At 52.0% G+C, this 138916-nt stretch overlaps 5 protein-coding genes and 1 long non-coding RNA gene across 35 annotated transcripts in view; 4 read left to right on the top strand and 2 right to left on the bottom strand.

Annotated features, from left to right (window-relative positions):
• The window catches only part of Pacsin1 (protein kinase C and casein kinase substrate in neurons 1), a 49564-nt gene extending 27659 nt beyond the window's left edge, over positions 1-21905 (bottom strand). The window contains exon 1 of one of the 2 annotated variants that reach the window (XM_039098629.2): positions 21658-21905. The gene's annotated coding sequence lies outside the window, so the exon portion shown is untranslated. 2 annotated transcript variants of the gene reach the window in all.
• Positions 21906-40970: 19065 nt separating this feature from the next.
• On the top strand, positions 40971-45699 carry Rps10 (ribosomal protein S10). Of its 3 annotated transcripts, NM_031109.2 has the most exons (6): positions 41090-41128; positions 41883-42032; positions 42111-42282; positions 43890-43967; positions 44902-44957; positions 45593-45699. In NM_031109.2, the coding sequence occupies exons 2-6, from the start codon at positions 41883-41885 to the stop codon at positions 45632-45634; spliced, it is 498 nt and encodes a 165-aa protein (NP_112371.1). In that variant the 5' UTR covers positions 41090-41128; the 3' UTR covers positions 45635-45699. The 3 variants fall into 3 exon arrangements, with proteins under 3 accessions (XP_063135646.1, XP_063135647.1, NP_112371.1); XM_063279576.1 differs by having other exon boundaries at positions 40971-41128; positions 44902-45675; XM_063279577.1 differs by having other exon boundaries at positions 40972-41128; positions 44834-45675.
• Positions 45700-53063: 7364 nt separating this feature from the next.
• Nudt3 (nudix hydrolase 3) lies at positions 53064-105650 on the top strand. 3 transcript variants are annotated; one of them, NM_001024243.2, is made up of 5 exons: positions 53080-53442; positions 79650-79760; positions 99747-99791; positions 100867-100951; positions 104135-105650. In NM_001024243.2, the coding sequence occupies exons 1-5, from the start codon at positions 53344-53346 to the stop codon at positions 104299-104301; spliced, it is 507 nt and encodes a 168-aa protein (NP_001019414.1). In that variant the 5' UTR covers positions 53080-53343; the 3' UTR covers positions 104302-105650. The 3 variants fall into 3 exon arrangements, with proteins under 3 accessions (XP_038954445.1, NP_001019414.1, XP_038954444.2); XM_039098516.2 differs by lacking the exon at positions 53080-53442 and adding an exon at positions 74797-74883; XM_039098517.2 differs by lacking the exon at positions 79650-79760 and having other exon boundaries at positions 53064-53442.
• A 13453-nt stretch (positions 105651-119103) lies between these two features.
• Smim29 (small integral membrane protein 29) lies at positions 119104-121148 on the top strand. Of its 6 annotated transcripts, none has more exons than XM_017601591.2 (5): positions 119137-119255; positions 120142-120326; positions 120482-120507; positions 120660-120765; positions 120871-121148. In XM_017601591.2, the coding sequence occupies exons 1-5, from the start codon at positions 119201-119203 to the stop codon at positions 120934-120936; spliced, it is 438 nt and encodes a 145-aa protein (XP_017457080.1). In that variant the 5' UTR covers positions 119137-119200; the 3' UTR covers positions 120937-121148.
• Positions 121149-121237: 89 nt separating this feature from the next.
• Hmga1 (high mobility group AT-hook 1) lies at positions 121238-128932 on the bottom strand. Of its 12 annotated transcripts, none has more exons than XM_006256157.5 (6): positions 128236-128388; positions 127880-127991; positions 125252-125428; positions 123928-124011; positions 123355-123405; positions 121238-122466 (listed from the first exon to the last, which is right to left on the bottom strand). In XM_006256157.5, the coding sequence occupies exons 3-6, from the start codon at positions 125384-125386 to the stop codon at positions 122413-122415; spliced, it is 324 nt and encodes a 107-aa protein (XP_006256219.1). In that variant the 5' UTR covers positions 125387-125428; positions 127880-127991; positions 128236-128388; the 3' UTR covers positions 121238-122412. The 12 variants fall into 12 exon arrangements, with proteins under 12 accessions (XP_006256219.1, XP_063135006.1, XP_006256220.1 ...); XM_063278936.1 differs by having other exon boundaries at positions 125285-125428; positions 128236-128386; XM_006256158.5 differs by lacking the exons at positions 127880-127991; positions 128236-128388 and adding an exon at positions 128752-128932.
• Positions 128933-129068: 136 nt separating this feature from the next.
• Positions 129069-138916, top strand: part of LOC120098859 (uncharacterized) — a 23920-nt gene continuing 14072 nt past the window's right edge. For 8 of the 9 annotated variants that reach the window (XR_005497514.2, XR_005497517.2, XR_005497516.2 and 5 more), the window contains exon 1: positions 129069-138916. This exon is cut by the window's right edge and continues 395 nt beyond it. This is a non-coding gene — a long non-coding RNA (uncharacterized LOC120098859). The other variant, XR_010060988.1, reaches the window with a different exon arrangement.

The following is a 138916-nucleotide window of genomic DNA, read 5'->3' as shown; positions in this document are numbered from 1 at the left end:
ACACCAACCAGCAACACCAAGCCAAACACAGCACTCACTGGGTTCTCAGGAACCAGAAAACACGGGGTGAGAAGCAGCACCTTGTCCAAGGGAAAACAGACGACAGTGACTAGCTCAGAAGACAGAGGCGGCCAAGAGAAAAGACCTGTCCCCCAGTTCTGAGAGAACACTCCTGCGAGTGACTTGGGGTCGGGTCTCAGTGAAAGACACAGAGTGGCTAGCAGCACACCCGGGATGATCAAGCCGGAGAGGAAGGTGGAAAAGTAAGGCTGTGTGGAAGAAAACAGGCTCCACTTCTCTGGAATTCTCTGTAGTGTGAGTGGAAGTAACAAAGTAACAATTATCGGGTTGTTATCGCATTGTCTCTGTGCTCTCACAGTATGGGAGACATATTTAAATCAGCTTAAAGAACTGTGGGTAGGCTTTTCTAATCCTCCTCAAAGAACAAAACCACACCAAGGTGACAAGCGGATAAATATTAGAATATACACTTAAGTCGGGTGTGGTGGAGCACACCTTTAATCCCCTCCCTGGGGAGGCAGAGGTGGGAGAGCCGGTGTGAGTTCAGCCCATCTGTGTCTACGTGGTGGGTTCTAGGACAGCCAGGACTACACAGTGAAACTCTGTCTCGAGTCAATTCCCCAGTTTCATTAATTAATAACACAGCCCCCGGCCACCAACTGGACATTCCTGAGTCAAGAAGACACAGGGACAGCAGATAGTAAGAGGGGCCACCAAAGCACAGGAATGCAAGGCTGGAGATGTGGATCACTTGTTGGAGTGCTTGCTAGCACACATGAAGCGCTGGCTTCTATCTCCTGCACCACATATAACAGATAGTGCTTGGTAGGCAGATCTCCACAAGTTCGAAACCAACCTGGTCTACAGAGTGAGTTCTAGAACAGCCAGATCATACAGAGAAACCTTGTCTTTAAAAAAAGCCTTAAAGGCTAAGGCTCACAACTAAGGACACAAGAAAAGGAGGGCTGGAGAGATGGCTCAGCAGTTAAGAGCACTGACTGCTCTTCCTAGAGGTCCTGAGTTCAAATCCCAGCAACCACATGGTGGCTCACAACCACCTGTAATGGGATCCGACGCCCTCTTCTGGTGGTGTCTGAAGACAGCAACAGCGATGGTGTACTCATATCATTAAATTAAATAAATGTTTTTAAAAGGACATATTTCAAAAAAATAAGAAAAGGAAGGGAGGGAAGAGGAGGAAGGCAGAGGAAGAGGGGAGGAAGGGGAGGAGGAGAGGGAGGAGGGAAGCACAAGTGTGTCCAGTGCCAGGCCTCCTGGAACCCAAGGCATGCTTCTGCACATCCTCCAGCCTCCTCTGCGGTGACCCCCAACAATGTACCGCTCACACTTCGGGATGCAGCAGCCTCTACAGTCATGCACTATATTTAGAGATGACGCCCCGGTGCTCCATAAAACAGCATTAGCAATAACATGAGGCAAACTGAGCCCAGACGGCCCCCAGGAGGAGACGACCAGGTGGCTGTGCCTTCCCTCACGACAACACCCAGGCACTCTGGACCAGCGAGCCTCATGTCTATTTCTGATATTTCAACCTGCAAGGGGAGTGGGGACGTCCAACTCGAGTGCGGAAGTCAAGGGTGGAAGTAAATGCCTGTGCTCCACAGCCCTTCCTTCTCTGCCATCCAGACCCGGTCCCCATGCATGATGCATGTGGGGGAGGGGCACAGGGTGTGGCTCAGTTGTAGGCATGTGCTTAGATGTGTGAGGGGGGTTTACACACACACACACACACACACACACACACACACAGTGGAGTATAGAAAGCAGTCACACGGGGCTGGGGATTTAGCTCAGTGGTAGAGTGCTTACCTAGGAAGCGCAAGGCCCTGGGTTCGGTCCCCAGCTCCGGAAAAAAAGAACCAAAAAAAAAAAAAAAAAAAAAAAAGAAAGCACTCACACAGATAGATCGGTGTCCACCCAACAGCACCAATTGACATGCAGGGCTTTCCCAGGCTCTGTGGGACCCAAGCAGCATTTCTGGTCACATTCTACCAGGTCCAAGGGGTCCACCTCTGTCCCCAGACATGTTAAAAAACACACAGACATTGCCAAGTGTCTCCTGAGAACGACTGACCCCAGACCGAGGAGCTTTTCAGCAGAGTGGGTACTTGTTAAAGCACAAAATGCAGGCTGCTGTGGTAGTCCAGGCCTGTTATTCCAATCTGGGGGGCTGAGGCAGGAGGATATCTAGTTCAAGGTCTGCCCGGGCTACAAAGTGATCAAGGAGAAACTAGATTAACTCAATGCGACCCTGTCTCAAAACAAAAAGGGAAAACACAAACTTAGCCCATCCCAGCACTCAGGAGGTAGGAGTAGATGGATCTCTTGGGTCTGGTCTACAGAGTGAGTTCCGGGACAGCCAGGGCTACACAGAGAAACCCTGCCTCAAATAAAATCCAAAAAAAAAAAAAAGTGTCCTTAAGTGCTGAGCCCCCACCCCCAAAATGTTTTTGAAACAACGTCTCACTATGTAGTCATAACCATACCCGGCCCTTGAAGGCATGGTGCTAGGGACTTGAACTCAGAATCTCATGTTTCTTTTACTCATCTTCAATGACACCTGTGCAGCGGCACGTATGAGGGCACGTATGAGAACTGCCCTCATTGTCAGGGCTGGGTAATATTCCATCTCATATGCATACCACGTTTTTGTTCTCCATTCATCAGCCAATGGATGTCCTGCAGCCTTGGCGAACAATGGCGCTTGCTGGAGGCCCAGTATCTACTTAGTATCTCCTTTGAAAGCCTTCTCTGAGGATCTTAACTCTGAGGTACTTAAACTCCTCAGTACCCAGAAGAATTGGAAACAAAGATTTCAATTCCTGGATCACACGGGCGTACCAGCTGTCCTCCTGGTTGGCTGTGCGGGTTTTGCAGCCCCGCCCACGGTACCGGGTCCCAGTGTTCTCACATCCTCCTCAACAATGACTGTTTTCTATTTTGGGGCTAATGGCCGTCACCAGCGAGTGTGAAGTGGTATCTTTTGTGGACTTGATTTGCATTTTGTTAGTGATTACTGACCTTGGACACTGTTTCATCGACCATCTGTGAGCTTTCTCAGGCGAAGTGTCTATTCAAAGCCTTTTCCTGCTTTTTTTTTTTTTTTTTTTTTGGTTTTTAGTTGTGCAGAACTGGGGGGCGGAAGCCAGGGCCTTGCAGGTCCTCAGCCTCCCAGCTACAATGATTACTTGGTCTTTTATTTTTTGTTTTCGGAGATAAGGTGTCTCAGTTAGACTTTTACTGCTGTGAACAGACACTGTGACCAAGGCAAGTCTTATAAGGGCAGCATTTTTTTTTTTCGGGGCTGGGGATTGAACCCAGGACCTTGTGCTTCCTAGGCAAGCTGAGCCAAATCCCCAACCCCAAGGGCAGCATTTAATTGGGGCTGGCTTACAGGTTCAGAGGTTCAGTCCATTATGATCAAGGTGGGAGCATGGCAGCATCCAGACAGGCCTGGTGCAGGAGGAGCTGAGAGTTCTACATCTTCATCTGAAGGCTGTTAGCAGAAGACTGGCTTGCAGGCAGCCAGGGTGAAGGTCTTAAAGCCCACGCCCACAGCGACACACCTCCTCCAACGAGGCCACACCTTCTTTTTTAAAAAAAGATTTATTCATTTATTATATATAAGTACACTGTAGCTGTCTTCAGACACACCAGAAGAGGGCATCGGATCTCTTTACAGATGGTTGTGAGCCACAATGTGGTTGCTGGGAATTGAACTCATGACCTCTGGAAGAGCAGTCAGATGCTCTTAACCGCTGAGCCATCTCTCCAGCCCCAAGGCCACACCTTCTAACTCTCACTCTGTAGATCAGGTCTTGAACTCAGATATCCAATGCATCTGGCTCCCAAGGGCTGGGGTTAAAGGAGTGAGCCACCATACCCTGCTAAAAATTATTATGAATTCAATTTTTTTAAAGATTTATTTATTTATTTATTATATATAAGTACACTGTAGCTGTTTTCAGACACACCAGAAGAGGGCATCAGATCCCATTACAGATGGTTGTGAGCCACCACGTGGTTGCTGGGAATTGAACTCAGGACCTCTGGAAGAGCAGTCGGGTGCTCTTAACCGCTGAGCCGTTTCTCCAGCCCATGAATTCTATTTTTAATTTATGTTTCTGTGTGCCTATGTCCAGTGTGTACAGGTGTCAAGGGAGGGCAGAGAAGAGTGTTAGACGCCCCCTGGAGATGAAGGGGCGGGCTGTTGGAGCCCTCTCATGTGGGTCCTGGGAATGGAACATGGGCAAGGGTAGCCAGTGCTTTTAACTAGAATTATCTCTGGATCTACTTTCATGGTTTGGTTTGGTTTTTTAAGACATGATCTCACTATATTGCCCCAAATGGCTTAGAATTCACAGAGTTCCTCCTACCTCTGCCTCCTGAATTAGAATTGGAAGTCACTGTGCCACACACACCCACCATGTGGTTGCTGGGATTTGAACTCAGGGCCTCTGGAAGAGCAGTCAGTGCTCTAACCACTGGGCAATCTCTCCAGCCCCTACATGGCTACTTTTAAACTGTTATAGAGTCATGTAAGTTCTTTATCCTTGAATATGGTGGATGTGTTGGCTTATATCTGTACCAGCAGCACACAGCTAAGGCGAGAGAACAAAAAAATCCAAGGTCAGTGTAAACAACCGAGTCTGTCACGGCACAACCATGGAGGACAGGAGGTAACATACAACAACAGGTCAGTGTCCCTCTTCCTAAGTGCAGGTCCCCAGAGCAAAGTCTTCAGACTTGTCAGCAAGCATCTCACAGGCTCCCAGCTCCATTCCTGCTTTGATTTTATTTTCCAGATTTATTTATTTTTTTAATATTTAAAGATTTGGGATTTTTTTTAATTGCGATGTTTTGCCCAGATGCATGTGCGCATGTGCATGCAGTACCTGAGGAGGCCAGAAGGGGGCGCCGGAGCCCCTGGAACTGGAGTTGTGAACTGCTCTGTAGGTTCTGGGAACGAGACCCCGCTCCTCTGGAAGAGCAGACAGTGCTCTTAACCACGGAGCCATCTCTCCAGCCCCTGGATTTATTTTTTATTTTATATGGTGTGAGGATCTTGACTCTATATATGCCTGTGTACTACATTCGATCCCGGTGCCTTCAGAGGCCAGAAGAAGGCATTGACTTCCCGGGAACTGGAGCTATGGACAGCTGTGAAGACATGAATTGACGGAGACCTAACCAGGTCCTCTGTTAGATCAAGCAGTGCCCACAACAGCTGAGCTGTCCCCCAGCCACCATTCTTACTTTAAAAGTTCATCTCTGTGAGTTTGATCAACGACACAGTGTTGAGGGAACTCAATATTTCTAATTCTTTCTGACTAACATTTCCAAAACCGTTTATTTATTTATCATCAGTCTGGTGATAATTGTGCTGGGGAGACCAATTAAGCTTAGAGCCTGGAACACACTAAATAAACACTCGTCACCCTCTGTTACGTACCCAGTACCAAGCCTCCTCTTATGCACCTAACAGCCACTGCAAGAGTTAAGGGAAGAGGTTGGGGATTTAGCTCAGTGGTAGAGCGCTTGCCTAGCAAGCGCAAGGCCCTGGGTTCGGTCCCCAGCTCAAAAAAAAAAAAAAAAAAAAAGAGGAGAAGGAAGAAGAGGAAGAGGAGAGGATGAAGAAGAGGAGGAAGAGAAGAAGAGGAGAAAGAGAAAGAGGAGGGTAAGGAGGAGGAAGAAGAGGAAGAGAGGAAGAAGGGAAGGAGGAGGGGGAGAAGAAAGAGGAGGAGAACAAGAAAAAGAAAGATGGCTCATCCGGTGAAGCATAGAGAACCTGTATCCCACGCCCCAGAGTCCATGTAAAGGGCAACAGTCCATACCACACACTTGTCATCATGGCCTTGCGGGGGAGGGGACCCCCAGTCAAACTCAGCCTGGGAGCTTGAGATCTCCGAGAGACCCTGTTTCAAAAGGCAGAAGGCCAGGCATGGCGGTGCAGCCTTTCATGCTTCACTCGGGAAAGGGACACAGGCGGGACCGTGGTTCAAGACCAGCCTGAGCAAGAAGCGCTGCAGTTAACCTCTGAAGATCAGCAGGGCTACTGAGGCTAGGGCGCCTCCCGGATGCGTTCCGGGTGGAGAATCGCCAGCTTTTCTAATCACAGGTACTCAGCCATCCAGCGCGGCCCGAAAATCGACCCCGGTGTGACCTGGAAGTGGGCGGAGCCAGTCCTGAACTATTTCCGGAAGATTGAAGCTGAGGGAGACCGGTCAAACCTGGATAGCAATATATGGCTCGGTCAAAGAGTTTCAGTCCCTAACTCACCCTGTGATTTTGCACAGGAGACTGGCCTCAGTTTCCCTCTCCACGAATCTGCTTGCTAGGTTCTCTTGTAGCTTGGGGGAGCTGCTGGGAGGGTAGTGGGAGCTGTCCCTCAGAGGCGAGGAAGCTAGCAGGGGGAGTCACTGCTGTAGTCGGTGTCCCAGTGTCCGTATGAGCCCTAGGAGAGCCAGGCCTCACAGGCAGCAGGATCTACCCCGTTTCCTGCACCCCCTCAGAACAGCTGAAGGCACGTGGATGGGCCAGGCCACCCTACGGCTGTGGATTGTGTGATGGTGTGTCACCTGGGGTAGGGTGATGGGATCAGACCTTGGCCCCCAGATCCTCCACCTTCTACAAGGGAGTGGATCCCAACATGTGGCTTGGCAGAGTCAGTGACATCCAGCCCACAGTTCGCTCCAGGAAATGCCTAAGCAGTCCCCACAAAAGTCCTGGTCTGTGGTGCTCCACTTGGACTGGATGGGACCTGTTGGTCCCCACTGCCTGGGGCCACTGTCCTGGCACAGGGATGGGAGGAAGAGGGACTTGTCTTATGTTCAAAGACTGTTGTCTGCAACCTCTCCTGATCCAGATGAAAAGATCTGGGTCCCTGGCCTAGAGAGTCACCCAGAAGGTCCGATGCCTGGGTTTGCATGCATACATACATACAGGCCAAACATTCATACACATAAAATGAAATAAATAAACCTTTCTTTTCTTTTTTTTTTTCTTTTCTTTTTTTTTCGGAGCTGGGGACCGAACCCAGGGCCTTGCGCTTGCTAGGCAAGTGTTCTACCGCTGAGCTAAATCCCCAACCCCAAATAAACCTTTTTTTTTTTTTTTTTCCGGAGCTGGGGACCGAACCCAGGGCCTTGCGCTTCCTAGGTAAGTGCTCTACCACTGAGCTAAATCCCCAGCCCCAACCTTTTTTTAAAAAACAATTTAAGTAGAGGTCTTTAGAGATGGCTCAGTAGTTAAGAACACTGGCTACTCTTCCAGAAGTTAAGGGTTCAATTCCCAGCACCCACATGACAGCTCACAACTCTCTGTAACTCCAAGATCTGAGACCCCCCCACGGGCACGCATACGGGCAACACCACCAATGCACATAAACAAAACAAACAAACAAACAAAAAGAATAAGTAAATAAGAAAGCCAGCTAAAATGATATACACCTTTAATTCTAGTCTTTGGGAAGCAAAGACACACAGATCCCTGGGAGTTCAAGGACAGCCAGAGCAACATTATTATGAGACCCTGTCTTAAAAATAAACTACTTAACACCAAAATAAAATAATAAAGGTGATAAGAAAAATATGCAGCTGAGGTATCGTATCGGAACCCTCGAGGCTGCAGAGCCGTCTTGGAATGACAGTGAACGAATCTAAGAACGGCCACTGTGTGATGCTGGCCCCACCCCACCCCACCCCATCTCCTCCAAAACCACAGAGTGAAGCGGGGTCTCCACTCACTGCCACACCCAGCGACAAGAAGTGTTGTGGTTTACACATCAGGTTTCCACTGATTCCGTTGGAGCCGGCAAGTCCCATGACACGTCGGCTATGGCTGCCATACTTAAGGCAACTGAATAGGGCTAACCCTGCTGGCACGGATAACTGACCCCGTTCTCCAAAGGTCTTAAGCAAAAGGCTCACTGTCCACCAAGAGATCTGAGGAAGGAAGGGCCATTGTCATTGGGCAGAAGTCTGTGCTCGGGTGTCTCTGGTACCCATAGCCCGGGCTGACAAGAAGCCAAGGAGTCTGGCAGCCAGGGACTAAGAATCCCCAGGAGCTAAAGTGTCTGGGCCACTTGGCAAGTCACACAGGCACGCAAAGCTGCTGGTCAAACGCCTGCACACACGGGCACACGCACGCACGCTCGCGGATGCACGCACGCACGCACGCACGCACACAGGGCAGGAAAATGGGCTGCAGCTCAAGTCTCTAGCCTGGCCCAGCTCCCTTCGACTAAATCAGAAGCCAGAAGCAGCTGCCCCAAGCAAAGTTCCCAGAACAGGGACTCCAAGGGCCGCAGGGGATGATGGGAGTGCTGGGATAGCTCTGCAAGAGATTGGGCACTTAGTATACCTGGCAGCCGATGGCTCACGCCTGACTCTTTCCTCTGGGCATCCCTCAGCTGCAGAGCAGAGCCTGTGTGCCCTGTGGCTGGTCAGTGAGAAGTGTGAGGACCCGGCCGCCATCTTGATCCGGGACAACTCTGTGAGCAGCTTCCCGCATGGAGACCCGCTGTTTCCACATCTTCACCCCGAGTTCAGCTCAGACCTTCCTAACCCTCGCACCTCCTGATACTGTACAGCGGTGTACCTGTGAGGTGGCAGGGACAAACCGCCACAATGGTGACGCCCCATCACGAGAGCCTCTTCCTGCCTGTTACCAGCTCCCTGTTCTTGCTTTCTCATCTGCAGGGCAGGGAGGGGTGGCACCCATGTCACGAGGTGACTGTGGGAAGTTGTGGAGGATACCATCTCACGGGTCCTCCCTCACCCACATCTGACAGCTGTGCTGTTTGAAAAGAGGGGAGCAGACAAAGACAGTGCCTCAAACGTGTCCCCTACCCTCCGTCCCCTGCCCCACCATGCTCTGCCTTCCCCCACAATGTAAAAGATGTTCCTCCTGTCCCCTTTCTAGAGACACTGTGTGTTCTCCCACATAAAAGGAAAAAGGGACCAGACATGGTGTGGCAGGACTTAAAAGCATGCATCACCACACCCAGACGCCATTCGAGGCTGTATACACATGCACATGTGCGCCCTTGCACACTCAGGAGTGTGCACACAAACATGCACACACATTTGCACACATAGGTGTGTATGCAAAGGCACATAGATGGGCATGAGCACACACAGACAAGCACATTTGCACATACATGTGCACTTGCACAGGCACCACACATGTACACACACGAGCGTGTGCACAAACACACACACATGTACATGTTTTACCCAAGAAGGACTGAAGCCTAGAAACCAAAGTTAGGGTCGGTTCTACCCGCTTTGTGGGTGCTGTGACTCAAAAATCACAAGTGCTCTAAACCGCGGAGACATCTCCAGCCACCCTTTATTTTTATATTTTTATTCAGGTTTATAGCTAAGTGACTGGAAGGCACAGAACGCTTCCCCCAGCCCCACACGGGGTCTCCACACCTAGAGCACCCTGTACCCAGGGGCGCATCTGTCAACTGACGGTTCTCCATGGATACACCAACACCCCCCAACACCGGCAGACTGTGCCAGGGGTTCACACTTGGCGTTGTAGAGTCTACAGGCCCTGTCAGAGTCTACAGGACCACATACATCAGCTGACTAGCTCTGAGGGTCTGTCTATCCAGCCCCAGTCAGCCGTTAAACTCCTGACACCATTGATCCCCTCACTGTCTTCATACTTCATTTTCCTTGACCCTCCAACAGCCAGGCAGGCGTCCAAGACTGGCTCTTTAACTCTGTAAAATGTGTTTTAGCTTCTTTTCCGAACGTTAATGGCTCAGATCTTAGAGTGCTATCTAATTGTCCGGACAAACTGCCCACTACTTACTCCTTAAAGGGCATCCTGATGGCTTGGCACTTCCTTGACAATCAGCACCACAGCACATTAAGGCCCCCATGAGTTTTGATGTAAAGAGAACACTTAACTGGGTGTGGCCACCCATGCCTGTAATCCCAGCCCAGGAGAGACTGAGGCAGGAGGGTGGGGAGTTTGAAGCCAACCTGGGCTACAAGAGACTTTGTTTCTAAAGAGAAGGAGGGGCCAGTGAATGGCTCAGCAGGGAAAGGCGCTCCTTGAAGCACCAGCTAACCTGAGTCCAGTGCTCTGGAGCCACGTGGTAAAGGGGCAAACTCACTCTGGCAAGGTGTGCCCTGACCTCCACGTGGATGCCATGACAGGTATGTGCATATGCATACAAATAGATTAAGCGTAGTTTTTTAAAGTGACAAAGCCTACACACACACACATATGCATACACATATACATGTCTGTATCCCTCCCTATACATACCCATATACACATAAACATATACATATTCCTAGGCATACGCGGCATATATGCATGCATATACTGGTGTAGGCTGGAGAGGGTACTCCAACCGGCAGAGGGCTTATCTAGCATGAGGTCCTCAATTCTATCCCAGGCACCAGAGAAACTGGGCATGGCGGTGCCCACCGTGATAACTGGGGAGCTAGAGGCAGGAAGATCGGGTGTTCGAGGTCACCTTTGAGTTTGAAACCAGTCTGAGATACAAGAGACCCTGTCTCAATTTTTTTTTTTTTTTTTTTTTTTGGTTCTTTTTTTCGGAGCTGGGGACCGAACCCAGGGCCTTGCGCTTCCTAGGTAAGCACTCTACCACTGAGCTAAATCCCCAGCCCGACCCTGTCTCAATTAACACTCCCTCACATAAATGTCCCCTGAGTGTCGCCGGGGGACCCAGCCCCTCAAGGAAGTCCACAGATCTCAGGAGGCTTCAGCCTCTGCAGCCACAGCCCTGGGGAACAGGTTGGCCTCTTGGGAAGCCCTCATCCTGTGTCTCCTGCTCACCCAGGCTAGCCCTGCCCTGCTTTCCCTCCTCAGTGCCTCAAGACTCGATTCCTGTGAGCCTGGCAGGTACCACCCATTTTCAGCCCTGTCCCTGGGCCCTACAATTGGACCAGCCCAGTTCACTGTGTTTACTAGTCTGCCCTGAGCCAGGAAGACGGGGAGGGGAGGGGAAGGGAGGCATCCTCCCCTCCCCCACCAGCACCACCACCATGCACTGTAGAACGGGTCTGCCCCTTCATCAGGGCCAATGACAAATGGCTGGGAATGGGGCAGAGGTGAGGACGGACCCCCATGAGACAGGGGTGATCCATCAGAAGAACCTGCCAAATAGGACAGGTGAGATGGGAGCCAGTCACCCAATATCCAGACAGGGCAAGGGGTGGGGCTGCAGCCTGATGGGGTAGTTGATAAGGGGACACCAGATACCCTGATGGAGGAGGGGCAGCAGACAGGAGGGAAAAAAGCCTCCATAGCATCTGGCATTGGACTCACACACTCGCTGAGGGACCTTGGCTGGGAGCCTGAGGCCCCTCTGTGTCTCAGTATACCCATCTGCACCTGGAAATAGAGGCCGGGGGCCTCCCACTGTAGCTCAGTGGGAGAGCGCCTGCCCAGCCTATTGGGACTCTAGGTTGTGTCCCAGCACTGTAAGAACAAGATCAAACAATACCAACCAAGCATTAAGGGGCTGTGCATGGGAAGGAGCCCAGCACACATGGGAAGGAGCCCAGCCCACAGCTGTCATTGGGAAGTGAAACTGCAGAGCTCTACTGCAGGGGAGCTGCAATTTGGGCAGAAGCATCCAGGTAACAAGGTCAGAGTGTGTGTCCTTCACTACTGAGTGGCCAGCACTCAGGTCATACTCAAAACTGACTCGCTCAGCACCTGGCCCAGTGAGCGCACAGCTGGGAGCAAGAAGCCACCAGCCTGGGAGGGTTGGATGTACACCAGGAAGGGCACTTCATCAACTGAGCCACATCCTCACCTTGGCTGGTCTGGAACTCTCTTTGTGGTAGAGAGTGGTCTTGAACTCCCGACTCTCCTATATCCATTTCCCAAGTGTGGATGTGGCTTATTTTAGCTTTAATATTTTTAATATTTACACATGCATGTGTGTGATGTATGCATGCATGCATGTATGTATATGTATGTATGTATCCATGCATGCACATAAATTATAGCATCCATACAGAAGTCAGAGGAAAATTGGTGGCAGGGATCAAACTCAGGTTATTGGACTTGTTGGCAATTGCCTGAGACGTCGTGAAGGCTTTTGTTGTTGTTGTTGTTGTGAGAGTCTCACTATGTACCCCTGACTTCCCTGGAACGCGACGTACAGACCTTGACTATGGACTGTGTCCGTCCTTTGATCCACAGAGAGCTGCCTGCCTCTGCCTCCTGCACACTGAGACTAAAGGTGTGCACCACTGAGCCTGGCTGGGACATTCTGAATGACAGGGAAGTCATTAAAGAGTTGAAGAAGGAGGGATTCGACCTCAGCGCTACGGGAGCAGGCAGGCAGTCTTGTGGTGGCTGCTCTCATACTCCAGAAGCATCCAGTGGAGACTGGGAAGAGAGACAGGGAAGTCAGGAAAGGTGTGGATTCCGAGGGTCCTGATGCAGCGCTGGGCCAGATTTCCTGCAGCATCAGGAGACAGACGGGACCCAGCTACCAGCTCACAGAGTACAGAGGACCCTGCCGAGTGTCGCTGTGGAGTTTCAGTCAACAGAGCCCAGGCTGTGGACTGTGCAGACAAAGCCGATGACTCACAGAGACATGAGAGCCCGCTGGAGCAGAAGGCATGCGCAGAACTGACCCAGGGGCTCAGCCAATCACAGCGCACAGGCCGGATCTCGGTCTTCAGGGTTTTTTCTTTTGACTGTTGTTTTATGACCTGGTCTCTTGTAGCCCAGGGTACCCTCAAATCTGACATGTAGCTCAGGCTAACTTTAATTACCCGGCATGTATAAAGCCCTGTGTTCCATCTCCAATGCTACAGCAAAAAAGGAGGGAGGTAGGGAAGCAAGAAAGAAGGAAGGAAACCAAAGAGAAAATTGCCCAGAGAAAGTCCTTATCTTGGGTAGACAAGATGGCTCAGTGTGTAAAGCTGCTTGCCGCCAAGCCTTACAACCCGAGTTTGATCCCTTAGACCCACACTGCAGGTAAGAGAGAACCGACTTCTGCAAGTTGTCCTCTGGCTTTCACACGAGTGTGTGTGTGTGTGTGTGTGTGTGTGTACACGCACAAAAATCTGATTAAAACATTTTCGTCGTAAAATATTGCTTATTTATTTTCATGTGTGCGCGCGTGCGTGCGTGCGTGCGTGCGTGTGTGTGTGTGTGTATACATGCGCACCACGTGCTTTCAGTGCCCTCAGATGTTGTAAGAAGCCGTGAGATCCAGAGGAACTGGGGATACAGATCGCTGTGAGCCGCCATGTTGGTGTAGTCAGTGCTCTTAACTACTGAGCCATCTCCCCCGACCTCCCCGCCAAAAACTTTTAAAAGAAAAGTCTTTACGCTCAGGCATGGTGGGCCACGCCTTTAACCCCAGCTCTCAGGAGGCAGAGGCAGATGGATCGCTATCGGTTTGAGGCCAGCCTGATCCACAGAGCCAGTTCCAGGCCAGTCAAGGTTACATAGTGAGACCCTGTCTCACGCAAACAAACCAGAACGTCCTTATTTTAGAAGCATGTCTTCAGATAGGCATGGCGAATCGATAATCGAGATTTGGTGAGAACGATTGCGGTATGGGAGACAACAGGCAAGGGTGAAGCAGACATCAAATACCACTTTCTCTATGTGCATCAATTATATTTTTGGACAATAAAGAATTTTTCAGTCCCAGGGGACCTCACACCCGGCAAATAGATGCCAGGCATGCGTGTGGTGCATGGATGTACGCAGATGAAACACCCATACACACTTTAAAAACCTTAAAAAAAAAAAAATAAAAAGTAAGGATGAGCCGGGCGCAGTGGTGGCGCACGTCTTTAATCCCGGCACTTGGAAGGCAGAGGCGGGTGGATCTATGAGTTCGAGGCCACCCTGGTCTATAGAGAGAGATACGGGGGTTGGGGATTTAGCTCAGTGGTAGAGCGCTTACCTAGGAAGCTCAAGGCCCTGGGTTCGGTCCCCAGCTCCGGAAAAAAAAAAAAAAAAAAAAAAAAAAAAGAGCTCTCGTTCTTGCAGAGAGAGATCCAGGACAGCCAGTTCTACACAGAGAAATCCTGTTTCCAAACCCAGTAATAATAATAATAATAATAATAATAATAATAACAACAACAACAACAACAATAATATCCTAATTGCATATAAAGTCGCCTGCTTTGACCTACCATGAGTTACAACTATCTTTTTGCGTTGTCCTTTTCTCCCCAGTATCTCCAGGCGCCTACAACAGGGCCTGGTGCACAGCAGATTCTGCACAGGGCAGCTAACAGCAGAATGAAGAACCACCTTGGTTGGCACAGGCGGGAGGATGGAGGGGAACGGGGTAGAGGCCCTGACCCGATGTGTCCTCCTGGTGACTCGTCACTGACCATCGCCATTTGCTAAGACTGCACCTACTGGGCTCATCCCCAAAATGGTATTTCCAAAATTTCCAAAAATGGGGGTGCCAGCGCACTCTTCCCCCAGAGACGTGAGGGTTTGTCTACCACACCCTCGGCCGGGAAAAGGCTTACTGCAAGGATTTGTCGAGCGCTGGATTAACCTTATTTAGAAGCTCCACCTTGATGGTAAATCTCTCTGCCCCATCCGAATGGGCAAGCGCTCGTTGGGCGGCATGTAGAATCAGTTTACAGACGCAGAATTCAAAACTGCTCTGTGGGCTGGGGCGGTGGCTCCGTGGGTAAGAGGCTCGCCCAGTGAGCATCAGGACCTGAGTTTCAGTCCCCAGAGCACACATCAAGCTGGGTACAGACGTGTCTGTAATCTCAGCGCTCCTACAGCCAGAGAGGAGGAGACATGAGAATCCAAGGAAGTCTGGACTGAGCAGTGCAGAGTAAGAGACCCTGTCCGATGAAGAGACATGGCGGTGGACCCTGAGGCCTGAGGTCTCCCCTAACCTCCATGCTTACACAGTTGCGCGTGCACACACACACACACACACACACACACACACACACACACACACACGAGCTGTTAATTTCAAATAAGTACCCACCACCCCTCCCAGGACAGGAGCAAATAGGAGACATAGAAGACTCCTCTCTTTCCTTCGCCATCCCCAAACAGCGCCGCCTAGAGGCCAGAGGGCGACAATGCAATTCAGATTTCAGATAAAAGACAAATCAAGTTTGTCTCTCTCTCTCTCTCTCTCTCTCTCTCTCTCGTTTGTTTGTTTGTTTGTTTGTTTGTGTGAGTGCACTGTCGATATCTTCACACCAGAAGGCGCCAGATCTCAGTACAGATGGTTGTGAGCCACCATGTGGATGTGGGGAATTGAACTCAGGACCTCTGGAACAGCAGTCAGTGCTCTTAACCCCTGAGCTATCTCTCCAGCCCTTTGAACTTTTTTTCTTTTCTTTTCTTTTCTTTTTTTTTTTTTGAAGCGATGGAATTTAACCAGGGTCTCAGGCACACTACACAAGCACTTTACTATTGAGACACGTCCCTCGCTCAAATTCAGATTTCACGATTTAGCCAGGCATCCAGAATATTATCAGACAGCCCCTATCCCAGCCTAAACCAGCTTTAAAATATTTTCCCAGGGTTGGGGATTTAGCTCAGTGGTAGAGTGCTTGCCTAGGAAGCGCAAGGCCCTGGGTTCGGTCCCCAGCTCCAAAAAACAGAACCAAAAAAAAAAAATATTTTCCCATATGTTTGCTTTATTTTATATGTATGCGTGTTTTGCCTGCATGGATACCTGTGTGCCCTGTGCAGAAGAGGGTACCAGATGCTCTGGGATCTGAGCTACACACAGTTTTGATCTACCATGTGAGTGCTGGGATCAAACCCAAGTAGGTCCTCTGCAAGAGCAGCCAAAACTCCTAACCACTGAGAGCTATCCTCCCACCAGCATTCTCCCACCACGTGATGCTTACAACCTCTGGTCCTCCCAGTCTTCTTCAGGAACCCCAGTCTGAAGGCTCAAGGCACCTCTCCAATACCCACTTTCTTTCTTTCTTTCTTTCTTTCTTTCTTTCTTTCTTTCTTTCTTTCTTTTTTCTTTCTTTCTTTCTTTCTTTTTTTTTTTTCGGAGCTGGGGACCGAACCCAGGGCCTTGCGCTTGCTAGGCAAGTGCTCTACCGCTGAGCTAAATCCCCAACCCCCAATATCCACTTTCTTATCACCTTGTCACAAAGTCCTCTCCAGGTTCCTCCTGCCCGCCCATCCTCTATCGCCCTGGCTACTGGGGGTACCATCCATAACTGCCCCACACTGGTCCCCAGCAGCTGTGCCTGAGGATGCTGAGATGTAACCGGACACACCTCTGAAGGTCCTGCCAGCTGCGCAAAGCCTGTGGGGTCATCTGCGAGTGCCACTGTCACTAACTGAAGCTCTGCTTCTAGGGGTGGATGGCTCCTGTCGGGTATCTCCTAGGGCCCTGGCTGCCCCATCCCAGTCCCTGAGGCCCAGTCCTTCATGGTCCTAGAAACCAACTGTAAGGTACACAGGGTGTTCGAAAGGCTGCAACGGTAGCTAACGGCTTTCTAGTCCGATGTATGATTTGCAGCAAACCCCAATTACTTTTTGTGATAAGAAAAAAAAAAAACTGAAAGCTTTTTGTTTGAAACAGTCACATATAGTCTAGGTCAGACTCAAAATGAGCTGCGAAGCTGGACTTGGTTCTTAATTCTCCTCCCATAGGCTGATATCATAGTCAGTCAGTCAATCAGTCAGTCAGTCAGTCTGTTAGTCAGTCTGTCTGTCTGCCTGTCTCTCTCTCTCTCTCATATACGTGTGTGAGTGTGTGTCGCACAGACATACACAAACACCTCTGGCTTGAAAGTTTGGGTTTGTTTCTCCTATTTTACAGTTATTTATTTACCACAGTATGAGTGGAGGCCAAAGGTCAACCGGTCGGAACCAGTTCTCTCCTCCACCCACGTGGGTCCCAGAAGTTCAAATCATCCACCTCCATGGCAAGTACCTTCCCCCACTGGGTCATCTCACCAGCCTGGAAGGTTTTGCTGTGGCTGCTGCTGCTGCTGTTGTTCTTGTTCTGGTTTGGTTGTGTTTCCTTTTGAGAAAAAAATCCGGGGCTGGAGAGATGGCTCAGTGGTTAGAGCACTGACTGTTCTTCCAGAGGTCCTGAGTTCAGTTCCCAGCAACCACATGGTGGCTCACAGCCATCTGTAATGGGATCTGATGCCCTCTTCTGGTGTGTCTGGAGACAGCGACAGTGTACTCATACATAAAATAAATAAATCTTTAATATATACACATATATACACAGATATGTATATATCTATATCTGTACACAGGCTGGGGGGACGCTCAGCAGTTGAGAGTTCACAGTGCTCTTAGAGAGGATGAGATGGTTCCCAGCGAGCGCCCCCACTGGGCAGCTCCCTATCATCTTGTCACCCAGGCTCCAAGGGATCCAACACCTTTGACCTCCGCAGGCACCCACACTCACGTGCACACCTGCACACAATAAAAAATAACAAAAAGACTCAGGAGGCAGAGGCAGGTGGGTCTCTGTGAGTTCAAGACCGAGCTGGTCTACAGAGTGAGTTCCAGGACAGCCAGGTAGAGAAACCCTGCCTCAAACAAGAGTATAGTGATGGGGTTGGGGATTTAGCTCAGCGGTAGAGCGCTTGCCTAGGAAGCGCAAGGCCCTGGGTTCGGTCCCCAGCTCCGAAAAAAAGAAAAAAAAAAAAAAAAAAAAAAAAAAGAACCAAAAAAAAAAAAAAAGAGTATAATGATGATGATGATGATGATGGTGGTGGTGGTGGTGGTGATGATGATGATGATAGAAATGTAAGATAATTTTTTAATGTAAAACTAAGGGCTGGCTCTATATATCGCAGAAGAATCGGCCTTGCCTAGAAGCCCCCAGTGAGGGGCTGGGGCGGGGCTCAGCGGAAAGTGCTTGCTTGTCATAGTCTGTTCCAGGCCCTCAGAGGACCCTGTTCCTCCTCAGCACAGCCATTCCCTCAGCTCCTCTTCTTGCTTCCATGAGGAGGACCCCGGATCAGTGAGCTCCTCCCCTGTTGGCCTTCCTTGTGCTTCCTGGCCTGCCAGACTCACAGAAATTTCTATTCAATGAGTCTCCTCCCACTGCCACTCAATCCTGCCAGGGATGCAGGCCTCTCCTGGGGAAGAGCCTTTCAAGTGACCTGAAGTCACGGAGGACCCACTACGTCACACTTTCCACAAGTGAAGGTCTCTCTGTGTCAGGCCTTGGGGGACACCAGACCAAGACACGCCTCCCTTATCCACGGACTGTCTGCAGACCCCGGGGAAGATGTCACTCAAAGACTGAGACAGAGGGTCTGAGGAGAGGAGCAAGATAGGGCAAGGATGCTTCGGAAGGCTTGCAGGCAGGCGAGAGCAGCGTGGCTTTCCTGAGAAAGCGAAGGAGCGTCAGAATTCAGAGGAAAGGAAAGCAGAGGGGGAGGAAGAGGAGTCAGCTGACTGGCAGGGTGGTACAGCCTACTGAGGGATGTCTGTGCACCTGTCAAAGGAACGAGGCTGGCCAAGAAGGGCTCTGCAAAGGCCCATGTCACCTTTTACACACACCGCTTACTGCCAAGACTCCAGAGACCTAGGACAGCCTGGCTGGGGCCCACCCAGTTCTGGAAGTTGACCCGGATTGTCTAGCTATAGTTGAGACATAGCATCTTAGGAGAAATCACCAACCCAGTAGCTTGAAGAAAGGGAAGCCCTCAACAAAGGGTCAGGCTCCCTGGGGACACAGGGAACCAACCAGTCAGACAGGAGCCAGCAGGACAGAAGCCCCTCCAATAGTCACAGCTGACACTCAACCCCAGGCCTAAAGGAGTTTCTTGATGACTCTTTGGTCCCGGAGAATAGAAAGACCAAAGGGGTTCCCCTCCATCTTTCAGCTTGCTAGCTGTTGCCCAGAATTTATAAATTCATTCGTTCGTTCGTTCGTTCGTTTGTTCATTCATACTGCAAACATTTCTTCAGTGAGGAGTCCTCAGACACTGGAGTAATGACAGAGACCAATCAGAATCCTAACCTGAAGGTCCTTTGGTCTAGAGGGGGACAGGCCAGACATAAATAACCTCTAGGCCCACAGGGTCCAAGAACATGGAGTCGGAGGTGACCTCTCACCTGGGGCACCAGAAAGCTCCTTAGAGAGAGTGATCTGAGTAGCCAGGCAAAGATCTGACAAGAAAACCAGGCTGTGGGCAGAGCTTCCCAGACCACTGGCAACCTGCACCCCAGCTGTGCCAGGGCCCCTGACAATGGGCTATTTCTGGTTGTGCCTAGAAGAAGAAGATGTCGCATGTGTGTGTTCCCCCCCAGGCTGCAGAGCTGGGTTTGGGGGAGGTGGGGGAGGTGGAGGGTAAGGCTGGAACTTAAAAGCCAAGCCGAGGGTTTGAAGCTGAGTCTAGCCAAGCCCTGGGGTTTGCCACTGTGTCGCAGGCACATTAATGACCCTTTAACCTTTGCACAGCCTCCTGAAAGGTGAACACAGCCCGGAGAGCGCCCCAACCGTGACCAAATGGTCTGAGGTTGGTGGAGATTCGAGAAGGCGGGGTGGCGCAGAGAGGATTCTGCAGCATCTGCGGGGGCCCTCAGCACCCACACCTCCTCTCTCCTTCCACCGCCCACCCCCAGCTGGTGGGGGGGAGGGGTCGGAAGCAAAGAAGGAAGTACCTGTAATCTAAACCAGACATCGCCGGCTGTGCTTCTCCCCAGCCCACTCTGATCCAGAAATAACCTACGCACCAAGCTGGCATCAGCCCACCCATCCCAGCTGGTCGCAGAAAAACACTCAACATCGGGGGGCCAGGCCCCCGCTTTCCAACGATCCAATTTCCTCTCCCTTTCCCCAGGGTAGAGGCCTCCCCTTTAACATCCCCAGAGGCCATCCTGGCACTGCCTGGGTCAAGTCCAAGAGCATCCCAGGGCGCGCGCCCTCCTCTCCCCAGGTACCTGCCCTCGGCTGTGTCCAACGCCATCACACGCTGGCTACCTGCACCCCGCACTAGGGCCCTGGACTCCCCCACACACCCCAACCCTACCCCCGCCCCCACCCCGCACTCTCTCAACGTCTTAGACCCCCTACCTGGGTGCCGGAGCACCGGACACCATCGGCGGGGCGGGTAGCAAAGTGGGCGGCGGCGGCGGCGGCGGCCCAGCCTCAAGCCCGGATGGCTTCCCGGGGGAGGAAGAGAAGGAGGAGGAGAAGGCAGGCGCGACCGCCGCGCGTCTCTCTGGGGCTGCGGGAAGGAGGAAGGTCAGAGACTCCGCGGAGCGCAGCGCCGCGCGGGGGCGGAGGCGGCGCGGATTAGAGCGGCTTCTCCGCGAGCCAATGGCGGCGCGGTGGCTGCGCAGGTGGCAGCGCCGCGGTACCCGGAGGCCGCGCCCGCCCGGCCGCCTGTTCCCGAGCTCGGCGAGTGTGGTTCCTGCGCGCTCCTAATCCCTGCTTCTCATGTAGGGGTACGCGCAGGATGGGGGTTTGCGGTTTGGTGCGATGACCCTCTCCTCTACCTGTGTGTGCACGGATACGCGCAGGACAGGCCCTGGTATGATGACCCCCCTCCTCTACCCATGTGTGTTGGGTATGTGGAGGACAGGAGCCTTCAGGCTAACCAAATAGTGAGGATGCTCTCCTCCGGCCTAGCCCACGGTCCACCCCCACACTCAGCTCTGCCAAGAAGACCTGTGTGGATCCTCAGGCCACAGTTCACCTCAAGGAGGCTTTCTGGGACTTGGGGATCTAAAAGGTGACAGACAGACAAACACACACACACACACACACACACACACACACACACACACACTAGCTGCTTTCATGCCTTGTATTCGAACTGCTTCCAGGAGCCAGGCTGTGGGGCCTGACTTAGCAGAGCACAAGGTTCGTTCAATATGTCCAGAACATTCCATAAACCAGAGAAATGAGACCAGGAGGAGAAAACTGCCCACTTCTGCCCCTCCCTAGCGCAGGCTCGAGAGATGTTCAACAGGGTGCATAGAAGGAAGTTTTCCCGAACCCCTCCCTGGGGGGCGAGCCTCACTGTGAGCTCTGAAGTCCACCAGTCTAGGGACCCAGAGGAATGCCTGCGACAGTGTAGTGTTCGTTCGTTCATTTACCAGGAATTCCGTGAACACTGGTTCCAAACTTTAACTTCTAGGTTAGAACCTAGAAGACATCGCCAAATGAACAGGCCACAGGCGGCATCTCTCAGGGTTTGGACGCGTCAAGTGAGTGGATGTATTAGTCAGGGAACAGAGGGATAGAAGGAATGTCTATTACAAAGGAGCTTGTTAGATCTGCTCGAACGACGACAAGAGTCCGCGCGCTGGAGAGGCTGAGGATACCATAGCTTCTCCAGGACACTGGGTTCCTCAGTAGTCCCAATGTGGCACTGAATGCGTGGAAGGTTCCGGAAGAGCCCCAGGAGTCATCATAGGCCTTCCGGAGACATTGGAAGGTTGAAACGGTGGGATTCTGTTGCAGCAGCGGCTGCAGCAGCAACAGAACGGATACATTCACAAGCATGACGCAAAGGTGGGCAAGCCAACGGCACTATGCCCCACCCCCAGACTTCTTACATCACGCCACCCCAGAAGGTACCGCCCACCTTGGGAGAGTCTCTTTTACCTCTCAGTCAGTCCTTCCGAGAAATGCCTTCCCATGCTTACCCAGAGTCTCTTAGTTCTTCCCAGGTCCAATCAAGTCTCTATTAACCATCAGCGGTTGGTGTTCCACGGAAGGCTGAGGGCTCTGGGCAGAGCTATCCAGTAAGGTTTTCTAGTGGTGCTGAAGGAGAACTGAAGTTCAGGTTAGCCAGATGGCCCAGGAGTAAGGCAAAGCCATCAAGGCCCGCAGCTCTGGGCTGCCTCTCTACACGGGGATACGATAGCCTGGAGCTAATGAGGCCCACCCTCTACTCCTGCCTCAGCACCCTGATTCCGGTTCCCCACACCCCAAACTGGAGTTTACCCTCAGCCTCAGGCAAAGCTGTGAAGCTCACACGGGTGCGACAGCTGTCCAGGAAACACTGACTCAGACTCCTCATCTTGTTAGCCATATGACAAGCTGTCGGTGGAGTCTCTGGGGCCTAGGGGAGCCTCGGACACACCCAGGGCTCTGTTCTGGGGTTCATAGCAATGGTGGTGGTTTTTCTCTCCAGATGGGATGCTGGAAGGCACGAAGAGTACCTAGCCCGCTGCTCAGAACCTAACAGGCCAGGGAAAAGGACACCCATTTTTTTTTTTTTTTCGGAGCTGAGGACCGAACCCAGGGCCTTGTGCTTGCTAGGCAAGCGCTCTACCACTGAGCTAAATCCCCAACCCCATGGGCACCCATTTTTATAACCACAATTATCCGCATCTCCAGTGCTCTCGCCCAGTGTTGTGGAAACGCACCCCTTTAAGACAGAAGCGTCGGGGCTGGGGATTTAGCTCAGTGGTAGAGCGCTTACCTAGGAAGCGCAAGGCCCTGGGTTCAGTCCCCAGCTCCGAAAAAAAGAAAAAAAAAAAAAAAAGACAGAAGCTTCACCTCAAGAGGCTGGTTCCCGGGGTTGGGGATTTAGCTCAGTGGTAGAGCGCTTGCCTAGGAAGCGCAAGGCCCTGGGTTCGGTCCCCAGCTCTGGAAAAAAAAAAAAAAAAAAAGAACCAAAGAACCAAGAGGCTGGTTCCCCACAAAGGTTCTCACTCGGGAGGCAGAGGCAGGCAAATCTCTGAGTTCAAGGCCAGCCTGGTCTACAGATCAAGTTCCAGGACAGCCAGGGCTGACAGAGAAACCCTGTCTTGGGGGGAAAATCCTTTAAAAAAAATTAAACAAATAGGCTCAGTAGTTAAGAGAACTTGCTGCTCTCCCAGACACCCTAATTTTGGTGGCCAACACCCACATGGGACAGCTTACACCTGCCTGTAACCCCAACTCCAGGGCATCCTCACACCCTCTGGAGGTCTCATTAGACACAAACACACAGGCGCAAAAAAACGCACACATGTGAACAGACACACATGCGCTAAAAATAGTCTCTTTTAAAGACCAAACAAACAAAAGCAGAGAGGAGTGAGGGAAAAGACAGCCAGGGGCTCTCTGGGCAGAGCTGAGGTGTGACTGGGGTTGAACTCAGAACGCATGCGCGCGCGCGCGCGCGCGCGCACACACACACACACACACACACACACACACACACACACACACACACACACACACACACACACACACACACACATTCACTCCTGTCCCATGTAACCTAAAATAAAATGTTTCGGGTTTCGGGAACTGACGCGGGATGTCCATACTTCCTAAATTAGACCAGCTTCCTTGCAGACATTCTAATTGCAGACCTCCTGCTCAGAGATGAACCTGATCCACCTTCCTGTTTTGCTCCCCGCCCCCACCCCGCTTCCTGTTTCGTGTACCTCCCCCCCCAACCCCTCCCGGTTTGTGGCTCTGCTTCAACACAGATGCCCTCCATCTCGGCACAACTCTTCCTTTTCTGAGCATTTCCCACGTCTCTCGTGTCCTGGCCTCACATTCTGTCAGCCCCATTGAGATTTGACCCCTCTCTGTATCCGTGGGACTGTCCTTCCTCCCCAGAGCCCTGAGCTTCCCTCAGTCCAGCCTCCCTCAGACTATGGGCCATGTAGAGCAAAGAGCGGTTGTTCCTGAGGAGTTTGCAGATGCCAGCGAAACACAAAAGGCCTGCGGACAGAAAGGCGGGCCAGCACCGAAAGGCGCGGGAATAAATAAATCAATGAGTGAATAATGGATTGGTAATTGATACTGCGTCTTGGGCCTGGAGAGGGCCCCCCCCCCCCCCCCGGCAGAAGGGAGACTTCAGTTGCCCTGTCTTCCATATAGAAAAAAAAAAAAAAAGGCATGGGAGGCGGGGAAGGAGGATCGGTTTTGAATTCTCTTTCTTTCTCTCCCCCCCTCTCCCTTAGACAGTCACATATATCTTCCCACGGTGATGTCCAACTTTTTATCTAATTTACTAATTATATATAAGTACACTGTAGCTGTCTTCAGACACACCAGAAGAGGGCATCAGATCCCATTACAGATAGTTGTGAGCCATCATGTGGGTGCTGGGATTTGAACTCAGGACCTCTGGAAGAGCAGTCAGTGCTCTTAACCGCTGAGCCATCATTCCAGCCTGATATTCAACTTCTGATCCTCACCCTCTCTCTACAGTGCTGGGAGTGCAAACAGGCACCACCATGCCCAGTGTGGGGTTTTTGTTTTTGTTTTTTGTTTGTTTTTTTTTAATTTTGAAAATTTTATTATTTTCATTTTTTGAGACAGGGTCTCACGGTGTATCCCTGGCTGGCATGGAACTCTCTCTGGAGACCAGGCTGGTTTTGAAACTCACAGAGATTCTCCTGCCTCTGCCTCCCAAGTGCTGGCATTAAAGGCGTGTGCCACCACGTTGGCTGACAATGATCTATTATTAATATTGTGTGTGTGGCTGACATGTCTGATATGTGTGTTTGAACGAAAGTACCACGGTGCGTATTTGGAGGTCAGACGACTTTTGGGAGTCGGCGGCGTTCTTCCTCCAGGTGGGACTCGGGATTGAACTCAGCCACCAGGCTTCTTCCGCAGCAAGCGTCTTTACTTGCTGAGCCTTTTGCGCATGCTCGACAGGCACTGTCCCGCCTCACCACAGCCGGAGCCCAACTACCCCTGTTCTTACCACAGCTTTAGTTGGGGAGGAAGGCCAGGGATCTATCCCTACCTTGGGTAGATGGGGATTCTGAAACCCAGAGAATAAAGAGACTCCTTCCAGGTCACACAGCACATCAGTGACAGAGCTGGGGTTGTAAAGAGATCGCTGACAGGGACTATTGCCAATCGGACCTAGACCAGGTCTCAGGAGCCTTGCAATGGTGAGTTTCTCTGTGCCTCCTGCATGAAACCCTTAACATTTAGAGGGTGCCCAGATTTAGGACCCTGGAGACAGTGTACCCAGGACACACAGGCAAACAGAGCCTTTCTCATTTCCAGGTTCTTTCTGAATTTGAGGCCTAGGAACCATGAGAACGCCGTGATTACTGACCATCAGGTTACAGGCTGGGACACGGAGGCCAGAGAGGTTGGGTGGCTTGTGTGATGTCACACAGCGGGAAAGCGTTGGAACTGCGATTCCAATCCAGGCAGGACGGAGGTCAGCCCTGCGGTTAGAAAGAAAGGCAGACTGGACTATGTAGGTGCTTACTCCAAGCCAGAGGGCTCGACGTCACTGTGGTCCCGTGGCTATGGCCTGGACACTCTCGCCACCTAGTGGTGTTTTACCTTAACTACAAGTGAAATTCCTGAGCAGATGCCGGTTGTCAATCGACCTACCTGTATGTTTGGTGGGAGTTAGCGGTGCTGGTTGGTTGGTTTGGTTTCAGATTTATGCTTTTTAGTCAAGGTCTTAGGTAGTAGCCCCGACTGTCTGGACTCACTATGCAGCTGAGGATAGCGGTAAACTTCTCATCCTCCTGCTTCCACTGCCCCAGTGACAGCGCTCTACTCCCCTGAAGCTGTTACAGTTGTAAGCAGCCACGTGGTGCCAGGAACTGAGCCCCGGGTCCTCTGCAAGAGCAGTGTGTGCTCTTAACCTCTGAGCCATCTCTCCAGCCTCTATTTTTTTTAATTATTTTTATTATTATCAGTGTGTGTCCGGGGCAGGGTTAAGGGACAATATCATAGAGTTGGTTCTCTATCTAACTTTATGGGGTCTCCTGGATTCAAACTCAGGCCCCTCACGCTTGCATCTCTGGGCAGTAAGCGCCCTTAGCCTTACTTACTACCCTATTCTTTCTTTAAAATTATCATTTATTTGTGCCAGGGAGGGGGTAGTAGGGTATGTAGAGGTCAGAGGCCAGCTTTTGGGAATTAGGGTCTCTCCATCAACTGTATGGGTCCTGGGGGATCAAACCCGGGTTGTTAAGCTTGGCTGCAAGCTCTCTTAGCTGCATAGTCCCCCTACCCTCATCTGATCTTACCCCTAACAGGTGGAGTTGACGTGGTGATGCCCACCTGTAATCTCAGAGCTCAAGAGCCTGAGACGGGAGGATCGAGGGTTTTAACTAAGTTTGGGCTATAGAGCGAAAAAATAGTCATAGTTGGGGGAAGGATGTTCCGGTACAGGGTGTTGTGTTCTCAGCGCTGTGCTGACCTCTTACCATAGTGTGTTAACCCTTCCTCACTGTGACAGACACCCGGGAGAACCCATTTCAACGGAGAGAGAGAGAGTTCATTTTGGCTCATGGTTTCAATCCAGGGTTCTATCCTGGATCTATGGCCTTGGGCCTGAAGCCAGGTGGAGTATATTGACAGTGGAAACACATTAGTCTCACCAGCCCTGGGTGAATGCAAATCCCTGTAGTGTTGAGCATAAAAACAAAACAAAACAAAACAAAACAAAACAAAAAAACCAACAACAACCAAAAATAAAAAAAGAGCACTGACTGCTCTTCAACCTCTGAGGTCCTGAGTTCAAATCCCAGCCACCACAGGGTGACTTACAACCATCTGTAGTGGGATCTGATGCCCTCTTCTGGGGTCTGAAGACAGTGACTTATAGATAATAAATAAATAAATCTTTAAAAAAAAAAAAAAAAGAGGGGCTGGGGATTTAGCTCAGTGGCAGAGCGCTTACCTAGGAAGCGTAAGGCCCTGGGTTCGGTCCCCAGCTCCGAAAAAAAGAACCAAAAAAAAAAAAAAAAAAAAAAAAAAGAGTTGCCTTGGTCACGATGTCTCTTCACAGCAATAAAACCCTAACTAAGACATCACCCCACCCTGTAGCCATGAGCAAGGGTGTTTGACCAGATGTGTCCTCTATGGCCACAAGAGGCAGGGGCTTGGGTTCAACATCAACCCAGACCATTTCCTTATCAGAATAATGTGGGTTTCAAAGTACTATTGGATGTTGTCTTCGTTCAGGTTTTACTGCTGTGAGCAGACACCATGACCAAAGCAAGTCTTGGTTCTTTTTTTTTTTTTTTTTTGGAGCTGGGGGCTGAACCCAGGGCCTTGCGCTTCATAGGCAAGCGCTCTACCACTGAGCTAAATCCCCAACCCCGACCAAAGCAAGTCTTATAAGGACAACATTTAGTTGGGGCTGGCTCACAGGTTCAGAGGTTCAGTCCATTATCACCAAGGCAGGAGCATGGCAGCATCCAGGCAGGCATGGTGCAGGAGGAGCTGAGAGGTCTACATCTTCATCTGAAGGCTGCTATTGGAAGACCGGCTTCCCAGCAGCTAGGATGAGGGTCTTAAAGCCCACGCCCACAGTGACACACCTACTCCCACAAGGCCACACCTTCTAATAGTGCCGCTCCCTGAGCCAAGCATTTTCAAACCACCACAGGTGACTTGCCCAGAGATCTGGGGACATCAGTAGGTCCGGTTCTCCTGTTTAATTGTAGAGTTCGGACTCTCTCTCTCTGATCCAAGGTTGTTACCAGCTTCTTCCCAAAAATCAAACCCCACTGGAAGAAGATGGGGTTTATGCAAAAGACACTGTCTCAGGACTCAGTGTGGAACCTTCTAGTCTGTTGCTTTCTGCTTTTTTTTTTTTTTTCTTTTTTCTTTTTTTCGGAGCTGGGGACCGCACCCAGGGCCTTGCGCTTGCTAGGCAAGTGCTCTACCGCTGAGCTAAATACCCAACCCCGCTTTCTGCTTTTTGCTTCTCTGCTTTTTACTGCTTTTTGGTCTTTAGTTTTGGTTCTCGAGCATGTGTGTGTATGTGTATATGTGCATGTGTGTGTATCTGTGTGTCTGAGTGTACGTATGTGTATATTTGTGTAAGTGTGTATGAGTTATGTGTGTATGTGTGTGTATACATGAGTACAGTCTATTTTTACTCATGTATGTGTGTGTATGTGTGGGAGAGTGTGTATGCATATATGTGTGAGTGTGTAAGTATATGTGTATGTGTATGAATACAGTCTACGTGTACTAATGTATGGGTGTGTGTGTGAGAGTGTATATGTGCGAGGGTGTGCATGAGTATGTGTGTATGTGAGTATGTGTAGACACATGAGTACAGCCTATGTGTACTGATATATGGGGGTGTGTATGAGCTCCAGTCCTGGGGTGAGGTTTTATTTTCTGTGTGTGGGTGCTTTGCCTGCACGTATGTCTGCGTACCATATGCACTGAGGATGTGCTCTTATCTCAAACACGACAGGGCTGGTGGTGTGCTGGTACCGGACTTTGATCCAGCGGCAGGGAGGCAGGGAGGCGGAGCAGGAAGATTTCTCTGAGTCCGAGGCCAGTCTAGTTCCGTCCAGACAGAGCTACATAGTGAGACTCCATCTCAGAAACAAAACAAAACGAAACCCAACAACGACAAAGCATGGTGAATAACGCACTGTGTTCTTAATAAGGGAGGTCACTGGATGTCCCAAGGACGCCATCAATACAATACAAAAATGACCTCCGTAAACAATCAAAATTTCTTGCCAGGGGCAGCTTGGCTGGTTCGGCTAGCTGGAGAGCGGCTCACAGACAGGGGTGGAGCCAGTTTGGCTCTCCCAGCAGGATCCTCTGTTCCTATTGGCCAGGCTCACTCCGGTTGGGGCGGGGTGGAGGCGTGGCTGGAAAGGAGTGATTGGTGTTTTCTGTCAAGGGTGAGCCCTTCCACCGTCTCTGGCATCTGTCTTGGTCTCGGACCAAAATACGTGCGGTGCTCCTAAGTGGCTGCAGGCCCTCTGTCCCTCAGTCCGCCCACTGTCCCTCAGTCTACCCTGTCTCCCTCAGTCCGCCCTCTGTCCCTTAGTCCACCCTGTCCATTGGACCCTACCTGCAGCAGAGTGACCAGAGGCAGGAGCAGAGAGAGCCAGAGTCCCATTTTGGAGCACCGCCTGCCCACCCCACTCCCACCCCCAACCCCGCCGATCTTGAACTCAAACCATAGAAAACCCACGGAGGCCGCAGCAGAAGACTCAGGGACAACAGAGTCGGTCAGACTGTAACACATCCCAGCCCCTGAGCCCTCAGCCTTACTGCCTGGCATGGTTGGCGCTGACCTCAGAGAAGCTGCTGCAGACCAGGGAGCCACATCAAGTGAGCTCCTGAAATGACCTTGGTCCCTGGCACCATAAATCAGTATCCCTTAATGAGAACCACTTTCAGAAACAGACAGCATCACACCTGAGGACACTTGAAGAAGTGTCAGACATCGCTGTGGTACACGGTTTCAGCTCATGTGTCTAAGTGTCAAGGATGACTCTGCACTCCCGACTCTCCTTGCCTCATCTCCCAAGGGCTGGAAGACAGGTGTGCACTACTGGGTCCAGCATGGTCCCAGAGCTACAGCAAGTGTTTGGAGTCTCAGGGCACAAGGTGTGTGGGAAGATGTCCCTGGGCTGGCAGACGCAATCCAGCCAAAGCAGAGATGTTCGGAAGCGAGTCCCAGCCCCATCTGGACTCAAGAGGCCAAGAACAGACTGTTTACAGCTAATCGCGGAAGCCAGCTTGACCTCCAGCATGCAGAACCCAACCGCCCAATAGAAGCGGAGCCCCCTGCCCCTTCCTGGCTCCTCCTCCGTTCCTCCGCGATGGGGCCTTTGTTTCCCAGCCTAAGCCTTTCCAGTCGCTCCCCTCAAGGCACACCGTAAGGAAATGGAACCCCACTGCCTGTGTGACACACTCCAAACTCGAGCAACAACTTGTTCTTAAAAAGTATCCATTTTTATTTTGTGCATATGGGTGTTTTGTCTGAATGTACGCAGGAGCACCATGAGCATGCAGTGCCCATGGTGGCCAGAAGAGGGCGTCAGATACCCTGGAACTATCATTACGAATGGCTGTGAGCTGCCCTGTGGGTCCTGGCCATTGACTTTAAGTTCTTTGAAGAGCAGCCAATGCTCTTAACTGTTTGGGCAATCCCTCTGGCCCTAATTTTCTGTTGTAGTTTTTTCTTTTTTTCGGAGCTGGGGACCGAACCCAGTGCCTTGTGCTTGCTAGGCAAGCGCTCTACCACTGAGCTAAATCCCCAACCCCTGTTGTAGTTTTAAGACAAGTTCTTGCATCTGTGGCCACACCACACTGAACACACGTGATCTCATATGATCTCAGAGGCTAAGCAACTTCGAGCCTGGTTCATACTTGGAGGGTTGGAGGACAGAGTCTCACGGTCCAGGCTGACCTCAAGCTCAATATACACCAAAAGCTGGCCTTGAGCCTTTGACCCTCTTGCTTCCACCTCCCAAGTTTGGTGGTTACAGATATGTGCCACCAAGCCTAGCTAAGTCTGCCACTTTAAAAAGTCACCTAGTGTGTAGTGGGGATGAAGTGGGAGGAGATGGGAGTGGTAAGTGTGCCTGTGTGTGATGTGTGTGTGCATGTATGTGCGGGTGCATGTGTGTTTGTATGCATGCATGTGTGTGCGCATGTCTGTGTACATGTATGTATGTGTGTGCACGTGCACGAGTGTGTGCATATATGTCTGCATTTGTGCACGTGTGTATGCATGCGCGCGCGCGCGCGCGTGTGTGTGTGTGTATGGGTGCGCGCGCGCCCGCATTTTATTTTGTTTTGAGACAGAGCCTTATGATGTAGCCCACCCTGGCCTGGAACTCAAAATCCTCCTGCCTCAGCCTCCCAAATTCTAAGATGGGGAGGCTGTGCCATCACACCAGACCTAGCTAAACGTTGAGGACCAGTTTGAATACGTTTCCTAGTTCAAGCCAGCTTAATGACATGACGTAATTAGAGACACACAGGGTAGTGAGGGTGGGTCCGTGCTCAGAAGCTCCACGACTCCTACAGACTTCTTCATACCTCCTGCGCGTCTTCACGCGAGGCTCCGCCCCTCCGTGAGTGTGGGACCTGGTCAGGCGTAGTGCTGTGGGGCCGTCATCCTAGCACTTGGGAGGCCGAAGCAGAAGTGCAGTGAGTTCAATACCAGCCTGGGTGACAGTGTGAGTTTCAGGCTAGCATGAACTACAGAGTGAGACCCTAGCTAAAAAAAAAAAAAAAAAAAAAAAAATCAAGCCGGGCGGTGGTGTCCCACGACCTTAATCCCAGCACTCCGGAGGCAGGCAGGTACCTCTCTGTGAGTTTGGGGCCAGCCTGGTCTACAGAGTGAGCTCCAGGATAGCCAGATCTACCCAGAGAAACCCTGTCTCCGAAAAACAAACAAAAAAAAACCATGTGCACTTGAGAAGCAGAGGAAGGAATGTCTTTTGGAGTCAGAGGCTACGTAGTAAGTTCCAGACCAGCCACTGCAGCCTACACAAGAGTTCAGAGTGAGACACTGTCTCAATAATTAATTAATTGATTGATTGATTGATTAATAATAAAAATAAAAACTAAATAGTTTAACCTTCACCTTGATGTGATGAGGGGAGGCACAGAAGACATCTGCGAGGGGCTCAGAGCCTATTCAGTCCCCGGTTTCCAGAAGCCTTATCTGTGACTGCAGAAGTGGAGCCACCATATGGCAGCAACCGGCATTGCAGCAGCTCAGGAAAAAAAAAAAAAAAAAAAACAAAACAAAAAAACCTGAGGCAGAAGAGCGGGACACACTGCCCTTTATCTATCCAATGACAAGGCTCCGGAGTCCCCACAGCTGCCTAAAATCCCCGTGCCCTGGGCACAGCGAAGTGGAGTAGAAGAACCACTTTAGGGGTTGGGGATTTAGCTCAGTGGTAGAGCGCTTGCCTAGCAAGCGCAAGGCCCTGGGTTCGGTCCCCAGCTCCGAAAAAAAGAACCAAAAAAAAAAAAAAAAAAAAAAAAAAAAAAAAAAAAAAAAAGAAGAACCACTTTAGGGGTTGTCTACATTATTGTTTTTTGCTTTTGTTTATTTGTTTGTTTGTTTTTAACTTGGTATCTAGGCAAAAAGACTTAGAATTTCTGGTCCTCCGATCTCTACCTCCCAGATGCTGGGGCTCCGCGTGTGAGCCACCACGATAAGTGTATAGGGCGCTGTGGTTCCAACACAAGCCTCAAAACACCACACCCGACGAGCCCCGTCCCCAGGTCTCGAATGACTTTTAAAGTGACCCGACATGTCGGCTCATCTGTCTTCCACTTCTGTCCTCAGCCTGTGCTCCGTGAGTCACAGGGAGTTGTTCTGTTAGAGAGATGACAGGTTCCAGGTCAAAGGCAGAGGGAGCCAGCCCGAGGACTGCAGGGCTGTGAAAGGCGTCCTCAGAGCTGTGCCCACCCACGAGTATTATTTATGGTGCTGTCCGTGAGCTGATTTCTGATTTCTTGCTGCTCCATCTGGCCCTCATTGGCAAAGCTCCCGGCTTGACTTCCTCTGGTAGGGGCCATATGTCCTGACAGCCCAGGGAGGCCTGGCAGTGAAGGGGGCGGGAGGCAGAGGAGAGCTAATTCCTGGACCACCCTGGCAGCCAGTGCTGGAGCTCCTAAAATCCATGGAGCAACTGCCTGCCTGGGTAGGATTGGGAAAACTCCTCCTCCCCACCCACCCCTCGGTGACATCACTGCCAAGCGTCCTGAGCCGTGGAGATGGCACTTGCATGGGCTCTGGGTTGGACACGGCTAAACTGGAATCTTTTTTTTTTTCGGAGCTGGGGACCGAACCCAGGGCCTTGCGCTTCCTAGGCAAGCGCTCTACCACTGAGCTAAATCCCCAACCCCTGGAATCTTTTTTTTTTAAGTGATATATGTGTGATGTGTGTGCCTGTGTCCCTCCACTTGAGTCCCTTGAGTCTCCAGACTCACTCTGATATAAGGTAGCTCCTGTTTGCTTCCCTCTGGAAGCTTCTACTGGACTAGAGGGAAGCTCCCATCATCGAATAGTGTGTTGCAGTAGGGGAGAGAGGCTTTGTTGGGGGCTCCAAGCTGAAGCTTTGTGGACCTTCCAGCCTTCTGATCACCAGCTCAGAGAGTAGCTGTAGGCTCACCAAGACATGACAGGCAAGGTTTACCCTGGGAGACCACAACACAAGGGGGTGAGGACAAACCACTAACAGCCACAGGGAACCCAAGAAGCCAGCACAACAAGAGATGTTAGGGCTGGAGAGATGGCTCAGCGGTTAGAGCACTGACTGCTCTTCCAGAGGTCCTGAGTTCAATTCCCAGCAACCACATGGTGGCTCACAACAATCTGTAATGGGATCTGATGCCCTCTTCTGGTGTGCCTGAAGACAGCTACAGTGTACTTATATACATAAAATAAATAATTTTTTTTTTTGGTTCTTTTTTCCGGAGCTGGGGACCGAACCCAGGGCCTTGCGCTTCCTAGGTAAGCGCTCTACCACTGAGCTAAATCCCCAGCCCCAATAAATAATTTTTTTAAAAAAGAGATAGTGAGGTGGCCCAGGTCCGTCATATCAGTGTTTGGAAGGTAGAGGTGAGAGCATCAGGACTTCAGCCACAAGGCCCTAGGTTTAGAAGCACCGGGAAGCCCGGCACCACATCGACTGCGTATGGTGGTACATATCTGTATCCCCGGAATCTGGGAGGTGAGACAGAGAATCAGAAACTCAAAGATGTCTTGGCAGCATACTAAATGTGAGGCCAGCCTGGGCTACATCATCATCATCATCATCATCATCATCATCATCATCATCATCATCAAATTAGATGAGACCCTGTCTCAAACTTCATAATCGAATGCCAGGCACGGTACCCTTAATTGGAGCACCTGGGGAGCAGAAGCAGGAGGATTGCTGGGAGTCTCAGGAAGACCAGGACTACGCAGTGAGGCTCTGTCTCAAACAAAGGAAGATAGAGAAGAAGAAAAAGATAAACTCTTTTCATCTGGAAAATCCGAATCAGAAAAATACAAGGTGTAGGTGACTCTGATGGTCAGGATCCTGTCGGAGAGACTGGCTAGCCATCCGCAAAGTCCCCGCTGGACCCTGAGGCCTAATAAGGACTATGGCAGATCGAAATCAAGTGGGGTTCAGAACGCCTTTTAAAAGACGATTGATACTGGGGGTGGTGGCTCCTGCCTGTCATCCCAACACTTGAGAAGCAGAGGCGGGAGGATCATGAGCGAGGTCATCCTTTGAGCTCAAAGCCAGCTCTGGTTCCAATAGACCGTTTCAAAAGTGTGCACTGGGGGGAAGGGAAGAGAGAGGGGAGGGAGGTCCTCTGCCTGTAGATAGACAGGTCCCACCACACTCTCATGTGAAAGACAACTGGAGGTTATCTCTAGGTATTTTGGTATAGAATGTAGCTGCTTTCTGCCTTTGACTCCCCCCCCCCCAAAAAAAAGAATCTACCTGAGGCTAAAGTGAAGACTTAGGAATTAACAGCTTTGGCAGAGGAGAGGGGATTTCTAGTATTGACTGTGTTGACGAGAAAGGGGCACACCAGGAAGTGGAAGGGAGCTGAATCATGTGTTAGGAAAAAAAGATCAAGACATTAAATTCTGATCTCAATGGAACAGGGGAGTGGTGACTTCAGGTGAAGACCCCACCCAGCTAAGCTTCGGGTTTATTGAAACAAATTAAAGAAGAACCTAGGGCCAGGTGTGGCGGTACACGCCTTTAATCCCAGTTCTGGGAAGGCAGAGGCAGGTGAATTTCAGAGTTCAAGGCTGGTCTACAGAGTAAGTTCCAGGAGAGCCAAGCTTAAGCATTGAAGGGAACCATCAAAAGCAGAAAGCTGGCAGAGGCGTAGTTGAACTAGGGGGCCATGTTGTGAATTCAAACCAGGCCTGGTCTCCATGAGCCCTCCCTCAAAAAACACAAAATGGTGCCTGGGTGTGGTGGCTGATTCCTTTAATCCCAGCTGAGGCAGGTGGATCTCCTTGAGTTTAAGGCCAAACCTGTTAGTCTACGTAGTGAGTTTCTGTCTCACAAACACAAAAGCAGGAGCCCTCTAGCTCTTCCTAAGAGACCCTAAGGAGTTAGGCATTTGGAAAATTCGTCTCGAGGGTGGGTGATTTGCTTCTGGCTAATGAAACAGGGGGACGATGCCTCAGTTGGGTTTTTGCTTTCTGATGAGGGGAGCATGTCTCCTAGCCCAGGCTGGCCTAGGATTCTCTGTCTCCTGCCCCAGCTCCTAGTCAGCACACCCAGATCCTTCCAAGTTCTGTTTTGGACTTAGGGATTTGTTTGTTTTGTTTTATAGAGTTGAGACGAGGTCTCATGGAACCCAGGCTGGTCCGGAACTTTGTACGGAACCGAGGTAGGCCTGGATCCACCTCTCTGGTGCTGCAGTCACAGGGAACTGGCGAGGCCCAGGGCATCTGCCGAGACTGTCTGCTTTACTGTTACAGCCAGAAAACCACTGCGCTGCTGTCCTCCAAACTCCCAGGCCCTGGCATCCTGTCTTGTGTCACAGAGCTCCAGTTCTCAAAAGGAAAGTTCTGGAAATAGGGTGTGATGTCATTGGTTCCTCTGAACTGTAGATCTAAAACAGTGGTTAAAAATTTGTGGGGCTGGGGATTTAGCTCAGTGGTAGAGCGCTTACCTAGGAAGCACAAGGCCCTGGGTTCGTTCCCCAGCTCCGAAAAAAAGAACCAAAAAAAAAAAAATTTTGTGTGTGTGTGTGTGTGTGTGTGTGTGTGTGTGTGTTTGGGGATTTAGCTCAGTGGTAGAGCGCTTGCCTAGGAAGCGCAAGGCCCTGGGTTCGGTCCCCAGCTCCGAAAAAAAAAAAAACCAAAAAAAAAAATTTGTGTGTGTGCACGCACACGTGTGTGCCTGTGTGCCTGTGTGTGCGTATGTATGTGTGTGTGTGAACCCTACAAGTGTGCAGGTGCCCACGGATGTCAGAAAAGGGTACCAGGTCTCTGGAGCTGTAGTTTCAGGCAGTTGTGAGCAGCCCTCCCTGGGTGCTGGGTCCTGTGGAAGGGCCGCAGGTGCCTTTAACTGATGAGGCATTTGTTCAGCCCCTCAAAAAGGTCATTAAAAAAAAATTAACAGGAATAGAGATAGCTTCTGTGGACCAGCCCATACTAGGCACACACACACACACACACAATGCTTATGGACAACTTGTTGGTTCTCCTGTTGTCAGGCCGAGCAGCCAGAACCTTTACCCACTGAGACCATCTCGCTGGTCCTATGACAGTCAATTTTTTTTTTTTCCGGAGCTGGGGACCGAACCCAGGGCCTTGCGCTTGCTAGGCAAACGCTCTACCACTGAGCTAAATCCCCAACCCCCATGACGGTCAATTTTAAAGCCAAGTGTGAACTCACATGCCTGCAATACTCACACTCAGGAGGCAGAGTCTGCAGGACCATGAGTTTGAGGCCGGCCTGGTCTATGTAATAGTTGTTTCAAAAGAAAAAAAAAAAATCAACCAGACTCAGCAGGTGGCCCGAGCCTTTAATGCTAGCACTATGGAGACAGAAGCATATGGGTCTCTGTGAGTTCAAGGCCAGCCTGGGTTATGAAGTGAGAGAACCTTTCTGGAGAGGTTTGGGGGAAGAGGGAGAGGAGACAGGGCCTTATCAGGGTGTGGTGGAACTCACCTTGTGCCCCAGAAGTTGGGAAGCAGAGACAGGAGGGAGGATTGCCACAGTTTTGAAGCTAGCTGTGGTCTCCATAGAGAGTTCCAGACCAGTCCCAAGCCATAGAGAGGGTGTACAAAATCATCACTCACAAAACGATTCCAGGACACAAGAGAAGACAGGGTATGAATTGGTACCCATTTCTGGGACTCTGCTTCTCTCACCTTGGCGCTGGTTTAATCTAGTGGAGGAGAGTCACAGAGGCAGGCTAGGGCAGAGGCACCATCCCAAACAGATAAAGGCGTGGTCCCTACGGGGTCAACCCTGGATGGTTTGCCTGTAGGGAGGGGACCACCAGACTCCATGCAGAGGAGTCGAAGCCTCACCCGACGCACCAGATGCAGGCGACGTAAGCATGCGTGGGTGCACGCTTGAGTCGGGAGCATACCAGGCTCTGTCTACCCACTTACCGCAATCTCCGGCGCTGCGAGCTTTAATGGGGCCTTGCAGCACAGATGGCTCGTCCTAGGAGCCTCTGTGTGGGTGGGAAGAGGCGACGCGCTCCAGGCTCGAAGAGCTATTCTAGGTGTGTGAAGGGCGATTGCGAAGAGGTGAAACCCGGGGTGTTTGCAGAGCTTTATCTGGGTTATTGTTTGAAGGGAAGAGGATGTCGGCATCCGCTGCCTGCAAAGCCCCAGGGGTCAGTGGCGCTACCAAGGCTTTGCCCATAGGGGGCGCTGCCCCCACAAACCTTCTTCAGTTCCCGACTTGACAGATTGAATTTAAAGACCTAAGAACTAAGGGATGGAACATGAAAGCCAATACCAGCCGTCTTTGCCCATACCCAGTCTGAGGAGACCCCTAGGAGGCCCAAGGACCTAGACCCTGACTTCTGCCCTGGGTTCCCGACTCCAGCTGCTCAGCTACATCCGGGCCACTAGGTTGGCTTAAATAGATTCGACAGCAATATATACAGAAGCCAGACACTGGGGACAGCAAATTGTGATCAGCTGAAACGGGACAGGTGTGACGGAGGTGGAGCGGGTAACACCATTCAAAATGCTGGAGCAGAGACTAGGCATGGGATTCCTGAGCTGTGGGCCATATTCTGCTCCTTGGCTTAGAGCAGAGGTCCTCAACCTTCCTAATGCTGTGACCCTTTAATACGGTTCCTCATGTTGGGGTGGCCCCAACCATAAACGTATTTTTGTTGCTACTTCATAACTAATTTTGCTACTGTTATGAGTTGTACTATAAATATCCAAAATACAGGATATCTAATATGTAACCTTCCCCCTGCAAAGGGTTCCAACTCCCAGGTTGAGAATGGCTGGCCTAGACAGATCCAGCCAAGAATTCTCTGGGGTGTATTGGTATATTGCAATACCAATTTAAAAACATACTGGGCTGGAGAGATGGCTCAGCGGTTAAGAGTACTGAGTGCTCTTCCAGAGGTCCTGATTTCAAATCCCAGCACCCACATGACAGCTCGCATCTGTCTGTAACTCCATGACGGTCTGCCACCCTCACATAGACATACATGCAGGTAAAATACCAATGTGCATAAAGTAAAAAGGAAGGAAGGAAGGAAGGAAGGAAAGAAGGAAGGGAGGGAGAGAAGTACCAGGCCAACTGTAGATATGTCTGCCCTGGCAAGCATGAAGGCCTAGGTTCAGTCTCTAGCACTGGATAAAACTGGAACGGTTGGGGTTGGGGATTTAACTCAGTGGTGAGCACTTGCCTAGCAAGTGCAAGGCCCTGGGTTCAGTCCCCAGCTCCGGGGGAAAAAAAAACAAAACTGGAACGGTTGTGCCTCTGAGAGAGCTGTGTGGGCAAAGGCACTTACCCCTGACCATTCAAAAAGAACCAGCTCTTATAGGTTGTCCTATAAGACAGACAGACACACAGAGAAGTTCAAGGTCATCCCTGGCAGCCAGGCCAGTTTGGAAGTGGTCCAGACTCCTAAAAGCCTTCCGGAAGATTCTAACGGATAGAAGGAATGAGTCTTCCTCACCCTGTCCTGTATCTTGGGCGCTGTCTTCCTGGTCTCCCTGTCCCTGCCTCAGTCCCAGCCTTAGCAGGGAGACCTCAATAGGAGCCCCCCATAGTCTGTCTGTCTTTCTTTCTTTCTTTCTTTCTTTCTTTCTTTCTTTTTCTTTTATTCAGAGCTGGGGACCGAACCCAGGGCCTTGCGCTTGCTAGGCAAGCATTCTACCACTGAGCTAAATCCCCAACCCCTCTTTTTTTTTTTAATTTATTTATTTATTTATTTATTTCATGTATGTGAGCACACTGTCACTGTCTTTGGACAGACCAGAAGAGGGCATTGGATCCCATTACAGATGGTTGTGAGCCACCATGTGGTTGCTGGGAATTGAACTCAGGACCTCTGGAAGAGCAGTCAGTGCTCTTAACTGTTGAGCCATCTCTCCAGCCCCTTTATTTATTGATACACATCTCAAATTCTCTTTGTAGCCAAGGTAAAGCTTGTACTTGGGGGCCTCCTGCTTTCACCTCTCAAGAGCTGGGGTGACAGGTTTTGGCCACACCACACCAGCTTTATAACTTTATACAGCACCAGGAACTGAACCCACAGACTCCCGCCCCTCCCTGCACTTCCACAAACTCCAAGGAGGCAGAGGTCACATTGTCCAAGCTCTTGTCTCTCTGTCACACAGAGCCTTCTCTCTCCCTTCCCTGTTCTGACTTCTTTTTTTTTTTTTTTTTTTTTTGGGTTCTTTTTTTCCGGAGCTGGGGAAAGAACCCAGGGCCTTGCGCTTCCTAGGCAAGCGCTCTACCACTGAGCTAAATCCCCAACCCCCCTGTTCTGACTTCTATGTAGGTTTTGGCTTCCCCATGCCCACTCCGTCATGTTTTTCCCTACTACCAAGTTCCGGTCATTTCTTCACAGGTTCTCCTCATATTCTGGGTTCATGCAGTGCTTGATGTCCTATCCCTTCTAGCCCAAACCCCTTTTAGGCCCAGTGTTGGGAGTCTGGGTGCCTGGCAGCTGCAAGGAAGGCAGCGAACCCCATGATACTTTGGGGACAAAAGCAATGCAACTGAGATGGAGCCAAACATGGGGGTTGGGGAGCACAGTTTTCCCGGGAAAGATTCGGACAGAGCCTGCAAAGGTCATAAAGGAGAGAGGAATACGCTACAGACAAAAGGCTAGAAACGCGGGAGGCAGAAGCAGAGGGTAGCTGTGAATTCCAGTGCAGCCTGGTCTGCCTGGGGAGTTCCAGGGCAGTCAGAGACTCTGTCTAAAAATAAATTAGGGGGGCTGGGGATTTAGCTCAGTGGTAGAGCGCTTACCTAGGAAGCGCAAGGCCCTAGGTTCGGTCCCCAGCTCCGAAAAAAAGAACCCCCCCAAAAAAATAAATAAATAAATAAATAAATTAGGAAAAAGCACAGGTTCTGCAGAAGCTACCTTATTTTAGGTGCTTACGTGGCTACAGCCGCACCTGGCTTCTCAGCACTTGAGGCGTTGGCTGGGAGATCTCAAGATGGAGAGCAACCCAGGCTAGAGAAGGCCCAGACTGTGGCATCCCATCTCAGTCCCCCACCAGACTTCTGTAGACTTGGGGTGGGTGGAGAGAGGGTCCTGTTCCCCCACTTCCTCCAATGCTGCCACCATGCTCAGTTAATTTGGTGCCGGGGATCAAACCCAAGGCTTCATGCATCCGGCTTTTACAGACATGAGACCTCGTCTCCAAGTAAACAAAGACACCCAGTAAATACAACATTTAGTCAGGTAGGTAAAGGAGAAGTATACATTTAAATCAACAATGTGAGTTGCACTTCTTTGGGCGTAACTCGCTGTTTGCAACAGGCTGGGTTTGAACTCACAGAGATCTGCTTGCCTCTGCCCTGCACACATGCCCTGTCTTTTAAATAACTTCTTCTTCTATTTATATATTATATTTAAGTACACTGTAGCTGTCTTCAGACACACCGGAAGAGGGTATCAGATCCCATTACAGATGGTTGTGAGCCACCATGTGGTTGCTGCTGCTTCTGCTTCTGCTGCTGCTTCTGCTGCTGCTTCGGCTGCTTCTTCTTCTTCTTCTTCTTCTTCTTCTTCTTCTTCTTCTTCTTCTTCTTCTTCTTCTTCTTCTTCTTCCTCTTCCTCTTCCTCCTCCTCCTCCTCTTCCTCCTCCTTCCCCTCTTTCTCCTCCTCCCTCTCCTCCTCCTCCCCCGCTTCTTCCTGCTATTATTATTTTTTTAGGGAGGGTCTTACTTGGATGTGTCTTGCCTGGACGGTGCCCTGCCTGATGAGTAGCATTTCTTATTCGAGAGATTTTAAGAAGCGTTAAGTAAAATGTACTCCAGTATAAGCAGGGTTAAGTGGGGAGTGAGCCCTAATTAAGTTGACAGTTTGTTCCTGCAAATTATCTGGAATGTGTAAAAAAGTAACCCAGTCACGTATGCTTTCTTTTTGTCCTTCTGGGACAAAGTCTCGGGTAGCTCAGGCTGACCTAGTCTATCCCTGAACTCCTACCCCTTCCGCCTCCAACCTGCACCGACTCCGTGCACACCACCAGTTCCGGGTAACAACGCACAGGCTCTGCTCCTCCAGTGGGGGAGGGACTGAGGAGGGAGGGTGACGACCCGCACATGCGCTCTAGCTCCGACCGCGCTCTTCAGGCACTGCCGAGGCCACCCCAGGCGGCGTGCGGGTCCTGCGGGGAGGCGGGGCCACGCAGCCCGGAAGAGACGCTGCGCCGCGCACGCCCCTTCCTTTCCAGCCTCCGCCTCGGACCCTGCAGCCGCCGCGGTGAGTGCCTCTGGGGTCCGGGTTCCATCGGCCGCCATCCCGGCCGTGGCACTGCCATGGCGGGCCCGCGTACGCGGGGGGAGGCGGAGGCCGTTCTCGTCCTCCACTCCAGCTGGTCGCACCATTGCCAGGGGGCTTGGGGGGGCGCAGCTCTGGGACCCAGGTACTCTGCTGACGGGCACCGGCGTCCCGATGGCGGCGGATGGAGGAGCGGAGTTTGAAGGCCACGTGTGGCGAGAAGCGCCCGGGTTCGGGATTCAGCGCCCGCCTGCGTGTGTTCCTTTCGCCGCAGGCCCCTTCGCCCTTTCCTGCCCCCCCTCCAGTCTCTAAGTGTTATCTTTGGTGAGGAGTTTCAGGGGAGCACTAAGCCCTTTGCCCTAGTGCTCCCTCCGCAGGAAGTGGGACCCCTTTTCGGCCTCACTCCTGTATTTCTTAAGAAGGAACCCCCCCGTTTTGCTCTAGGTACGACCTCTGGTTCCGCTTGGTCCCCAAGTATAGCTGACACTGAAGGGTCTGTGTCAGCCACCCCTAAACACTTGGCTGTGAGGACTGTGACAGCAGATGTGTGGCTTTTGCGACCCTCTTCCTTTAGCGTCCTGGAAGCTTTCTTCCCTCCAAACTGTTGGACGTGGAGGAGGGACCTGGCCCCTGTGGTGTCATATTTTACGCCGCAATGGTGGTGACCAGAAACTTGGATCCTGGCTCCTGGATTCCGTGCTGAAGTTTGTTTCTCGGCCACAACTTTTCCTTGCAGATGTTGATGCCCAAGAAGAACCGGATTGCCATCTACGAACTCCTTTTTAAGGAAGGGGTGATGGTTGCCAAAAAAGACGTCCACATGCCCAAACACCCCGAGCTGGCAGACAAGAACGTTCCCAACCTTCACGTCATGAAGGCCATGCAGGTATGGCGCGGGACTCACGGGGAGGGGTTTGCCTCTGGCAAGGAGCCGGCTGCCGACTGAACTGTCTCTGTCCTGCAGTCTCTCAAGTCTCGAGGCTACGTGAAGGAGCAGTTTGCTTGGAGACATTTCTACTGGTACCTCACGAATGAGGGCATCCAGTACCTCCGAGATTACCTGCACCTACCTCCGGAGATCGTGCCCGCCACCCTGCGCCGCAGCCGTCCCGAGACTGGCAGGCCTCGGCCCAAAGGTGTGTAACCTGGATGCCCCGAGAGCCTCTTCAGAGACTGCTTTTGGGCGAGCATTGGTTGTGTGTTTGTTTTGGAGATGGGGTCTCGTGAAGCCCAGATGGGCCTTGAATTCCTTGCGTGGCCGGCGGCGTGACCTAGAATCTTTGAGGTGGCATTTAGCTTGTTTTCATGGCTACAGCCTCCCCCAATGCCTGCATGGGACCTGTCCAGCAGGAAGAAGTGGTGCTGAGCTCAGAGCAGAGCTGTTTTATCTGTGTGGGAAAGAAGCGTTTTGTGTATTGATTTGGCGTGGGGAACAGACATGGGTAGGAGAAGCCAGTTGTGTTCATGCATGGCCTGAGGACAGGCTTCTGTGTCAGTCTGCAACCTCCCAGGTCCCTGAGATCATTGCTAGATGGCAGTCACTTGAACATGGTAGCTGCAGGCTGCAGTGACAGGGTAGAGAGATTCCTGAACACAGTTGGGTTTGCCTGGAGAGGGCTTAGCCTAGGAACTCGGGCAGAACCGCCTATGGTATTCTAGCAGCTAGGGTGTCTATCTCTGCTGCACATTCGGAGTCCCCCCAGGGGAAACCAAGTTTGTGAGGGGGCCAACCATGGTGCGCACCTTTGACCCCAGCCCTCGGAAGGCAGGGATGCCGTTGAGTTTCAGGACAGCCAGGGCTATACAGTGAGATTTTGTGTCACATAAAGTCAGTCAGTAAAAGTCAAAAGTTAGTGGCAGTAACTTGAGCGTTTTGAGACAGGGTTTCTCTGGCTGTCCCAGAACTTACTATGTAGATCAGGCTGGCCTCAGTCTCAGAAAGATCCGCCTGCCTCTGCTTCCTGAGTGCTGAGATTAAAGGCTGTGCCACCACACCCCACCTTCCAGGTGACAACACTAATCCCAGAGCTCAGGAAGCAGGCCAGCGAGGGCTACAGAGCAAGACCCCGTCTCAGAAACATGTTAGGTGGCTATGTGCTGAATAGATGCCTTTGAGGCGTACGTGGGAGGCCAGGGGAAACTGGAAGGCCTGTGGAAGTGTGGAGACAACTTTGAAAGCTGGGTCTTGGGGCTGGGGATTTAGCTCAGTGGTAGAGTGCTTACCTAGGAAGCGCAAGGCCCTGGGTTCAGTCCCCAGCTCCGAAAAAAAAGAACAAAAAAAAAAAAAAAGAAAGAAAGCTGGGTCTTTTCCCCACAAAATCTGAGGTCAAGTTCAGGTCTCCAGGGTTTCATAGCACCTTGCATGGAGTGAACTGTTACTGGCTACTTGGTTCTGGTTTCTTTTTTGGTTTTTGGATGCGGGGTTTCTCTGGGTAGCCCTGGCTGTCCTAGAACTCACTCTGTAGACCAGGCTAACCTCAGACTGGAGATCTGCCTTGTCTTTGCCTCCTGAGTGGATTAAAGGCATGTACCACCACCACTCAGATTGTTTTAATCAAGATGTGAGGAAGCAAAATACTGGTGGTGACAAGTTCTGGTGGGTTTGTGGCACTGATTTGCGTCTGAAGAGTTGGTACTGTCACAGTCTGACTGCCAGAGAAGGCTGGGAGCCCACTGTGCTGCCAGTCTCCTGCTCCTTAGTCATTTGCTGCCCTGCACTCACAATATAATTTGGTTTCTGTAGGTCCAGAGGGTGAGCGGCCTGCAAGATTCACAAGAGGGGAGGCAGACAGAGACACCTACAGAAGGAGCGCTGTGCCCCGTGAGTATCTCCTCCTCTCTGCGTGGGGCTGAACTCAGCTTCTAAGCTAGCCCTGGGTGGAGTGCGGTCCTTGTGCCAAGGTGGCCAGGAGGTCCTTGGTGTGGGACTGAAGGCCTGTAAGCCGGAACACGGCCTATTGATAGAGCTGAGCTAACATCCCTTGGGAGAGCGGGAGCCCATGCTCTCTGCCGTCCCTGTGGACTCTAGCTTTTGACAATGCTTGCCTTGAGCCTGCTGTGCGCCAGGCACCTGTGGGGAGCCGAGAACAAGAACAGCCCTGTGATGCTCTTGTCACTGAGCTTGTATTTTGTACCCACTGGGGAGGACACTGCAGTTTTCAGGTGCCTTAGAGAAGCAGGCTCACAGAAGTGAGGGTTAGGTGAACACCTAGAAGACCCAGCGGGGCTCTCCAGAGAGACACGGGGAAACCTGGGCTGTGGGGTGGGTGTGCACCAAGCCGTCCTTTTCTGCACTCTGCTTGGAGGTGAACACAGGGCCTATGGTGTGAAGGAGACAGAGTGGTCTCCAGTTCTGTTGGCCCTGGCTCACCCACTGATACAAACTGAATCTGAGTGTAAGCCTACATCGAGGGAGGTGTTGTTTGGCTGCTGATGCATTGCATTTAGCCCTGAAGTGTTTGAACATCTCACCTCATTTCCTTCACTCTTTGACCTCTCACGATGCTTTCTTATTCCCGCCTGCGCCAAGCCTTGTGGTTTGGGTCTCGGTGGTCAGAGCAGCTTTTCTGGAGGAGGGATGGTTAGCAAGTTGGTCTCTGCCTAGCACACACAGTTAATGAGTTTGGAAGGTGACTAAGGGGCATCTGAGTAGTGGGGGGAGAGGCAAGCCGTGTTTCCCACTGCCAGGGTGCGTGGTGAGGTGACTTCCTCGCTACCCAGAGGTCAGATCGTACATGACTCAATGCTCTTTCCAGCTGGAGCTGACAAGAAAGCTGAGGCTGGGGCTGGCTCGGCAACGGAGTTCCAGTTTGTGAGTATCTCCTTCCTGTCTGCTCTTGGTAGTCACTGGGTTCGTGGGGTCTGGGGTGTGATGGCTCCTTTTCCTACCATGTTGGGATCTGTCCTGCACTTTAACAGTGTGTGAACATGTGCAGACGTCATGTCTGTGGCACACTTCATTAACCGATGGCGAGGGCCCAGCCTCTGAATTTATTTGATGCTGTTTGAACACTTGATGATCCTGCGGGCCCCGGGACGGGCTTGCTCTACCATCAGACTGCCTTCAGTCTGCCTTGGTTTCTCTGTGAAGGGGAACAGTTGCCACTATAAAGGCAGCTAATCCACGTCGCCTGCCTGCCCTAGGGACCGTGGTCTCATGGCGCCCAGTGGCAGGGCTCACAGAGCAGTCTGATGCTCTCAGATCTAACCTGAGGAAAGTGGAGTGTGGGTCCCCTGGGCTGGGGCTTCCTTAGCTCCGCATTGACTGCAGCCGTAGCTCTATTTTACATAGGGAAACTGGCAGATCCGCTCCACAGCCAGAAGGGGTGGGGCGGGTGGTCTTCTGGATGTTCACTTTTGGGGGTGTCTCTAGTGGGGAGGCCAGAGTGGAAGAAACCCTCCAAGTGGGTGGGGCTGCTGCTAATGCTCCTTTGCTTTGTCTTGCAGAGAGGGGGTTTCGGTCGTGGACGTGGTCAGCCACCTCAGTGAAGTTGGAGATTATGTTGTGTTGAATAAACTTTAAAGAAAAACGTGTTCACTCGTGTTGTAGCCTACAGGGGACTGGTTCAAGGGTCAGTGTGTGAATGGAGTGAAACTTGCTTGGATTTGGGGGTGTCCTGGGCGGTCCTGTTCTTAGCCTGGCCCGGTTAGCATCTCTGTCCCTGCAGAGTGGCTTCTCTGCGGGAATGTGCCTCCGAGGTCAGGATTTGGGGCTTCTACCTCAGACCAGCCATGCTGGATGCTGCCTTCTGGAGAGGAGGGAGGTCCCAAGCACAGGAAGGAGCTTCAGGGCAGCTTTGAACTTGGACCCTCCCTTTCACTTGTGGCCTGTACTAGAGTAGTGGGTACTGGGCTTTTTTAATGCTAAGGGTATGAGCTCAGCAGAGGAACATATGCCTAGGAGAGGCCTTGGATTCAAACCCTGGCTTGAACTTGGTAGGTTCTGCTTGGGTTTGTAAGACTGGATTCTTCTATTTCCGGGCTTGGAAATTAAGTTGCTGGAGTCCTTACTGGGGGACCTGGGGGTGTGTGTGTGTGTGTGAAGGGGTCTTCAGTGATGTCAACTAAGGTACAAGAAACTGAGAGATGGAAATCTTGAGGTGCAGGCAAGTGATGTCCCAGTTGACTACAGCATACATCCATCATGGCTCCAGAAGGTAGCCTGGTTGTGGTTGAGTGGGCATAGGGACCTGATCAGTCACTGACCACCAGGGTTGGGGCAGGGTGGGAATGGTTGTTGGGAAAGTGCACGGGATAGGTTCAGTCAGAAGGGCAACTCAAGCAAGTGCATCTAAGGATTGGGATCTGTAGGGCCAGGGCCAGCATTCTAAACCTGTAACTCGACTCAAGTCACCCTCGGTCCTGGTAGCCCTTAGCTGTTTGGACCACTAGGTGGCAGTGGGTGAGTCTTAAAGTGCAGTTGGATTTTAAGCCCTAGGATTTGGAACCTGAACATTGCAGTTTATTTGGAGATGGTAAACAGTTCCTGCCTTAACTCTAGTACAAAAGTTTGTGTCTCCAAACTTTTGCCTACTCCAAACCCTAATTTACAAGACAAAACAGAATCTTGGCAAAGCATGAAGATAAGAGACTGAATCCCAGAACTAGGGAGCAGAGGCGGGCGGGTCTGTGAGTTTTAGTCTACACAGTGAGACTTTCAAAAAACTCCAAAACGGTGGTCTGTGTTTTAAGATCACCCCCAAACTGTCTTAGCATCTTAGCCTTTCCTGGGCTGATGATAGATGTGTGCCGTCAGATGTAAGAAAATCTAGGATCACCCTCAGACTGGGAGAAGCTTCAAGGCTGTAAGCAATTCTCGGTCATGGTTGCTGTCCCTTGCTAGTCTTTTTTTTTTTTTTTTTTTTCTTTTTTTCAGAGCTGGGGACTGAACCCAGGGCCTTGCACTTCCTAGGCAAGCGCTCTACCACTGAGCTAAATCCCCAACCCTTTGCTAGTCATTTCTTAGTGGCTCAGGGATATGTGTTCTGAATACGTTGGCTCATGCCTGTGATCACTGGGGTAGAGGCAGATTCAGAAGTTCAAAGCCAACCTTTGCTACATAGGTTTGTGGCCTGGCTAGACAATTTGCCCTGAAGCACCTTGGGTAAAAACCCAAACCCAGGTGGGCAGTGGCAAATGCCTCTTTCCTTTTTTCTTTTTTTTTTCTTCTTTTTTTTTTTTTTTTTCCGGAGCTGGGGACCGAACCCAGGGACTTGTGCTTGCTAGGCAAGTGCTCTACCGCTGAGCTAAATCCCCAACCCCGGCAAATGCCTCTTAATCACAGCACTGAGAGGCCTGCCTGCTTAGGGCAGATCTGGAACAGGTAGTTCCAGGATAGCCAGGTCTGCACAGAGAAACCCTATCTACAAAACTCAACCTAAGAACCTGCTTTGTAACACTAAATACCAGGTATTCTCCAAACTTAAAAAAGAAACAAACCGGGGCTGGGGATTTAGCTCAGTGGTAGAGCGCTTACCTAGGAAGCGCAAGGCCCTGGGTTCGGTCCCCAGCTCCGGAAAAAAAAAAAAAAAAAAAAAAAAAACAAACCTTGAGGGTAGGGGGACAGGTAGTGGTTGGGCAGGGCACACTTGTGTGAGGTCACTTAAGGAGGGTGGGCTAAAGTCAGCAAAATCCCAAAACCAAAAGGTCAATGAGATGATTGGGTAGTTCATCAAGCCAGTGGGTCTCCGTTCACCTCAGGTTCACTGAGTGCTAGGAGAAAACCAGCTTGTCAGCTTCTGAAAGTTGTCCTTTGACCTCCACACATGTGCACTGTACATGCTCGACTGTCCCATTCGTATGTAGTAAACAGTTGAAAAAAAATACTATGTGTTCAGGAGCTGGAGAGATGGCGCATCGGTTTGGAGCACTGGCTGCTCTTCCAGAGGTCCTGAGTTCAATTCCCAGCAGCTCACAACTGTCCATAACGTCAGTTCCAGGGGATCCCTTACATGCACAGTCATACATGCAAGCTAACTTAAATATTCAAATATTGTTACCACCATAAAGGGTTAATAATGGCAGCGAATGTATTGATTAGCTTAGCTTGCTCATTTATATACATATCCCATATACCACCCATATTATCCCCGTGCTCACAAATGGACATAATTATTTACCAGCTAAAAAGATAACTGGGCTGATGAGATGGTTAGGTGGCAGGACCAGAGTACCCATGTTGGGTGACATTCAAGTGGATGTAACTTCAGCTTCAAGGGGTCTGCGCCCTATTCTGGCGTCTGCATTCACTGAGCTAGAGTTTATTGTGCAGACCAAGGTGGCCTCCTTCTAGAGGTGAGACAAAAGTCACTCACAGGCTGACCTGGAACTTCCTATCCCTCTCCTGGTACCTCTCTAGGGCTGGAATTATAGGTCTGGGCCACCAGGTCAGCGAGAGAGCAGGAACTAGCAGAAACTGTCTCAAAACACTGAAGCCCTCACTCCAGTATCAAGGGAAGACAAGACTCTCAGGCCGGCCATTGGCTGCTCTGGCCGCCAAGTGGTCATGGTGAGGTACTGCGTCGGGGAACTCAGCGAGAAGGGGAGGGGAATCCGTCATTCTCTCGAGTTTAGGAGAGGAAACTAGGACAGAATGGGGACATGGCTGGGGAGAAGAGGAGAGGTCTTGTTAGGCAGTTCCAGCCGGTGGAAGCCCAGAGGCCATGACTGTTTGAAACGGCTTTATTGGAAGCCTGTGGTAAATGTATGGCCCGTGTCCAGAGGAGCAGCCACTCGAGAAATACGCCTTGTCTGCTTGATGGGCACATCAAAGGGGCCATTGTGAGACAAAGGGCATCGTTAGAGAGGACGAAATATGCAGTGGGAGAGGAGACCAAGCTGAGGGACTGCCAAGGGCTTCCACATGGAGAAGAGTTCCCAAGAGAACGGGTGTTTGGGAGCTGTGAAAAGAAAGGGCTCGAAGTTGTTAGGTCCAAGCTGGCGGCCTGGGTACGCTGTGATGTCTTTCCGGTCTGCGCGCTCGTTCTCTCTCTCTCTCTCTCTCTCTCTCTCTCTCTCTCTCTCTCTCTCTCTCTCTCTCTCTCTCTCTCTCTCTCTCCATTAGACAGTTTTTCCTTGCTATTCTAAAAACTCTCTGGTTGAGATAGCTCTCTCTGCTAGTAAAAATTCTAAAAGCTATCTAGACAGCAGCTCATGGGTTTTCTGACCAAAGTCAGAAAGGCTGTTATAAAGAATGATTGGATCTTCCAACCAAGTGAGAAATCCTGTTAGAAAAAATTCTCTAAGGGCTGTTTTCGCTCTCCAGAGATCTCTGGACAGCTCAGCTCTCCCTAGAGAAGATTCTAAAGGACCTACTAATTCATCTCATGCGGACCAAAAGCCCAGTTGTTTTTTTTTTTTTTTTTCCGGAGCTGGGGACCGAACCCAGGGCCTTGTACTTGCTAGACAAACGCTCTACCACTGAGCTAAATCCCCAAACCCCAGTATTTTATTTACATATCAGTTTGGTCATTTATTTCAGGTTTCCTTTTGATGAACCTATGAACCAACATCCCGGAACCCCAGCCCTTGATTTTTAGGAGAGAGCAAGTGCACATTTTCTCTTGACATTGTAAGAGAACTCAGATCCGTCTGCCTCTGTCAAGCACAGACAATAAGCTAGCTGGGTGGGACCCTGCCCTGAAGTTACCATTTCCACCCTGCGTGGGCCCAACCTTGCTCTGTCCTAGGCTGACCCTGAACTCAGGAATCCATCTGCCTTTGTAAGAGTAAACAAAAACCTTAGCTACGTGGGATTAACTTTGATCACCACACCTTAAATCTCTTTATCCCCTTCATTAGTAATTTTCTACCAAGGAGGCTCACAGTGCAGCTGCGTTTGTCCTTTGCATTCGTGAAGTTCCTCATGTAATTCATATAACATCTTCGTTTTTCAGAGTTGAGAAATTACGTATTTTTGAACTCATGTATTTAGAGTTCTTTCCCACAGTCTTACAGTCTGTCCAGAAGGTCCCACTGTTTTGCTGATATATAGCCACACCCTCGACTACTGGATTTGCGCTGTTTCTGATTATTATGGAGTCATTAACGTTAAGAGGGAGGACGCTCCTCGGAAGGAAAGAGTCTTGCACTGCTAGTACTGGGTCCAGAAAATATGCACATTATCACGCAGACAAGCCTTACATGCTCAGCCCCTATTGACACTCCTGGAGGCTCACACCGGGGGCCCTGTCCCAGGGGCAGAAACCATGTCGTTCTATCCCCACCAAGGCCGCACCGGGCTTGGCAAGGGACTGAGAAGGCCCCAAAGCAAAATCTATAAATCAAACGGGACTCTAAAATTCTGAGTTCTCACAGGAAGCATCAATGTACATAATTCTATTTTTTAATTGGATTTTTAAATTTACATTTCTATTGGATATTTTTAAATTTATGTTCCAAATGTTATCCCCTTTCCCGGTTTTCTGTCCATAAAACCCCTATCCCATCCCACTTCCCCCTGCTTCCATGAGGGTGCTCCCTCACCAACCCACCACCCCTTCTTACCTCCCTGCCCTGCCATTCCTTTACACTGTAGGGTCGAGCCTTGGCAGGACCAAGGGCTTCACCTCCCATTGGTGCCCAACAAGGCAATTCTCTATTACATATGCTGCTGGATCCATGGGCTGGTCCATGTGTACTCTTTGCATGGTGGTTTAGTCCCTGGGAGCTCTGGTTGGTTGGTATTGTTGTTCTTATGGGGTTGCAAGCCCCTTCAGATCCTTCAGTCCTTTCTCCAACCCCTCCAATGGGGACCCCGTTCTCAGTTCAGTGGTAGTTGCAAGCATTTGCCTCTGTATTTGTCGTGTTCTGGGTGAGCCTCTCAGGAGACCGCTGTATCAGGCTCCTGTCAGCAATAGTTTGTTTTTGAAGACATATTGTCTGTGTATGTGTGAATGCCGGTGTGTGATGCCTACAGGATCCAGTAGGTGTTAGACCCCCTGGGACTGGAGTTACGGTGGTGGTGACCCACCTCATGGGTGCTAGGGACCAGGCCAGGGTCCTCTACAAGACTACTAAGTGTTTTTAACTGCTGAGCCATCTCTCCACTGCCTGTTTCAATCCCTTTCCTCTTTGGGACAGGGTCCCATGTAGCCTAGGCTAGCCTCAAACTTGCTGTGTAGCCAAGGATGATGGCCTTGAGTTCCTGATCTCCCTGCTTCTCTCTCCTCGGTGCTTGGATTACTGCCATTACGTAGTTTATTTGGAATCTAGAGTTTCATTCATACAAGGCAAATAAGCTACACCTACACCCCCCCCCCCCAGCACTCACTACAGTTTTAAATTGTATTTTGCTGTTGCTGATAATGTCTGGTGCTTCCTGCTTACTGGTCACGCGTTCATTTTCAGGAGCTACTATCACCTCTACAGCGAGACTTTTTTTGTCTTTTCTTTTTTTCGGAGCTGGGGACCGAACCCAGGGCAAGCGCTCTACCACTACAGCGAGACTTTTTAAAATTTTACTTTATTGGTGTTTTGGCTGTGTGTGTATAAATGGCCGTGTGAAGGAACTGGAGCCACAGACAGTTGTGAGCTGCCACGTGGGTGCTGGGGATTGAACCAGGGTCCTCTGGAAGAACAGCCAGTGCTCTTAACCGCTGAGCCATCTCTCCAGCCCCTTCATTTAGGTATTTTTAAAAAGTTACGATGTGTGTGGATACACACACACACATAGAACACATGTGGTAATTGTGGAAGTTGGTTCTTTCCCTTCACTATGTGGGTGCCAGGGATCTAGCTCAGGTTGTCAGGCTCATGCGTGGCCTTTTGAAACTGACACCTCTTGGGCCCCTCTAGACTATTAATGAGTATACTACATACAAAATAAGTAAAAGAGGTAATGGGGGCCAGTCAGATGACCCAGTAATGTCATTTGCAGCCAGGCCTCACCACTTACGTCGTCCAGTTTTCTGGTTGTGTGGTGGGAGGAAAAAGATTCCTATAACTTGCCCTCTGACCTCACAGAAGCAATCACCGTGCACACACCTGCCCCCACACATGAATAAATAGTTTGGGATCTATTTATAAATCTTGAATTTCGGGGTTGGGGATTTAGCTCAGTAGTAGAGCGCTTGCCTAGGAAGCGCAAGACCCCGGGTTCGGTCCCCAGCTCCGAAAAAAAAGAACCAAAAAAAAAAAAAATCTTGAATTTCCCGACAGAATTTCCTAAACGTTTGCACATGTTTTTTTAACGGTGCCAATTTTGATGCGGGAGTGCTGTACCCCACTTTTGCGTCCTCCAAGAGGGTCAATCCCAATGTATAGTCACTGCCAGAAACGGTATTTCACGATTTATGTACGCGTTCTGTGCACACTGTCTCCCCTTTTCTGCTCCTCCTGTTTAAGAGGATGCGTTTCTTTTCTTTTCGTCCCTTTTTAAATTTTCTTTTGCAGTGTTGGGGTTCGAACCCAGTCCTCAAGCATGCCAGGCAAGTGGTCTGGCCCTGAGCTTCACTCCTAGGCAGCTTTTGCCTTTTTTGCACAAAAGGCCGCAGGATGCACAAGCGTCCTGACAGCTACCAACTGACCGCAAAGAGCAAACAAGACACACGCCCCGCCCCACTCCTGATCCCCGGCAGCTAAGGCTGACGGTCTGCGGCGAGGCACAGCAGACCGGTGCTGCCACTCTCCTGGTCATCTGAGCCACGCAACCTTGGATCAGGCTGGGCCGCTCACCCGGTGACCTTAGGCGGGCCTCTGCTCTCTGCCCAGCAGCGCCCAGGACCGTGGGGTCTCGAGTGGCGCCCACACACCGCGCTTCACCGGGCTTCCGGCGGCCCTAGCCCTACGCTATGTGCGTAGTGGCCGCGCTGGCCCCCCGCGGCCTTCAGTGCACACACTCTTTTGCGCCGGGCGCGATTCCCGACGCCAGCTGCGCTGCGCACGCGCGGCCGTCCCGCGGTCCCGCGTGCCCTTACGCAGCTGACGCAGCGCGTCCAAAATGGCGGCGCGGTCGTCGTCGGGGGCGGCGGCGGTAGAGGGGGCGGCGGCGGTGGCGACGGCGGCCGTGACGGCGGCGCGGAGCTTGGGCCGGGGGCAATGAGGCTATCCCGCCGCGGAGCCGTGTAGCGGACATACAGACTCTCCTCCCCGCCCTCTCGACCGAGCCTGGGGCGCGCGCGCGCGCGGCCGTCCGCAGCAGGCTCCCCTCCCTCGACTCCGAGGCCCCGCACGGCACCCCCCCAACCCGGGTCCGGAGGATGATGAAGCTCAAGTCGAACCAGACCCGCACCTACGACGGCGACGGCTACAAGAAGCGGGCCGCGTGCCTGTGCTTCCGCAGCGAGAGCGAGGAGGAGGTGAGGCGCCGGGGCGGGGGGTCGGGGACGCCCGATGGGGTTTCCGGAGGAGAAGGGGGATGGGGAGGGGAGCGGAGAGGGCCCGAGGCAGGGGCATGCCGCCCGGCGGCGGGTCATCGGAGGCCAGCCGCCGTTCACCCGGGCAGCGGCTCGGCGCTGGGCAGCTCGGCACACGTGCATGGGGCGCAGGCCGCCCTTTGTGGCGGAGCGGAGGGCCGCTCCCTCCCACAGGGTTGCGGCTGGCCGAGGGGAGGTGGCTGCGGGCGAGCCCTGGTAGTGACAAGCCAGGGCCAGCCGTTTGATTCTAACGTTGAGCTGATGAGCCCGTGTGGTGGAGCCTGAAAAGAAAGGGCATTGGACACCGTTGTTGTTGTTGTTGTTGTTGTTGTTGTTGTTTTGTTGTTATTGACGGAAAAACTTCACGAACATCAAAAGCTGTATTTATGAAGATCTTTATCCCGACGTTCCTCTGCAGTTCCCAATAGGGATGACTCGTAGGGGATGCTAGGGAAATAGACAAATTTAGAGTTTTGTTTCTTTTTCCTTAAGGAACTTAAAAAAATAATTTTCGGCTTCACAAAGCCATTTCTGTGGTGATGAAGGGAGAATCAGGAAAGGCGCATGGTTTTTAAATCCACAAAGAATAGCTGCTTTGGAAATTCATAAAATGCCTGTGGGGACACACTGCTGTCGTGTGCACGGTGGGAAGATGCTTGAAACAATGAAGGGCAGTGAAACAGTGTGTTTCATCTCAGCCCTCGGCGGTGGGTTGTGGTGGCAAGCCTGCAGTACAGTGCGTCGTGTTGAAATGGGCGACAGGAACTTGACCCGTTAGTTATGAAAAGCTCTGATGAAAGGGGACGGATGAACTGCCAGGAATCACTGTCTGGAGATATTTAGGAGAAGGAGGAGAAGGAGGAGGGAATTTAAACGAAATGACCGCCTGAAGAAAATCAGTGAAAGCATTCTTTGTGCTGTTGAGGGATTGCAAAACAGGAGTTTTGGAAACGTATACTTTGTTACTTTTCCTTCATTACACAGATCTCCCCAAGGGGCGCAGTTCGTAAGCAAGGTCGTATGATGAGCGATGAGCGGGCTTTAGAATACATACAGTAAAACTGTCAGTGGTGAAGGCTGTTCTAGAAGCTTTGTTCTCTTCACTGTCATATGGGAAGTCAGATGGGATCCGGGATGGTAACGGGAGGAAAACTAATTAGCATAATACCGTGCCTCTCTACAGTACTGTGGTTAGGTCCTTCCATGTTCTAAGTAGAAGGTTGTGTAATTTAGTCACGTGAATACAGCAAGATCTTTGGTTTTAAAAAGATCATCCTAGAGGTGAAAATGTATTTTGGATGAATACTGGACACTTAAGGTCCTTAAGAAAGGAACAACTGATTTTCCAATTTTGGTTAAACGTTTTATAATGGACTGAAGGCAGCTTTGATGTCCACCCTTGCTTGTGTGTTTTGACCACCTATTTATTGCCTTGTGCAGGTCAGACCAGGCATAGGACTTGATTTTTAGGAGCTTAAGATTTTAAACTGTTACTAGAAGGATTCAAGCATTTGCTTTGTGGTGGAGTTGCCTTTACTGAATTTCTTTTTGCATACTGGCTAAGGAGCAGAACAATCATGCTGGTCTTGAATGACAGATTCCAGTGGCTGTTGGAGTCAGAGTTTGGTAAGAACAAGAATGTTAACAGACCCGGCGGGTGTTGGACTTGTTCTGTTCAGTGAAACAAACAGGCTTTAAATGAAGAACCCACGAAGGTACAGCGTCTGTTAGGTGGGATTTACAGGTCAACACCTGTCTACCCAGAGCGGATCTTACAGTCTCGGTCCAGAGGGATTTTGGACCACAAAGTGATCTCTAAGGTACTGTTTAACGCTCAGATTATGTAATTGTGTTGGAAGGGAAGGGATGTGTTAGTTCCAGGGAAACTTCTGCGTTCTCAGTAGTGTGCCAGAGATTGAAGTTGGCTGCAACCATTGTGGGCAAAGAAAATTCCCACTGAAGAGGCATTCAGTCCTTTTTTTTTTTTTTTAAATGGGCACTATGGCTTTAATCAAGACAGACTTGTTTACAGACTGTTACTAGCACAGAGCAGCAGTAATGTAAGTGTAAATGGGACCTTGATTGTTAAATTTAAGTAGCCATTGTCAAGAAACATACATCAGTTATGAAGAAAGAGATGAAAACATTGGGGATGGAGAGATGGCTCAGCGGTTAAGGGCACTGGCTGCTCTTCCAGAGGTCCTGGGTTCAAATCCCAGCAACCACATGGTGGCTCACAACCATCTGTAATGGCATCTGATGCCCTCTTCTGGTGTGTCTGAAGACAGAGATAATGTACTCATATAAATAAATAAATGGTTAAAAAAAGAGATTAAAACATTAAAAGAAAAGTAGACTGAAAATCACTCAGCACCAGGAAACTGACTTAGTTCCAGGTCAAGCAGTGAGAGCATCCGAGCCCATCCAGGCTGGGACACTAGTCCTTAGCACAGCTACTGAGCTCTCCCTGAAGGTGACCATGGGAAAAACAGATAAGAGAAAGCTCAGAGCTCAGAGCTCAGAGAGGGAGACACAGGAAAACCTCTGCAGCTACACGGTGCCGTGAAGTCTTTCTTCCAAACTTGTGGCTGTTTTTTCTGTTGGTAAATTGAAATTAACAGGGAAAAAAAGTCCCCTGCTTATGGGTACTACTAGCTGTCCCTAACATTTCTGTAAATGGGCATTCGTGATAGCTGACATAGTTGCCGAGGTGCTATGACATGGTGCCCTGAATTATTGCTGTACCCAGCAGCTGTTCCCCCCTCCCCCCCACACGTGGAATTTCATGCTCGTGAAGACTCTGTTGTACTTAGTCCCCTGTCTGTCTCTCAGTCCTGTCACGGTGGACCTTAATTCAACACGAGACTCTGGTTCAGATAGGATCACTCTGTGCGTGTACATGCACGAGTGTGAGAGGGAGGGAGGGAAAGAGGAGGGGGAGGGAGGGAGGGGGAGGCGGATTCAGAACCATGAGAATACATTGTGTAGTCGCTAATCTTTGTGTAATATAAAAGCAGTATTTTGTTTTCTTTTCCTTTTTCCGGAGCTGGGGACCGAACCCGGGGCCTTGTGCGTGCTAGGCAAGCGCTCTACCACTGAGCCAAATCCCCAGCCCCATAAAAGCAGTATTATACAAACACTGCAGATGTGTGTTATGAAGAAATGGCTGCTTAGGCACATGCAGACCGGAGAGCTGAGCAGCTTCTGGAGGAGGGGTTGGTACACACAGACCCACCCTCTAGTGTTTTCCGGTTTTTATCCCGTTTAGAGGCAAGGCCTGCGGACAGTTCGTTCATTATGTGGGTGGCACAGTAAGGAAAGTCAGCTTATAATTCAGTTCTTCCTTTGGTTTGTTTTCACTTGGGTTGATAGCTGTTTTAGAGACATTTAGAAGCCCCGGGCTGGCCTTGAACTCCTGATCTTCCTGCCTCCAAGTCTTAAGTGGGGGAACACTGCTCAGTGGGAATACTTAGAGACTTCTTTTTTCCTCCCCTTCAGAGCTGAGTGAACCCAGAGCCCCTTGCATTTTATGCAACTGCTCTGCCGCTAAGCCACACCCACAGCCCACAGTTCTTTTTGTTTTTTAAGATTTCTTTATTTCATGTATGTGAGTACACTGTCACTCTTCTGACACACCAGAAGAGGGCATCAGATCCCATTACAGATGGTTGCAAGAATTGAACTCAGGACCTCTGGAAGAGCAGTCAGTGCTCTAACCGCTGAACTACCTCTCCAGTCCTGTAGCTATTTTTGTATTGTTTTTATATTATACAAAGATTAGCAACTGTACAAATGTACTCTTATGGTTTTGAATCCGCCATATCCTTCAGAAATTGGGCAATGCAGATAGATCATCTTGTCTCATTCAACTTTGTCTCCTAAGCCTTCCCAGGGAGGTGGCTCTTGTCCAAACCTCTGATGACGGGGAGGACTTGTGTGTCTCTAACTCCCCAGTGGGAGGGCTGAGGAGTGTCTTTAGGAGTGGACAGTGATGGACGCTGACCTCTGAGAAAGGTCATTAGTGCTGAGTGCGTACCAGGGGACGTCCAGTGCCTGGCAGAGTCAGGGCAGCCAGCACCTGAGGGTCAGTGTTAGCGCAGTGAGTCTTAGCACATTGTTTGCTGTATTTGTGTGTGCGTATTGGGGCCGCCGCCTGCCATGGCCTGGAGCAGAGGCCAGAAGACAGGTATCAATGCTTGTCCCCACCGTCCTGAGGGAGGGTTTCTTTGCTGCTAGGAAGGCCAGGCTAGTCAGCCTCACACTCGGGGATGCTCCTGTCTCCACTTCCCGGATCTGCAAGGCACCCCATCTGGCTTTCTATGAGTTTGAGGGGTCTTTGACACCTCAGATGCTTTCTCCAAGGACTCCCTAGCCTTTTGTTCCTTAAAAGAGAGGTCACCACCTAAGGGCTTTCTTTCTGTGGTGAGTGCCAGGCGTGCCTGGTGGGTTGCTGTGTGGAATTTTCTCAGACTCTAGAGCTTACCAAGTCGATGGGGAGTGGACTGACTCTGGGGATCCTCAGGGGGTACAGACTCTGGTGGCCTGAGTGTTTGTCTCCGAAATCCCCCAGAGAGATAGGGTAGGACGTCAGTGCAGACCACACCTTCCTGCAAATAAAACACCAGGGCAGCCTCTGGGCGACCACAAAGGGCTTCAGCCAGCTGTGACTAGTGGGGAGAGTGTGCTGGGTGTCTTGCCTGGTGTCCAGCAGGACATGGTTCTCAGGTCACAGTGGGGGCATGTCCACTTTTCATTTCTCTAAAGCAGTGCGGGGGGGGGGGGGGGCTTTGCTCTGATTTCCCCTCCTTCCCACCGTGTGGGTGTGGTCCAAGGTCATACCGTATGTCCTTTCTTGTTGGGTTAGTCTTTCTTCTTCACACGGTCTTAACTCTGTGGTCTAAGATGGCCCCTTAACTCAGCGGGGAGACCAGGATGGTCTTGAGCTCTCACTGCTCCTGCTCCACCCAGCCTTCCACACTGGGATAGATTGCAGGTGCTCACCACAAAGGCTGCCGTTTAGAACTACTCCTTGCCCTAGTCCTACTTTCTGTTTCTAGATGATTCTTATTTCCCAATCACAAGTTACACATCTGCCATGTGCAAGACATGGCTTTCTTCATCACCTGGTGCAAGTTAGAAGGGTCTTTCTTTAGGAGTACTTCCTTTTGAGATACGGTTTTGCTGTGCAGTCCTGGCTGTCCTGGAACTCCCCCTGTAGACCAGGCTGGTCTCGAACTCAGAGACCTACCTGCCTCTGCTTCAGGAGTGCTGGGACTAAAGGTGTGTGCCACTGTGCCCAGCTGGGAATACATTTGTTTTATCATTTCTACTTCTTGAGGGGTGGGCGGAGTGAGACAGAGACAGACAGACTGACTGACCGTGTGTGTGTGTGTGTGTGTGTGTGTGTGTGTGTGTGTGTGTGTGTGTGTTTACGACGGAGGCCACAGGTCACCTGTCACTCAGTTGTTGTCCACCTTATATTTTGCTGTTTTTTTTTTTTTTTTTGGTTCTTTTTTTCGGAGCTGGGGACCGAACCCAGGGCTTTGCGCTTCCTAGGCAAGCGCTCTACCACTGAGCTAAATCCCCAACCCTTGCTGTTTGTTTTTGAGCCTCACTGGTCTGGAGCTCACTGTAAAGGTTAAGCTGCCCGTCAGCGAGCCTCAGAGCCGCCTGGGCTAGGATGGTGAGCGCGTGCACTGTGCACTGTGCACCGTTGGTACTCATTATCAGTTAAGCTGTTCCCTAGGCATGCATTTGTGTGTGTGTGTGTGTGTGTGTGTGTGTGTGTGTGTGTGTGTGTGTGTGTGTGTTGTGTACACACATCTCTTTCTCTCCCCACACACATGTGTCTACACATATAATCTGCACATGTATAGTGAGGGTGTGTGTAAGAAAGTATATTGTTATGTAGTTCATAGTCTGCACATATAGTGAGTGTGAGTGTGTGTGTGTAAGAAAGTATTTTGTTACGTATTCAGATCCTCAAATCCTGGCTCCACACTCAGGCGATCCTCTTGCCTCTCTAGATGAAATCATAGGAGTGCATCACCAGGCCCAGTTCCCGTGGACGCTTACAAAGCCAACTCTCTACCTGTGTCTGTCCTTTCCTGCCTACCCAGCGGACCCCTCCCACAGTGAGGGACCCCTCCCTCCATCCTGCGCTGTTCTCCACCATCACTGAAGCCATCTGTGCAGATCGTCCTAAACGTTTTCAAAATCCAGTAACCAGCTCGCACTTCTCATGTTACTTGATCTTTGTTTCTTCTCTTCTGATTTTTCTCTTTCTCTTCCTTTCTTTCTTTTTTTTCCTGTCCTTTTGAGGCAGCTGTGTGCAGCTCAGGCTGGCTTGAGACCCAGCCGTGTATCTGAGCTCTTGAATGTGGACCCTCCTCTCCCACCACATCCAGCTCCTCTTCCTATGAACCTTCGCTTCTCGAGCTTCTGTGGCTTCTCCACCTCTGCTCCTTCTGGATTCCCTCAGTTTTCTGACTTGGTTGCAGTGAGTGAGGGCACAGTCTTGAGCCTCTTCTAAGCAGTTGGGGCTTCACACTGATACTTTCGGGAGCCTATTTTTAGCTCTGAGCACTCCTGAAATCAGGCCTGATGGCCAGCAGTGTACTACTCCATGTTTCCATGTGGGAACCTGAGAGACATCTCAAGTTTCAGGTGCTCACGTGACTTTTATTTTATCTTTTTCACAGGGTTTCACTGTGTAGTCCAGACTGTTTGGGACTTGTGATCCTCCTGCTTCAGCCTCTCAAGGCTGGGATTATTGGCAGGCCTAATGAACTCTGCTTTTTTTTTCCCCCCTGGAGCTGGGGACCGAACCCAGGGCCTTGCGCTTGTTAGACAAGCGCTCTACCACTGAGCTAAATCCCCAACCCCGCTTTTTTTTTTTTTTTTTTTTTAAAGTGGGGGCAGGTGGGTTAGAAATTGAATTTAGGGCCTCATGCATATCTTTCACTTCCACTGAGCTCTCATATAACCTCAGCCCTCAAACTGAAATCCTCATTCTATTCTTAAAATCCACAACAGCCAGGTACACAAATCCGCCCCTCATGGCAAAATCAGACTCCGTACACTGAGTAAGAGAGGCCTCCTGTGCTGTGTAGCTCAGGTTGGACACCCTGGGGGTCACCCTAGCCTTCCCTTACTCCATATGCACTTCTAATCTGGCCAGGATCCCAGCTTTAGCCGTCTCTCCCTGACCTTCACTCTGCTGCCATAGCCCAGTCCATTCCTGCTTCTCCCCTGGACTGTCGCCAGGACTTAGCTGGCCTCCCTGCTTCTGGCCTTCCTCCTATGTCATCTCTAACCCAGGAGTCAGATTGTGTCCCTTGTGTGCCGCTGAACCCCCTGCCGTGACTCTGACACACCCGGCCCTTCCTTTTCTCCCCCTGTTCTCCAGCACTTGGCCTCATGTTCTCTCTCTCCCATGTTCCTTACCAGTCTCACTCCCTCAGGCTGGACCTCGACCACCATCTTCTGACCTTCGTTAAGCACAGCAAGGCTGGGCCTGGTAGTGCACTTGGGAGGCAGAGGCCGGTGGATCTCTGAGTCTGAGGCCAGCCTGCTCTACAGAGTGAGTTTCAGGACAGCCAGGGCTACAGAGAAACCTGTCTCTAAATACTCAAAAGAAGCATTACTAAACAACACTGGCCCACTGTCACTGTGCAGACCCACTGCTGCTTTTCCCTCAGCCGCCCCTGGCCACTACATGTAGTGTGTGTTTGTTGACTGGCTGCTCACTCCAGAGGGCAGGCTGGTCCTCGGGACAGGGGCTTGGCTGTTATTATTTTAGCATTTGCTTCTCTGCCTTGGCACTCAGAGTGCAGAGGTTCAGGGTACTGTTTGGTAAATCAGTGAGTGTGTGGGTAAGCCTGAGGAGTCCATCTTTGCCACTGAAGAACTAATAGCCAAAACTCACACGGTTTAGGTGTCCTCCAGGAGCGCGTTAGTGTCCTGTGTTCTTCATCTCTCCATGTGCTCAGATGTCAGTGGGAAGAGCTTTGGTGCTGGCGAGCAGCCGGGGGGAGGGGGTCTTTACACTCGTGCTTTTATTATTTAAGTTATATTTGTACAGGTTCGTGCATGTGACTGCGGGTGCTCAGAGCACAGGTGGCAGCTCCCTCTGGGGCTGCAGGGTCTGGAGCTGCAGGGTCTGGGGCTGCAGGGTCTGGGACTGCAGGGTCTGGGGCTGCAGGGTCTGTGAGCTGCAGGGTCTGTGAGCTGCAGGGTCTGTGAGCTGCAGGGTCTGGGGCTGCAGGGTCTGGGGGTGCAGGGTCTGTGAGCTGCAGGGTCTGGAGCTGCAGGGTCTGGGGCTGCAGGGTCTGGGGCTGCAGGGTCTGTGAGCTGCAGGGTCTGTCTGTGAGCTGCAGGGTCCATGAGCTGCAGGGTCCGTGAGCTGCAGGGTCTGTGAGCTGCAGGATATGGGTACTGGCAATCAAACTTGGGTCTCTGGAAGAACAGTGCATGCTTATAAATGCTGGGCCACCTCTAGCCCCAGGGGCGGGGAAGTTTTGAGATGGACTTGCTTTATCATCTGTCCTGTCCTCAACTCATTATGTAGCCGAGGCTGGCCTTGCACCTGCCAGTTCTCTTGTCTTCAGCGTCCTGAGTGCTGGGATTGCAGTCATGTGCCACCAGGCTTAGCGCTTCTCTGGATCTTCCTGGATACCTAAAGGACACAACACAGATTTCTGTCAGATGTTAGACGGTGCCACTAGGAAGGATTTGTGGGGAATTGACACATGGTGTACTAGACCCATAAGCCTGCTGGTGCAGTGCTTGAGGCTGGAGGGTTCCCTTTCTGCTGACAATCTGGAATCTTTTTGTTTTGCTTTGTTTTCATGATGGGTTTCTCTGTAGTCCTGGCTGTCCTGGAACTCACTCTGTAGAACAGGCTGGCCTTGAATTGAACTCACAGAGACCTATTGCCTCTGCCTCCCAAGTGTTGGGATTCAAAGCATGAGCCACCACTGTCCAGAAGGAAACTTTTAAAATATATATTCCTTACTGTGGGGTATGGACATGTGCTTGCGTATCAGGGCAACTTTCACCAGTTGGCTCTCCTTCCATGATGGGGGACCTAGGGATTGAACTCAGGTTGTCAACTTTATTGGAACAAGCCCCAGTATCTGCCGAGCTGGCTCTCCAGCCCAAGAAGCAGTTAGCTTTCCTGTGTGATGTGACCTCTGGCCGTGCACTCTCTCGCCACGGACGTGTTGTGGTTATTAAATGCCTGCCTTTGCTGCTGATTGCCGAGTTGACTCAGGTGCTGGGCTCCTGTTTGGTCGCTTGAGGGAGGGGCCGAGCCGGCTCATGGCTCGTATACACACTGTACTGTGACGCTTTCCCGGAGGGTGTAGCGTGTAGTCTGCCTTCAGCAACAAGGCGAAGCAGGTGAGGCAGGACACACCCTCAGTCACTTGGGAGGTAGAGGCAGGAGGGTCAGGAATGTAGAGCCATCTCAGACTGTCCACAATAGACCAGTTCAAAAGCAAAGAGCAAACAAAATCCCAAGGAGACGAAGCATTTGGATTTTAGTCATAAAGGAAATTAGGAAAATAATCCAGAAAGATTCTAGGTGTAACTGTTTGAGCTGGTCATGGTGGTGCATGCCTTTACCCCAGCGCTTGGGAAGCAGAGAGAGGGCGATCTGAGTTGGAGGCCAGCCTGCAGTATTCCTGAGACACTGTCTGAGATTACCTTTCTGTTAGGCACTACAAGGTTGGTTTGTTTTTTTTTTCCCTCAAAAAGGAATAATTTTTGTTATGGGAAATCGGACAGTGATCTCTAGAAAGAATAGGAACTGGAGGAGGTTTAGACACTACGTGGCATCTGTGTGCAAGGTGAGGTCACTGAATCCGAGGTGTGCTGCTGGGCGGTGGTGACAGGGATTTGGAAGAACCTGAGGATGAGCTGGGATGCGGGGTGGCGTCGGGAGTGTGTGGGGGCGCTGTGGACACTTGGCTCTGTTGGGTTAGTCTAAAGAGGAGCATGCCTGGTCTGCTGAGAGCTCAGCGGACAAAGTCACTGTCATCTGCTGCCAAGCCTGGTGAGCCGAGCTGGCTGCTAGGACAAACACCTCAGAAAGTTGTCTTCTCACCTCCACACACAGGCGTGTCTCTTGGGTGGGCACACTTGTGTGCATGCTTGGGCCAGCATAAAAACAGTTAAACTATAATAAAATGAGAATATTCTAGGCAGAAAAATCTTCGGTCACTGGGCCGTGGAGATTGATGCGTCTGGATACCTAGTTCTTAGGAGCCTGCCTGTCTCAGTGTTTACAGTAAAGAACGCCCCTGCTGCAAGAAAGCTGGGAGCTCTGGGCTGGACGGCGGAATGGACTTTCTCCAAAGAGAAGAGAAGACCCTGTAAGGAAAGGGTTGGCTAGAGACAGAGACATGATAATAATGTCCCTCTTCTGCAGCCACAGAGCAGCCCTCAAACCACAGTCGCTGAGTGCACTGCCACAGTCGCGGTGCTATGCTGGGAGCCTGCGACCTGAGGAGGCCAGGGGGGTGTCCATGCAAGCTCAGTACTCAGTGTCTCCATTTGAAACTGTCCCAAGAACCGAGAACGCACAAATCCCAGGGACAAGAAAGATGGAGATTCAGAAGAGTGATGGATTTTGGAGAAAACCTAGAACTTGGGATTTTGTCAGGGCAGGTTGGATAGTGATGGTAGTTGTGATGGTAGTTGATGTGGGTGAAGCTAGGGTTGTGCTCCAGGCTTTAGAGAGGGCTGGAGAGGCCACCATGCACAGGAGGGGGTAGAGGGGGAGAGACACACAGAGGGTTTGACTGGCTCACAGAGGGCTGGGAAGTCTGGAGTGGCTTTCCCTACACTGGAGAAGTGGGGTGTCCACAGTGGCCGTCCTTACTCTGGAGTAGTGGGGTGTCCACAGTGGCCGTCCTTACTCTGGGGAAGTGGGGTGTCCACAGTGGCCGTCCTTACTCTGGAGAAGTGGGGTGTCCACAGTGGCCGTCCTTACTCTGGGGAAGTGGGGTGTCCACGGTGGCCGTCCTTACTCTGGAGAAGTGGGGTGTCCACGGTGGCCGTCCTTACTCTGGAGAAGTGGGGTGTCCACGGTGGCCGTCCTTACTCTGGAGAAGTGGGGTGTCCACAGTGGCCGTCCTTACTCTGGAGAAGTGGGGTGTCCACGGTGGCCGTCCTTACTCTGGAGAAGTGGGGTGTCCACAGTGGCCGTCCTTACTCTGGAGAAGTGGGGTGTCCACAGTGGCCGTCCTTACTCTGGAGAAGTGGGGTGTCCACAGTGGCCGTCCTTACTCTGGAGAAGTGGGGTGTCCACAGTGGCCGTCCTTACTCTGGAGAAGTGGGGTGTCCACAGTGGCCGTCCTTACTCTGGGGAAGTGGGGTGTAGCTGTGAGGGAAGCAGAGGTAGGCATTGCTCTATACCTCAGCAGTCCCAGTCCTGAGCCGAGGCCTGGATGCTGTCCGGATGTGGCTGGTGTTGAGCGCATGGAAAGCCTCAGAGGACTCAGCTGCTTAGGAGACAGCACGTCTGCTGCTTTTTCTGAGACCCCTTTCTATGTGGTTGTTCTCTGGATGCTGCCTGCCACAGAGGTGTGTCTTCTAGGTGGTTCTCAATCCTTTTTTTTTTTTTTTTTTTGGTTCTTTTTTTTTTCGGAGCTGGGGACCGAACCCAGGGCCTTGCGCTTCCTAGGCAAGCGCTCTACCACTGAGCTAAATCCCCAACCCCCTTTTTTTTTTTTTTTTTAAGATTTATTTATTGTATATATGTGAGCACACTGTCACTGCCTTCAGACACACCAGAAGAGGGCATCAGATCTGGGAATTGAACTCAGGACCTTTGGAAGAGCAGTCAGTGCTCTTAACCACTGAGCCATCTCTCCAGTCCTTTCAAGATGAAGGTTTTAAGGCAGGCATGGTGGAAGCTGGAGAGGAAGATGCCTCTTGGTTAGGAACTAATTTTAGAGCATGGTATGAGCTGACTAAGAATTTCCCTCCCTCCCTCCTCCCTCCCTCCTTCCCTCCTTTCTGTCTTGACAAAGTGTCATTGTGTAGTCCTGGCTGGCCGTGAACTCTGAGACCTGCTATCTTCTGCCTCCCTAGTGCTGGTATGGGGGTGTGAGGCAGTACCTGGGAGCTCTCCTGTTCCTGAGGCCCTGAGAGAGACAGTGGACTGTCCCTTTTGGGACAGGCGGGGACTCAGGAGAGGTTGGCTCTGTTGCTGGGACAGAACTGTCCAGAGTGCTGGGGACAAATGCTGGATAAGAGGTTGGGGGTGGTGGTGGGGCAGGAGGCTGTGACTGAAAGGAGAGTGAAGTCTGTTCTCCTGCATTGTAGGTCCTAGGTGGCTCATGGCTAGAAGGCTTCAGTTTCAGCTCTACACTGAAGGGGAAATCCTCATTCTAACAACACAAGATAGATTTCACTGTGCACTATGGAGAAAGGAAAGACTTACTGGTTCTGTACCCTTTACTTTGAAAGGGAGTTCTTTTTGGAGAGGGAGATCTGAGGTTAGACAGTCTTTAAATCTGTCAGTCTGGAGGTAGTGTTAGGTGTGACCTATCCATCCACCTCCGTGACAGGAAACTGAAACCGAGAAGGCTCACTCTGTCTGTGATGCTATTTCTGGTAAAACAACGCACTCAAGGCAGGACATGTGTTTTCTTGGGCAAATCCACAAAAGACCAAACAGTAAAATGGAAAAGGCTTGAACAACTCTACGCCAGTGTTAACCACAGAGTGGGGGAGAGAGGCAGCCCCGCCACACAAGTGGGGCATGTACGGCTCTGACAGCCGAAGCTGCACTGATCCTGTATCCTAGCAGCAGTGGATGCTGAGGGCAGAAGCTTAGGCCTTCGTCAGAAACAGCTATTTTGGGCGAGTCTCTAAATAGGGTTGAAGTCCACTTACCCACTTCCTGCCAGTTTTCCATTATTTCATGTTTGTCACAGCAAATTATTGGTTTTTGTTGTTTTTGTTTTGTTTTTTATTTATTTATTTATTTATTTATTTATTTATTTATTATATATAAGTACACTGTAGCTGTCTTCAGACACACCAGAAGAGGGCATCAGATCTCATTACAGATGGTTGTGAGCCACCATGTGGTTGCTGGGATTTGAACTTAGGACCTCTGGGAGAGCAGTCAATTTTATGTGTATGGGTGATTTGCCTACATGTATATCTGTGTACCCTATTTGTGCCTGGTACTTGGGAGGTCAGAAGAGGGTGACAGATCCCTTGGAACTATAGTTGTAAACAGCTGTGAGCCACAGTGTGGGTGCCAGGAACCAAACCCAGGTCCTTTGCAAGAGCAGCCAGGGCTCTTAACTGCTGAGCCCTCTAATCCTGGTTTTACTACTGAGACATGGTAAAACTATGCAGCCCTCGCTGGCCTAGAACTCATTATATAGAGTGGACTGGCTTTGAACTTACAGAGATCCTCCTGGAGTTCACCAGATGTGACTCGCTTGAGCTCCAAAATGCCTTCTGTGTGTGGCTTGTCCTTTGTGGCATTGCATGGTGCCCTGATCATCAGTCTCTAGGTGACATCCTGCATGCACAGGAAGACATCCCTTCCTCAGTTGTCAGGCTTGGTTTGACGTTGTGAGTGATGTATATGTGCTTGTGATGCTCACAACATAGCATAATCGTTTTTTCTAGTCTAAATTCTGTACGTGCGTTTATTGGCTTTGCTCATTAAGTGGGTAAAGGATGATTTACAGGGCTGGAGAGATGGCTCAGAAGTTAAGAGCGTTGGCTGCTTTTCTACAGGATCTGGGTTCAATTCCCAGCACCTACAGGCTCACAGCTGTCTATAACTCGAGTGCCCTCTTCTGGCTTCTAAGAGCACCAGACACACATGTAATACACAGACACACATGTATATATAAAATTTTTTTTTTAAGATTTATTCATTTATTACATATCAGTACACTGCAGCTGTCTTCAGACACACCAGAAGAGGGCATCAGATCTCATTACAGATGGTTGTGAGTCACCATGTGGTTGCTGGGAATTGAACTCAGGACCTCTGGAAGAGCAGTTGGTACTCTTAACCACTGAGTCATCTCTCCAGCCCCCTATATAAAATGTTTAAGAAGGAAATCTGATTCCCTGTTCTCTGGAGTTTGCTGTGCTGACTTAGACTGACTCAGAAGCATGACCGAGTGTAAGCTGCTCTGAGGGCAGTGAGCGCCAGCCTGCGCTGCAGAGTGAGGTGCTCCCTCTTAATTAATAAAGGAATAAATGGGGGTTGGGGATTTAGCTCAGTGGTAGAGCGCTTGCCTAGGAAGCGCAAGGCCCTGGGTTCGGTCCCCAGCTCCGAAAAAAAGAACCAAAAAAAATAAAATAAAGGAATAAATGAAAAATTTGAATAATTCCACATTCCTCTCTGCTGTTGGTAACATTTTTTTTAAAATATTTATTCATTTATTATATATAAGTACACTGTAGCTGTCTTCAGACACACCAGAAGAGGGCATCGGATCTCTTTACAGATGGTTGTGAGCCACCATGTGGTTGCTGGGATTTGAACTCAGGACCTCTGGAAGAGCAGTCAGTGCTCTTAACCGCTGAGCCATCTCTCCAGCCCTGTTGGTAACATTTTTACATTACAAAATATAGTAGAGTTGCTAATCACAATGACTGTTTTTCCCATCTCGCAAAGTGTGCATTTGTAAAAAATTATGTGACAGTTAACAAATTATCTTTGAAAATTACTTTTATTTGGGCTGGAAATGGATCTCAGTCGGTAAAACACTTGCCTATCTATCATGCACAACCCTGGGTTGGATCCCAGCACCTTATAGTGCACACCTGTAATTCAGCCCTGGGAGGTAGGAGCTGGAGGCGGGGAGGAGGGGAAGGAAGGAGGGAGGGGGGAGGGAGGAGCGGGAGGGCCATAATCCAGGGCTCTGGCTTGAACTACTTGAGACAGCCCCTGTCTCAAAATCATAAAGTTGCCGTTCTGTTTGCCATGTTAGACATGGGGGTGTGCCTCTAATCCCCATACTTGGGAGGCTGAGGCAACAGAATCATGAGTTCAAGGCCACCCGAGTATGGGGGTTTGAAAAGGAAGGCACCCCCACCCCCCATAGACTCATGTGTTTGAATGCTTGGCCCATAGGGAGTGGCAATATTAGGAGGTGTGGCCTTGTTGGAAAAAGTGTGTCACTGTGTGTATGGGGGGGGGTTGAGGTCTCCTCTGGTCAAGCTATGCCTTGTGTGACACTCAGTCCCCTTCGGCTGCCTTCTATGTAGAACTCACAGCTCCTCCTGCACCATGCCTGCCTGCACACTGCCATGCTCCCACCTTGATGATAATGGACTGAACCTTGAACCTGTAAGGCAGCCCCAATTAAATGTTGTCCTTATGAGACTTGCCTTGGTCATGGTGTCTCTTTACAGCAATGAAACCCTAACTAAGACACCCTTTCTCAGAAGAATATATATATATATATATATAAAACAACCAATAATAAGTGTCGTACAGTTTGCGCCTTTCCCCTAGTGCTGGAAAGAAGTCTTGTTCTCGATGCATCCCTGTGCAGTGTGTGCTGAGAGAGCGCCTCAGACATCATCACCTACACACCAGTACGGTTCACTGAGGGGAGGCTGTCCTTAATGATTTCAGAGAGGACCTGGTATAGATTTTTCCCTGGTAGAAAATCAGTAACAATCTCGGCCAAAAATCCCTGTTTGGCCTCGGCACCTGCTGAAGATGGCAGACTTGTTTTTTAGAATTTCACAACAATCGGCTTTGTTCTTTGAGGACACAGAAAAGTGCTTGTAGCCCGTCTCCTCAGTGTTGGGAAGTGAAGGAACCTAGCGGCGTATGCAGGCTTGGTATGCGCTCTAACCACTGAACTATTAGGCGGGGTCACTAGTAGTCATTTAAAAAGTAGTGAGGCTGTGCTGGTGCGCACCTTCAATCTCAGCACTCAGGAGGCAGAGGCAGGAAGATCTCTGACTTGAAGGCCAGCCTGGTCTACAGAGCAGGTTCCAGGACAGAAAAAGAAGTAAACAATATATTATTTGTATTTGTGTTTTGAGATCCATCTGCCTCTGCCTTCCGAGTGCTGTGCCTGACTGTTCTGTTACATTTTTAAGCATCCATGGAGACCTGAGACCAGGGAGTTGTGAGCTGCCCAGCGTGGAGCTCTTCAGCTGATGCATACCTTCTTGATCTCCCTCCTTTCCACAAAGCACCTCCTAGGCTTCCTTGTAATTGCGAATGATTGCATGGCCCAGAACGTCTGTTCTCACCTATCTGTCTTCAATGTTGAAAGCCTAAAGTCACACAGACACTTCTCCAGTGCCCCATTAGCCCTGGAGGGGATGCAGGCATTGCATTGAGGACGGAGCATCAGCAACCCTGTGCCGTCAGTACTCCATCACCTGTGCCGTCAGTACTACTACCTCACCTGTGCTGTCAGTACTCCATCACCTGTATTGTCAGTACTCCATCACCTGTGCTGTCAGTACTACTCCATCACCTGTGTTGTCAGTACTCCATCACCTGTGATTTCTGCAGTCAGCGCTGCACTGTGGAAAGAAGCTTCTCTGGCCAGAGCTGACAGCAGTAGTACTCTCTGGTCATAAACAGTTCTCTAGAAGAGCCGATAAGCACATCTTGTCTCCCTTTAACGGAACAGCAGCAGTTTCCCCACTAGGGCTTGTGACCTCCCTACGTGGCCTTGACCAAGGTAACAGTACAGGTTTGCTGTACCCCTTGTGACCTCCCTGCGGGGCGCGTGGGCAGGCGCTCAGACTCGTCCTTGGCTGTGCTTCCTCACTTCCCACTTGGGTTTGAGGCAGGGTCTCTTGCTGAGCATGTATACGCCAGGCTCCTGGCCTGCCAGCTTCCAGGAGTTCTCCTGCTTGTTCCTCATTCACTGTTTAGCCGGCTGGGATTGCAGATGCCTGCTACTGTGCAGTCTTTAAAGATGCATTTATTTACTGCATGTAGGAGCGCTCTGTCTGCATGTACACCCGCAGGCCAGAAGAGGGCCTCCGAGCCCATGACAGATGGTTGTGAGTCACCGTGTGGTTGCTGGGAATTGAACTCAGGACCTCTAGAAGAGCAGTCAGTGCTCTAACCACTGAGCCATCTCTTCAGCATCCATGTAACTTTTTAACTGTGGGTTCTGGGATTCCAAATTTTATTTTTCATGTTGATGTGGTCCATAGTTCATTCACGAAACTATCTCTCTAGCCTACTTTTTTTTTTTTTTTTTAAGACGAGGTCTCACTGGCCTGGAGTTCACCAATGAGGTAAGACTGGATAGTCTGGGAGCCCCAGTGGTCTCCTCAGCTCTGAGATTACAAACACTGGCTACTGTGCAGTTTTAATTTTTTAAGACAGCGTTTGCCTGCAGATATATCTGCGCACCACATGCATACCTGGCGCCTGTAGGGGCGGTTGGCCATCACCCATAATCAGTTCTGGAATCTGGTGCCTGCTTTGACCCCATCGGGCTCCAGGTACACACAGTGCACACTCGCCTACAGAGCAAAGAAGGCAGAGCTCTTCAGAGCTCCCCGCTCTTCCACAGAGTCAGGGGGAGGGGGGAGAGAGAGAGAGAGAGAGAATGCGCAAGAGCACTGACCGCCCACCACCGTGATTTCAGCTCTGGGGAATTCGATGCCTCCTTCTGGCCTCTGAGGATACATGTGCACAAAACTATCCCCTACTTAGAACACATTTATATGTGTAAATAAAAATAATAAGGAACTGAAATGCACAGGAGGGAAACAGCTTGGTGAGCTTCAGTCAGAAACACTGAGAGTGAGTTGGCGGACTTTGCAGGGCTAAGGACAAGCAAGTGTGGTTGCTGGAAGAGAACGGGAGCTTAGGAAGTCCCATCAGGTTCAGCCATGACCACAGTGATCTGCCGGGTGGGTGGGGTGGGGTGGAGGCACGCCCTCTTCTGATGGCAGCACTCTAGGCAGAAGCAGGCAGAGCTGGTTCCAGCCCAGCCTGGTCTGTAGCGCAAGGGTGGCACAGCGAAACCCTGGCTTGGAAAACAAAACACATTCCTACAATCATTTGAAGTGCGTTTGTCATCCAACTTCAGGTTTTTTTCCGTATTTTATGTATTGGACCAGGCATGGTGGTACACACCTTAAATCCCAGTGCTTGGGAGATGGGGTCTGGTGGTTTGTGAGTTTGGGTCCGCTCTGTCTGTATCTCAGATCCAGGCCAGCCAGGGAATCTGTTTCTAGACACATCATACTGTTGTGGTTGTTGTCTGTGCACACGTATGGATATGTGTGCTGTGTGTGCCACAGTGCGTGCGCAGTCTCCTCCTTTCTTGTGCTGCTGGCTGCTCTGGTAAGGTCAGTTTTACTCTTTATCTTCCGTCGTGCTGTAGGGAGGCACCGCTGTGTGCTGCTTTCTATGTGGGCTCCCGGGATCTGACTCAGTGAAGCTTTATCTATCTTTGCCAGTTAGGCCATCACCAGCCCTCTCTTCCTTAGTTCCCGATGTGCAGTTGCAGTAGGTTGCAGGGTACTGTCCAGAGTCCTGGGCTCCGAGAGTGTGCCGGGAGCAGCAGTCTTTTCTGAAGGCAGTTGGCTGGATCAGTTTTCACCCGGACATGTAAAAGTTGTAAGTGTGCCATTACTAAAAATACACGCTGCTCAGACGACCTCTCCCGTATATGTACTGAATGCATCTATTTTGAGACCCTGTTGCACTGCCAAGACACGCTAATCCCCTGCAGCTGCTGAACATGCTCCTTACCCTTAAGTGACAAGCCTGCTTCCTTCTCCCCGTCCTAGCTGGCACACAGGGCAGTTGTGGTTCAGTCCTGCAGGTGCTTGAGGAAATTTTCCCCCTTTCCCTTCCCTTTGGCTGTTGGACACCTTAGGGGTCTCTTCTGTGGCTGCCATCCTCTGGTGGAAGGGTTTAAGTGCCAGGAGGTGAGGAGAGTCACTAAGCAGGGCTGACGTGGGAAAGGACCAGGTAACAGTAGCTGTGGCTGGCTTCAAACTCAGAGGGCTGCCTGCCTCTGCCTCCCCATTGCTGGGACTAAAGGCGTGCGCTGCCACACCCTGCTAACGGTGAATCTTTATAGTAGTGGTGTGTGGTCCTGGAGGACTCTGGGAACTTAGTGAGCTCTGGTGAGTGTGGCCTCTCAGTTCACAGGCCTGACAGAAATAACTTCTGGGAGGGAAAGTTGACTTTACGGATGGCTTCAGAGAGATTTCAGACTCTCACAGCAGGTGTGGCAGGGGCTGTCCGTGGTGAGGAATGTTGGCCCTCACACACTATGCCCCCGAAGCAGAGATATAGGGAATAGACAGGTCAGAGCTCGAAAGTCCTGTCCTGTGTGAGTTACTGCTAAAGCCAGACCCCAGTTGGACCCTAAGGCCCACCCAGTCTTCAGTGTGGTTATATAGAGCCAGGGACTGAGTGAGAGCCTGTACAGGACGCTTCAGACTCAGGCTGTATTTTGTCCATGTCCCCAAAGGCTCATCATAGCCCTCTTCATAACACCATGTGTTCAGTTCCTCCTGAACAGTCAGCCGCAGGTCTCAACAGCTGCGAACTCTGTTCTGAAGGCCACACAGCTGGAAGATAGCCCAGTAGTAGAGCCTGTTCCCATCAAGGCCATGCACTTGATCCCGAGGGGTTGAGAATGTCTTCTGGGGCCCCAGGCAATATAAAAAAGAATGTGACAGACTTCCAGTGATGATGACAAAGTGAGTATTGCCAGTGTGAACCAGCAGCACGATTGTCACAGGAAGATTGGGCCTGGCAGAGCCACTAGATCCTGTAGTTCAGGGTCCAGCATCTGGAGCATGTGATGGCTGCCCCACCCCCTTGGCATAGGCTTTGCAGTCTATGTAGCCTGGACTTGCTTCTCTTGGTGCCTACAGCTCCCTTCCCTCGCAGCCGTCCGACATTCCTAGCATCCACAGTAGTCTAAGCTCTCCACTGTGGCCCCACAGTGTGTTACCCGGCCACAGTGTGAGCCTTTATTGCCTTGTCTTCAACCCTGCATGCCTGGGACGAGCACCATGGGGACAATGTTGAGTTCCCTCAGCTGGAGATGTAGCAGGGCCCTTTAGACTGGCTTCAGAGTCCTCTAAGAACCTATAGGATGACATTTTCCTAGGCCACCCCCTTCTATCAGTGTGCCCCTTTGACTCTCTCTGGTTGATTGATATAGGGTCTTAGCCTGTTAGCCCACGGCTGGTCTGGAACTTGCTGTGTTCTTCATGTTGCTTTCAAATTTGAAACCAGCTTGCTTCAGCCTCGGGAGCACTAGACTTACAGGCGTGCACCACCATCTGAAACCGATTTGTATTTTATACTCTGGGCCTGCATTGGGAGTTCCCACCTTTTAAACATTTCCTGTTGACCCAGACAACATGCAGGGAGGCTTGCTTCATGTAGAGCTTTAAATGTTTGCTCCCAAAATGCATTTCACAGCTCCCTGATACTCTTTCTGTTTCGCATCCAGGTATAAGGCTGTAAGCCCCAAGCAGGGCCAACGCCATAGATCTATAGACTGAGTATACTGTCTGGAATCTCCTCTGAGACATGAATTCGCCTTTTCCCCCCTTTAGGCTGTGATGGAGTGGTGTTGAAACAGGATTTCCCGTAGCCCAGGCCAGGCTGGCCTCCAGCTCCCTGTATAGCTGAGGATGACCATGAGCACGATCCTCCTGCCTCTACACACCCCCCCCCCCCCCCGACAATGCTGAGATGATGAGCCTTTTTTATTTTTATTTTTGTTCTCGGACTTTTTTCCTCAGGTGTTGGTAACCAAATTAGCATTGCACGATGTCTTAGGGTTTTCCTGCTGTGAGCAGATGCCATGACCAAGGCAACTCTTATTTAATTGGGGCTGGCTTACAGGGTCAGAGGTTCAGTCCATTGTCATCAAGGCAGGAGCATGGCAGCATCCAGGCAGGTACTGTGCAGGAGGAGCTGAGAGTTCTGCATCCTCATCTGAAGGCTGCTAGAAGGTAACTAGAACTAGGGTGTACTAGCCCACGCCCACAGTGGCACACCTACTGCCACTACCTCCAAATAGTGCTGTCCTGGGCCAAGCATATGCAAACCATGACACATGTACAGTGGGCACACCTTGTCAGCTGAACCTATTCCCACCCCTTCACTTTCACAATTCAGCTGCTGGGATGGTTTGCATAAGCTCGTCCCAGGGAGTGGCACCATTAGAAGCTGTGGCCTTGTTGGAGGAAGTGTGTCACTGTGGGGTGGGCTTGGAGACCCTCCTCCTAGCTGTCTGAGGATGCTCAGTCTGTTCCTGGCTTCCTTCAGGTGAAGATGTAGAACTCGGCTCCTCCTGAACCATGCCTGCCTGGATGCTGCCATGCTCCCGCCTTGATGATAATGGACTGAACCCTGAACCTGTAAGCCAGCCCCAGTTAAGTGTCGTCCTTATAAGACTTGCTTTGGTCATGGCGTCTGCTCACAGCAGGAAAACCCTGAGACAGCCACATATTTTAAGGATTTGAAAAAAACTCAGATTCTTTGTCACACAGTAGCATGAGATTGTCTAGCTGAGTTCACACTGAGGCCTGAGAACCAGTGTGGTCAGGTTTGGTGTTGTATCCCAGGCTCCTGGGACCAGTTTTCTGTATTCGTCTCCTTTGCACTGCTGTGACCACAGACTTGGCAGAAACACCGCACAGCTGGGAATGGCATTGCCACTCAAAGCTTCCTAAGGACTTCAGTCCACGCGGGGAAGGACGGACAGACGAATGGGTAGAACACGTGGTGGCAAATACTAGACTTCACAGTACTGCAGACTACAGCTGAGCATGCCGGCCAGACTCGAGTAGGCGGATCCCTCACGGGCAGGCCCACACAAGCGTTCTGGGAGCTAGAACTTACTGGAAGCTCTGCTGTTGTGAAAGGAGTGCCACAGCAGGGCCAAGTGCAGTGGAAGCATGGCCTGGAGACACTCCAGGGCCAAGCCATGTAGGGAGGCTGAGCAAGACGGCCACCATAGGCCTTTCTGCAGTTGGTGTGACTACTAGGAGGGGCTAGGAGGTGTGGCCTTGTTGGAAGAGTTCACCACTGGGGGTGAGCTTCGAGGCTCAGCAGGCCCACGCCATTCCGAGGTAGTATAAGTGTCTGTTTTTGTCTGCATCTCTGTGTCTCTGTTTCTGCCTGTCTGTGTCTCTGTCTGTGTGTCTCTTTGTGTCTGTCTTTCTTGTTTGTTCTGTCTGTCTGTCTGTCTCTGGAATTGTGAGCCTCAAATTGAATGTTTTCTTTTATAAGTTACCTTGATCATGGTATCTCTTCCCAGCAATAGAAAACTAAGACACTGTGCTGCAGAGTAAGCTCTGTACTGTGGTGAGAACGAGTCGAGGGACTGTGGAGCCCGCTAGTGTATTCCCCCGTGGGAAGTGGGTGGTGTAAAGGTGCTGCTTGGTTGTAACAGCAGAAGGCTGGAGGCGCCCAAGGTCCACCAGGCCCAGGGTGTGACTCAGGGATGGGTGCTTATCCAGCTCACGTGCAGTCTTGGACTCCAACACCAAAACCGAACAAAACACTCAAGTGCAAGTGCAGTGAATTATGATAGGAGCCTGTTAATAAAGTCTTCAGAGGGGCTACACATAAGGCCAGCGGTTGAGAGCACCGCTGTTCTTCCAGAGGTGCTGGGTTCAAATCCCAGAACCCACGTGGTAACTTCTAAGTGCTCCGATGCTTCCCCTCTTAAATTTTATCTTTTTCTATGCGAGTAGGTGTTTTGCCTGCCGGTGTGCATGCGGTGCCTGCAGAAACTACAAGAGAGCCTGGATCTCCTGGAACTGGAGTTACAGATGGTTTGTGAGCTGCCGTGTGGATGCTGGAAACTGAACCCTCTGTCCTCTGTGAGGTGCACAGAAAGAACAGGGCCCTTTATTGCTGAGCCATCTCTCCAGCCAAACTATGCCCCTTTTGGACTGTGCAGACGCTGGGTACCAGTGATACACACACACGTCTAGGCAAAGCACTCAGCACATGGTGATCAGGGCAAGTCTAGGAACAGAAGCTAACCTTGGTGAAGCACACCCCAGCAGGGATGGCTTGGGAGTAGGCCTTTATTAGTTTTATATGGACACCTTTATTAGTTTTATAAGGGAGGAAGGGAAGGAGGAAGGAAGGAAGGCAGGTGGGTGTGGGCTGACAGCTTGAGGGGGTGCTTCAGTGTGTGTGTGGGGGCAGCATATGAGGCATTTGGTCACATTGTCATGGTCAGGTGACAGAGCTGAGAGAATGCACTGCTCTGCTGGCCTTTCTTTCTCTTCCTCTTTGGCTTGCTGGCTGGGGACCTGCTGCCAGCTTTGTTCACAGACATTGTAAGGTGCGTTCATTAGCGCCCGAGACATCGGAGTGTCATCAGAAGGAGCTGTCCGTCTTGCTAAGTGTAGAAATGACATGGGTATTGTGCTGACTTGTTAATCAAAGAAAGAAAACTCAAGGGGTTGAGGATTTGGCTCAGTGGTAGAGCACTTGCCTAGCAAGCGCAAGGCCCTGGGTTTGGTCCTCAGCCCTGAAAAAAAAAAAAAAGAAAACTCAGGTATTCAGAGGTCAAGACCTATTGATGTCTGGAGTTTGCTTTGAACTGTTCCCTAGTGTGGCTGTAGGAGGTCAGGTGAGACTGGGAAGCCTTCACAGTCATCGAGGCAGGGGAGGGGGCAGTTCACGCGAATATTTACTTTGGTGTTGGTCATCTGTTAAGAGGAGTCCTGTAGGGGTTGGGGATTTAGCTCAGCGGTAGAGCGCTTGCCTAGCGAGCACAAGGCCCTGGGTTCAGTCCCCAGCTCCGGAAAAAAAAAAAAAGGGGAAAAAAAAAAGAATTTGATATATCTTGCTTCTCATTATAGAGACTTCCTGTTTCTGTCCCAGGGCTTCATCGGTTCGGCAACTAACTATATTTAGGTTACTAGTCCATTTTGAGTTGATTTTTTATTTTATCTGAGGAGTCCAATGAGAACTTGTATTTTGATGATGAGTTTTATGGCCTGTCCGTGTTATATGTCAACATCCTTTAGTATAGAGAGAAGAAGGGTATGATTTCAGTACGAAAGTTCCTCATGGGTGTGTGGTTCACATTGGCCCAGCTGCTGGGGTCTGTTCTGGAAGGCTGTGAACCTTCCGGTCATGGGCCTAACTGGGAGTCACTGGGATTACTTTGTCTCTGCTTCCTGACCCACAGAGATGTGAACTTGGTGATTTGTTTCCACTGGCGTGGGACCACACAGTTCCTTGCCATGATGAACAGTTCCTTCAATCTATAGCCAAGAAGCACAAAAGCCCCACTGACGTTCCTGAAGTTGCTTCTTGTTGGGTGTTTGCCGATGGCGGCAAGGAAAGCAACCTTGCACAGCAGCTAATGCTCGCACAGGCCGTGTGGTGTTTGCATGACCACAGTGGTGTCATACTGCCCAAAGCAGAAAACAGTTCCAAATGGCACCTTGTCAGTATGGGAGGGTAGTTTGGGCTCTGCATATGAACTTGCGGAGCCGTCCGGACCCACACAGGACAGGTTTTATGGATCAGTAGCAGGAGACTCTGTCATGACAGGGAAAGGAGATTCAAGGATGACAGTGAAATTTCCAAGAAGCCCCAGGTGTGGAAGGGACATGAGATGGTGGAAGGTCAGTGGCTTCTGTGAGGGCCAGAGAGGCAGGAGCAAGTTCAGCAGCAAAGATGGGTGGGAGGGGGTGCTCATGGGGAATGGTTCGGAATAGTGCAGGAGGCTCAGCCCTCCCCAGAAAAAGGCCTGTGGGAGACACTCAGCCGTCCTCTAGCCCTGAAAGTTAGCAGCCCATGCGCACCCTCACCTGGAGTCCCCCAGAGAGCTGTGGTGGAGGAACTGGAGAAAGTGTGCACTTCAGTCTCCGCCATCACCAGCTGGTTAAGTCCAAAGTAGTAGAATTATAATCATGTGTGTATCTGTGTGGGTATACACATGTGCATGTGTTTTTAACTGATGTATGTGTCCGTGTGGGTATACACATGTGCATGTGTTTTTAACTGATGTGTGTGTCCGTGTGGGTATTAAAACATGCATGTGTAGCCTGCTGAGTCCAGAGGAAAGTGTTGATCCCCCTGGAGATGGACTTACCCAGTGTGTGTGTGCTGTGAGCAGACTAGGGTTCTCTGAGAGAACTATAGGCACACTTAATTGTTGAGCCGTCTCTAACCAGGCCTTTCGTCTTTTTTACATTTTGTCTTTTTCCCTTTTGTTTGTTTTGAGACAGCGTCTCTATATGTAACCCTGACTGTCTTGAACTTCACCGTGTCATCTTCCCATTTCTTTTTTTTTTTTTTTTTTTTTTTCTTTTTTTTCGGAGCTGGGGACCGAACCCAGGGCCTTGCGCTCACTAGGCAAGCGCTCTACCACTGAGCTAAATCCCCAAACCCATCTTCCCATTTCTTAATCAACTTTCTAAGTTAAATTTCAGCTGAACATGATGGACACACATGTAATCTTAGCACACGGGAAGTGGGAGTCAGGCGGGCCAGACTGACTACAGCATGATACTCTTATAGTATACATTAAAAAAGAGTTCTGGGGCTGGAGAGATGGCTCGGTAGTTAAGATCACTGGCTGCTCTTCCTCAGGACCCCGGTTTAATTCCTAGCACCAGCAAGGCAGCTGTAATTCCAGCTCTAGGGACTCCAGCGCTCCCTTCTGGCCTCCATGCACACGATGAACTTGAGTAGTGGAAGGACTTCCGCCCAGTGGGAGCTCAGCTCCGGAGTGTACTGTGGGCTGGACACTTGTGTGGCCTGTGGCAGTGTCCATAGCTTATGGCGTCCGTCTGTCCACCTGGTGGCCTCACTCCTGGTCGTCTTGCAGCTTTTCCAGGCTTCTTGGCCCCACCTGTTTTATGTGTGTTCTGAGGGATTTAGGAAACAGGAGAGGACGGAGGAGAAGGTGAGAAGACAGCTGAGTGGAGGGGAGCGCAAAGGCCACAGCCCTCGGTTGTTCCCAGAAGATGCCATTGGCATGTCCTGGGCGGAGCGCCTACTGTTCCCAGCACCAGGCGCTGCCTCGTAAAGAGTTATTTGTAGCTGTAAGCGAGAGCCAGTTCCTAGTTACTGTGGTGCTTGTTCTGTTTGGACTGACTTGTGAGTATCTTCTTGAATGTGACCTCCCTGTGACCTCTGACTTCAGGTGCTGCTCGTGAGCAGTAGCCGCCATCCAGACCGATGGATTGTTCCTGGAGGAGGCATGGAGCCTGAGGAGGAGCCAAGTGTGGCAGCGGTCCGGGAAGTGTGTGAGGAGGTACGTGCTGACAGCCTGTCCTGCAGGTGCTACTGTGTCTCCGCCCAGAGTGGTGTCCTTCTGACCCCAGAAAGACAGCATTTAATGGTCACCACAGCCTCACGGCTTCAGTGCTGTGACACAACAGGGTTTGTCCCCATTTTCTGCAGGAGGAGGGCTGTCAATAGTGACGGTGTCTAGTGACACCTGTCAGGCTTTTGTGACTTCTTGTGGCTCTTCTCCAGCATCACCTCTGGTGCTTGTCATAGATCAAATGTCAGTGCTAAGAGGAGGCAGCTGCTCGGTGATGCTCATTCTCTGTGACATGGAGGAGGGCGAGGCCGTGGCTCCTGTGCCTGTCGCCGTGGCTAGTGATACAGTGCTGGTTATGGTATTGAGAGCTGATAGTATTTCAGTCATAGTGTGTACAACATATGTGGGCCGGTTTCCTTGACCGCCTCCCTAAATGTGCCAGGATAATCCAGAGTCAAATCGTGAGTCCTTAGTTCCCTTGGTGTGAGAACTCACAGCCCAGGAGGGCTGGGGAGTGGCTTAGTTGAACAGTGTTTTCCTAGCATGCATAAAGCCCACGTTCAGGCTCCAGGAATTCTCCCTTCTGCACAGAGAGCTCACGATCTAAGGGGGAGTAAAAGCCCAGAGGAAGGAGGAAGAGCAGTTGCTCTGCGGCCTACGGCGGCCCCGTGCTCAGCTCTTCTAGTGCGACCTCACTGAGGACGTGTGCAGAACGCAGCTGCGGCTGCTCTTGTCCCCATGAACTTCCTTGGCACACAGAGTATTTCTTTTCAAATGTATTTGCTTGTTCTAGTGGGATCTAAACCTGATTCTGTAGACATAGGAAGTGGCATTTGGGGCACTTAGGGGCCAGGGAATCCGTGTTAGTGGTCAGGTTCTAACGTGTGCAAGGGGCAGCTATCGGTGCCACCAAAACCACACGGAAGGTTCTTGGCTAGGCTGTGGCTCCGTTTGTAGAGTGGTGACCTGGCATTCCCGAGTCCTGAGTGTGACCCCAGCACTGTATGAACCGGGATCAGGGTACAGACCTCTCCTTCCAGCTCTAAGGTGGAGGCAGGAGGAGCAGAGTGAAGTCAAGGCAGCCAGAGCTACACGAGCCTCTATGCCAAGCAGCCCCAGAGACTGCCCGCCCGCCCGCCCGCCCGCCCGCCCGCCATTTCTGTCGGTCGGGCTCCCGCTGCAGCCCCGTGAGAGTCTCTTACCCAGAGTACTCTTGAGACTCAGTCCCTGTTGCCTTCACTGTAGGGGACCAAGACTCGTGTGGGCGGTGGCCATGCTCCCCTCAGCCTCCCTTGTTGTCCTGCTGTCGTTTGCCTGTCTCCTGTGGGAGCAGCCTGACCCTCACTGTCCCATCCTCACCCTCTGCAGGTGCGGGTTCTGCACGTTTGCCTCAGGTGTCCTCATATGGAGGAGAGATCTGTACTCAGCAGCTTCTGCCAGAGGGGACTGCCCGGCTCCCACGGCCTGTCTGAGTAGCTTGGCTTTCAGACCCTCTTCAGAGTTGCAGCTCGATTAGTGTCTCGTGCCCATAGCCCCAGCACTGGGGGTAGAGGTAGGGGGATTGCTATAAGTGGTTTCAGACTAGCTTGGTTTACATAGTGAATTGAGTTCCAAGACAGGTTCCATATCGAGACCCTGTCTCGAAATAAACCAGCTCCTTTAATCATGTCACTCGGGAGACAAGGCAGGCAGCCTCTCTCCACCTCACATATAAACAAAGGAAGCAAAAAATAAGAGAACGGTCAAGAAGAGGTCTTTCCGTTTGTGTGTGTTTGTTTGTTTCTGAGACAGGGTTTCTTTTTCTAACAGCCCTGGCTGGCCTGAACTTGCTTTGTGTACAGGGCTGACCTTGAACTAAGAGATCTGCCTGCTTCTGCCTCCCAAGTGCTGGGATCCAAGGTCTATGTCACCACTTGGCTATAAGACCTTTAGGGTTTGTCCGATTAGAGACTTACTTATATTTTAGTTTAACATGTTTTTTCTATGGATGTGAATGAGTAACTGGATGGGATGCTCGCCTGTGGTCCTAGCATGTGGGAGGCGGAGGCAGGAGGCAGTAGACTCTGGCCTGAGATGCTCTGTAACAAGACAAACCCCTGACAGTCTGTGATTTCAGTCAGTCAGTCTCTGACAGGAGTAGCCATAGAGGATACAAGGCATGGTCAACATATGGGTCCGGCTGTGTGACTGCGGCTCCCCTTTGTTGACGGTTAGACACGGCCGTCTCAGCTTCTAGATGGAGGTGCTCTCTGAGGGCTCTGCTCTGGAAGGGCACCTCCGCCATCCTAGTCCCCTGGGGTGAGGGACAGGAAGGCCAGAGAGTGCATCTCCAGACTCTGCATTGGCTGCAGCTACGTTTCCTTTGGGAAAGCAAGGCTCTGATGTAAACCCCTGCATAGACTACCTTAGCCACAGGACAGAAGCCAAGGGGCTTCCAGGGGAGCTGGCCTGTCTGTCTTGGGGGCATGTATTTTTATTTTTTTATTTTATTTTATTTTATTTTATTTTATTTATTTATTTATTTTTTTTTTTTGTTTCTTTTTTTCGGAGCTGGGGACCGAACCCAGGGCCTTGCGCTTCCTAGGTAAGCGCTCTACCACTGAGCTAAATCCCCAGCCCTAGGGGGGCATGTATTTTAAGGAGATGCAGCTATAATGTCTGCTTCCTGATTTGGCTGTTTCTGTGACTTTTTTTTTTTTCTTCTTTTTTTTGGAGCTGGGGACCGAACCCAGGACCTTGCGCTTCCTAGGCAAGCGCTCTACCACTGAGCTAAATCCCCAACCCCTGTTTCTCTGACTTTTGACTGCTTCCTGGCCCATCCGAGAGGCAGCAGCCACCTTGGCAGTCCTATCGTAGTGTGTTTTAGGGAATTGATTATGGAACCTTGGCCTGCAGGTCTGTCTCCTCGTATGTCTGATTCTGTGAACTTTCTTATCCCTTAGCAAACACTTTTCTTTCCTTTTTAAAGATTTACTTGTTTTATGTATATGAATACACTGTTCTGTCTTCAGACATACCAGAAGAGGGCATCAGACCCCATTACAGATGGTTGTGAGCCACCATGTGGTTGCTGGGAATTGAACTCAGGACCTCTGGAAGAGCAGCCAGCGCTCTTAACTGCTGAGCCATCTCTCCAGGCCAGAAGACCACTTTCTTAACCTAATCAGATTGGAGTCTGCTGACTGCTCGTGGAGGGCTCAGCTCTGAGGAGGTCTGGGTTCCTGTGGGCAATGATTCCTGTGGTCTGTCTGCCATCCTTCCTTGCTGACTGCAAGGAAAGTGAGAGGTAGTGGCTGAGCATCTCCAGGGGACGTGAACGGGTCAGAATTCACCGCAGATCTGCACCTTTAAAGCTTCTTACCAGCTGAGTGTGTCTGCCTACTCAGCAGCGCCTGCTCTGTCTGTATCAAGCCTGGGCCTCTGCACAAGTACACACATGTACACAACATATTTGAGTTTTGTCTTCAGTGAGATTAGCACCTTATGGAGGAATACAAATAAATAAAAACTATAGTCTGAAAGTTAAGATTTAAAAGAACAGTCAGTTTGACATGGTATAAGCCTTCCTCTAAGAGGAGGTCTGGATAACTTCAGACCTACCCGCTCATTTCTGAATGTCCCATATTGGAAGGGTCTGATGTCTGTCTCCTGCCCCAGAGAAATGTTAGAAGAGGGGTGGGAACATGGGTAGCAGCGTTTTGCCCTGGAGCAGAATTCGGCCTCACATCTTACAGCATCTGAAGTCTTGGACCCTCTGTGTGCAGGCAGTGGCACTGTGACTTTGTACTTGGCCTTCCTAGGCCTGAGGTCTCTGGACTTTTGCCTGGTTCTTTCAAGAGGATGGGCACTGGACCAGTCAAGAGGGTTCATGCTACAGAAGTCTGCACGTCTAAATCAGGCTGCTTCTGTCATTTTCACAGTACCTGAGGCAAAGTGATGTTTGATTTGATACCTTGCAGTTATGAGCTCAGACAGACTAGGGAAGATCTGAACTGCGAGAGAAGGGAGGTTGCTCAGAGCCCTGGGACCAGGCTGCTGTTGCTTGGCCTTAGCGTGCATTGTGAAGGACAGCGGTCTTACAGAGCACACCTTGGTTCCATGTCTAGCTCTGGAAGTTCATCTTTTTGTTATATGGCCCCCTCTCTCGGTGGTGTGGTGTGTGTGTGTGTGTGTGTGTGTGTGTGTGTGTGTGTGTGTGTGGTCACAGCCATGGTATCTCACATGTGTGAGAGTCACAGGACAGTGCACAGGAATGGTCCTGAGGGTTGGCCTGGGCTGTGAAGCTCTTCAGCAAGCGCCTTTACCTGCAGAGCCGGCTCCCTTCCCTCTCCAGCCCTGGGTAGCCGAGCTTTGTGGGAGAGGCTCTGCAGTGAGAAGCAAGGCCTGTGTGGTCTTAGGGTTACTGTTTCTTGTAGTTATGCAGGAAACTTAAAACTTTGGCCAAAAGGCAGAGAGGGGCCGAGTCTGAGGCTGCTGCGTGACGTCTCTTTCCTTTCCTTGCATATATCTCTGTAAGCCACGAGTGTCGCCATGGATAGAAAACTGTGTGTGTGCGCGCGCGTGTGTGTGTGTGTGTGTGTGTGTGCATGCACCCACGTGACTTCCCCTGCACTGCCTTCTTTCCTGTCACCCTTGGCTTTGCTGTGAGCTCACAGCCTGGGGCTTCCCTCAGGTGTGCACCCTGAGGTGCCGGCTCCCCTGGCTTGGTGCTGCCCCTCACATTTGTAGTTCACGCGCTGACAAGAATGGCTTCCACTGCAGGCAGGCACTGCTGGTCTGTTGAGGAAAGAACAAGAAACGACCATAGTGAACTTTCGTTTCTGGGATAGGAGTGGAGCTCCTGATTGAATGGGAGCCAGAGGCTAGGTCTCCTCTCCACATCATCTCTCCGTGGTCTACACACACACACACACACACACACACACACACACACACATGCATGCACACTCACAGGCATATGTGCACACATGCATACACACACACACACACAATCAGTACAGTCTTAACAAGGCTCCTTTTCTGAGAACATTTTTTAATTGATTAGCTAACTAATCGATTAACAAATCGGGTGATTTTGGGGATACAGTTTTAGTGTATAGCCCAGGTTGGCCTTGTACACAGATCTTTCTGTTTCTCAGCCAATTAAATTACTCCGTAAAGTTTTAACTGGCTTGTCTCGTCTATTCATGTGGAAAGCTGCTGGTGTGACCAGGAAACTGTTGTGGAGTCCATGGTGACTCTTGTCACTGTCCCTGAGATTTCAGAAGGAGCTCTTGGTGGAGGGTGCTCTGATGAAACACCTAGTGGGAGCGTGTGGGGGGGATGGCGTTGTGGCACAGAGTGAGGATGTGGAAAGCAGGAGCTTAGAGCGTTTGTTCGTTCATCAGTCATCATGTTCCTTCCTCCCCCGGGAAGCAAATGAGGAGCAGTAGTGACGCACTCTCGTTCTCCTTCACTCAGTCTAGGACCCCAACCCGTGGATGCTGTTGTGCAGGGCACAGTGGTCTGCTGACCTCCATTAACCTGATGGAGGGACTGGCTTACACTTGGTAAAGCCTGCCAAGATGACAGTCAGTACGCCATTACAAGAAATGAGTACTCCTCTGTGGAACTGTTGGCTGTTCTGTGTTAGCCAGGGCTCCTGTGGATAAACGAGGAAGACTGTTACGGGTCACAGCAACAGGACGTGATCGAAGCTCTTTCAGCTCACTTGGGGGCCTTTCGGACAGAAGTGAGTTAGGAACAACGCTGTAGTGGGTTCCTCTGCTGGTTGGTGTAGGTCCGAGGTCTGTGGATACCAGGAGCTGTCAATGCGCTGCTAAACTGGGCACAGCATTGCACACCTGCAGTCCTGACACAGCTCGTGGGAGAGAGCAGGGGACACTGCTCAGTTCCTCCTCAGCCCCTGACACCTGCCTCTAAGAACAAACAAAATGGAGAGAGACTGGGGGGGAGGGGGAGAGGGGAGGGAAGGAGAGGAGAGGAGAAGAGAGCGATGGCTTAGCTGGTAGCGTTGGCTATGCAAGCATGAGGACCTGAGTTTGGATCCCAGGACCCTCTGAGCTAGGCATGATAGCGCTCACTCCCTTTAAACCCAGCACTTGGAAGCAGAGATAGGAGGATCTGTGCGTTTGAAGCCATGGCTGCCAGAGTAACAGTGAGACCCCGTCTTTAAAAAAAGCAAAAGAAACTCACACAAAAAAAGACAGATTGAGGAAGACAGCCAGTGTGAATCTCTGACCGCCACACTCAACAGTCACGTGCTGACACGCGTGGTCACTCGTGCACAGAAAACAGCATGAGCACTGACATGGGAGGCAAGCAGCTCGAAGCTCCCTCCCTCCCTCCCTCCCTCCCTCCCTCCCTCCCTCCCGTGTCGCTTAGCGATGACCTACCTTACCTTCTTTCTGGAGTAAGTGTGCTTCAACTAACACAGTCTCCAGTGCTAATGCCCACAAATTAGAATGCAGTGCGATTTTAGGCTTCAAGAGATAAAACCTGATTTCCCACCCACATAAGATGTGTGGAAGGACTTCAAAACAGCCATCCCTGGTCTCAGACGGCCGTTCTGTTGCTGTTCTGTTGCCTCTCGCTGTCTCCGTCTGCAGTCACCACCCCATACCGCCATCATCACAGAAGCACAGCCAGCCTCGCACGCTCCCACGCTCGTGGAGAACACAGTTTTGGAGTTCCTCCGTCCTGGCAGATCCCCGTTGCTCAGCTAGTTACTCCGTTACGTGAGTTAACCGTCAGGAAAGCATGGCGCTGTGGATGGACAGGAGTGAGCACGGTTCCCACTCGGCTTCCCACTGTTACACAGAGAGGAAGTTGTAGATAAAGATACACATCCCAGCTCACTGGGGTCAGGCTGGGAAGATGGCTCTGGCTTCTTTTCAAAAGTAACCAGGTTCTGTTCTGAGCACCATTGCTGTGCATAGCTGCCTAGGACTCCAGTCCCAGGGCTTGTGAGACCTCCCTACTGCCCTCTTTGGGCACTAGGTGCACACACACACACACACACACACACACACACACACACACACACACACACAGGCAAGGCATTCATATTCAGACTCATGTATATTTGCTGTGTTTTGCCGTTTCCCAAATGTTGGGATTAAAGGCATAGACCACTGTGCCCAGCTTAAAAATATTTTTTTGTCTTCCTTCCTTCCTTCCTTCCTTCCTTCCTTCCTTCCTTCCTTCCTTCCTTCCTTCCTTCCTTCCTGACAAGGTCTGCTCTATTATGTAGCCCTGGCTGTCCTGGAATTTCTATGTAGACCAGACTGGCCTCAAACCTGTAGACACCCACGTGCCTTTGCCCTCCAGGTTCTGAGATTGAAGGAGTGTATTACCGAACCCAACAAATTAGTTTTTTCACTTCTTTTTTTTTTTGGTTCTTTTTTTTTTTTTTTTCGGAGCTGGGGACCGAACTCAGGGCCTTGTGCTCGCTAGGCAAGCGCTCTACCTCTGAGCTAAATCCCCAACCCCTCACTTCATTTTTTATATGCATTAGTGTTTTGCCTGCTGTATGACTGTGTGAGGGCATTGCTTCCCCTGGAGCTGGACTTGCAGACAGTTGTGAGCGGTCATGTGGGTGCTGGGATTTGAGCTGGGTCCTTTGGAAGAGCAGCCAGTGTTCTTAACTAGCTAATCCATTTCTTCACAACGATTTTAATTAAAAAGCTGGTATTGTGCCCTTATCAGATTAGCTGAGGTTTAAAGGCACGTTCTGCTGATGCTGGAGAAGGAGGCACAGAGTCCTCACTGAGGAGAGAACTTGCCGCACAAGCTCGAGGGCCTGAGTTCTGTCCCCAGCCCCCATGTGAGAGACCCTATCTCAAGAAATGGATTGAAAGCGGCTGAGGAGAACACTGGTTGATGATCCCTGGACACCACACACACACACACACACACACACACACACACACACACACACAGAATGTTAGTGCTGGCTGGGCCCTACACTGGCACACCTGCTTTCTGCTGGCTCTTGCCACACATTGATGCCATGGTGGCTTCCTCCTGCTGCCAGCTTGCTGTCTAGAACTCACTGCTCTCTGGATTTCCAGCTTAGTCACTGAATTTTATGGAAGATTGTGACTGCAGCTGAGTGTGCACACTTTCCCAACATTACCGTGTAGTGTCCAGTTCAAACATGCATCTGTTATAGTATTTTTTTTTTTCGGAGCTGGGGACCGAACCTAGGGCCTTGCGATTGCTAGGCAAGCGCTCTACCACTGAGCTAAATCCCCAACCCAGTATTTAATTTTTAAAGGTTTATTGTTTGTGTATGTAAGTAAATGCCATGTGTATGCAGTTGCTTGTGTAGGCCAGAAGAGGGCGCTGGATCCCCTGGAGCTAGTGTTACAGGCGGTTGGGAGCGAGTTGTCTTGTATGTGTGCTAAGATTTGAACTCAGGACCTCTGGAAGAGCAGCAAGTGCTTTTAACTGTTGAGCCATCTCTCCAGCCCCAGTGTTTATAGACAGGCTCTTACTTGTAGCCCTGGCTAGCCCATAGCATCTTTGGTAGATCAGGCTGGCACTGAACTCAGAGATCTGCCTACCTCTGCCTCATGATTGCTGGGATTAAAGATGTACTCTACCACACACATCCAATTTTGTTACTTTTATTTTTTGAGACAGCCTGATTGGGGCTCCACAGAAATCTGTGTCTCTGCCTCCCAAATTTGGGTTTAAAGGCACGTGCCACTAGGCCCCGTCCAGCATTTGTTTTAATCTGGTCCTTTGGAAACAGAAAAGTAAAAGGGAATATAGTTTTTTTCAATACTACCACTAGCATTTTGGTCTTTTTTTTCCCATGTGAGTTTGTGCTGTCCATCCGTCTGTCCATCTGTCCATCTGCCCATCCATAGCATTCCTTCGCCTGCAGGCTTCTCGAACATTAGATAGAGGGGAAAACGGGCTTCGTTAAAGCACACGAGAGACAAGTGCTGGGCAGCAGGGTGGCCCAGTGGGTTGAGTGCCTGCTGGCCAGCCCGACCACCTCAGTTCTCCCCGGACTCACACAGCGCTGTGCTGCACACAAATGCACACGTGCTCGTTAACAAGCTCGGTAACGGTAGGCATGGGCAGGCCAGCGTGAACCGTGAAGGGCCTGTCTCGACTAAACACTAAGAAGCAGACAACAGACGGACAAGCAGACACTAAGGGACTTGGGGCCACTCAGTTGGTAGAGCTCCCGCCTGGCGCACACAGAGCCCCACACTGAGCACCACGTGAGCCATGGTGGTGTGCGCGTCCTTAATCCTCGCGCCTGGGCGTGGAAGGAGGAGGATCTTCATGTATGTCGCAGGTTTCAGGTTAGCTGGGCTGCTCAAGACCCTGCGTCAGAGGAAAAGGAAGGCTCGGCAAGTCAGGTGCTCGCCACCAAGCCCGTGTTTGAGTCCCAGACTTTCATGATGGAAGGAAAGAACCAAATTCCTCAAGTTGTTCTTTCTTTCATACACTCAGTGGTGTGTGTGTGTGTGTGTGTGTGTGTGTGTGTGTGTGTGTGTGTGTGTATGAGACTGTGTGTGTGAGACTGTTTGTGTGAGACTGTGTGTAGAAAACCAGGCTGGGCAGGACAGCACACAAACCCCTTTCATCCGCATCCGCATACACAAGAGGCAGAGGCAGGTGGATCTCTGTGAGTTCAAGGCCACCCTGACCTACACAGTGAGTTGCAGATTAGCCAGGAGTACATCATAAGATCTTGCTTAATAACAACAACAACAACAACAACAACAACAACAACGGCAACAATAATCACGTTAGCAGCCATCTGTTTTCTGATTCATCCGAAGGTTCTGTTTTCCTTACCTGCATCTCGTTTTTTCCTTGTTGATACAGCATTCCTGTACCTTAGTGCCCACTCACGGTGGCCGCTTGCATGGCCACGCGTCTGAGTGCTGTACACAGAACCCCCCACTGAAACCCTCCCCTCCCCTGCTCCTCCATTACCCAGGGCGTGTGTGTGCTTTGTAAGAAATTCTTCTGAGGTGAAGAGTGGCGAAGCAGGTGGAAGCACTTGCCACAGGAGTGTGCGTGCCTTGAGTTGCGGCCTGCCTCTGAGGAGGGACTGTGACCTGTGAGCCCAGTGACCTCTGCCCTGCCCGGGGTTGCTTTGGCAGCGATGTTCCTTCACAGCGATAAGAGTCGAACACAGACGCCCCGTGTCCAGCTGAACAGGTAGCAACAGTAAGAACCACGATCGACCTCTGTGAGAGCCCAGGCCCTCTGTCCTCAGAGCTGTCACTGTTGCACATGCTGTTCCCTTACTCTGCAGCGGGGCTGCGTGTGCTCGCTTGTGAGCTCAGCGCCCGAGACACTCAGCAGACTTTCTGCTGCCAGTCACTAGACCTTCCACCTCCCAAGGACGGGTAGGATGAGTTTCCAATTTGTTCACCTGTTAAGGTGGTTGCCTTAAATTTTAGCAGCTCTTTAGTCAAAGAAGTGACTGATTTCAGCGCAAAACAGCTACCCAAATTCTCTTTCAGCCATTTTACAACTGACATAGTCAGGTGTCATGGTGCAGGCCTAATCCTTGCATTCAGGAGACAAAGATGGGTAAATCTCTTTGAGTTTTAGGCCAGCCTGGGCTACACAGCAAAAGTCCAGAACAGCCAGAGCTACATAGAGACACCTCATGCAAACACCCAGAACCAACCAAACGGAAATAAATTAAATATGAGCCGGCAAAGGTGGCTCGCCCCTCTGTTCCCAGCATTTGGGAGGGGAGAGAGGAGGATCCAGAGTTTAAAGTAATCCTGGGCTGTCCCAGAACTCTGTATCAAAAACTAACTCAGAAAGGAGAGAAGAAGCTGCCTTTACTCAGCTCGTCAGGAATGATTGAGTGGCAGCCATGGCGAGCAGCTCGTTCAATGCAGAGATTAGAATCTGCTGTCAGGCGCCCCCACCGAGTTGGACTAGCTGGTGTTGGAACCCTGTTGGATAGAGGGTGAATGACTGGGATAATAGCCAGCCTCCTGTTTGCTGTAATGAGTCCAGCAGAGGCTCCCAGGACACTTTTGTTTGCTTTCCCATCCAGCCCCACATTCCAGTAGGACTCTTGAGTCATCGGGGAGAGTGGATGTGACTGACCTAGCCCCTGCCTCCAGAGCTTCCATGGTCAGGACCGTGGATGGGACAAGTGGGTTTATCTGCTTGGAAAGCAGTGTGAGCCACCCCAGTTCACTCAAGTTCCGGAGGCAGCTACCTGCAGAGTTCACCACCCAAGAAGCTTAGAGTCAGAGAGATCTGTGCAAGTGAGCACAACCGTCTGTGTGCATCTGGGGGGTGGGGTGTCCCCAGCTATCCCCTCCTGTTTTGAAAAGGGTTTCACTGAGCCATGTGGGAAAGAGCCTGACTTCTAAGCTAGTCTGAGCAAACAAAGTCCTCTTTCAAAGCTAAAACAGCAGGCAGAGTGCCTGCCATTCAGGATGGGCGGCCTGAAGTTCAGTCCTGGGATCTCCCCTTAAGGGAAAAAGAGAGCCAGGCAGTGGTGGTGCACATCTTTAGTCCAAGTACTTGGGAGGCAGAGGCAGGCAGATCTCTTGAGTGTGCTGTACAGACTGAGTTCCAGGACAGCCAGGGTGCACAGAGACCCTGTCTCAAAATAATAAAACGGTAAAACGTAGTGGGAGGAAAGAACCGACCCCACAGAGATGCCCTTTGACCTCCATGTGGGTGCCAAGGCAGGCACATGCCCTCAGTCACAGAAACACATCAGTGCACATGCACGAATAATAAAATACAGATGTTAAACACACTCCTGACACATCTGGAAAGAGCACTGAAGTCCACACAAGCATGGCTGTGGGCACCTGCAGTGCCAGCACTCAGGAGATGAAGGCAAGGGAATGGGGCAAGTTCACCCAACAGGGCCGTCATAGCAAGGTCTAGGGCAGCTTGGCACCCTCAGTGACACAATCCTTTCTGCCATTCCTGAAGCCCTGGGCTCAGTCTCCAGCGCCACACTGACAAAGTGGAACTGAGTATTAAACATCGAGAAAGTGTGGCTTCAGTTTAAGATAGCATGGCGTGTGGGGCTGGAGAGATGGCTCAGCGGTTAAGAGCACCGACTGCTCTTCCAGAGGTCCTGAGTTCAATTCCCAGCAACCACATGGTGGCTCACAACCATCTGTAATGGGATCCGATGCCCTCTTCTGGTGTGTCTGAAGACAGCTACAGTGTACTTGATAAATAAATAAATCTTAAAAAAAAAAAAAAAGAAACCAAAAGTAACTTCACGGTCAGTAGCTTGACTAAATGGAGGGGTGGGGAGGAATCAGCAGTGAGCACTGAGCACTGAGTTTGGAGGAGGAACAAAAGTGATGGCAGCTCATGAAGTACGCGTGAGCGTGTGGTTTCAGGTAACAGGTTTCCTGAAGCTGACACAGCGTGGCGCAGCTGAAGCCTCCCTCTCCGGTTTAGAGACTAGCACACTATAGGCCTAGAAGCTGTGGTCCTCCATCCTTTGGGAGGCTAGAAAGAGCATCGTCCCATACCCTCATAGGCTTCCAGGAAAAAAACCAGGAAGTGCTTAAGGGCCCAGTTTGAAACTACTGTGGCACTCATTCCACAGTGTGTCTGTCCGCCAGAGTAAGTCCCCGGCTGACAGTCCGAGGAAGAAGATTCTCTCCAAGTAGGGAGCGGCATGTCAGTCAGGGTGTGGGCCCGGGGAGTTGGAAGCCAGTCTGCAGCTGCCCTGCTGAGGCAGGCAAGCTGATAGCATCCAAGAATGATGAGGGCTGTCTTCCAGGATGCAGAAACTCCATGACCTGTGGGCAGAAGGGCCTTTTAGGTTTTACTGTTGTTTGTTTTATGTGTATGTCCCCCACTCGTATGTCAGTGCATCGTATTTGTGAAATGTGTGCAGAGGCCAGAGTGGGGGAGCGGGGTCCCCTTCAAACTTGAGTTTTTTTTTTTGTTTTTGTTTTTTTTTTTTTGTTTTGTTTTTTTGGTTCTTTTTTTCGGAGCTGGGGACCAAACCCAGAGCCTTGCGCTTGCTAGGTAAGCGCTCTACCACTGAGCTAAATCCCCAGCCCCCCAAACTTGAGTTATTGATGGCTGTGAACCACTATGTGGGTACTGAGAATCAAACCTGGGTCCTCTGCAAGAGCAGCCAGTCCGTATAACCACTGAGCCACCCCTCCACCACCGTACAGCATCTTCCTAATGGGGCTGGACAGACAGTGGTCATTTCCCAGCCGGGTAAGTTGAACAGCTGAGGTGAATTAACTACATCCACGGACATAAGCATAGCCACTCTTCCGTGAGCGGGTTACTGAGGGGGATTCTTGGGTTAGGGGTTTTGTTGTGTTATTCTGTGTGTCTTTTGTGGAGAACCTATAGAGAATGAGAATGCCATGTACTGTCAATAGCAGGGGAGGCCTGAGCGGTGGGGAGGCAGCAAACATACAAGGAGGGGCTCCGCACAGCTGAGGAGCAGGGGCTCCGCACACAGGCTGGTGTTCAGCTGTCTTTTCACAGTAATAAAACATTATTATTATTATTCCTGGGACCAGCAAGGTGCCTTCATGCACCAAGACACCTGCCCGCCACCAACCCTGACAGTCTGTTCAACCCTCTGCTACACATGGTGGAAGAAGAAAGCCTATTCCCAAAAGTTGTCCTCCGACCTCCGCACAAGCTAAGAGAAATCTGAGCTAACTCTCCAGGCCACTTTCCCTCTGGTTGTTTAAAATATCTGCTGAGCTCCTGCGAGGCTCTAACTGTGTCGTGTGGGTGCTTCAACCACACCCTGTTCTGGGCGCCCGCTCGCCCTCCCACCCTCCCACCCTCCCTTCCTCCGCAGGGCCCTGCACTAGAGTTGCCTCTGGGGCTCCTCTGTGACTGAGCTTCCCGCCTTCCACAGGGAGCTTCAGTACACAGCGCTTCAGTGTTCCCAGTTCCTGTCCTAGAGGCTTCCTCTGCCATAGAAAACGGTCTGAATTAAAGAAACAAGTATCAGGAAGCTGCAGTCGCAGAGAAGATGGTTCTTACTAGATCCCGGCTCCTCCCTGAGCGGTTCTCTCCCGTCAGCCCAGGGTTGACTGCTTGGTGTCGGCATGGCCGTGGCTTTAGGTTGACATCTTGCTGGGTTTTGGCCTTCACTTTAGGGCCACAAGATAACTGCCGCTGCTCCAGGTTTCAGGTCCCTGCCTGACGCGCAGTAAGTATAGTGTTTCTCTTCACGCCGGTTCTCTGTTGTGGGAAATCTTCCTGCAGTCCTCAAGAGATATCCTCCCAGGAGCCGCTGGCCTGAAATGGCCCCATGCAGCACCCTTAGCCCACGCTCACTGTGCGCCTTACTCAGGCGTGCCTTCCCCACGTGAGACAGAATCTGGTGCCCTGGCAGGGAGGTTTGTGGGAGGTGCATCTGTGCCTACCAGACACCTACCATGAGGGAAACCCACTTTGGAAAGAGCTGGTCCACCTGGGGCCAAAGCAGGGCTCTTGGTGGTAAGAGTTCTGTGGGGCCTTCCTGTCAGGACTGGGCCTGGTACCCACACGGGGAGGCTGGCAAACATGGGAGTTTGAGTTTTTTTTATTTTCATGTGGGCATAGAACACCCTCAAGGAAAGAGTGATACAGATTTCCCCCTTTAAAAAGGTTTGTGGGCTGGAGAGATGGTTCAGAGGTTAAGAGCGCTGTCTGCTCTTCCCGAGGTCCTGAGTTCAATTCCCAGCGACCATGTGGTGGCTCACAACCATCTGTAATCAGATCTGGTGCCCTCTTCTGGCCTGGAGGCACACATGCAGGCAGAAAGCTGTATGATGTGTATATAATAAATATTTTTTTAAAAAAGGTTTGTAAGCTAGGTATGGTGGTGCAAACCTTTGATCCCAGCACTGAGAGTCAGAGGCAGGAAAATCTCTGCAAGTTCAAGGCCAGCCTGATTGACATAGCAAGTTTCAAGACAGCCAGGGTTACATAGAAAGAACCTTCCTCAAACAAACCAACAAATAATAATAATAATAAAATTAAAAGATGGTTTGTTTTCTAGAGTGGGCATAGAGTGCTTGGGGGGTTCATGCTTGGCTGCTTTTGCACGATTGAGAAGTAAACCGTGGGCCTGCCTGCCACATGCAGGAAACAGTGTCCCCAGCCCTGAGCACCACGCTTCTAAGGGCAGGGTCTTGCTAGCGTAAGTGAAGACTTCTTCTGGGTTAGGGTTTGACATAACGATGATTAAACAAGTCTGCACCAGCGCTGATGGGGTTGAGCTTACACACGTCCGAGTCAGATGTCTGAGCCAGGCGCTGTCAGATGCTGAGCTGGCGCCTGTCCCGACCTGCTTCTGCAGTCATGTGGGTGGTAAAAATACCCGCGTTCGCACTGCTGGCAGCACTGGAGACTGAGGAGTCGAGAGTTGGCTTCCAAGAACTGTGAAGACTTGAGGTGGTTTTCAAAGAGCCACCCCGAGGGTGTCTCCACGAAGACCCTCCCTCCATTGGCCTCAGGCTCCTCCCTCCATTGCCCCACTGCAGCCTCTGTCTGAGCCATTGCTTGTGGTGCTAGGATCACCCCAGCGTCCTCACACTGTAGACACCGTGCACAGCGCTCCCCCTCAGTCCTGACTTCCTTTTTTCTGTTGTCCTCGTCGTTGTTTGAGGCAGGGCCCCCAGGTTGTCTGAATACTCATGGCAGTCCTCCTGCCTCGGTCTCCTGAGTGCTAATTTGCAGGCATGAGTCACTGTGCCTACTTTCTGACATTTCTTTGAGGATATTTCCTCTAAGAAACTACTAAGTTCCCGTTTTTAAAACTGGTGAACATGGGGTGTTTCTGTGGTTCTGTTTGGTTTTGCTTGCTTGTTTGAGACAAGATCTCACCGTGCTTCCCTGTGTGGCCTGAAGGACACCATGAAGACCAGACCGGCCTCCAGCTCGCAGAGATCTGCCTGCATCTGCCGTCAGCTCTGTGCTCTTTTTTTTTTTTTTTTTGTTCTTTTTTTCGGAGCTGGGGACTGAACCCAGGGCCTTGCGCTTCCTAGGCAAGCGCTCTGCCACTGAGCCAAATCCCCAACCCCAGCTCTGTGCTCTTAACTGTAGAGCTGGTGGTGGGCTCGCTTTGGATTTCTGTCAAGTGTGCACCATGTCAGCCTGGCAGTGAAGTGAGGAACCGGAAGCCTGTTAACTTTGCCAGCTGGATATGGATTAAAAGGAAGATGGGCTGGGTGGTGACAACATTCTTCGAACTGTATACTAAGTTGCTTTTTTTCTTTTTGGTTTTTTGTTTGATTGTTTTTGGCTTTTGAGTCAGGGTTCTTTGTGTAGCCCTGGCTGTCCTGAAACTCACTTTGTAGACCAAGCTGGCCTCAAACTCAGAGATCCACCTGCCTCTGCCTTCTGAATGCTGGGATCAGAAATGTGTACCACCGGGGTTGGGGATTTAGCTCAGTGGTAGAGCGCTTGCCTAGGAAGCGCAAGGCCCTGGGTTCGGTCCCTAGCTCCGAAAAAAAGAACCAAAAAAGAAAAAAAAAGAAATGTGCACCACCTTGCCCGTGAGTTGAAAGATGCTGTTACATGATTTCCAACCTCTTCTGGCAGAGCGAGTCATTTATGTTGTTTGGTACAGAAATCGCTGTGTTTACTGTAGGGTGGCTCAGGCTGAGTGTCCTCCCCAGCGTGCATGAGGGCCTGAGTCCCATCTCCTCCACACACAGTCCAGCCAATCCAGCCTAGAGTTCAGGGTTATCTCAGCTATACAGGGACTTAAAGGCCAGCCTGGGCTATATGAGTCCCTGACTAAAAAGTTACTACTATTTGCCTTGTCAGAATTGTACATTGTAAGGCTGGGTGGCTGAGAGTGCTGTTGGGCTTGCAGTGGAGCGAGTTCCATGTTGGTGACTCACAACAGTGACCCCAGTACCAGAGCATCTAACACCTCCTCTGACCTCTGGGCGGGAGGCGTGCACATGGGGCAAAGGCAGGCAGGCAGATACTCATAGACATAAGCATAAAGTGAGTCAGTGTTTTAAAATCACAGGCTGGTTAGCACTGTTACCTGGAGCTCACTCCCATTAGTAAGTGGGAAAATGAGCATTAGTAAGATGGCAGCTACTGGAGGGAGCACAGGTAAGTGATAGCTTGTCAGGCTCCCTCCTCACCCCAGTGCTGTCCACCTCAGCCTTGGCCTTATGGGTGGAGGCCTCCTGCAGACGCACAAGCCAGGGGTTGCTCTCCTCCGGATCAGAACACAGAGCTACTGGCTTCCTAGCTGGGCTTGCCAAGAGCACAGCTTCACTCAGGCACTCCCTGACGAGCTCATGAAATAGCTGACTTGGAAGAACAGTTATTCCTGAAAATGAAAGAGAAGCAGTTTCATAAGAGAAGGTAGGACAGCTCCATTCACAGTACCAAAGCCATTGGAGATGAGGGGATATAGAATTAGGCTTGAATTCCTTGACAGTAACATAGAACACAGTCATTTCAAAATACAAGTCACCCAGGAACCTCTTTGTAATGTAGCATGTAGTTTTCTCTACCCCACTGTGTGTTCCTGCCGATGAGCTATCTCGGATCTGTGGATAAAGACACGCACGCACACACACGCGCGCGCACACACACACGCTCATTGTTAAACTGGCTTAGCAACTACTGCGTCCCTCCCTCCCTCCCTCGGGTACTCCTGGCCAACCCCTCCAAATCTGCCCTCAACTTAGTGACTCAGTTACTTTCTGTGAAGCCCATTGGCCCTGCTTCCCAACATGCTTTCTGGTTGTTTTCCATTTCCACCTACATTTTGGAGGATCTCTCCCCTGTCACTTCAAGTCTGTCCTGTCTCGCCCCCAAGTATCTCGATTCTCATCCTCTCTCCCAGCCTGCGGGAACCCGGAATGTCGGCGCCAGCACCGACACAGTACCTAGAATCGGGCGAAAGCCTACTGGATGAAAGAAACACACACACACACACACACACACACACACACAGGTTATCATGTCAAGCCAGGAGAGGAAGAGAGGAAGAGAGAGAGAGAGAGAGAGAGAGAGAGAGAGAGAGAGAGAGAGAGGGAGAGGGAGGAAGAGCGGAAGGAAGAGTGACAGTGAGGAAGAAGAGTGAGAGTCTCCTGTAGCTTTATTCACCACTTAAAATTGAAATAAAAGGAGCATTATTTAGCGTACAGGGATACCGGAAGTCCCGCCTCTTCCTCCCAGCCTTTGGCCACTGGCATCTTTAAGATCAAAATCAATTGGGGGGCAAGGATCTTCAGTATCAGTAATTCCCCATCAATGAAAGCATCAGAACCATCCCTCCATCTGGTCCTTTTGGTTTGGTTTGGTATTTTATTTTATTTTTTGAAACAGGGTCTCTCTGTGTAGCCCTGACTGTCCTGGATCTCACTCTGTAGACCAGGCTAACCTCAGACTCACAGAGATCTGCCTGCCTCAGCCTTCCGAGTGCTGGGATTAAAGATGTGTGTGACCACGGTCAGGCTGGCATCAGTCTTCTGCATCAGTCTCTTTTGACTCTCAAGAATGTTAGACAGCGTGCCTGGAGGATGGCTCAGCAGTTAAGAGTGCACGCCCTTCCAGGTTCCTGAGTTTGGTTCCCAGTGCCCATACTGTATGGCTCATGGCTTCTTGATGTTCCTATCCTCTTTCGGCATCCCTGGCTGTGCACACACTCGCATATGCGCGCTCTCTCTCTCTCTCTCTCTCTCTCTCTCTCTCTCTCTCTCTCTTTCTCTCTCTCTGACCATGTAGGCACAAATTAAATTTTTTAAGTTAATAAATAACTTTTTAAAGAAGTGGAAATGTGGAAACCAAGTAACACAGTGTAACGAGGATGAGAACACTCAGCTGTGACAACTGCTCCTGACGGACATGGGAAAGGAGAGCCAGTGACCTGGAATGGACTGAAGTGTTCATCGCCCACGAGCCCAAAGGCACAGCAGCCATCAGAAGAGCCTTGGCATAAAGAATGTATATTAAGGGGCTGGAGAGATGGCTCAGCGGTTAAGAGCACCCGACTGCTCTTCCAGAGGTCATGAGTTCAATTCCCAGCAACCACATGGTGGCTCACAACCATCTGTAAAGAGATCTGGTGTATCTGAAGACAGCTACAGTGTACTCATATATAATAAATAAAATAAATATTAAAAAAAAAAAAGAATGTATATTAAGAATGTGGTGGGGGTTGGGGATTTAGCTCAGTGGTAGAGCGCTTGCCTAGCAAGTGCAAGGCCCTGGGTTCAGTCCCCGGTTCCAAAAAACCAAAAAAAAAAAAAAAAAAAAAAAAAAAAGAATGTGGTGGAAGCAGCCATGATGGCACACTCTCCCCACCCCTCCGTGATGTGACATCTGTCACCAGAAGACCTGTATGGTTCCATTGGCTTACTATTTGGTGGGTCCTGCAACTTCTGAGGCAGCCTTTTGTACACAGGCAGCCCAAGTCATGTCAGTTAAGACTCTCGCTGCCAGAGACCACAGTCACACCCCAGCCTGGGCAGTGGGGTCCTCCCTCTGGCATTCACCAAATCTGCTGGCTCAGCCTACATGTGCTGCATGGCTAAACACCTTACACAAGGCAGCTTTCGTGACGCTCTATTGGCCTTCATGCGTCTGTCACCTTGTTAACAGTGTGGCAAGCTTTTCAGTAGTGAGAAACCTGAAAGGACTCTCCCCCGGCATGCCTTGCTGTGACCACTCCAGCTGTGACACACAGGAAGTCTAGGTGTGCATGAGCTCAGAGCCAAGTCCTCCCGAGCGCATACTCACGATTTTTGTTGTGTTTTTTGGGGGCGGGGGGTGGAGCCCAGGAGAGGGCGTTAGGTCTGCTGGAGTTCCAGGCAGCTGTGAGTCACCTGACATGGGTGCTGGGCTCCAAATGCAGGTCTTCTGGAAAAGCAGAGGTGCACCCAGCTGCCGCACCATGTCTCCAGTGCCCTCACCCTTGTTTACAGAGGACAGAAGATTCTGAGTCACACAGTACCGTCCTGTGCTCATTCTTCTTCCTCCCTCTTCCAGGCTGGAGTTAAAGGGACGCTGGGAAGACTGGTCGGGATTTTTGAGGTAAGTCTGCTAATACCTATGTTCTGAAAGTCATTAATAGCCGTGTTTTCCTGTCCTTGGAAGGGGCCTCGGGGCTCCGTCAGGACCGGCAGCACAGCAGACTAACCTCTGCTTTTCTTACTGCTGTGTGTCTGTGTGCCTGCCTGTGTGTACCTGTCCGGAGACCTGAGATCAGCTTCTGTGTCATTCTTAGGCGCTGGGGGCCTCTCACTGGCCTGGAGCTCACCACATAGTCTAGTCTGAGCCCCGGCGATCTCCCTGAGGTTACTGTGCCCAGCTTCTTCCTCCATGGCTCTGGAGTCACCCCAGGCCCCAAGCGTGGGCAGTGTCTTGCTTACCCTCCCTGCCATCCATTCCTCCTGCTCCTCCCAGCGAAAAGAGAAGCAGAAGAGAGGAGATGGGTGGGCTGGGGGTGAAGCATCAGAGAGAAATGGGACCAGCGAGGGGCAGGTCAGTGGGAGAGGGGCTGCAGGCCCCAGGGCTCATTAGCCCCCCACATACACAGTCTGTGCACTCCCTTTTCCCAGGTCACAGCTTCCACCCCTGTGCAGCATAGTGGCGGGGGAGGGGGAGCCCGGACTGAAGAGTGGGCTCGGCTGCACAGATGGCTCGGCCATTAAGAGTGCTGGGCGTGGTGGCACACCTTTAATCCCAGTGCCCCCTGGGAGACAGAGGCAGGAGGATCTCCATGAGTTCAAGGGCAGCCTGGTCCACATAGCAATTTCCAGGACAGCCAAGGCTGCATAGTGAAACCCTTTCTCAAAAATAAAAAGCATTTGCTGTTTTTACAGAGGGCCTGAGTTCAGTTCCCAGCACTCATGTGTGGTAGCTCAGGCCACCTCTAACTCGTTCTCAGAGGATGGACACCCCCTAGGCTTTATGAGGGAGTGGGTACACACACCCAGAAAACCACATTGTAAAAAAAATCTGCCAGATGTGTGCCCTCTGTTCTGGTGGAGCCCTCTCAGGACAGAGCAGCAAACGCAGAGGCATTGTGTGTCTCGGCCTTCTGCGCCGGGTATAGGAGAGCGTCCTTAGTGTCTCAGCCCGCTAAGGAGCACTCTGTTCTCTCCAGAACCAGGAGAGGAAGCACAGGACGTATGTGTACGTGCTTATTGTCACGGAGGTGCTGGAAGACTGGGAGGACTCGGTGAACATCGGTAAGTCATGAGCTGCCCGGTGGAGACGCTCGAGTGGAGTGCCATGCTGAGGATCGCGGCACCCATGCCCTGAAGCTGACGTTAGCTGACGTGAGAACACATCCCCGAACAATTAGACGTGTTTCTAAACTCAAGCGGATCCTCCCAGCCAGGCCGTGCTGTGCTCCTGAGCAGGTGCTGGCCTCGGGCCTCTGCCCTGCTGGGCCAGGGAAGAGGCGCGATGCGCTGCTGTCTTCAGCTCTCCATTCGTTTCTGTGGAGAGGCAGGGGCATCACTAGATTGTACCAGGCCCTAGATTCTGCCCCCAGCACCACAGAACATCAGTGAAGTGTTCAGGGCTTGAAAAGGAGACCAAGATGGGTGTGTTTATAGCTGTCCTTGCAACTCAGCCTGGCAGGAACCACACCCAGGTTGGTTTTGTTTTTACTTTCTTTTTAAAATTTTCTTTTTCTGAGTATTTATTTATTATGTACACATCATACAGTTTTCTGCCTGATTGTACGCCTGCAGGCCAGAAGAGGGCATTGGATCTCAATACGGATGGTTGTGAGCCACCATGTGGTTGCTGGGAACTGAACTCAGGACCTCTGGAAGAGCAGTCAGTGCTCTTAACCGCTGAGCCATCTCTCCAGCCCCACAGTTTTTAAGGTGGCATTGCTTGTTAGTATGCAGACATTCCTTTTCCTCGCTCATCAGTGTTACTCAGTGGTGACTCCAGCGAGAGGAAAGCCTGTGACCTGCTCTCCGACCTGCTTTCACATATGTGTAGCCTGGAGAGGAGGGCACTCACCCCTGACCTTCCTGCCTCACCTCGCAAGGCTGAAGGCACAGCATGTACCATCCACGCAGCAACCCGTTACTGTGAACCGTGGGTCTTAAATGTAAATCACTAGCGAGCGACGGACTTTCACGGTGCTGTGTGCAGTAGTGTGGGAAGTGGCTAGAGCTGTGGAGAGGGAGTGCGCCCTCTGAGCTTCCGTGGAGTGTGAGGTGGACAGTGGATGTGGTGGCTCACCCTGTCTGAGGAAACACAGAACAGTTGGCACTGAGGGAAGGAAGGCGGGCGAGTGCTGTTCTCCCGCTGCCGCTGCTGTGGTGCAGCACTGTCTGAGGTGGAGCTGTCCTGGGCTCTCCTCAGTGCTGAAGATGGAGGCAGCAGAGCTCCAGGAGGCCCACACTTCCTCAGGGCGTCCTCACCTGCTGCATGCTCTCCTGGGGTTAAAGACAACAGCAGGATTAAGGGTCTTTTCTTAGTGGCTGAGATTTAGCTTGGTGCTAGAATATTTGCCCAGCAAACACAAGGCCCACGTCCATTTCCAGGCAGCTGTCTGTGTAGACACATGTTGAGGTAGGTGTGAATTAAGAAGCATGCTGTTATTTTTTTTTTTTTTCTTTTTCTGTTTTTCGGAGCTGGGGACCGAACCCAGGGCCTTGCGCTTGCTAGGCAAGCGCTCTACCACTGAGCTAAATCCCCAACCCCTATGCTGTTATTTCTAATTGCTGAGATTGCACACTTAATTAATGCCCTGACAGGAAATGGTTAAATGCCAGCGGTGTACCCTAATACCTGGCCTGGGACCTCATTACTGGGTCAGTTACCCCTATTTTATGTCTATGGCTATTGTGCCTGTATGTGTCTCTGAGTACCCGCACGTGCTTAGTGCCCACAGAACTAGAAGAGACGGATGCCCTGGAGCCAGTTAAGGGGAGTTGTGGACCACCTGTGGGCACTGGCAGCTGAGCCCAGTTATTCTGGAAGGGTGGCCAGGTCCACTGAGCCGCCCTTCACCTCCACGTTTCATTTTTATAATATAGAAATGTACATAATATAATGTAAAGGAACCAACTACAATTTAAAAACTTAACACATTGGGGCTGAAGAGATGGCTCAGGGGTTAACAGCACTGGGTGTTCTTCCGAGGACCCAGGTCAGACTCCAGTACCCAAGTAGTAGCTCACTACCCCCTGTGGGTCCAGGGCACCAAGTACACATGTGGTCTACACACACAACAGACAGAACAGCTTAGGAAGGGAGCCCCACTTACTGTCCACCCCCTATGTGAGAAAGTGGAGCACCGAGGAAGGAGTCTGTAGCTTGCCCAAGGCTCCCCAGCTCATGGTGCTGGAGGTCTGCCTGGCGTCCCGCACACCGACCTCATGGCCTGGCTCCCAGCCGCCTCGCTCTCCGTGTCTTATGTACCCCCCTCACCATTGGAGGGGACCCCAGGCTGGCTCTGCTGCTCCAGCTTGAAGCAGTTGTATGGACTGCCCACAGAGCCAGAGAGTGGGAGAACACACCTTTAGTACTGGCACTCTGTGAGTTCAAGGTCAGCCTGGTCTACATAGCACATTCCAGATAGCCAGGGCACATAGGCTGTCTCAAAAAATAAAGCAAAACAGTAAAAGTAGACTCAAAATGGTATTTTGTTAAGTTACCTGGGGTTTCGTTTTTGTATTTTCTTTTTTCTAAATGAGCACGTGTGCGTGATGGGCGTGTGGGTGCAGCCACCCATGGCTTGCAGCACATGGACCCAGAAAGCTGCTCTGGGGTGATCAGCTCTCTTGAGCCTTACAGGGCCTCAGAGCTTGAATTGAGCTCGCCAGGTCTGCACAGCAAACACCTTGTCCTCTGAGGTGCTCGCCAGCCCTCTTTTCTGTGGCGGATCAGTCACTTACACTGTTCTTAATGAAAGGAGGGGACAGCAGGTTATAAGTCGCCCTCATGATGACCAGGGCAGCTGGTGATGCCTGGGTGATGTCCAGGTGATGTCTGGGTGATGTCCGCGTGATGTCTGCGTGATACCTGGGTGATGTCTGTCCAAAGATGAGGATGACAGACCCTCCTTGGAGATGTGGTCGACAGTGCTCAGAGGCTGGAAAGGCTGCCAGCAGAGTGCATGCTGGGAATATCCTCAGTGTCAGGTCCCAGACAACTGGCTCCTGCAGTGCACTCTGTAATCATGGGAGGTGCAGGCTTTACTTCTGTAAAGAAGGAAAAGTACTGAGAACCATTGCTTTGGAACAGATGGAGGTGGGCTCTCATGTAGCCCGGGCTAGCCTTGGGTTCCCTGTGTGGTTCACCAGAGTCCTGGGGTCACAGGCACTGTTGCATGAAGCCCGCCTCCCCCTCAGAGCTGTGCTCCTGTTCCCAGCCGGTGTTCAGCTCTTCCCTCTGCTCCACAGGAAGGAAGAGAGAGTGGTTTAAAATCGAGGAGGCCGTAAAGGTGCTGCAGTATCACAAGCCTGTGCAAGCGTCCTACTTCGAGGCACTGCGACAAGGCTACTCTGCCAACAATGGAACCCCAGTGCTGCCCACCACCTACTCCAGCTCCATGTCGGGCATCAGATGACTGCAGACTTGCGGAAGAGCTGGAGAGTGCAAAGTAGACTGAAGCGTGGCTCTCCTCACCACCCCACCTCACCTCTTTCACCCAGGCATGGCATGGTGGGCGGTGGAGAGGGCACACTGAGGTGCTGCTGTGGGCTGTGGCCAGAGGCGGGGGTGTGTGGCATGGGGGTGGGGCTGGGTGTAACTCACGAGCACTTTCCTGCATGCCCGTTCCTCCCCACTCACCCTGTCCTCAGAGAGGGCACCTCCCTCCCTCCCTCCCTCCCTCTCCTCCTTGGGTTCCGAAGCGTTCCCATTTGTCTCACGCCAGCCTGGCCAGGTATTTTCTCTGATTTTTTGTTTTCCCATTAAAAGACACCCATGTGTGATGGAACTTTCTAAAACCCTGTCCTGTGCCGTACTGTTGTCCCACAGGGCACATCTGTCTACACTGACGTCTGCCGTGTAAATAAGCAGCTTAGCGAGCTCTTAACTCTTAAGGGTTTCACAGTTTGGGTTTTTTTTTTTTTTCTTTTCTTTTCTTTTTTTCCCAGGTATTTCTGGTTTGAAGCCCCTCACACTTCCTGTTTGTTTAACGCTAGTAACTAGGCGAGCTTCCCTATCCTCTGTTCCCAGCCATGTCGAGCCTACCTTCCTCTCACCCCTGGGGCTCTGGCTTTCTCTGGGCCATTCCCATGCCAAGGAAAACAGAAGGGAACCTGTTTTCTTTTCTGTTACCAAGCCTGGAAAAACAGTGATAGAAACTGACTTCTGTCCGATATGCTCACAATAGGCTTTAAACTGGACACCCTCAGTCTCAGAAACTGGACCATCAGGCACCACGTCTGTCCTGCTGGCTGGGAATTCTTTCCATAATGCTTTCCTTGCTGCCATGGCCTCCCTTACCCTGTATGCCTTACACCACGCCGACCTGGGTACGGCCCCATGCTCTTCAGCCATCTCCCTCCCATAGTCCTGTCCCCGTGCAGAGGCCCCACCCAGGTCCTGAGAAATGCATGGGGGAAAGGCGTGAGCATGTCTGTGCCAAGGGTTGCACCAAGAGCATGCTCCAAACATCAGCTTCCTTTCCACCCGATGAGGGCCACTGCTGACCCTCTGGCTCGCTGCAGGCTCCAGTCGGGATTTTATGGAGGTTTTGTGCGGAACTCACCTGCCAGTTGTGGTGTTTGGTTGGGAATGGAGGGTCTGGGGAAGGGCTGAGCTAGGAGGATGAGAGGGGAGCTGAGCCTGGCTTAGCGTGGGAGCTCGGGACTTGTTGTGGCATTGCCTATGTTGGAACGTAGCCAAGATGTGAAATTAAAATAGTACTTCTCTTTATTTAAAAACTAATAAACACTCAGACTTTGAAAAGCCTTTTGCTCTTTGTTCCACGTAAGGACTGTGTGTGGTGATGCATGCCATCAGCACTCAACACTTGGGTGTCAGCGGACAGACTATACGGTTACATAGATCCAATTTGTATTTTGTACCCCAGTGTTGAAACACAGATTTCTTTTTTAATTATTTATTTATCTTTATTTTATGTACATTGATTGGTGTTTTGCCTGCATGTATGTCTGAGTGTGAGGATGTCAAACCTTGGAGTTATAGCTATGAGCTGCCATGTGGTTGCTGGGAATTGAACTCAGGACCTCTGGAAGCGCAGTCAGCGCTCTGAACCACTGAGCCGTCTCACCAGTCGGAAACAACTCAGTGTGTGTGGAGGGGTGGAAGAGGTGTCTCGAGATGCTCTCAGACCTCTGGACAGGAGTGGCCTCCCGAAGTAGCGGCCCAGTGGGTAGAGACATCACTGGGATATGAGTGCAGAGACAGGCCTGCTGTCATGGGTCCTGCTTAGGGACAAAAGCTCTGGTTCTTATTGCCTGGCTTAGAGCATCCTGACGTCCTGTTCACACACACAGAGGAAACTTAATTCCAAACCACGCTCTTGTGGGTCAGCTCTCCTCAGCCACGTAGCCTGACAGTGCTGTGCTGGGAAACTGCCCTGTGAGCTGTGAAGAAAGGAAGCTGTCGGCTGCCTTCTTGGGCCACTGCAGGTGCACCTGACTGGCCTGTCACAGCAGCCAGCAGCAGAGATTGGACCTCCAAGTTCAGCTAGCGGGAGCCAGCTCCGGACAGTTCCAGAGTCCGCCATTGTCGTCGGTTTCCCTGTACCCTGAGGAGTGGGGCATGCTGGTGTTTTTCCTCCCTGGCTCAGTCTGCGTGCTGGCGGCTGTTGCTGGCAGAGTTGGAGTTCTTTTGTGACAGATTGGTTAGAGCCACAGTCTTAAACACAGTGAGGAAAGAAGAAACAAGAAAGTAAAAAAACAAAACAAAACTTGCCCGAATCCAGGCTCTGTCACGAGTCCCCAGCCCGATGGGAACTGGTTTCCACGCCTTCGTGTCCCGCTCACAGTAAATTTGCATGTCCTAGATTCTGTCACTAGGAAATACCCGTTAGAGTCCACCATACTCTGGGTAGAAAAGATAGCATAGAGGGAGTGTCTTTAAATAAAAGTGTCCTGTTTCTGTCTGTCTGTGATCGTAGACACTGGGGAAACTGCAGTGAGGTCATGTGATCCTCCTGAAACGGGAGTTGATTCTGTGCACGTGTGATTTGAGAACGAGAAGCCAGGCATAGTGGTTTTTTTTTTTTGTTTGTTTGTTTTTTTTTTTTTTTGGTTCTTTTTTTTTTTTTCGGAGCTGGGGACCGAACCCAGGGCCTTGCGCTTCCTAGGCAAGTGCTCTACCACTGAGCTAAATCCCCAACCCCGAGAACCGAGAAGCCAGGCATAGTTTAATCCTAGAGTGATGTTCATCATCTCAACATTTGGAAGGCTGAGACAGGAGGATTGCTGCCCTTTAATGGTAGCCTGGGCTTCATAGTCTTTAAGAGGAGGAGACAAAACGAAAGAATGAGTCAGCCACGTTAGAGTCTCTGTAGTAATGTCCCAGAAACTGCAGCCACTGAGACACAAGCCGAGCCCCGGTTCCTCAGCTCAAGCACAGGGCTGGACAGGGAAGGAACAGCCCTGTCAGTGCGGCGTGACGGAAACTCAGCCTGCCCTACCGTGCCTCGCCTGCATGAGACCTGTGGGAGTGTTGAAATCCAACAGGCCACCGAAAACCTAGAGTGGGCCCAGAGGCCCCCATCCCTGGCTGTGTGTGGTGGACCACCTGCCAACAGGGAGGCCCGCTGGTGGCCTTGCTTCCCGAAGCTGCAGGGAGCAGGGCGAGTCATTTCCCTGGGAGTGGGTCAGCAGTTTGTGAATGGAGCCACATAGCCAGGTGTTTTAGTGGCAGAGATACTGTGCGTGGTGAGGAGTTGGCCTTAAAGGGCCCTGGGCTTGCCACTGAGGAAAAGCCAGCTCAAGAGAACGCTCACAGCTGCTCCTGTGCATCCTGCTGTGTGTAGCATGCTGTCCTTCACTTGCTCCCTGCTTGTACATGCTCTGGTCCACACCTTTGCTAGAGTCCCGTCTTCATTGTAAAAACAGCCCGACATCCCCATCTCTGGTCACAGAAAGACCTAAAGAAGCACTGTGGTGTGGTGTGGTTTGGCTTGGATTGGTTTGATTTGAGATAAGATCTCACTGGGTAGCCAGCCCTGCTTGTTCTAGAACTCATTATGTAAACCAGGATGGTCTTGAACTCACAGAGTACTTGGCCTCAGCCGCTAAGAGTGCTGGGGTGAAAGGCCTGTGCCACCACCATGCTCAGCCAAGCAGTGTGGGTTGTTTCAGTGTGCTGATTTCACGATTTTTGGAGTATATTCTAAGCATGTCCTAGTTGAGATAAGAATAAGAATTGAGGGGTGGGGGCGGTTGGAGAGATGGCTCAGTGGCTAAGAGCACTGAACCAAAAGTCTTGAGTTCAAATCCCAGCAACCACATGGTGGCTCACAATCATCTGTAATGGGATCTGATGCCCACTTCTGGTGTGTCTGAAGACAGTGACAGTGTACTATTGCTTGAAGGGGAAGAAAACCTAAAGAAATAGTGTTTTCTTTAAGAAAAAGGGGAATGAGCTGTACTACTTCCTGTTCAGAAAGACAGTTCTCTCTTGACAAAAGGGAGGCAAGGCAGAGCAGTGCAGTCTGTCAGAGCTGGAGGGACAGGGTAGCCACCTGGCTCTTCTGAAAGGCACTTGTGCCCGCTCTCCGGGGTGGGGCCGTTTCCTCTGGCTGCGGTGGCCCCTTTAGTGAGCACCCTAGCCTAGCCTTTGGAGTGTCCAGAAGCAGCCAACCCCCGTGTCCGAAAAGAGGAAGCTGTTTTCTGTGTCACTTTACTGTATTAGGACCGAGGCCACCTGCCGCCTGAGTGTGTTCTGTGCTGTGGGCCCCGAGGTTCCCTTCCCGGTGCCTAGAGCTCTGGGATGCGGCTGTGAGCTTGAGGAGGGAGGGCGAAGACAAACGCTTCTACCTCACAGTGCCGCCTGGTGTGCCCGGTGTCTGGGCTACTCCTGAGGTGAGTCTGGTGGTGGCGTGAGTTTGGCTCTTTGACATGAAGTGTTTTTTGTCTTTCCTGTCCCCAAAGCTCCCCGCTCAGTGGTTCAGGGAGTGTTAGCGTGTCTTAGAACTTGGCATTGGCCCTGGGGAGGAGAGCCCAGTGCGGGAGACTGTGCTCTCACTGGCCAGAGGGCCTCCCCTGGGAAGGAGGAAATCCTGCTGAGGGGCCCTGAGAAAGTGAAGTCACTGCTTTTTCCTTTCCTGGTGGCCAGGTGTTTGCTCAGTCCAGGTTTTGCCTCACTTACAGAGAAGCATTCGTGAGCCCTGATCTTAACTGACTTCTTACTAGACAATACTGGAAAAGACCTCCGTTCTATTTATTTTCGTTTTTCTGTCCTGGAACTTGCTCTGTAGACCAGGCTAGCCTCAAACCCAGTGATTGGCCTGCCTCCGACTCCCAATCGCTGGAATTAAAGGTGTGCATGCACCGCCTAGCATGGCTTTAGAGAAGTCTTTCTAACCTCAGGAAAGGATGAGGTGCCTTAGTCTGGCGGTTGGTTGGGCCTTCAAACTCCTGTTTGTGGAGTCGAGTGATCTCTAAGGAAATCATTTTACCTAGGAGGCGACCTGCATACTCCTGTAGGCCATTCCTCCATCTGAGCTGCGGTGGCCCTGAGTTGAGCGTCTCCTAAACCAGCCTTTCCTCAGTAGCTTCTCCCTCTCCTGAGCCTTCGCCTCAGCCCGTGATGGCGACGCCTGCCCCTAATGAGAGCTGTGCGGGTTGCTCCTCACCTGCCTGTGGTTCAAGAGATCAGACTCTCTGGAAAGACATTTTGGAGAAGAGCTCCAGGGAGACGCTTGGGGAAACACTGCAGTGCAGGTGGGATGAGGCAGCCTTTGTCGGTGAGCGAGAGGAAGGGAGGGTGGACTTGCAGCCCACAGCCGACACGGGAGGGTGTGCGGCGCAGTGTAGCGCTTCAAGTGACAAAATTAATTGGTCCGGTCTGTTGTAAACAAAACAGCCTGCGGGATGGTTCTGTGAGCGTCAGCTGCCTTCTCCTGTTTTTATGGCCGGAACACTTGCAGCTGGTCATAATCAAAGAAAGGTTGGTGTTTAAAAGTAAAATCGTAGCCCAGATGGCTCCCAGTTGAGTGAATGCTTAAAAGAAGTCGGGAGCCTCGGAAGCTGCTGAGGGAGAGGCAAGTGCTACCCCACCTGCCCTGCTGAGGCTGGGCAGGAGCATCTGGGGGCTGACTGCGCCTTTGTCCCATCTAGAGCTCTGAGGGGCTGGGGTCTGAGGGCCCGAGTTACAACCCTGCCCCACCTGGCAGCAGAAAGGTTCCAGTGGCCAGGACTCATCCAGGTAGCCCAGGTCATGGGGGCAGAGTAGCCGCCATCTTTGTCTTTCCTGCCCTCTTTTAGTGAAGGAGAAGTGGTCAAATTTAGTCGGGTCTCCAGAGCTGAGACTTAGAATCAGGCCAGGCAACCCAGGGCTTCACAGGGGACACAGATGTGTCACAGAGACACCGAAGGAGGCACACAAGTAATGCCAAGTGAACTGGATAGAACATTCTAAGACAAGGAAGGGTTGCTGTGGGCCTTAAAGCTCCTGCCCTCGGCTCTTGACACAAGAGCGGGAGTGTAGGATCCCAGCTAAATGGGCTCCGGGTTCCAAAGCTTCACAGCCTGTGGGGCATATCCGGGATTTCCATTTTCCCAACGGCCCAGCCTGGCCCCCTTCCCGGTGTCCTCAGAGCCCTGCTGGGGAGACCTTAGCAGTGCTCTTGGGCACTGGGAGAAATGGGATCCCATCCTGAGAAAGCAGAAGGAAGCTGAGTTTTCCCGCTTGCCTTTCTTCATGCAGTATCCTCAGGTTCTTCCACAACTGAGCTCTGCACACGGCACATGCCTTCCTACCGCCCTTTACAGCAGGCTCCTCCCACAAGGAGGAGTCATCAGAGCACTTCCGGCACTTGGGTAGCATCCCCAATCCCCAACAGCCCCCCCTGTTAAAAACAAAGGCTCACCCTTGTGAGTGATGCCCTTGCTCCTGCTGAGCCTGCTCAGTACTTGATACACATCTGTTCTCCTCTTCCCAGGGGCTTACAGAGATGGCTCAGAGGTTAAGAGCACTGACTGCTCTTCCAGAGGTCCTGAGTTCAATTCCCAGCAACCACATGGTGGCTCAGAACCATATGTGATGGAATCCGATGCCCTCTTCTGGTGGGTCTGAAGACAGCTACATATATTCATATATAAAAAAATAAATCTTTAAAAGAAATCTTACTAATGGTTATCCTACCGTCAGCATCCACCTTGTCTTCGGTTCCTGGGAGCAGCTGCCAGTCCCGTGACCTGTCAATCCTCTGACTCGGATGCGCCCGCCCTCCCTGTCACCCCGCCCCCAGCTCCCTTGCCGGGTCAGAGATGGTCCCATGAAAGTCAGGATTTGCCACTCAGAGAACTGAAACAGGTGACACAGGCGCTGAGGCAGTTAGAAGCTGTCTTGTCTCCTGTCTGCGTTGCTGAAGGCACGGAAAGCAAGGTAGACTCCTCCCACCCTGTGCTAACCCGGACAGGGCTCGCCACAGCTTGGCTGCCCTCTGGGTGGTAGTGGGGTGGAGGAAGGTTGGCTGTGTTGGGCGTGGGGCAGCATTCAACAAGCTCCGTCCCCCTGGCCCCAACACGGAAACCAGGGCTTCTCTGTTTGCCCTTAGAGATGAGGGCTTCATTTACCGCGTAGACCATTCTGACCTCAAACTCAAAGACAGATCCCCTTGCCTCAGGTTTATAGGGCAGATCATCAAACTGAGCTTGACGAACATTTTTAGTTTAATGAAAAACAGTATAATGAGGTTGGTTTATAGGGATTTTTTTTTTAAAGATTTATTCATTTATTATATATAAGTACACTGTAGCTGTCTTCGGACACACCAGAAGAGGGCATCGGATCTCTTTACAGATGGTTGTGAGCCATCATGTGGTTGCTGGGAATTGAACTCATGACCTCTGGAAGAGCAGTCAGGTGCTCTTAACCGCTGAGCCATCTCTCTAGCCCCGAGGTTGGTTTATAGAAACACACACATACCCCAAAAGGACACAAAATTAAACCCATGCTGGAGAATGATGACTTCTCGCACAGGGTACACTCCTGAACCAGGGGGATCACGTAGCAGCTGCCCCTGAAGACTGCCCTCAGGGCCCACAGAAGCCCTGTAGACGGGGGTGGGGGAGTGGGGAGGCTACGAGCGGGTGGGGATAAAAGCACTAATAAACCACACGCCTTGATAAACCAGATAGACACACCTGGCCCTTGGCAACGGCCGATCTGCTTCCCTGACCCGGTGAGTGGAAGAGAGGCTTCCAGGACAGAAGTCTGCAGGACCTTGCGCAGAGGCGAACGTGTGTGCCCAACGGGTGCTGACGCCATCTGAGTGATGACAAAGGTCGGTCCAGGTCACCTCAATGGCGTAGCTACCACTGTCTCGTGGCAGAAGGGTAGTCCCTGAATAGTACGGACTGGCTTCACTGTGAGATGGATGCCTGTCAGGTCAGACACCTGCTCTTGAGTTCAGACTGCGTGCTGCCATTGTCCCCCCTCCTGTCCTCGGAGGCCGGAGGTCAGCACAGCCCGGGGGTCTCCGTCACAGCCCGCCTTGTCTCTTCTTTTATTTTTGAGATTATTATCACATCATTTTCTCTTTCCTCTCTGCCTCCCTCTCTCTTCCTTGTTCCTTCAGATGCACAGCCCCTCTTTCTTGTTATCGTCTTGGTTTCTTGGGGGGTTTTTTGTTTTATTTATTTATTTTGTATTTGAGAGAGAGCCCCTCTGATTGTGGTAGACAGGAAGCCAGCAAACCCTGGGGATCCTCCCCAGGGATTCTCTGCCTCACCGGCCTGCGGTTGCTGCATGTGGCACTGTCCAGCTTTTATGCGAGTGCCAGGATCAAACTCACCCTCACAGGTTGCGCTGCAGAATTCTTTCCAGACAGCCATCTCCTGGTGCCTGCTCCTCTTTGTGACAGGATCTTAGGTAACAGGGGCTGACTTTGAACTCATGGTCCTCTTGCCTCAGCTCCCTCAGCTGGGCTTACAGGTTCAAATCCCTATCAGAGGGATGAGTTACAACTGTCCTGTAGTGGGGTGTTAAAAAGACTTCCTCTGAGGGCTGGAGAGGTGGCTCAGTGGTTAAGAGCACCGGCTGCTCTTCCAGAGGTCCTGAGTTCGATTCACAGCACCCACAGTTCAGCTCACAACCATCTGTAATGGGATCTGACGCCCTCTTCTGGTGTGTCTGAAGACAGCGACAGTGTGCTCACATACATGAAATAAATAAATCTTTAAAATAAAAAAAGACTTCCTCTTGACCTACATCGTACTGAATTCTGTCACACCAGTGGTTGAGGTAACTCAGGGAAAGTCAGAGTGTGAGGTTGTCTTCCTGCAGACTGACCAGGATTTGTATCTAGAAAAAGACATTAGGGAGGAGGGGCTGGAGAGATGGCTCAGCGGTTAAGAGCACCCAACTGCTCAACCATCTGTAAAGAGATCCGATGCCCTCTTCTGGTGTGTCCGAAGACAGCTACAATGTACTTATATATAATAAATGAATAAATCTTTAAAAAGGGGGGGGGGGAGTTGGGGATTTAGCTCAGTGGTAGAGTGCTTGCCTAGCAAGCACAAGGCCCTGGTTTGGTCCTCAGCTCCGAAAAAAAGAACCAAAAAAAAAAAAAAAAAAAAAAAAAAGAAAGAAAGAAAAGAAAAGAAAAGAAAAGGACATTAGAAGACCCACAAAAGTTTTGATGGGAGGATGTCACCCCGAAGAAAGCAGGATGGCTCCTGACACTGCGGACAGGTTTTACATTCCTGGCAGCCCTTGCGGACGTTCTGCATGGTAGCTCTGCTCACCCCTGTCCCTGTTTGGCTGCCATCCCTGGAGATCTGTGTGTCACTGTGCGGAAAAAAAGCCGGTCACAAGCCACAGTCTTCCCGGCACAGGCTGACTTGGAGTCTGAAGGGTTAGTTTTCTCATCACTGTCTTGCCAGAACCTGGATATCAGAGGATGCAGCCGTGAGCCTCCAGTCAGTGTCCTGAATACCAGCAGTGTGCTAAATGTGGGACACTGTAGCGTTACTCCTCTTGATGCTCCCCTCTGGTCCTGATTCCACCGCCTGGCCCAGAGCTCTTTGGAGAATGAAAGATAAATACACATTCGCTTATTTTGGTAAACGCCTTGGCTCCTCAAAGGCTGGGCAGTTCTAACCCTCCTAGGGCTAGCACGCTTTTCCCTCTGGTACTCCTGGCTCAACACGGTCTGAATCTATGTTTAACTTTGCTACTCTGTTACCCTCTGTGCCGCCCAACATGCTCTAGGCAGCCCTTCAGGGGCGGCTTTCTCTTTCACCTACATTTGGGATGATCTTTGTAGTTTTAAATCTGATCCATTTCCCTCCCCACCCTGCACCCCCCCCAAGTCATGGTGATTCTCCTCTCCCCTGCATCCTTGCCCTCACAAATCTAAGGGTCCTGCCCTCTCCCTTTGCCCAGCCATTGTCTGTTGGCATCTTTATTGATCTATCAAAAAAAGCCAGTTGGGGACAAGGTCCTTCAGCATTTGGATACACAGATGCCCGATTAAATCAAAGCATTAGAACCAATCTCCAACAGGACACACAGTCCCCATGCAGGCACCTGCTTACGTGACAGATGGTGTGAAATGGGAGAGGTAACAATCGGGGTAGGCGGGTCTGTGTCAGCACCACAGAAGGAGAGGAAGATCGCCAGTGGGAGGTGCGAGCTCAGGAGTCAGACCTGGTGCAGCCTTGCCGTTAATGGTCTGTACGGCTTGCCAGCCCCAGTTACTGTGTTCATAAGTGATGGGTGTGTATGGTCGGGGTATGATTGTGTAGTTAGGAAGTACCCCCCACAGACTCACGATAAAAGCCCAGGTCCCAAGCTAGTGGCAGTATTTCAGGAGGGTCTGGAGACCTAGAGGAAATCGGTCCCTCGGGGGTGATTCTCAGCTCCCTTGTCCCTGGCACCTTGCTGACTTGTTCTCTGTGTCTTGTCCCCCATGGCTTAAACAGCTAAGCACAGGAACACATACACGTGTGCACACACATCGAGATGGAGAAAAAGCAGCCATCCCTGTCTTTAGGTGGTTTCGTCAGAGCTAGGCAGGGCTGCACTCCGCTCACTAATATGGCAGACAGAAGCAGTAATGCAACAAGCTATCAGAAGCAGTCAAACAGACCCGGGAAGCCAAGTGGTCCTCTGACCTCCACACATGCACTATGGCACACCAACTGAAGGTTTAAGCGTAGGCCAGACTACAGAGTGACCTCAAGACCTGCCTGGACAACTTAGTGAATGAAACCCTGTCTCAAAAATAAAAATCATCTGGGCACACGCCTTTAATCCCAACACTCGAGAGGCAGGGTCAGCGGGGAGTTTGAGGCCAGCCTGGTCTACATATGAGTTCCAGGAATGTAGCCAGGAATACATAGACTGTCTTAAAACACATAGAAATAGATAGATAGATACATACATACACACACACACATACATAGACAGACAGATAGGTGGATAGATAGGTAGGTGGATAGACAGACAGATAGACTAGACAGGTGGATAGACAGACAGGTGGATAGACAGGTGGATAGTTAGTAGGAGACAGGTGTATACTTGGTAGGTAGGTAGTAAATAGGTGGATGGTAGACACTTGGTAGGTAGGTAGGTATTTAAGTAAATATATAAATAGGAAGCAAAGGGCTGGTGAGATGGCTTGTGCCACCAAGTCAGGTGACCTGAGTGCGGTCCCTTAGGACCCACATAATGGAAGGAGAAAGCCAGTTACAACGAGTGGTCCTCTGACCTCCACACATGCACTATGGCACACACACACACACACACACACACACAATCAGCCAGGTATAGTAGCCTACATGCCTTCAATCACAGCACTCAGGAGTCAAGGACAAGCGCTTCTCTGAGTTCAATCAAGCCAGGCTCCACTGCATAGCTTCAGTCCAGAGAGCGCGTGTAGGTTGGCAAAAAACTTGCCTAGGATATGCAAGGACTTGGGTTTGATCTCCAGCGTTAGCAGAAAAGGCTCAGAGGTGAAGTGGGTCCTTCTCCAAGGAGGAAACATCTGAGGATTTATGAGGATGAGGTAACCCCGGCTGAGGAAACACCGTGGTCTAGGCTGTGCTTAGCGCCTGTGACTTTGTCGGTTTTGTAACATGGCCGGCAGCGCTGTGCAAGTGGTAAACTGAGGTCAGGTGACCTGGCAGGGAGGCCAGCAGTGACTTTACATGGCAGTAACCACAGTGGGTGCCTGGCCATTCCCGGGGCCTGGAACTTGCAGCAGTTCTCCGAGTGCACCAGGTGCCGCCACAGTGCATCCTGTTGACACGTTCACTGCCCCACTTTGGGGAAGCTCTCAGATCTTTGCCTCTAAACTGGACTGCGTTCCTTTGCACACGCCCCCATTCGGAAGGTGCTTTCAGAGAGCAGAGTCTCTCCCCATATCCCAGTGTCGCAAAAGCAGGCTCCTGGGAAATCCGGGCCGGAGAAAACAGAGTAAAGTGGCATCTTGAAAACACAGTAAATGAAATTTGTGCCCGACAAGTCACCCTAACCTCTCAGTGCACCCCATCACAGAGACGGGAAGACGGGGGCGGGGGGAGGAGAGAGAGAGAGAGAGAGAGAGAGAGAGAGAGAGAGAGAGAGAGAGAGAGAGAGAGAGAGCGCGCATATGCTTTCCCAGCACCTTGGTGCAAACAAGCTGCCCTGGAGGCCATGGGAGAAGGGAGGAAACTTACGGAATAAGAGGGTGGTAGCAGGGTTGGATGCGAGACTTGCAGCCTTCTTAGCTGGAGGAACTGGGGCAACATGGCCACAAGCCCAGGGGCACGGGCAGAATTCCGGACCACGTGGATGACCGGATGTGCAGAAACAGATCGGCAACAAAGGCCATGGCCCACTTCTGTAAGCTCCAGGGCCAGCGACTGTTGTGGCGCATGTGCAGTAGCCCCCTGACCCTTTACTCCAGAGTGGGGTTGAGGACCTGAAGCCAAGGCTTTGTCTAGACCCTCCCGTTTCCTACGGGGCCACAAAATGCTCAGGGTTTTTGTAATATTGGAGATTAGAGCCCCCAACTCTAAAACAACCGATGGTAGGATGGAGGGGCAGCCAGTCAAGCCAGCCACCGATGCACACTCTGGGACTTCACTCGGAGGGAGCCAGGAGGCCCACCTTTAGCTACATAATGAAATGAGGCTAGCCTGGGCTACATGCAATCCTAATCTTTAAAAAAAAAAAAAAAAAAAAAGCCAAAAAATCGAAAACCAACAAAGAAAGGTAGCCAGGCATGGTGTAGCAGTGTGTAGTCCCAGTACTTGGGAAGCTGAGACAGGAGAGTTATCAATGCAATGATAGCCTGAGATACCCAGAAAGACCCTGGTACAACTCTACTACAAATTATAATAGTAAATACTATATGAAAGCGGGGTTGGGGGCTAGAGAGATGGCTCAGCAGTTAAGAGCACCCGACTACTCTTCCAGAGGTCCTGAGTTCAATTCCCAGCAACCATCGGTAAAGAGATCCGATGCCCTCTTCTGGTGTGTCTGAGGACAGCTATAGTGTACTTATATATAATAAATAAACAAATAGTCCCAAGAATAAAGATGAACTGGTTATGTGGACAACCAAGAAGGGAGCCCAGCTTCTAAAATCTCAGCCTCGCTCTCTGGCATCTTGTCCCTTTGCTGAAGGTGACAGTGGATGCCCCTGTGACCTCCGGGCTGAGGGGCTTTGTTGATTCTTTCCCTCTCCCTGATCCTGCCCCCAGTCAGGTGATGCTGTCTGAGGAAGAGTTAGTCAAGGTTCCCATCTGCCCCATGCCTCCACATGTTGGGTCTTCCTCTGCACCTGACCTCCTGTCAACTCCCAGCCAAAGAACTCACAACAACCTGTTGGGGCAGGAAGTAGCAAGTGGGCCTAGTTCTGGGTACCCCACATCTGCCCCTTGGGATTTCTCTGCAAGAACAGGGCACCTAGTCTGTCCCATGTCCTTATTACCATCTGACTGACTTGGGAGGCTTTGCTTCAGCTCCAGTAGGCAGTGGGAGAAGAGGCGTGGTGCAGAGTATATACATAAAACTATCACACCCATTCAGTGAATACATGTCCTGCTGGTGTGATGGCATAGGCCTTTTTTTTTTTTTTTTTTTTTTTTCTTTTTTTCGAAGCTGGGGACAGAACCCAGGGCCTTGTGCTTGCTAGGCAATCGCTCTACCACTGAGCTAAATCCCCAACCCCGGCATAGGCCTTTAATCCCAACACTCTGAAAGGAGAGGTGGATGGAGGTGAGGAGGAAGAAGGGATGGGAGAGGAGAAGAAACGGTAGGAGGAAGAGAGAGCTTGGTAGAGAGTTGGTAGAATATTTGGCTACCATTCTGGAAGCCTGGAATCCTAGCATTTAGGAGGTGACCTGAATGAGGCAGGATGAGGAATTCAAGATGTCAGGGGTACATGAGATAGAGGGGGGGGTGCTATCTCCCCGGCATGGTGCTACATGCCCACCCAGCATCCAGGAGGCTCACACACACAAGCACAAGGTTGCCCTGAGCTATACTGCAAGTTCAAAGCCTGCCAGGGATGATCACGTAAAGACTCTGCCACAGCCAAAAAAAAGTTGTAGAGTCTCATGTTGATGTGTGTCTTGCCTGCATCACCTAGTGTGCCTAGTGTCCGTGGGGCACAGAAGAGGGTGTTGCAGCCTCCGGAAATGGTTGTGAGCCACCTCATGGGTGCCGGGAACCTAACCTGAGTCCTCAGTAAGAAGTGCTCTTAACCGCTGAGCCTCTTCCTCCACTAAACGTAGATCTTACTCAGATTTCTCCAGTCCGAGTAACTTTAATGGTCTGACCATGACAACTTGGACACAGGCTTACCAAGTTGCCCGTGACCCAAGCAAGCTGCACCCTGCTGCTCCATCTGTGCCCCCCACCCCCACCCTGCACCGGGAAAGCGCTCCAAGGAGCAAGCATTTATTTGGCCCACAGGATGTGCTGGGCTCCTGTCTCGCGCCATCATTTTAGCTTCACCACAACCTGCTTTGAAGACCTGAGGACAGAAAGGAGGGAGGCCCTCCCCTCGACAGTCGCCGAGCTCCTGCAGTGACCACTCGCCCCGCCCGCCCGTGTGCAGCCAGGAAAGCGCGCCGCCCCGCAACCTTCCCGATGCACGGCCCTCGGTCGCCCCCTGTTGCCGCGGCGTGGACACTGCAGGCCCCTTCTGGCCCGCCCACTCGCCTCCGGATTGGCCATTATGCTCGACTGGGTCGCTAAGGCCCCGCCTTCTCTCCGGGTTCTTTGATCACGCGCCGGAGGGCTCTTCCGGGGCCGGAGCCAACCGGAGGTGTTGCTGTCAGGGCTGCACGGCGGGAGGTAAGGCATGGCCGGGTTGGATGGATGGGCAGCAGCGCGCCCGCACGGAGCAGCTCGGGGTGCCGGGGTTCCAAGGTACCCAGGCGGGCATCGGCCCCTCGACACCCCCTCCCCAGTACACCCCATCCTATCCGCGCCTTGGGACCATCTGCCTGCCGAGGCGGGCCAGCATCCTACGAGCGGCCTCATACCTTTCCGTTTCTGGCTTGTCCCCTCGGCCTGAGACCCGGAGCTCGCTACTGGGAACTGGCAAAACTGACCTACGGATATGGGCGCAGTTAGCCGGTACCTCTTCCTCTATCTGAGAGTCCGGGACAGGAACTTGGGTCATCTCAATGCCGCCTCCCAAGGATGATCTCGTATCTGTGGATGGGGGCCATCCTCTCCACCCCTGCCTGTCAGCGCTGGCCGGGAGGGGAGGGGCATAGGCGGAGCCCCGGGTGTACTAGAGGAAGGGGGCTAGATACTGTCCATCTATATAGTGTCCACACTCGTACCTGAGCCCGATACTGAGGACAGAGTATAGGGTTACACCAGGGACAAGGAGGGTGTAGGACGTAAGCCTGCGTGCGGCTCCTAGCTCGTAGCGTGGGAACGGAACCAGAACCCCCTTCACAGGATCCTAGCTCACCCCTCCAGCGCAGTGCAGGCCTTATTTATCTTTCCCTCCATTTAGCCGTGCACCTGCACCTAACCTTCCCCAAGCAGTTGACACCCTGCAAATGTCTACCAGGCATCTGAGCTAGGCCACACCCTCTTGTTTGTAGGTGCTGGGCAGGAAACAGGCAGGCCTGGCTGAGATCTGGGTCTGTCCTTAGTACTTAGAGCCATGGTTACCTAGGGATCATCCCAGTGTTTCGCTTTAAGTTTCCCCGGATTTCCACTCCCGGTCTTGGGGAGGGATACAGACCTGCTTGTCACCATAGGTACAACTGATAACCTTCCCTCCTCCCACCCCCAGGGAGCCCAGGGGAGGCGCCCTCCCTAGGCCACCACTACTCATGCAGTCCACTCCGCCCTCTGGCCTCTGATGTCATGAGTAACACGACAGTGCCCAATGCCCCCCAGGCCAACAGCGACTCCATGGTGGGTTACGTGTTGGGGCCTTTCTTCCTCATCACCCTGGTCGGAGTGGTGGTGGCCGTGGTAAGGAGCCCCCACAGCAGACTTGCCTGGGGAGGCTGCCGGGCGGGCATGGTATGGTGGCCACAGCATCTCAGCTGTTAAGGGTGTGGAAGTGGGTCCTCACACTGGGCCATGCTCGCCTCCCCAGCTTCCACAGTCCCATGTCTCTGTTACAGGTAATGTATGTGCAGAAGAAAAAGCGGTGAGTGTCCTAACTCCCTGGTGCTCTACCATCTACCTTAGAAATGGTTTCCTTTTCGGGCTGATGGTATCTCTGGTTTAAGGGAGGGGAGTAGACATGGATTCAAGAGCAGGACTGGGGTCCGGGCTCAGTCATGCTTTCCTGTTGCCCAGGGTGGACCGGCTTCGCCATCACCTGCTTCCCATGTATAGCTATGACCCGGCAGAAGAGCTCCACGAAGCTGAACAGGAGCTGCTGTCTGATGTGGGAGACCCTAAGGTGAGTACTTCCGGGTAAGAACCATGTTGCAACAAGAGGCCGGTTCCCCCTCACTTTAAGCAGCCAGGCAGTCATGGGGCTGCAGCATCTTGCTCTTCCTGACAGGTGGTTCATGGCTGGCAGAGCGGCTACCAGCAGAAGCGAATGCCCCTGCTGGACATCAAGACATGAAGGTCTGCGCCACTTGTCACCCACCCAGATAGGTACGGGGCATCTGAACACCCACAGCTGGCCCCGAGCCAGGCCTACCAGGCACTAGTGGGCCTCTCTTCCTTGTGGAGTGGGTATAGCACAGCACCTCGTCTCCTCTAGCCAATTCCCATGGTGACCGGCCCAGATGTATAGTTGTATATATTTTGTAAATAAAACTTTTGTGGCCTCAAGTTACCCTCTTTGGGGAGAACTCGACGGCAGTGTGGGGCAGGTGCCTGAGCAGCACCTCTTGTCATGTGATTACACGCACACCAGAAGCTGTCCAGAAAAGGCTATTTTTTTTTTATTCAAGTAACTGCAAATAGGAAACCAGAGGGGGAGCCCCAGGCTGGGACAAATACTGGCCACCCCTCCCCCACAACAAGGGGAGGTGGTCCTATACCCTTTTCCCATCCAAGTGGGCCCCCCCTCCTCACTCTGCTGCAGCATCCACGGGGCGGGGGCCCCATCTTCCCTAGCGTGGGGTACTCGGTAACCAGCCTGCTGCTGCACACCAGCCCCCCCTTCCCCTAGAGTGTATTGTGTGGGGGGTACAGGCAAAATCGGGAGGATGGACATCTGGCGCTGGTAGCAGCAATGGTGGGTGTCTAAGAATGAACATTGAACAAAAAACACAACACAACTGTCCAGAGGTAGTTTGTGAACAGAGGAAAAGGTGGAACCAGAACCTTGGGGGGCAGGGAGGAGCAAAAGGAGAGGGGGGGCAAGGCGAGCTCCTTGGTGCCCTGCTAGAGGAAGAGTGTAGTGGGGGAGGCGCCTGTTGGAGCCCCGTCTGCCTTAGGTGGAAGTGCTCAGGACCTCACTCGAGATGGGTGGTAGCGCCCATCTGTCTTGTCCCAGGGAAGAGCAGCAAAGTGGGTGGAGCCAACACCATCCTACTTCCTGTTGTCCAGCCAAGGGGCTCAGCCAACCTGGTGCAGGATTCTCAGTAGGGTGGGGCAGGAGGGACTGAGAAACCCACCCGGTGACGCTTGATGGGGGACATACATGCTGGGACCTAAGCTTCCCCTGCACTGACCACACTGCTGCCGCCAGGTCAGCCATCGGGGCTTGTCGGAATGAGATGGGGCTGTGGCCCCTTAAGGCCAGGGAATGCTCCAAGGACCCTCTACAGGGAAGCCAGGAGCAGCAGGGCAGGAGGGACCTGCGAAACAAAGCGCCCGGAGAGCTAAGAGCGAGGGCTCTGAGGGAGGCACGCAGCAGGCTGGGCTGCGGCTTGATGGGAAGTTAACCTTGTCAGGAGGGGGCAGGTGTGTTGGGGAGGAGGGCACAGGGACTGAGCCAAATCCTGCTCCCGTGGGTGCCGCAGAGCCTGCAGCTGGTGCCTGGTGCGGTAGTGTGCAGTGGGGGCGGGGCGGGGCCTGGGAGCAGGGCTTCCAGTCCCAGGGGAAGGCCGCTCCTCAGTGGCCAAGGAGCAGGCGGCACTGCAAGTGGTCACTGCTCCTCCTCCGAGGACTCCTGGGAGATGCCCTCCTCTTCCTCCTTCTCCTGTGGGAGGCAGAGCGACTCAAGGACTGGCCTTCATTCTCAGCCAACACCCCTCCCTCCCAGGCTCTCCTCTGCAGAAGGGGGATGAGTCAGGGCTGAGTGTGTGGGTGACTCAGCAGCCTCCGAGCTGCTTTCATTCATAAAAATGAAGGATTTAAAGGGAGGAGAAGAAAAAAAAAAAAAAAAACCACACACACACACACACACACTTGCTCTCACACAGGCCAGACCCAGCACCAGGCCCAGGCCCGTGTGGAGGGCTGAGGAATTGGCTAGCTCTTCACAGAGGGTAAGGGACAAGAACTGGAGAGCTGGGAGGTGGCACAGGGCAGGTGTGGGGCTGGTTCCAAGAAGGTCGGGGTGTCCAGTGGCTGACCCTTCCCTGGGTGGGAGAAGTATGCGTCCCGGGGACTCACTCACTCACTGGGCGGGAATGTTAGGACGCCACAGGGCCCCACAGCCCCCACAGTGCCAGGCAAACTCCAAAACAACATGTTTCCTGTTACTCATTCCTGGGGCTCAGCCAGCAGGGCCCCCCAGCCCCTCCGCTAAGGGGTGGCTCAGCTCTCTTAATCAGGCAGCTGAGAACCAGGGCGGGCACAGTAACCTGGAGGCAGCCCGCAGGGGTTGCCCAGATAGGACAGAGCTGTTCCCTATCTAGACCTTCACTTTCTGATCTTTCCATGCGGGTCCTAGGAAGGGGACCATGGGCGCAGGACACTTTCTGAGAGCCCAGTGAGGTCCCACAGCGGGGTCTGGAGACAAGGGATTTCTGAAGAGGAAGGTAACCCTGGACCTGTGTGAGGCGCCTCAAACATTCAACACGCCCACTCCAGAGCATCCTTAACCCACCCTCCACCCAGCAAACACAGGACCGTGAGCACCTACCAGTTTCTTGGGTCTGCCCCTTGGTTTCCTCCCCGGAGTTGTGGTAACTTTCTGGGGGGGGGGGGGGGGGACGACAGGGGACATAAGTTTAAGTCCAAAGCGCTGAACAGAACCCAAGAGACACCAAAGCCCAGTGAAGGGGTGACGGGGCTGGCTCAGGGCAGCCCAGGACCCCCACGAACAGGTCCACCCAAGTCCAGCTGCCGATGACTGGCTCCAGCCCACACCCCCCCACCCAACATGCACACCCCCTCCTCCCTCACAAGTGACTCAGAGGATATGAGTCGTGGGTTAAAAAATAAAATAAAATAAAAATAAGAACGTTTTTGGGGCTGATGCCACCGTGACTCTGGCCCTCCCTGCACACACGGTTCATGTCCTCAGGATGAAGGAAGGTGACATTGTCAGCCCAGAGCTGGCACAGAGGTCTTTACTCTCTCCCTCTGCTTTGCCTTATTCTCCAGACCTGAAAAAGCTATTCCCCACTGTCCTGGGTACCCCACTTTCCACAATTAGCAGAGACCCACAGACGCCCCAGCATACACTCAGGACGCCACGTAGGAGGAGCCTCACCCGCGTCTTGGCTGTGCCCTTGTTCTTGCTTCCCTTCGGCCGGCCCCGGGGTCTCTTCGGGGTTGGCACTTCACTGGGCTCCTTCTGCAAAGACATCTGGGAGTCAGCGGAAACCAGTAACAACCAAGGCTGTAGGAGACGCAGCGGGCACACCCCCATCAAGCCCCTGAAGACTTTAGACCAAGGGAAGATAAACCAGAGATCTCTCTGGGAGAGCAGGGAACCGGTTAGATGCCCTGACCAACTCTATCATGTTTCTGATCTTTTGCAAAATGCCCAAAGCTGTAGCCTGTCTCACCTGTAAATGGTGGAATATGCCTAGTTAGCATTGCCAGATAAGTGCCAACCGTAATAAGGCAGTGTGGCCCAGCACCATTGCTATCACCCCTCCCGTCTTTACATGGGAAACACCCCTGGAGGCCAGAATCAAAGACGGTGCGTCCCAGGCATGGAGGCTTCCACTCACAATCGGTCTAGGAACCCAGGAAAGAAGCTGAGACAAGTGCAGTGTGTCTAAAGCCAGCCTGGGCCACAGGGCCACAGGGCCACAGGCTCTCATCCAAAACCAAAACCCTCTCCACAACAGGGGGGCTGCACAGCAAGCGCACCAGCCTCCACAGGGCCACCACTTGGGAGAGGGCGAAGAGCTCCGCTGTCAAGCCAGGCAGGGGGCATAGCCAACATCCTGTTAGCCAGCCTTTTGGGGACCCCAGAAAGCCAATGTCCATCCGCAGAGCCAGGGCCTAAATGAGTGATAAGTACACATCTACACAGCCCGGCCCAAGAACTCTTCCCCGCCTGACACGGGAAGTACAGCACTGGACACACCGGATGTAGAAACCTGAGGGCAACTGAACAAGAATCTGATTATCTGTTCAAAACCATGTACAGTCAGCTACACACCCGCAAAGGTGTGCTGCTCTCTGTTGGTCTCCCTGTGCCTGTACCCCGCACCCATCCCCCGCTTTTCTGGGTGAATGTTAAGACATGGGTGGCAGGGGCTGGAGAGATGGCTCAGTGATTAAGAGCACTGACTGCTCTTCCAGAGGTCCTGAGTTCAAATCCCAGCAACCACATGGTGGCTCACAACCATCTGTAATGGGATCTGATGCCCTCTTCTGGTGTGCGTGAAGACAGCAACAGTGTGCTCACATAAAATAAGTCTTAAAAAAAAAAGACGTGGGTGGCTTCGCTATGACCTCAGACACCAAGCTGAACGCCTCTGGGCAGTGAGCACGCACAAGGATACATATGCACAAGAAGAGTCAACCCCGCCCCCCCGCACCCCGAGAAAGGAAACAGAAGCAAAGCTTTAGACACCCACCTGACTCCCTACCAGCGCCGTCCCAGGACTCACCGAAGGCTGCTTGCGCGGCCTGCCCCGGCCTCGCTTCTCAGTCCCATCCTTTTCCTGCTTGGAGGCCAGGGGCTGGCTGGACTTTGAGACCGACTCGCTCATTCTGCTTCTCTATGTGTGGGGCAGCACAGAGTGAGTCTGGCTCTGTGGTGCAGGGAGACAAATCGGCAGTTACACAGGTGCTCCCACCGCCCCGTCACCCCCCACTACCCCCAGGCACACTGCCAGGGTGGCGCCTGTGAGGTACAGCCAGCTCAGACCTGGCAAGAGGGTCCCAGACCGACCTGGGGGTAAACCTGGGGCATGGCCCCAGCCCCCAGTCCTGACTGGGCCAACACCCAGCAGCTCCAACCCTGAGACACAGGACAAATGACAGAGTACAAGATCTAGCGACGGTGGCCATGTGTGGAGGAAGGAGCTGAGGGTGTCCGTGAGTAACCCCTGAGTCTTGCTTCCATAGCAACTTAGGGTAAGGGCAGATTCTCAATAGACCTTGGCAAGTGAGAGACTCTGGGTAGCAAGTAGTCCCTTACCTGAGGTGAAGGATAACTGTGTGTGTGCGTGTGGACAGACTGCCTCAAGGAGAGACTGCCCTGTACCTAAGAGATCTCCTTTGGAGAGGTCAACCAAGAGAGCCAGCGGTGTACCCCGCCCCCAGTCGCAGGCCCAGGAGACACTTGAAGCAGTCTGCTGTCCTTTGCCAGGGCAGAGGCCCGCAGCCCCATCAGTGAAGAAGGTACAGAAATCAGACGTCCTCTTTTGAGTCAACTGAGGATTGATCCTAGGGCCTCCTGTACGCTGGACAGTGCTCTTACCCCACAGGCTGCTCCCCCCCCAACCCTCTTTGCAGATTTCGAGGCAACTGGATAATTTTGACCCAACGACAAGAAAACATTTTGAAAACTTGTGATTTCTGAAACACTTAACGGTTTCCTAATTCTCGAGCATCGAGAGACTCCAGATGGTGCAGACTCGGCTAATTATTCTATTACAATATTTCAAACTCGAGACCCCCTTTAAGCAGGGTGGCTGGGCCGGCTCCGTCATTAGTGGCTCGGTCTGTTCTCTAATTACAGGCCGTGATTAGAACCTTACATTACACCACAGGTCTCCTTCAAACCAAACATCAAAATTAATCAGCTAATGAGCGCTGACCTCACACCGAGGTCTGCTGGAGGCCTTTCAGAGGGGGCTCACGGGAGAAAACCGGCCCCAGTCCCAAAGACGGCGGTGCATTCAGCTTGCCCGGAGATCCTGGCCAGTCTCCCGGACACTGTTTTGCCACCTGGTGCCTCCCCAATTCTCGCCGTTAGGGACTCTTAAACCACCTGCTCTCCTCAGTGCCCCCACTGATTTAAGCTTAGAGTCCCTGTCCAGCGGGACTGAGGAAACCCTCATCTCTTCCACCTGTTTCCGAACATCAGGGAGGCCTGGCATGCATGCCGAAGCCACATTTAGGGGTCTAAGCCCGACGTGCCTCTCTTGGGCCTCTAGCCTGTCTCAACATTTAAGTAACTACGCAGGAACGACGGGAGGGATAACATCCTGGCAGACACACTGTTAGGGTTTTTCCCTCCCTTTAAATAGCCCAGAGAAGACCCCTGAGTGACCCAAGGTCACACAGCAATGGAGGTTCCTGCGGAATGCTTACAGACCGCCACTTTGTTTACTGAGAAGCAGGTTAAGACCCTGGCGCCCTCTACTCCGGAGTGAGGGTGCCTTCGCCAGCGTCCCGGCCTGGCGGTTGTAGGCCGGCGCTTCTAGGAGCTAGGACGAGGGGGAGGGGCGCAGGCCCTGCAGGCGCGGGAAACGGCGCACCCCGACCACATGCACCGCCACGCGGGTGCGCCCGGCCCCACTTCCTGCCAGAGGGGGCACCCAAAGCCCGCCTTGGGGGCAGGAAACCTGGTGCGAGTCGCAGGAAGAAAATCCCCCTCCTCCCTCCCTGAAAACGGGGGTGGGGGAGGGCAGAAACGGGGAGTCCAAGGGACTAGTTCTAACAGAACCCAGCAAAGCAGAGGAACCAGTTTGTGGGGGCGGAGGGCAGGCCCGGCCCTGGGGGCTGAAGAGGCGCGGGGCAGGGCCAAAGGTGTGTGTGTGGGTGAAGCCCCAAAACCCAGGCCCTCGCGATCCGGCCTCTTCTACGCACAGCACTACCCTGGGAAAGGCCGAGGAGAGGCCAGAGAGGAATCTCGGGGCGCCGGGCCCCTCCCCCTCACTTCTAGAACTTCCCTGGCTAAGGGGGGCGCGCGCCCACCTCCCGCCGCTGTGCAGCGCGCGCCCCTCCCCGAGGCCGGGCTCGCCGAGCGCTAGGTGCACGGGCGCCGCCGGGTGCAGAAGCGGCGCTCGTCGCAGCCGCGCGCCCCTCCCCCTCCGAGGGCCGTCCCCCGGGGGTCTCCGCATCCCACGGTCACGAGCCGGGCACCCTCGACCTGAGGACCGAAGGACGCGGCGCCCCGAGGACGCCCACCCGGGCCCCGCCGCCTGCGCGCACAGTGCGGCCTCCCCTTTCCCGCGGCCCGCGCAAGCCCGGGGCCTGGGAATAAAGCGAGCAGCGCGCGCCCCAGGCCCCCCGGGCGCGCCGCGGACACTCACCGCGAGCTCCGCAGGCCGCCGGCGGGGCGCGCTCGGGGCTGCCGGGTGCGGCGGGGCTAGGCGCAGGGCACCGGCCTGGGCTCTGCCGCCGCCGCCGGTCGCAAATGCGGATCTGAAACCGGGAGAGAGGGCAGAGGCGCTGAGACCGCTGCGTGCGCGCCGCCCAGGCCCCCGCCGGGGATGTGTGTCACATCCGAGCTGGGGCGAGGGAACACGGACGGATCCCGCTCCCCGGAGGATGGCGAGGGGCAGGAAGCTGGGCACGGCCCGTGCGCGGCCTCAATAAATAATGTGATTAGATTCTAGACCTACAGGAAAAAAAAAAAAAAAAGCCACCCGAGCGGCGGCGAACTCACGCCTTCTTGGAGCCGCGCCAACACCAGAAATAGCCGCGACTCGGAGTCCCAATTAGAGGAGCGCAGCCCCGGCTCAGGGGAGCTTAAAAAGAGCGACCCAGGGGCGGGAGGGACGGGCCCGCCCGCGCCAGCCGTGTCACCGGGGGCGGGGCCATGCAAATGAACCCGAGGATTTAAAAGGGCGGCCGCCCGCCAGCCGCTGCCGCCGCCGCGCGCGGGCAGCTCGCCGGTGTCGTGATGGGTGCGCGCGCGGCCTACGCGGGCACGCGCGCCGACGGCCCCGGTTTCTCAGAGTCCTCGGGCAGACTGACGGAGGAGGAGCCGGTGACGGCAGCCGCGGCCCTGCTGTCGCCATGGGGTGCCAGGGACACACCTATAAGAGGCCTCCGTGGGCTCCGGCCTCGCGGGGCGCGCGTGGACGCCAGTGCCCTCGAACGTCCTCGCGTACTCCTGGGCAGCCTCCCGCGGCCTGCGCGCCGCCCCTCCACCCCACGTCGAGGGCCTCTCCTTAGTTACCCTTTGACGCCGAGCAGGTGACGGCCTGTGCGTCTCCGGTGGCCTCAAGGCGCGTGAAAACACAAGTCTCGGGAAATCCAAACGTGCAACTTGGCAAACGCCGACGGTTTAAATCTAGTAACGGCCGCCACCCAGGTGCAGGCTTCAAAGGAGCCGAGCGATTGGCCGGCTCGCCGGGGACACCGCAGGGAGGAGCCACGAGGTGACCTACTGCGTGGTGTTCAGGAAGCACGAGGTCCCATTGGTGTGACCTCCCCACCCCCGCCCCGTGACTTAAGAGTTGGACAAGGGGCCCCTGGAAGCCCCTTGAGGGCAGGGGGTTCTAGTTTCCCGCCTCCGGGTGCCTGGCTCAACAAAAGACTTGTTGCTGGGACCGAGGAAGCCAAAGTGGGAAGATGGCGCGCGGGGAAGCAGGCGAAGAGGCGCGCCCTGCAGGCCGGTCGCGGGCCCCTGGACGCACCTCCCCACCTCGGTTCCCCGAGTCGGCCTTTTCCACACCTCTCATGATGCAGGGAATTGCAATGCGGGCCCAGTGACACACGATTGTGACTCATAACTCTGCTCCCCTTCCTCCGCGGTCAGCCCTCTCTCCTCGGGGGGCGCGCGGGCGGTGGAAGGGGATGCGGGGGCCCATCCTGCGCCAGGCCAGAGGCGGGGTGGGAGCCCGGGGTGTGGGGAGGCGGGCCTCCAAGTTTCAGGAATGCCTCAGGAATGTTTCCGGTGGGGGGTGGGGAGCACGGCGGGCTCAGCTCCCCCCTCCCATGGGCCGTAGGATGGCGCCCTGGGCGCGGGGCAGCACGTGCTCGGTGGGGGTGGGGCGCGGCGGGCGAGCGCCGGCGGCCTGGGTAGGCCCGCGGGTCCCGGGCCAAGGTCCAGGTGACCCTCAACTCCTGAGGTGCCACTGGAGAGGGAGGAAGTCACGGAGGGGCGTGCCCATCGGGTGGAGGGGAGCCTAGGGCGCCGGGGCAGTCTAGGGGAGGAGCGGCTGCCCCTTTGTGTGCAGCCGCTGTGGGGGCGGGGCGGGGTGGAAGCGCGCCGCGCCCTCCATCTTGGTGCCCCGCGAGCGGAGTTGGCTGGAGGGGCGCGAGCTCTGGGGACCTTCGTAGCGAGGTGTGGCTGAGCAAGCTACCAACTCCCACTAGCACCAGCACCGGCCATTGGCAGCAACCTAAGCGACTAGGCCCTTGCCATGGTGTTGAAGGGGGGAAGTTTGGGAATGGTCCTGCAGGCCCCTTTCCCCCCAATGTAGTAGTGGCCCCTCTGCGTCTACCGCCTCTGACCTGTGCGGACCAAAAGAGGATATCCTTCCTGAATGGGCTTTGGGAAAGGTTGGCCAATTGCTTGGCCCACTTTCAGTAAAGTGGCTTGATCGTATTTTTCTACTTCTCTTGGTCCTGACTTGCTCACCGGCTTGTCTTGTGTCTTGTGTGTATTTTGTACCCAAGACCCTCTCTGGAAGTAGGCAGGTGTAAGTAAAGTTCAAGGCAAATAAATACAAGAGTTTGCCTCCCTCCCGCCTTCCTTTCCCACTCCTGAAATGTAGTTCTGCCCGCCGACCCCTGTGCAGATACCTGCGTGCTTTCTGGCTTGCCCGTGCCCTGAATTCCACTCCTTGCCTTTTACGGTACTATTTAGGCATAAGAGTGAGTAGGGGGTCGGGGTAGGGAGTCCCATGGAACCTCACATCTGTAAAGAAGCAAAGAAGGCAGGTAACGGCCAGGCAAGAGGCGGCCTTGAGGTTGAAAACCGTTTTTGACCTCCAAGTTCTTGGGGTACATGCGGTGGGTGAACGAAGTCCTGTGCGCTTTCGAGCGTGGACTTGGGACAGGACCTAAAGACCTAGTGGGAGCTGCAGGAAGCACTAGTTAGGTATGAACAGGCCCTCTTGGATCTGGAGAGTAGGTGGGCCAGGTCCAGGAAGCTAGTGGGGAATGAATCCTGGGCCTGAATCTTCCCAGGGACAAACACTGACCTTCAGAGATCCCAACCGGAATGTCTGGTATCAAATGAGCTGTACCCCAGAAGAGCTGGCTCCGTTAGAGCGCACGGAAGGACTGGTATAGAGAGTTCCGTGTAGTTTGAGACCGGTCGTTCCCTGAAGGGCAGGACGAGGGACACTCTGGTGTTCTCTGTCTGGACTTTCCATGTAGGGTTACCCAGAAGAGGCAAGGATGAGGCGTGTCTAACCAGGTAACCAAACCAGGACACTGAAAAAGGGAAGCCTGGGGTAGGGGTCCTACCTAGGTTTGGGCCTCAAACTTCAATAAGAAGTGACTGAGGGCCCCGTGTGGCAGCAGAGGGAAACAGGTTCTCCTGAGTCCCAGGACAGCTAGGACTGTGGTAGAGAAACTCAGTCTTTTTTTTTTTTTTTTTTTTTTAAGGAATTATTTATTTATTATATGTGAGTACACTGTCGCTGTCTTCAGACACACCAGAAGAGGGCATCGGATCTCATTACAGATGGTTGTGAGCCACCATGTGGTTGCTGGGAATTGAACTCATGACCTCTGGAAGAGCAGTCAGTGCTCTTTTTTTTTTTTTTTAAGATTAATTTATTTATTTCATATAAGTACACTGTAGCTGTCTTCAGACACACCAAAGGGCATCAGACCTTATTACAGATGGTTGTGAGCCACCATGTGGTTGCTGGGATTTGAACTCAGGACCTTTGGAAGAGCAGTCAGCGCTCTTAACCACTGAGCCATCTCTCCAGCCCGCAGTCAGTGCTCTTAACTGCTGAGCCATCTCTCTAGCCCCCAAGACCCTGTCTTTAAAAGGGGGTGGAGGGTGAGCGTGGTGGTGGTGGTTCTTAAAAGGCTGAGGCAGGGTAGGAGTTCCCGGCCTGCTGCGGCCGCCGTGTAAAAGACTTCCAGGCACCTAGGAGGCAGGTGGACCTCTGTGACTCTCTGGTCTACACACTGAGTTCCAGGGCGACCTAGTGAGACCCCGTCTGAAACAAACCAAAAAAAAAGCTCTAATGATGGTTTGGCTCGGTGAATGTGCTTGTGGCCAAGTCTGATTACCAGAGTTGCATCCTGGGGTCTCAAACGGTAAAGAAGGAGGAGAAGCAACCACAAGCTGACCTCTGACGTTCACACGTGCCTGCCCCCCACACATACGCATAAGAGAGAAATAAAAAAATGTTCAAGTAAGTTTACCCATTGTCGGCAACTCTATGTGCACTGGAAGACCGAGGCAGGAGGATTGCCACAAGTTTGCTGGCCAGTACTATACGACAAGTACTTTCCACTGCAATATTAGATTTAAAAAAAAAAAAAAAGACCTTTCCAAAAGTATGTAAGAAATTGCATGTTTTAACTGTTCGCCCAGTGACTTTTGAACACCTTTGGAGCAGATGTGCCAAGACCGAGGAATAGGTCGGCTTCCTCTCTGTTAGGGCCAGCATCTCAGATGTTTGTATCCAGGCACGTACGGTGGCAGTGGGTTTCACAGTGTGGATGCTCAAACTCACTTCCTTCCTCGGCCTTTTGCCAGGCAGACTCATCCATGCCACAGCACGTGGCTGCAGAGTTCGCCCACAGGGCCCCGAGCTTACCGAGTGTGAAGGCCCGGCAGTTTGTTTACCCTGCCCTGTGGAAGGGCTTCTGGACAGTTGCTGGTTCCGGCTGTTACAGGGAGTGAATACTACCCTGGTGTGGCAGGGTTCCCAGTGACTGGATCTGGGATTTCTGTTGGGTGCGTGCCTAGGAGAGGAACTGCTGGACCACGGGAGGTGTGTGCCCAGCTTCAGCAGCTGTGCAGGACACCACGGAGTGACAGGGCCACTCATCATAGCCATGAGCTTACAGCAGGCGTCAACCTGACCCAGCCCAAACCGAGAACATTGACCCACGCCAGGCAATGTTAGGTTGGCTCCAAGTGTTGGCCTTATTAACCAGGTCTGACCCATGCCAGCCACTTTGGGAGCCATTCTTCTACACAAGGTGCTTGCCCACTCTCCCAGAGTCGCCCAGCTACTCCAGTGCATCTGGTCCCTCTGGCAGGACCAGACATCAGAGCCCTACTGACCACAAGCTCTGTTGCCAGGAAGCCTGGCCGGCTGGAGTGGGAGGAGGGCCTCTTCTGGCTCCAACTTTCGAGGGAAAAACCAACCGTCAAGCAGAGAGAACAGGGAGAACAGCTCTCTGCCTGCCTTCCTCCCACCTGAGAGACCCAGGACACACACACACACACACACACACACACACACACACACACACACACACACACACACACACACGCAAGGAGAGAGACTGGGAACATCCATCAGCTCTTATCTAACCTTGGAAAAAAACTGAGGAAGAGAGGTTGTTGGGCAGAAACAGAGCTACGAGGGTCTTTCTCTTCCCTCTCTGTCTCCCCCATCAGTGAGCAGTATTCCCACCCCAATCCTGAGGGAATGAAAAAGGAGGCTTGGGTCAGGCACAGGGGCCAGGTTTTAAAACCCAGCACAGGGGAGACAGAAGCAGGCAGATCCCTCTGTCAAGGCCAGCCAGAGATACACCGTCAAACTCTTGTCTCAAAAAAAGCAAACCAAACCCTTAGGCTCTTGCCCCTTTCAGCCTCCCCGAGGTTTCTTTCCAGGCACCGGGACTGGCTCATATAGTCAAGGCATTTGTGTCGGGTGGAAGGATAGGGGGACGGAAAGGAACCTGCAACATCACCGATGATGTACTTTCTCTGTGCTGTGGTGGGGGAAGCAGACAGGTAGAGACAAGACAGATGTCCAGCGTGGGGATAGGCTAGGCTTGGGAGAGGGCAGACAACACAAGCTGGTGTTCAGCCCCATTCCCCCAACACCTCTGAAGCCACTGCTAGATGCTAGGACCAAAGGGGGAGCACTCCCAGGAGCGCTGAAGAACGCCCAGTTGCTATTGTTTATGGGGTCAGAATGCAGGTATGGTGACAGGTAGGCTTCCTGTCCCTGTCTTCACTGGGGTAGAGGCCAGCAGCTCAGACCTGTCCTAGGAGCCCGGCCTGGAGCCTGCTCCTCCTCCAGTTTCCCAACAGTTTTGTAAGCACCGTTCTGAAGCTCTTCCTACCTGAAAGGCAAGGCCTGGTGTCCGAGCCGCCTGGTCGGACTAAAACCCTCAGGGCCAACAGCCTGGAAGCCTGGAAGGCACGGTGGTGCACACACCTTCCACCCCAGCGCTCCCAAGGCAGACACAGGCAGATCCCTACTGTTGATGGCCAGCCTGGTCTACATGGTAAGTTTCAGGTCAGCCAGTGATATGTACAAACTCCTACCTGCTGGTTCCCTCCCCAACTAACTGGTCTAAACGGTCCGAGTGTTCATTCGTGAGGTCTGCCCAAGGTCGAGCACAGCAGTCAGTGTCTGCTATCCATTGGTATTTGGTACTGGGGCATCTAAGATCAAATACTTTCCCTTTGGCCAAGGAAATTGTAGAGTCCATACGGTGGGACAGACTGACAGACAGAGGGCAGGTAAGATACCAAGACCCCCTCCTACCCAGGGCATCTGTAGAACCCTTGAGAGTCCCCTCGCAGCCTTAGCCCGAGCCAGTAGTTTAAGGTCTGTTAGCCTTACCTACTTCCCACCAGCCCCCGGGGGCCTTGAGAGTGCTAACAGGAATTGGGATTCTAATTCGAGGCTCTGCGCTGGGCCTGTCACAGCTCTGTTGCTTTAGACGCCTTCCTCTTCCATGTGGCTCTAGGGTTACAGGTGAGTCTCACAGGTCTCTCTCTCTCTCTCTCTCTTAAAGACTTATTTATAATTTATTTATGTATACAGCATTCTGTCTGCATGTATGCCTGCAGGCCAGAAGAGGGCATCAGATCCCATTACAGATGGTTGTGAGCCACCATGTGGTTGCTGGGATTGGAACTCAGGACTTCTGGGAGAGCAGTCGGTGCTCTAACCGCTGAGCCATCTCTGCAGCCCAGTCTCACAAGGTCTTCACCTTGTTTCCTTCTGTCTGCTCCTTAACACCTGGCTCTGAGAACAGATGAGATGACACAAGCCCTTCATCCCAGCACTTGGTCTGCAGAGGCAGGCAGATCTCAGTGAGTTTCTGTCCCAAAGCCCGGACTACAGAGTGAAACCTGGTCTCAAAACAAAATTCCCCGCCAGATGTGGGACCGGCAGAGGCGGTCTTATCCTGGGAAGCAGACGGACCCAACTGGCGGATGCTGTCAAGCCTGAGCTTCAGAACAGCTGTCCATCATGCCTGTGGTGGGAGAGAGCTCTTTACTTGAGCCCTCTGCCTCTGAGAGAGGCACCAGCCAACTATTGAATTCAAAACTGATGTATTTCTTAGACTGGGCACCCCAGGCCACCCCGAATCTTCGCTGTGAACCCTTCTCAGGGTTGAGAAAATAGTCCTGGTCTCTGTTTGGGGAAGGCCTGGAGGGGTTCTCCGTCGGGTTGTAGAAGCATGGGGTTGGCAAGGCAAACCAGAGGAAAGTGTTAGGAAGTGAGCAGGACAGTGGTGGAGGGACCAGCAGGTCTTGCGGGGCAGTGAGGACACTCCAAGACATTTGTCACACCTCCCAGGCTGTTTTCTGCCTCTTCAACCCCAGCAGACCAGACACCAGGCCCAAGGCAACCTTAACTGTGAGGGTGAGCCGATGGAGGTAGGTGGAGAGGGAATAAGGGAGAGGAGATGGCTCCTGGAAGGAGACGGAGGTAGGGCTGAAGCTGTGCAGTCTGTTGGCTCGGAGTCTGGCTCGGAGGGGGCCGCAGAGGGCCCTGTCTTCCCGTCATCAGGGTCTCAGTCACTCCTATGCTTTCCAGACCTGTCTCCACCCCATGGCTCACGGTGACTTCCAGGACCCAGTCTCCCTTGAGACTGGCTCAGGCAGCCTCTTTCCATTCTCCTTCCTAGGGACCTGACCACAGCACCACAGGTCGGCGACTTGCCAAGACCAAATCTCCTGGAAGTGGGCAGTGGGCTCTGGGCGGGGGTTAACCCACACCGGCTTATCCCCTGCAGGCCCACAGCATCTGGCGGGGGTCTCTAGGGATAGATTAGTGAACAGAGAGCCCAGAGTCTTTCTTGCCCACCCTGGCCAGCCACTCCAGTTCTTGTGGGCAGTGCTGGGCAGAGCGGCTGACAGCCAGGTTTCTGGGTCACCATCCAGGGTGCCCTGCCAGTTCCCAGGCCTGGGTGAGGAGCATGTGCGCTCTGTCTCTGGAGCTCATGCCCCTCCGCTGCCTTTGTCCTTGTCCTTTGGGGCGTGTTCCCATCCCCCACCTCCAGTCTGGCAGTGCCTCAGCCCCTGAGCTCAGGGGCCCCCAGGGAGGGGCTAGGTGCTGACCATCTGAGAGTCCCTTGGGTTGGTGGGACTGATGTAAAAAAGACTCGAAGCCCCTACCAACAGCAACCTCTCTTGGCATGAGCCCGCCCCTTCACCCTGTTCCTGGATCTGCCCACTCTTCAGATGGGCCCCTCTCCCAGAGGGTTTGCTACAGGAAGGTAGAACAGAAAAGGAACGTATTTCCACAGAGACTGGATTGGGTTGCCCACCTGATGTCCCCACTCGAACAATGTCTGTCTGAAAAGGGTGGCCTCCCCTGGAAATGTACCCCCTCCCCAAGACCTCAGCAGCCACACAGTCAGGCTGAGACCCAAGAGTTACAGATATCTAGCAAAAGACGGGTAAAGGATCCAGGGGCCAAGGTGGGGTGGAGGTTGGAGCATCTTAGGCCGTCCTTGGTGTGGGTGTCTCAGGGTCTCAGGCAGCTAGGGAGGTGGGATAGATCTCCTGGGGGACCCTGTTGCTTTGGGAACCCCCAACCACTTGGAGAAGAAAATGGCCCAGCAATGGTCAGGTCAGCGCTGATGACTCTAGGGATGGCAGCAATTCTGTGATCCTGTCCCCATCACCTCGATCAATACACAGTGTCAGCCTCTGCACCCCCGCCAGCCCTGTGAGCCATTATTTCACTGGAAAAGGGAGCTGCTCTGGGTGTGTAGCCGCCATGACAGTAGGTTCTGGTTCAGTTCTCTCCTCCTGCCACGGGAGTTACAAGGATCAAACTTGGGTTGTCAGGGTTGTTGAAAAATGCCTTCACCGGCTAAGGTATCCTCTCCTGCTGTGTGAGGCAATTCCGGGCATTAAAAATTTTGGTGTGGGGGTTGGGGATTTAGCTCAGTGGTAGAGTGCTTGCCTAGGAAGCGCAAGGCCCTGGGTTCTGTCCCCAGCTCCGAAAAAAAGAACCAAAAAAAAAAAAAATTTTTTTTTTTTGGTGTGACTACTAGAATGTTTAGATGTGGACACACACACACACACACACACACACACACACACACATACTCCTAGCATTTAGGAAACTGAGGCAGGAGGATTGTGGCAAGTTTGAGGCCAGCCAGGATTACATAGTGACACCTTGTCTCAAAATAAAATAAAATAAAATAAAATAAAATAAAATAATCTGAAAGCAATAAGCAGGCTCCAGTTTTTTTTGTTTGTTTGTTTTGTTTTGTTTTGTTTGTTTGTTTTTTCGGATCTGGGGGCCAAACCCAGGGCCTTGCGCTTGCTAGGCAAGCGCTCTACCACTGAGCTAAATCCCCAACCCCTTGCAGGCTCCAGTCTTAACCCCAACCCACCTGATTCTTTTTTTTTTTTTTTTTTTAGATTTATTTATTTATTATATATAAGTACACTGTAGCTGTCTTCAGACACACCAGAAGAGGGCATCGGATCTCTTTACAGATGGTTGTGAGCCACCATGTGGTTGCTGGGAATTGAACTCATGACCTCTGGAAGAGCAGTCGGGTGCTCTTAACCGCTGAGCCATCTCTCCAGCCCTACCCACCTGATTCTTAACAAGGCCAACCTGGTCTACACAGTGAGATCCGGGGCAGCCAGGGCTACACAGTGAGACCCTGTTTCCAAAAGGAACCCACAAACATTGTGTCCTAGGGACATCCTAGCAGGCAAAAAATACACACATAAAATAAGCAAGTCTCTTAGAAAACAAACTCAGTTCAAAACGAGTCTGAATCTCGACTGTACGGTAGCTGGCCTAGATAACACTGTATTTATGGCTGGTTGGTGCTCTCGCCGAGCCCAGAATGCCAGCTCATAGTGTTGTTGTTTGAGACAGTGCCTCAGTAGGTATTGAAGACCAGGCTGGCCTTGAACTCACAGCACCTGCTTGCCTCTGCCTTCTAAGTGTGGAAAACCCCCTTGTACCAGAACATTTTCTCTTGTTAAGGCAGGAGTAAATATACTACACTCACTGTCTTAGCACAGGTTCTGAAAAGCTGCTAGTAGGTGATCAGAATTTCCACCATCGAAGGGAAAGGCTCATTTGGTGACAACCCCGGGGGAAGCAGGGTGAGGAATTTTAACTGCCTGCCCGGGCCCCTGGGCACACCTGACACAAAGAGCTTGTAAGGTGGCCTGGAAGACTGCCAAGGGCCCTTCTTATACTGCCACCCTGTGGGCAGGCGTCCGCCGGGGCCCGGGCCGTGTCCTCGGGAAGCTGGGGTGACTGAACCGGCGCTCCAAGTGCCTGGGGGCCTCTGGAGCTGTAGGCTGGGTGCCCGTGGCCCAGGCTCACCCAAGGTCAGTGTGTCACAGGGACATGGAACACACTTTCTCTTTCCCCGTGATTCCATCACGCTGCGAAAGCCCCTTCCGCAGGGACTTCCCTCCCAGCCTGACTCAGGCTGCCTCACGCCCAGTGACTCAGGCAGGCGCCCGGCCAGCCCAGCCCCACATCCTGCACTACCCAGGCCAGGCGGCTGGAGCCAGGGATCGCGGCTGCTGGCTGGAGCCTCACCGATCCCCGGCGAGGACCCCCCACAGCTAAAGTAAGACTAGCTTTGGGCATGGTGGTGCGGGCCTGTGATCCCAGTGTTCTGCAGGACCAAGAGTTCAAGGTTGTCCTAGGCTCTATGTCAAGGTCAAGGCTGGCCGGCCAGCGCTGCACTGGAGCCCATCTCAAAGGGTGAAAATACAAAACTGTTATAAAAGCCTTGGCTGGGTGTGAAGGCACCGACCTGAAATTCCAGCTCTCGGAAGACCGGGCTAAGAGGATCCCCGAAAGTTCAAGGCCAGCCTGCTGTACGTTATGGGTTCTAAGGCAGCCAGGGAACATAAAGGAACACATGAAAATTAAAGGTGGGGGTTGGGGATTTAGCTCAGTGGTAGAGCACTTGCCTAGGAAGAGCAAGGCCCTGGGTTCGGTCCCCAG

This window comes from Rattus norvegicus, chromosome 20, assembly GCF_036323735.1.
Source record: "Rattus norvegicus strain BN/NHsdMcwi chromosome 20, GRCr8, whole genome shotgun sequence".
Classification (NCBI taxonomy): Eukaryota; Metazoa; Chordata; class Mammalia; order Rodentia; family Muridae; genus Rattus; species Rattus norvegicus.
Note: the sequence above shows the minus strand (reverse complement) of the source record. Positions and strands in the feature narration are given on the sequence as shown.

Excerpts from the sequence above, each read along its gene's own strand:
- Rps10 (XM_063279576.1), top strand. The coding sequence starts at position 41,883 with ATGTTGATGCCCAAGAAGAACCGGATTGCCATCTACGAACTCCTTTTT. Across the intron at positions 42,033-42,110 it reads ACGTCATGAAGGCCATGCAG|TCTCTCAAGTCTCGAGGCTA; the intron begins GTATGGCGCGGG and ends TCTGTCCTGCAG. Across the intron at positions 43,968-44,901 it reads CAGAAGGAGCGCTGTGCCCC|CTGGAGCTGACAAGAAAGCT; the intron begins GTGAGTATCTCC and ends TGCTCTTTCCAG.
- Nudt3 (NM_001024243.2), top strand. The coding sequence starts at position 53,344 with ATGATGAAGCTCAAGTCGAACCAGACCCGCACCTACGACGGCGACGGC. Across the intron at positions 99,792-100,866 it reads GACTGGTCGGGATTTTTGAG|AACCAGGAGAGGAAGCACAG; the intron begins GTAAGTCTGCTA and ends TGTTCTCTCCAG. Across the intron at positions 100,952-104,134 it reads GGAGGACTCGGTGAACATCG|GAAGGAAGAGAGAGTGGTTT; the intron begins GTAAGTCATGAG and ends TCTGCTCCACAG.
- Smim29 (XM_063279028.1), top strand. The coding sequence starts at position 119,201 with ATGGATGGGCAGCAGCGCGCCCGCACGGAGCAGCTCGGGGTGCCGGGG. Across the intron at positions 119,466-120,141 it reads GATATGGGCGCAGTTAGCCG|GGAGCCCAGGGGAGGCGCCC; the intron begins GTACCTCTTCCT and ends TCCCACCCCCAG. Across the intron at positions 120,766-120,870 it reads CTGATGTGGGAGACCCTAAG|GTGGTTCATGGCTGGCAGAG; the intron begins GTGAGTACTTCC and ends TCTTCCTGACAG.
- Hmga1 (XM_006256164.4), bottom strand. The coding sequence starts at position 125,386 with ATGAGCGAGTCGGTCTCAAAGTCCAGCCAGCCCCTGGCCTCCAAGCAG. Across the intron at positions 124,012-125,251 it reads CGGCGCTGGTAGGGAGTCAG|AAGGAGCCCAGTGAAGTGCC; the intron begins GTGGGTGTCTAA and ends ATGTCTTTGCAG. Across the intron at positions 123,402-123,927 it reads AGGGCACAGCCAAGACGCGG|TTACCACAACTCCGGGGAGG; the intron begins GTGAGGCTCCTC and ends CCCCCCAGAAAG.